Source organism: Otolemur garnettii, unplaced genomic scaffold, assembly GCF_000181295.1.
Source record: "Otolemur garnettii isolate 467f Iridium unplaced genomic scaffold, OtoGar3 scaffold00074, whole genome shotgun sequence".
NCBI lineage: Eukaryota > Metazoa > Chordata > Mammalia > Primates > Galagidae > Otolemur > Otolemur garnettii.
This window is the reverse complement of record NW_003852469.1, coordinates 7,182,881-7,326,692: the sequence shown is the minus strand read 5'-3', so window position 1 is coordinate 7,326,692 and position 143,812 is coordinate 7,182,881. Positions and strand designations below refer to the sequence as shown.

The following is a 143,812-nucleotide window of genomic DNA, read 5'->3' as shown; positions in this document are numbered from 1 at the left end:
TGAGGATCTCACCATCTAGTACAGCAGACACACTGAAAAAGAGGTCAATGAAGTGTCCAGGAGGAAGGCCAGGAAGGAGACAGACGCTGGATGCTAAATGGACGTGGAGGCCTTGCTGGAGGACGTGTTGCCTGAGCTGAATCTAGAACAGCAGTTTTCAGCCAGTGCGCTGTGGCACACTGGTGTGCTGTGAGAGGATCTTAGATGTGCTATGAAAATTTTAAAGATCATTAATTAAATTATTTTCAAAAGAAGTTCAAAGCGCAGTGAGTATATTCTTTTTTTTTTTTTTTTTACTCTTTTGTTGATCAGCATATTTAAGTGTGCCACAGAAGCCTAACTAGAGGCTCAAGTGTGCAGTGAGATATAAAAGGCTGAAAAATGCTGGTCTGGAAGGCTGTGTAGGAATCAGGAAGGTGAAAGCAGTGGGGGAGATTCTAGGAGAGGAAACAGACTAAAGAAAGACCCACGGGTGTGACGCAGAGGATGCAATGGGAACCCCAAGCTGAAAGTTCTGCATTGCAGAACAAAGAAGGGAGAAGAAGGAGACAGAAGAGGAGAATGAGTTGGGAAAACGTCAATTCGTAAAGAGCACTGGACGCCGTGCCTAAGAGCTTGGCATGGCCTAGGACTCTTCCACAAGGCTGTGTCTTGATTTCCCGGCACCAAAGTCCTCCCAAGCACACGTCCTCGGCGACCTGGCTGGGCTGCCTCCATTAAACTACTCCGGGTTCTGGCAGGATTAAGCGGTTCCCTCCTGTGTTTGATGCCCTGATTGCAACTTTCAGGTTCTTCCCTGCTCCTGATTCCTAGTGCCTGGCCTGGGTCCTCACGGTGCTATGGGTACCAGCAGCAGCCCTCTACTTGATCCAGCCATTTCTCTTCTGAACCTTCTCCAATCCTTCTTTTACCCCTCTCCCCTCCCAAACCATTCTTATCAGTATCACCAATGATCTCCCTCCCCATTGCTAATCCAAGGTCCGATTTCCAGTCCTTTGATGTGACACACTGGTGACATTCACTGACCGATCTCCTGGATGCACTTTCTTTCTCTCAGTCTCCTTTTCTGGTTCCTCGTGTCCAGAACTCTTACTGTGGCCGTGCCTTGGGGCTTGGTGTTCGATGCCTTCTTTAATAGTCCTTAAATTTTGTCTTCATGAAAGCCTAACTCCTGGAATTTCATGTCTAATACTTACCTTAAACTTGACATATCCCGAACTAAGTTCCCCAGCCCAACCCCTCTCAGACTCCTACCATGTTTCCCTGTCCCCAGACTCACCTGTCCCTACCCCAACTCCTTTACTCAAGCTATATGACCTCACAGATGTTCCTGGAACACACACACTCTTATCTTGCAGTCCCTACTCCTACTGTTCCTTTGCCTGAAAACACCTCTCCCCAGAGATCCACAAATGAAAACCTCCACTTCCTTCCTTGGAATCTTTACTCGGATACCACCTACTCAGTGGGCCTCCCTGCTGTATTTAGAACCGTTCCCCACCCACCCACCATTGTCTGGCCTCCAGTCCCCCACTGAATTTCCTTTCTCTGTAGCATGTATTTTCTTCCAGTATACTACTGAGTTTACCTAGTAAACATTGATTGGCTGCTGCCATCTCCCTTCACCCCACGCACCCACTAGAATGAAGTGCACAAAGCAGTGATTTGGCTTTGAGGCTTTGTGTCTCTGGCACCTGGAATCCCATGGATCTTGGAGCTATTCTGGCACCTGGTAGACCCAACTCCCCATTTGATGAAAGAAAACCCCTTCACACTGTTCTTGGGTTACTGTCAGAGTCTAGACCTCCCACACTGCTCCTCTGCGAGGACCTTCTGTCCCCAGTATCCCACCATCTGGGCCACATGTTGCATCAGCCACTCAGCTGGCCAGTTTCCCTGTCCAGAAAGTGCTCTCGCTGCCCTTAAGTTCAAGGCTCTGTGTGAGCAGGGAAAGCAAATCTTCTCCATCCCTCCTACTCCCTACAGGCCCTGCCACAGTGCCCAATAAGTACTTGTAGGAAGGATGAACAAATGTCACCTAAAGTGAATTTAGAAGGTAGCTTCAGCGGTAATTTTAAAAGTGCTAATGAAGGTATATCATCTTCACCCCTAAAGTGAACCCAGGGGACTTCAAAAAATTTTCCTCTTTGACTAGCAAGCAGGTTATAGGTGGGCAGTAATGGTCATAAACTGCCTGCAATTCATTCTGGTTTTAAAAGTTCACTTGGTGCCCACAGAATGCCGGCCAGAGGTAACCGATGGCCTGGAGCAGAGGGGAGAGGTCAGCAACCAGCTCCCGGGACAGACAGAGATGGCGTCCTCTTTGCTGTGATGGATGGCAGCAACCTTCAGCTTCTAATTGCTCCCAAAGAACTCACGTGTGACTCCAAACTCAGATCACACACGTGGGGAGAAGGACAGAACCAAGGCAAGAGGTTCAGTCAGCAAAATTGGAATCACTTGAAAAATGGAGGCGGCCGACTGCCCCATCTGCACTTGCCCTATAAAAGCCTAAGAGATGTATTTTCTTCCCCAGTTGACTTTTTTTAAGTGTCTCTCTCATAAGTCATTAATAACCAATTTCACAATCGCTGCATCATGTGACGGTCATAAAATATTGCCTGCGCTTTTCCCAGCAAATTTTAGTATTGAGCCAATAATTGAATCCAAATTATCTATTAAGTTAATTCTTTACTAGACAATATTTTACACTTGAAGTCATTTTTCACGAGTCCTCTGAAATGAAGTAATTGTGGAATTAGTGATGACTTTTCCCCCTCCTGAACAAGTAAAAATAAAATTGCTGGGTTCAGCCTGGAGGGTGTCAAGCTGTTATGAATTCTTTTCTCCTCAATTTCTCTTCTTCCTAGTTGAAATTGGCTCCCTGTCCTCAGAAATCACCAGGAAGGCAACTGGACATTTCTTCTCTATGGTCAGTGTCTTAGCCATGTCTGTTCTGGAACCATGTCACAGGTAGGCACGTGTCACCCTCTCTGTCCAGATTCTCGCTGTTAAGAAGACTTTGCATTTTTTTGTGAAGACAAATGAGGAGTGCCCGTGAGAAGCCCGAACAGCCTTCTGAGAACTGACTTTCCTCCCACAGGCATTGTCCCTGTAGCCAAGTCTGTACCAGTCACCCAGCCCCCATTCCTCCTCATTGGACCTGGGTGGACACGTGACCTGGGCTGAGAAATTTAGAGCTCTTCTTATAAGAATTTGAACTTGAGTCAAAGAAGAACCAGCCAGTCTCTGTTGGTCCCTTGAATTAAAGATGTAAAATTTTCACACAATTTATACAGGATAATTGTTTCAAAATCCCCAGGATCCTGGGGGGCGGGGGGGGGTGGAATAAGAGAAGAGAGTGAGGGAGAGAAGGGAAAAGGAGAGAAAAACACATTAGCGTGAGGCCAGCGTGCAGATGCAAAAACTTGAAGGCTTGGAAGGAAGATGAACCCTGCTTCTGAGTTCCGGCTGTGAGATTCTGTCTCCTTATTCAGTGCAAGGGGGGATGAATGGGCTGAATAAAATGTGGCTTTTAGGCACTTGTTTCATTATGAGAATACATTGAGTGGGGGAAAAAAACAAAAAGCCTCACCTATCGAACACCTAAAGACCCAAACACAAAACAATAGCTTTTGACCAAAGGTCTTCTTGAGGAGCTTGGGAAAAGGAGCATCTATACCCCAAATCTGCAGAAATTTCTAAAAACGCTTTGAAATATTTCTATCCACAGAGTCCCACACATTAGGACCATATCTCTCTTCCCCTTCATCCTCCTTCCTCTACCAAACCCTTCCAGATGGCAGCCTGGGAGCATCATGGCCTTTCTCTTCTAGAATACTCTGCTCGTCCGCGCCCCCTCCAAATACCAACATCCAAAATGAAGTGACTCATGCATTCATCCCCCCTGCAGTGAGTAAGGGCCACTTGGAACCAAGGGCAAGACTGGGAGGGTCTTGGTCACTGGTGAGGCATAGGCAAGATCCCTCCCTGTCAAAGAAGAATCATTTAATACCTCTGTCCCTGTCATTTCTATGATCAAGTCTCCACTTTTTGCTGAACTGCCTAAAGTGAGCCTCTGTTATAATCAACCAAAAGGATCCTCTCCCCCTCCCCCAAATTCCTAGTACCTGCCTACACTTCAGCCTTCGCCCCTGCCTGGCAAAAACAGCAGAAGAGGAAGAGTATGAGATCTGGGGCCAGACATACCTGAGTGTGCATGTCGATTTCTTCCTAAAAGACAAAACCGTGAAGGTCAATTTCTCCATTCACCGTGACCTGCCGTTGGTTTGGGGTAAGCAGCCCTTCTAGAGGCAGAGAAGTCCTCCTCCTCTAGTCCCAGTTTCCTGAGAAATGTATTAGGAGAATGATTATTGTTAAATGGGTGTCGAACTTCATTCTTTTTATTATTATTATCAGTATAAATAGATATTGAACTTCACCAAATGCTTTTTCTACAACTGTTGGAATAATCATGTCATTTTTTTTTTTCCTCCTTTGGTCCATTAATGTGGTGAATTGCCAGACTTTTGTTAAACCACCCTGAGTTCTTCACATAAACTCACCAGCACAATTGTCACATGTGCTTTTAATACCCTACTGGAGTCAAGTATCTTATGTATTACTTCGTGTTGTTTTCATCTATTTTTGCAAGTGAAATGGGCCTATAATTTTTTTCTTCCTGTTCTTGTCCTTGTATATATTTTAGGAGTAACAATTAAGGAAGCTTCATTAAATGAATCAGGCTGCTTTATCCTTTCTCTATTTTCTGGAACAGCTTCTACAAGGTAGGAGTTATTTTCTCTGCAAATGCTTTGTAGGAACTCAAATGCAAAGGGGTATGGGCGCAGGTCCTTCATGAAAAGGACTGGCTAGGATTGTAATTATTTTACTTATTAACACTCTGTTCCAGTTTTTAATCTATTCTTTGCCAATTTTGGCATTTCTCATTTTCCCAGAAAGTTATCCAATTTATCAAATTTTTCAAATTTCTGGGTGCTTCATAATATTTCTTTGTAATAGAATTATACTAAGTTTTTTTAAATCTGTCATTTTTCTTTGGGGGGGGCTGATTTTGTTTTATTATATTTCTTTTTTATTCTCTATCAGTCTTTCCAGTAGTATGTCCACCTTATTAATCTTTTCAAAAGATATACATTCCACTTTGCTAAGATTATGTGATTTTTGTTATCATTACTAGTCATTTATGTCTGCCTTTATACTGATCATTTCCTTCTTTTTCTTTAAGCTTTTTTCTGTTGCCCCTTTTCAGCCACTTAAGATAAATGCCTAGCTCATGTGTTTTCAGGTCTCTGCATCTTCTAATAGATGTGTTTAAGGCCTGTGGTCCCCAACCCCTGGGCCACTGACTGTCCATGGTCTGTTAGGAACTGGGCCACACAGCAGGAGGTGAGTGGCTGGAAAGCAAACAAAGCTTCGTCTGTATTTACAGCCGCTCCCCATCACTCACATCAGGCCTCAGTTCTGCCTCCCGTCAGAATAGTGGAGGTGTTAGATTCTCCTAAGAGCACAAACCCTACTATAAACTGCATATGTGAAGGCTCAAGGTTGCACACTCCTTATGGGAATCTACTGCTGGATGATCTGAGGTGGAGTTTCGGCCCTGATGCTAGTCCTGGGGAGTGGCTGCAAATACAGATTATCGTTAGCAGAGAGGTTTGACTGCGCAGAGACCATCATCAATCAATTGCTTGCACATTCCTATCAAAACCATCCCAGACCCCACACCTCCCAGTCCACAAAAATTTGTTTCCCATAAAACCAATCCCTAATGCCAAAAGGATTGGGGACTGCTGTTTAAGGCTATACCTTTGCTCCTAAATCCTGCCTGATCCATTGCCTACAAATTTTGCCCCATGTGGCTTATTCATCCATCTAATTCTAAATATGTTGCAATTGTCATTATTATTTCTCTTTTAATCCAAAGACTTTCTACTATTGTCATTTTCTCAGTTTCCAAACTTACGGGTTTTAGATTGTTTTTCTTTACTTATTTAAAGTTTCATTGTACAGTGGTCAGAGAACATTATATGAGAGGTATGATGTTGAGCCTTAGGAACTTATCGAGGCTGCTTTTGTGTCCTGATTTATGGCTATTTTTGTGAATGTGCTGCATATAATCAAAAGAGTATTTTCTTTTAGGTGTAAAGCTATATATTTGCATATAACTATATACACAGACATCTTAAACAAGTTGCTCAATCTTCTCTGTACTTAATAAATTGTGTCTGCTCTAAAACTTATGAGAAGAATATATTAAAAATATTTAAATAAAATGGTTGACTTATCTATGTATCCCTGTGTTTCTACAGCTACTTATTTGTGTGTGCACATATGTGTGTAAGAATACACATGAGGCTATGTTGCTATGTACATGTGTATTTTTCATTAGTTTTTTGATCTTTTATTCCTCTTACTGGAATAGTTCTTCCTTCTTTTTCCTTATAGCTTTTCTTTCGGTTCATATTTGCTAGCTATCTATTCTTCTACCTCATACCTTCAACTTCATGTTGCATCTCTTACAGAAAGCATATTCCTAAATCTTGTGTTTTTAATCTGAGTGTCTCTGTGTTTTCAATTGTGAGCTTCATTCATTTACATTATTATAAATTGATGCTATATGAACAGTTATGTCTGCTATCTTACTTCACCTATTCCATTTTCCATACGCATTTTTCCTTCTTTCCACTAGATAGATTAAAATTTCCCCCTGCTGGTGTGAGAGCCCTACATTCTATTTTTATGGTTTTGGCACTGATTTCCTCTAGTTATTCAAGCCAAAAATGTCAACATCATACTGACTCTTCTCTTCCTCCCACCAACCCATCAGGATGTCCTGTTGTCTCTACCTCCAGAATCCAGTCCCTTATTTCTCACACCTCCGCTGACATCATTGTCTCTCACCTGACTTAATGACCTTGGGTCCCACCTGGTCACCCTTCTTCCATCTTTGCTGCCTAGAATCTATACTCAGCAGAGCCAAACCAATGCTTTTAAAACATAAAAAGCACATCAGTCCTGTGCCCAAACTCTCCATGGTCTCCTCACATCACTCAGGAAGAGCTAAGTCTGGTCAGTGGCCTACAGGCCCACTCCTCTCAGATATCCTGTCCTCCTCATCTCCCCTAGACCCTTTCCACTCCAGCTTCCTTGCTGTTCTTCACATGTGCTGGGTGTGCTGCTGCCACAGGGCCTTTGCACTGTTCCCACTTCATAGAACCCTCTTCCCCCAGACAGCCACATAGCTAAACACACAATTTCCTTCAGGGCTCAGGCATGTCCTTGATGTTCTTGGCTCCCTGCACTCAGCATCCCCAGGGCATCTCCATGGTGAGATGCTCACCATGGCTCTGCCTCACTTTCTAGATCTGCCCCTGCCCAGACTGCCACCCACCCATCCCCGTTCCCTCCTGGGAGACCCACCAAACCCCTCAGGGGCCCCCTCATCTATCTCTGGAGGTTATTGTGTGGCTCTAACTACCTAACAACTGCAATGTAATTACATCCCTCTGCCAAGCCTCCAGCCCTGCAGTTCCCAGGGAATTATGCGCTACTTAAGGGGAAAGTGTTACTAATAGAAAACAGTAGATGAACAAGGGCTGTTGCAGGCACCTCACTTCCTTCCCTTAATTTACAACAAACCCTTGTTTATTGAGCCGGTAACATATTTGAACACTGACTCATAAGAGGCCCTTCTTACAGATACTGTATAGCAGGCAAATAATTCCCCTTCCACTGAGGTGCAAGCCAAATCCAGTGCAAACTATTTGCAGGGCTGACTGGGGAGTGGCAGGATGGGGGCCTTAAGCTGCAGGTTGGGCTGCATAGGAGGTAGGGATAATGCTGTTCCATAGAGGGTCAGGCACCTGCAGCACTGACCCCAATTCCCTCCTCATGGGCAGTCCAGGTGTAGAAAGGCAGAGGTGCAGGGCAGGTGAGTCACCAGAATTGAAGCCCTGGCTTTCTATGGGGCCATGTGGCCATTCTCCCTGCTAAGCCTCAGTGACTGCTATCTCATTCTGCCCTCTACCAACTCCAGGAAGAGGGCCGTATGGGTACAGATATGTTCATTTTACAGATGGGAAAACAGAGGCTCAGAAAGCACAAAGGAAATGGCTCCAGGCCACACAGTGTTTTGATTATCATGTGTTCCCAGCCCCAGGAGGAACCTAGTGACAACAGTCCCCATCCCTATGCCCTCCAGTTGGCAGGCGAGACAACGTGTACATACACATACTGCCTACCAGAGGAGAAACCAAAGTCCCCCAAGGCTGCCCCACCCTCAGCTCCGCCCAGGCCCCAGTCATAAGTGCCCCTCAACCACCCCAAACACCAAGGAGGCAATAGAATGAGGCAGAAAGAACTTGAGACCTGGGATCAGAGGTCACTTAACTAACTTCATTACCTAGGTGTGTTATTTAAATACTCTGAGCCTCAGCTTCCCCAACTATACAATGGGAAGAATAGCAATCATTTAGATTTTATTTAAGGATCAAGTTAAATAGTAGCGATTTAGCAGTGTCTAGTATACAGTAGGTGCCTAATAATTGTTCAACCCTTTCTCCTCCTTCTTCACACTTTTATTCTTACTAAAACATAATAGTACATTACCTCCAAAAGGTTTCCCCCCAGGTCAAGCTCCCCAGAAACAGAATATGGTATTCACAGGCTAGGATTCATGTGCCAGTGACATCTTAAGGAAATGTCCCCAGGAAAAGTCCACCAAGGCCAGGGAAGAAACCAAGCAGAAGAGGATTCCAGGCAAATTCAAATTCCCCCATGGATGATGTCAGCCTAGTCCCCCCTGGGGAAGCTCTCAAATGTCAGTTTCTTTTTTTTTTTTTTTTTTTGTAGAGACAGAGTCTCACTTTATCGTCCTTGGTAGAGTGCCATGGCGTCACACAGCTCACAGCAACCTCCAGCTCCTGGACTTAGGCAGTTTTTTTTGCCTCAGCCTCCTGAGCAGCTGGGACTACAGATGCCCACCACAATGCCCAGCTATTTTTTTGTTGCAGTTTGGCCAGGACCAGGTTTGAACCCGCCACCCACAGTGTTTCACTTTGTCACCTTTGGCAGAGTGCTGTGGGGTCACAGCTCACAGCAACCTCAAACTCCTGGGCTTAAGTGATTGTCTTGCCTCAGCCTCCCAATTAGCTGGGACTACAGGAACACAGAAATGAAAGTGAGAAGGTTCCAAAGGCATCCTTGGCCCCCCGGGGGAATTTCACCCTGTGAGCAGCCGCTCCCTGCAAAGTCCAACTGTTGATACTCACAGCCCTATGGGTCCTGCAAACATGAGAACTTTCCTAACAGCTGGGGCACCCCCTCCCCACTCCCTAGGGCTCACTGTAGAGGAGGAAAAAAGATAAGGAAGGCGGCAAATGGAGGGTGGACAGAGCACCTGCATCCCCAGCCTTCAGCCTGGTCTCTCCTGGTGCTTTGGCACAGGCACCTGGGAGAAATGCCAAGGCAGCGTGGGGTGACAGGAAATGTGGCCCAAATGCCTGAAAAATTTACTGAAAATAATGGAGGGAGGAACAACTGCCTGTTTCCAGATAGGGCTGAAGGTTCAAGGCATTGTTTATTTTCCCTGAGCGCTGAGGGAGCAAAGCCACAAGGAACAGATGGGTCGGGGCAGCCAGCCTCCTGTAGGCGGCAGGCTGCTGCCTCAAGCCTCATTATAAGGGCATGAATTCCATTCACAAGAGCTCCACCCTCATGGCCTCCCCACCTCCCAAATACTTCCTGCCTCTTAATACCATCATCTCGTGGTCAGCATATGAAATTGGGAGGAACACATTCATTCAGCCCACAGCAAGGGGTTGGAATGATATGACACAGAGATCAAAGATGGCATGCAAAATGGGTTCTAAGTGTTGAAGGTTAGAAAGAGACATTTGTGAATAGCAGAGATGAGTCACAGCACAATCCTGAGGCCCATGAAATAAATTTCCTCTTGTGTTTGCATTTAGGTCCTTCCTCCTATCCATCTTAGCCTTTCCCCCAAACCCATGAGCCTCCTATTGGCTTTAGGGTCCATCATATTCCAGCTGCATCAAACAACTCTCACCCCTCTGCACATTTACACATGCTATTCCTTCTCCTCCGCGCTCTGCCTGGCATCTCTTACTTATTCTTCTAGACCAGTGTTTTTCAACCTTTTTGATCTCACAGCACACTTGAACCTATATTTAAACTTCCATGACACACTTAAATTATGTTGATCAAAAAGAAGAGTAAAAAAAAAAGAATATACTTACTGTGCTTTGAATCTCTTGAAAATAATTGAAGTAATGATCTTTAAAAATTTCCAAGGCATACCAGTTGAAAATCACTATTCTGGCTCGGCGCCTGTGGCTCAAGTGGCTAAGGCACCAGCCACATACACCCAAGGTGGCAGGTTCGAATCCAGCCCGGCCCGCCAAACAACAATGACGGCTGCAACCAAAAAATAGCTGGGCATTGTGGCGGGTGCCTGTAGTCCCAGCTACTTGGGAGGCAGAGGCAGGAGACTCGCTTGAGCCCAGGAGTTGGAGGTTGCTGTGAGCTGAGATGCCATGGCACTCTACCCAGAGGGACAGCTTGAGGCTCCTGTCTCAAAAAAAAAAAAAAAAGAAAGAAAGAAAATCACTATTCTAGGCTTACCTCAGGAACCCCCACAGCACCAGGAAACCACCTGACCCTTCCCTGTAAAGCAACAGGTGCTGGCACCCAGCCACTGGGATGGTTAATTTTACATGTCAACTTGACTGGGCTATAGGGTGCCCAGATATCTGGTTAAGCATTATTTCTGCTTGTGTATGTAAAGCTGTTTACAGAAGCCTGAGTCAAAAAGATCTGTCCTCTTCAGTGTGTGTGGGCATCACCCAACCCACTGAAAGCCTGGATAGAATAAAAGGGTAGGAAAGGTAGAATTCCCACTTTCCCCCTCTCTCTGTCTGTCTCTGTCTATACAAACACACATATATACATATACCCTCCTACATATATATATACATACACATATCTTACTGGTCATTTCTCTGGAGAACACGAATACAGCCACCTTGTTGGAGCTCTCCAGGGCTATGTGCTGTGCACATCCCTTATGCTATCCCAGCATTGAATACCTCAAAGCATGTCTCCCCTATTAGATTCTGAGCTTCTCCAAGGCAAAGACTTCATTTGAATTTCAGTCCTGGACATGTGGAAGACAACGACATATGTTTGCAAAATTAAACATTTAAACAAAGCAGTGAGCAAGAGGCTCTGAGTACAAATCCCCGCCCTCCTACACCACCACTTACAATACCTACGTGACCTTGGACAAGATCTTAAACCTCTCTTAGACTCAGTTTCCATGTCTGTAGAATGGAGGAAAGAACAACACCTCCTCAGAGCTTGCCAATAGCATTAAATAATGCTAAATGCTTGGCCAATAAATATCCAGTGCCTAAAAAGCACTCACTTGCTGTTAGCTGTTATTCCTTGCCATGAATGAGATTTTGGTTAATGGAGTTTTAAGTTTGAGCTTTACATTGAACGAAATACTCCCAGGCTGAGCTCAGGGGAATTTCCTGTAAGAAGCGCTCTTTCTACTATACTCTATCCCTTTTCTAATAAGTCATCCCTGCTCCAACTGTAGCCAGAGCTGGGTATGCCAGGTCCTGCTCTGCAGATGGCCTCAGAGAGTTTCCTGGGTACGCTGTCCGCAAGAGCAGCTGCCCCCAAAAGAAAATGCCACACCACAAGGTTCTGTGGTCTGGGTCAGCACCCTAACAGCACGCATAGCCCAGCAGGACACGTGCAAAATCACAGCACCCAGACTTTCCAGAATGCACATCAGAACTGCTTACTGAACAGCAAACCCAACTTCACAGAAGGTCCCAGTGGAAAACGGCTGACAAAGGTCTGGTTATGTAACAGAGGCAGTGAATAATTAGTGCAAATGCTCCCCAACAGAAGTGGAAGAAACACCCCCTAAGGCCTGAGTCATTCTCTGGAAGGAGTCCACAGAGGAAGTTGCTTGCATTAGCCCAAGTATCAGGAAGGGGTTCTCCTCCCAAAACCAGACTCCATTTAAAATCTTCTGAGAACAGCCTGCCGACCAGAAGGAGGAACGGATAGGCCAAGGCTTGAGGGGGTCTTCCCATGGGGCCACCAAGTGTTTCCTCACTCCCTAGAAGGTGTCAGGAGTGGGCGGGTTTGTGGGCAATGTCGCCCACACACGGGAAGTGAAAGCCCAGGCTGCAGGCTCAGCCTGTCAGGGAGTTTTTGAAGGGAGTTTCTCCGGGTCTCGCATTGTCAGCATATCACAGGCTCTGCATAAAAGTTGCTGAATGAATAAATAGGTTCCCCTGCATCTCAGGCCCCTGACCAGCCAGGAATTCCAGAGAAACAGAGAGGAAAGTAGGTCACTGGGGTGGAGGGGTGCATCCCTGCCTTGTCTTAAGGATCCAGGGAGCTCGACTTCCCCTGTCTGGGCACAGATACATGGGCTTTCTTTAGCTGAAGGTTACTCCCAGCCCCGGCAGTACGCAGTGAGTTATCACATAGATTGTAAATTGGTGAGGGCTTCATAGGGAGATGAAGAAACAGGCTATGCTTTAAAAGCCCATGAATGTGGATTTAATTTTGCACTGATTCGCCCTGGCAAAGTTGCTGAATGCCAATTCATGCATGTGCCCAGTGTCTGCTCCAAACAGAAGTGCATGTGTGTGCACGATACAGCTTCAGAGGCAAACTCAGGGCCTTTGCTCTCCACACATAGCCTCATGGTGTTAATACCGACTTTGGCAACACTGCCTGTCCAAGCTTTGATTTTGAACTCAGCCCCAGAGACAAATCAAGGCCTTCAAAATCAGCTCCAGCCTCCCCCCAGTGCCATCATACTATGTCGGCCAAGAACAAAGGGGGCCTTACCAAAAAGCCAGGGTCCTCAGCCTCTGTGGGCTGGAACGTTCAGATTCAGACTCTGACTTTCTTCAGAGTAAGCTTCAGAGATGCTGCTAACTACCTGTGGGACACAGTCCCCGGCAGCTTCTGCACCAATCATGGGGCAGAGAGCACAGAACCCGGGCTTGCAGACTGCAGGTCTTGCCCCAGCTCTGCCACTCACTGGCCAAGAGAGCTCTGACCCAACACTTAACCTCGCCAGTGCCCAAGCTTCCCACAGGGAATCCAGATGAAAACACCTGCCAGCCTACTTCATATCGGCCCTATGAGGGTGAAAGGACATCATGGCTGTGAAGTAGCATTTTGAAAACATAAAGCTTCACACCTGCACCACAGGCAACAACTGCTACCAGCTGGAACCAGACTGACTGAGACCGAGCATTGAGAGGACTGATCTCCCAGGCCAGGCACAGTGTGTCCCCAGGGAGCATCTCTGCTTGTGGGCCAGTTGGAGCAACATGGCGTGGGGAAGGCATCTTCCTGACACCAGGAGCTCACGTTCCAGGCCAGCACCACCCTGGGCTCCTATTTCCCTTATAAAATAGGGAGTCAGACTATCAGATCTCAAGGTTCCCTCCCAGATCTATGTGCTCCAAGTTCATGCACCAGACTGGACCTTCTTGCCAGGGGTGTCCAGAGGTTCATGCAGGGACTTGCAGAGCCAGCGGGCCCAGCACTGAGCGGGGTGGTCATAATCGCAGAAGAAGAGTGTCAGACAAGTCACCTGGCCTCAAGGAGCTTCCATTTAAGGACTCACTGGGCATAGCCTATCACTGCACTGGAGACTCATCATAAGAATTTGCTGAATACCTACTGTGGGCCAAGCACTCAGTTACCCAGTTTGCTCACACACTCTTGTTGAATTTTCCTCTACCCTCTGAGGGAGGATCACTCCCTCCATTTTATAAAAAGGCAGCAGAAGGTCAAAGAGGAAAGGAACCTGCCCAAGTCACACAGCTGTTAAGGGACAAAGCAGAACAAATAATGCATGTCCCACTTCACTCCAGAGTCCACCTTCTTAAGCACCAGGAGCTTTGCCAGGGATAGCAAAGGAGGCTTTGAGAAGAGAGATGTGGTGATTTATTCGCTTACCAATACCCCCGGCCCCACATCATTCCACAAAGCTTTGAAGTTATGTTCATAATAAAAGGTGTACAATCACTGTAAGAGATCAAAATGTAAAAGATCAAAAACCACGGAGTAGGAAGGGAAGGCTAATTAATTATGCCTGAAATTGGGAGTAAAATGCTTTCTTTAACCATTTGTTCGTTCACTTATCTCTTCGTTCAGCGAGCGTTTGTGGAGTATGCCGTAAATTGCAGGTACCAAGTATTCTGTGCTGGGCTGAAAGACACACTCTCTGGTCCCAGGAACCGAAAGATTCATGTGTGGATGGGTGTCTATGTGTGTGCTTTTGTGTGCTCGTGTGTTTATATGTACATGTGCTGAGTAAAACAAAATGAGACAATTGGCCTGAGGCTACCTTTGGGTGGAGGTGAGCACAGGTCCCCCAGGAGCACTGGAGCAGGGCTCTTTCTCACACTTGGGGAGCCTTGAAGGACGTATAAAAGGAGGTTTGATGGTACAAGTATTTGGACATGACGGCTCTTGGGTACCCAAACTTAATTGAGTTTTCTGGCAAAGAGAGCAAAAATAAGATCTATTCATAGTGGTTTAACATCAAAGACGACTTCATTTTTCCTGCACTAAGATCATATATATTCATATTTAAGGGACACTGTCTATACTGGACGTTGTCCTCTGGAAAGGGCTTTTGTGATGAGAACCTTCATGCAGTGGCTGTGATGACAGCAGCCCCAGACAGGGCTCAGGACAGAATGCTAGGATGGCCTCCAGTGGACAGGTTTGTACAGGGAATCAAACTACTGCAGTATCCTCGTGTGGCTTTCCAGTTGCCAAACTTGCTTCAGCTGTGGAAGGAGAGGAACTAGGTACAGGTAGCAAGGAAACAAGGAAAAAGGAGATAAGAAGGGAACGTATTTTGTAAGAGCCTGCTGTGTACCTGGCCCTGCTCTGGGCACATTAGGCTATTCAGTACTCTTTCAATCAATGTCACCTAACCCCCTTTACAGGGGACAAATTAAGACAGACAGAGGATAAGTGGCTCCCCAGGGTTGCATGGCTAGAGCTTATTAAAGGACCTGAAATTTGAGCTGATTGGAGACAGCCCGTCTTCCCAAGCCGGCCACCTGCAGCTTCCCCTTCCCACTGGCCTACATTGCCTGCAGCTGTTCACCCAACAGGCCGCTCCAAACCACTTATTTCACAGAAGAGGAAACAGAGGCAGACAGAAAACAAGTGACCTAGACCAGGACAGGGACCCAGCCTTGCTTTCCTGACTTTCTTTCCCCTCAGCATCCAGCAGAAGGGACTCTTCATCCTGGTGGAGCAGCCAGCCACGCACTGGAGCTCCTGAGACCCCGCTGACCATTAATTCTCAGTGGCAAGACCCTTGTTAGGGCCCCTCTACACTTGGCCTGTCATCCACCTCAAGGGCATGGCCACTCAGTACAACTCTGAAGGCCACACACAGAGTTCCCAAAGGGCAGACACATCCTAATCCCCAGCCCAAGGGATGTAGTGTCTGAAGTCCCGTCCTTGATTCATTATGGGGCAACCTCCCTCTTCGCAAGAAGGGGAGGGTAACCTACTAGCTGCCTCTGTGGGTGCCTCTCCCCCTCCTGTCTGCTCTTCCATTGGTTTCTCTCTGAGTTCATGTGCAAACAATTATTAATGACTTTTCTAAAGCCCAAGTGAGAGGCCCAGGGACATTCTTCACTGCAGGATGTCCCAAAAGTTGCCCCTAAAGTCACCACAGATAGGGAAAATGGAAAATTGTAGGTAAATGTACCTTTATTTATAAAACATTCATTGCAAAATTTTATAAAAATTTATAAAATATTCTCTACGGGTTGCCACACCTCTTTGTAAAATTTTACAATGAATATTTTGTACATAAAGGTATATTTAACCACAGCTTCCCATTTTCCTCATGTGGGGTGACTTCTGGGACACCCTGTAATTCCAAATGATCACAGGGAGAATGGCATCATGGGGCCACTGAAGGAGATGGCCAGGGACTGGCAGCCCATCAGCTGGCATCTGGGACAGCCACCTCCACCTGCAGACCACACGCATCTGGGTGGGGGTAGGGACAGGCAGAGGAGGTCTATTCTCTATGGTCTGGTCATTTTCCAGCCCTCTTCCCCCTGATACTTGTTAGTCAATCAGCTTCCCCAAAGGAATTCAAGATTTAGTTCAGAGAACTGTAAAAGAATAAACATTTCCACCTACCCTCAAGTTTTGCCAACAGGAAACATCTAGGTGTGTGTGTGTACATATACATATCAAATAAAATATAGACACACACACACATATATATATACATACCCACAGCTATACACACCCCCACAATTGTCTGCTCCCTGCAGAATGGGACCATGGGGAACAGAAAATACCCACAGCCCCTCAACCCCACCAAGCTGACACATTAACCTCTAGGAAGCAGCACCATTTGCAAGGCCCTTAACCCAGGGAAACGTGCCCCTACCCCCACCCCGCCCAGAGGAGACAGCACAATGTCACGGGCACACTAAGCGTTTTTTAATGATCATTAGTAAATTTAGAAAACCTAAAACCCAGGGCTTACTGTTTCTGGTTTCTCTCTCATCTTTTGTCTTTAAAAGCCAGCCACCCTGACCAGAGGTGGAAGAGCTTGAAATTTCACCCAGCTAGTTGGATCTTTCCTCTTTGCCTCTGACCCCTGACCTTTGGCCCCACCAACATTCCATAGTCCCAGACACTGACGGCTGGAGAAAGATAATTACCATAAGGAGGCCACTCACCCAAGAAGGCTTTTTAAGAGGTGATGTTTGTTCACTTGGGCTCATTGGAATCTTTCACTTAAGAGCGTTCTTTTGAGGTTGTATCTATTTCCTTCCCATTTTGAGAAGCAGCTGTTGATCTCGGCTATAACATCCTGGTGATTTCTAACAAGCCTCTCTGCCAATGGCCTTTCTCAGTCACATAACTGGACAAGCGAGGCTTGAGGCTTGAGGCCCTGCTTTCTAGTATCATTAGCTCCCTAGCTAATTTCTATTACCCCAGTCCCCCAGGCCTCTCTTAACCCTTCCAGGCCCAGGCTCAGCGCGAGGGGACCTTCCCCGGTTGACGTCCCAGACTGCTGGCCACAGCACAGAGCAAGCACATACTCCTGGTGCAAATTCAGGAAGACATTTGTAGACGAGTGGTATTTTTGCACTTGGAACATCTTTTTTTTTTAAAGCAGGAGGGTGAGGCTGGGTAAACCAGGACGTGCAGTTATTTGGAGGGACAGGATGGAGAAATCAGACGACTGCGTGCTTGATTAGAAGACAGGCTGCCTGCAGAGGAACTCGACTGAACTTGCTTCCACAGATGTCCACGTCCCCGGCAGCAGCCAGACTCTCCCCCACCCTGGAACTTCTCACCAAACACCCTCACAAGGATCCTACCAGCTCTAAAACTACGGTGTTCACTGGCTTCGACTGAAAGCTCCCTTTGTTCCACCCACGAGAAGAGTTTGCTAAGCAAATTAGTCATACTAAATGAGATTGTAGGGAACGAATGTAACCACCCTAAAAAAGAAACTATTTCTAGGGTGGGACAAGAGCACTGGATGAGGAAGTAGAGTCTGGGGTTCTCGTCTCAGCCTAGCTACTAATGACCTAGCTACCAAGGCTCCACACTGCTTCAACACTATGAAAAAGGCATCTGAAGCCAGCATCTTCTGGACTTCCTCTTTGAGACACTCATTCAAAATCCTTTCTCTCCAGACTCATTTTCCCCCAACATTCTACAGGAACACTCTCCTGGCACCCTCCAAAGCTCCATACCTACTTTCTTTCAGTCAATCAACAAACATTCACTCAAGTCCCTCTCTCTGCCAGACACTGTTGTAGAAGCTAAGCAGGTAGAGCTGTGAAGAAACAAAAAGAAAAGATGAAGATTCTGCCTGCTTGGAGCTTGCCTTCCAGTGGAAGAAAGTAGATCATAAATAATTATACACACACGCATGCACACACATGCACATATATGAACATGTATGCACATGCAGCCTGGGGGAGGGTGGTTAAAGCTTTGAAAAGGAAAGTTTTAGGGCAGACCTTAACATTATTGGCACAAGAGACTGTTTTCATGGAAGACAGTTTTTCCACGGACCAGGGTGGGGCCATAGGAGGGATGGTTTCAGGATGATTCAAGCACATCACATCTCTACCATAGATCATCAAGCATTAGATTCTCATAAGGAGTGTGCGACCCGGATCATTTGCATGGAGAGCTCACAGTAGGGCTTGTGCTCCTGTGAGAATTTAGTGGTGCTGCTGGTGTGAGGGGGTGGAGCTCAGGTGGTAATGGGAGTGATGGGGAACGGCTGTAGATACAGATAAAGCTGCATTCACAGACCTGCCGCCCACCTCCTGCTGTGCAGCCTGGCTCCTAATAGGGCACAGACAAGTACCCACCCGGGGCCCAGGACTTTGGGACCACAGTTTTAAGGAATAGGAAGTCTTAAAGTAGGGGACAAGGATGAATGTCCTGGATAAGGAAGATGTCTTTAATTAGCTGGCATTGGAAAAGGGACCCAAAGGAAGTAAGGGCGTTCACATATAAAAATGATTAGGAGAAGAGCGTCTGAGACAGATGGAACCACCACTGTAAAACCCTGAGGGGGCAGCCAGCTAGGGGTGGGCAAAGAGCAGCCACAAGACCCCCGAAGCTAGAGCAGAGGGAGCAAGAGAGGGCAATTGGAGATGTCAGAGAGGTAGAGTTACAGGCACCTGGAGGGCCTTGTAAAGGCTGACTCCCACTTTGAAGAGGTTATACTATTTCTTTGTTTACACAAAACTGTATAAGACAGATTTTTTAAAATTCATTTAGATGAGTCTCCTTAAAGCTTCCCAGTGAATTCAAATGAATGGAGTTCTGCCCCCAGATTGCCAGAAAGATGCAAGAAAATGCACAGTAAAATTTGAAGAGGTTAATAACTGGGGAAAATGTCAGCAGTATTTGGGCAAACCACATGGGTGGAGTGAGGCCGCCAAACATGCTGACAAGTGCCTCATAGATTCCTTCTCTCAACTTCACTCCTGATGGAGGGGAAAAGACCGTATGAGGGTCTGAACTGGACAGCAGGGAGAATGCAGATGGGACGATGAACCAGATGAGATCTCCCGAGATGATGCTGACTTGGGTCCAGACAGGCAAGAGGAGGAGAAATCCTGACCCAGAGCAGACAAGTCAGAGGAAAAGAGCCCGTCCTCCTCCAGGGCCTGCAAATGCCGAGCCCAACACCTATGCTAGGAGGCAGAAGGCAGAACACCAGCCAGGCGGAAGAAGTTCTAAAGAGAACGGATGAAAGAGGGAATTTGGGGAAGAGAATGATTGGATTCCAAGGCTGTGCCAAGCTGAATGTCTAACAGGACACAGATGTTAGCAGTGACCTAATCGGCATGCACTCGTTGTACCCAGAGTCCCTCACCTGCTGTCTGAAGCCCACACTGGCCTGACAGCAGTGGGTCAGGTGAGGAGAGTGAGAGGGGAGGTGTCTCTGGGCAGCAGTCCCCAGGGACAGAGTCAGAGGACCTTAGAGGACAAACGGAACCCCTAGGAGGGGGGATCCCCCGGGAGACTCCTTTTGGCTGGGGGAGGTCCTTAGGAGCTCTTCTTGCTGCCAGAAATCAATCATTTGATCAATCGTATTGATGCAGAAGGAGGCAGCACACACCCCCTGTTCTTTCTAACATTGTGGATACTTGTCCATGTGGCCCTCAGCTGAGCCCTCCCCAGGTGGCATCTGGAAAAGCCCTAGGCCCGCTCTCCAAGCAGCGCACAAACTCAACAATACAGGTCCCAGGTGGTGTGGACTTTTGAGTCTTCCCACCAACCCCCACAGAAGAAGGAAACTCACCCAACTTCCCAAGTCTTTAGGGACCCAATAGCGTGGCTGCTGCACAAACACTTCGCATGCTGCCTGGTGCCCTTTCTAGACCTGTCCTTTCCAAGACTGCCCTAGAGCTACACGCAGAGATGCAGGAGGGGTCAGGCTGGGGGTCATCACCATTCCCAGCTATCGATAAGGTCCGGTCTTCTCCATTTGCAAGAGAGGGTTGTTTCAGCAGGCCCTCACCGCCAGGCACCCAGGGTAGAATGCTGCAAATACACACCCAAAAGGCAGTGTTTCAACACAGAACCCTTGGGTCACGGTGGCCTCACACTCACCAGCTCTCTAACAAAACAGGAATTCAGAGTAATCTCAGGTCACTGGGGTCCCTGCAAAAGGCCTTTTATCTTCCACTGAGGATAAAAGTGAAGGATGGACAGGGCCAGCCAGTGTCATCCTACTGAGTCTTAAACAGTAGGGTGGAAGCAGCGACCTTCATCTTACATTGTCAACCTCCCTCCTGTGTGTTGGTGGACAGGGAAGGAAGGGGAGGGGAGGTCTGTCAGGTGTGTAGAAAAAAACCAAGGAAGAGTTTTTCTGGAAGCCTCTCTTCTGGCTGCAAGAGCTTGTGCAAACTCCTTTCCCACAGAGATGATTGATGAGAGTCCCTTTCTCCCTGGGTGGTCCATGTGTGGGGACTCTGTGACCTCTGACTGCTAGGCACTATGCAGATCTAGGTGACTCAAGCGTTCCCTCCCCCACAGAGGGAGGGAAGAAGATGGGTGTTATTTCTCCATGTGGCCCCAGGGGTTGGCTTCCCAAGAGATGCTATCTTGAAGGAGGGGGAATGAGCCAGGGTGTGAGGTGCCATGCCCAAACTGAGCCCCACAGCCGGCAGTCCCTAGCTCTGTACAAGATGCTCAGAAAAAAATTGGAGCAACCAAGCGGGATGACAGTGTTTACTGAAAGGGAGATGAATTCTGTCTCCATCAAGTCATTTTGTACCAGGCCAGTGAACTCAGAAATGGCTGTGAGTCCTAGGACACAGAACCCCACTGCGGCAGGAAGCTGGGGGAACAGCCCTCCCGCTTCTCCCTTTGTAGATGAGGATAGTGGAGTCCTGGGAGGGTAAGTGACTCGCTGACAGCTATGCGAGAGGCCTCTCTGTGTACTGAAGACCCTCTCCTCTCCCTGCCCCAGAGTGACAGCACTGCTTGCTCTTGGCCACAGCTCCTCCCCCAGCACACATGGGGACCTCTGTCAAATCAGGAAAACAAGGCCCATAGTCAGGGTTGAGGCTCCAACAGAAGTACATGGATAGGTGAGTTGAGTGTGCCTGGATTTCAGCCCCACTTGCCCTGCTGATCTTGACCCTGAGCAGAGCATGACCTCACAGTGGTATATGCAGCCCCCACAATCCAGCCTGCACCTGTGTGTCTGGCCCATGGGCCACATGGTTCCTCTCCTTGGTCCCCTGTGTTTCTCCCACCTTTCTTTCTTGAGTGCACCTCCCTTTGCACAGTGGGCTGGCCTGCCCTCTCTTCCTCTAACCTAAGGATGACTTCAGCCTTATCACTGTCAGTCACTCTGTGGTCCACCTGTCTGGGATTGAGAGCTTAGTCTCAGAGGTCATCTAGAGCAGGGGCTAGCAAATGACAGCCCATGAGCCCAATCTGGCCTGTGCCTGTTTCTACAAATAAAGTTTTATTGAAACACAGCCATGCCCAGCCACTGACACATTGCCTGTGACTGCTGTTGTGCAGAGTTGGTAATTTCAACGGAGACAGCATGGCCCACAAAGCCTACATTGACCCTTTACAGAGAAAGTCTGCGTGAACCAAGATGGCAACCCGTCTGGTCTCGACACAGGTAGGGGCCTGGCTGGGAGGCCCACTGCTGGGTCAGGGTGGTACCAGCAACAGGGCTCACTTGAACCCAGTCCCCAGAGCTTCTGATGGGGCCTCCTCAGACCCCACTGCAGGTCTCTGCTAGGCAATAACCTGGTCCTGGTCCGCGTGGCCCTGGCTACACGGAAAAAAGAGTGGCTGACACAGAGCCTGGCAGACAGCTGCTGTCCAGGTTCTTGACTGAGCATAATTTTCCCATACTGGAAGCTTCCCCAACGAGGGGAGACATTCCTACATTCTGAAGCCTAGAAAACATTGCCAGACAGCCTTGCAGACAGATACGTGCCCCAGTTCAGGATCCTCAGGGGCTGGTGGCTATTTTTTACACTTTGCTGACGCGGAGGTAAAGGCACAGGGAGCCTAAACTGCGTGTGGTTGCACTGTCCCCAAATAACTCTAAAATAACTCAAAACCCATCTCTGGTGGTCCGTATCAATCTTTTCCTGATTTACTTCCTGTTTCTCTGCCCTGTCAGTCTCTCAACACCAATCTCAATGTCTAGGCCCAAATATCTTCCTGTTGCTAAGATTCATTCACAACACTAAGTTAATTAACATAAAGATAGTAACATTTTACCCTGCCCAGTTTTGTGTAGGTATTTTTTGAGGATCACAGAGAATAGGAATTGTCTCAACCAAAGGAACAGATACTCAGTGGTAAAATTCCTGCCATGTGCTATTTGGATGAGACAAAGTTTTAAGACAGAGAACAGCTGCCCAGCATCTAGCCCACCCTCCTACCTCAGTTTCCCTTGTGGAGATTTTCTCTCCCCGAGTACGTAACAAGGACTTGCGTCCTTAGGGATACCAGAAGTGGCAGATCCTTCTCCAACCCAAGTATGGTGGGGGCAGGCACAAGGCCCAGTCTGGCCAGCTGGATGAAGGCAGGTGATTGTTCATCACAGAGGCAGCAGGAGGCTGACCCAGAAGGTCCTGTCCTCTGGATTCTGCCCTCGCCTAGCTGAGTCCTCCCACCTCCCACTGGTTCTGTGAGCCACCTTCTTCCCATTTGCGAGGAACATGGATTCCCAAGGGGCTGCCACAACCACCTGCTCTACCCACAGTAAGGCCAGGCGTAGCTGGGCAAACAGCTGACCGGCTCAATGTCCTCCCGCCTTGCAGACCAGAATGAAACACGCCACAGTGATCACTGCCTGGAGCAGATGTTCCTAACACATGTGCAACCAGAAACAAGAGCCATGTGAGGTGACCCAGGACTGAGAGACTGGAAAATGATATCCCATCATCCAGTGGTGACAGGACGAGATCACGTGCAACTCTGAAGGTCAGGCTGACCGTGGGAATGTCCCCTTACCTGACGTTCTTCCCTCCTCCCTCCTGCTGTGGACACACATCCTGATGTGCACATGCACACACACGCACATAGGCTCACCATGCACACACGCACACAGACCCCTCACACACTCTCAGACAGCAGGCCTCCTCCTAGTCCTCTCCAGGGAGAGTCTCCCTGGGGGAATATGGCAGGTCATATCCAGGTGGGGTGGGGATGGCAAATGGACTAAGAAGGAAGGATGGGATGAAGAGAGACAAAAGAAAACTGTGCTCTTCTGCACCCGGACCCCAGAACACTCACAGACATCTTCCTGCTCTGGTGGGATCCGAGAGGCCAGGTCCCTGCCTTCACAATAACGCATCTCAAATGACCCCAGAGTCCCCAGTGCGCACAGCTCCCCATTGTGGGGAAGGCTACCAGAGCCACCTAAGAGGCCCACCCAGGCAGCCTGAAAATAAAACAGACCCAAGATGTAAAGCCCCGTTCTTTCTCCCTCCACCATCCCCACGTCTAGGAGCCCTAGGCACTTGGGTTACGAGGAAGGTGAAGAGGGAGGAGACAAAACAGCCTGGCCCACTCTGCGCAGCTGGGATCTCAGACCCTGGGGTGTCAAACCAGCTCCCAAGAGAGCTCCATCTCCCCAGGGCATGGACATGTGGATGAGACCGACGGGGGCACGCATACACGTATGCACACACACACACTTCCCTGGGCCCACTGGGAGCCCCAGGTACACCACCAACAGGGGGCACTGAACCAAGAGTGAAATGGGGACAAAGGCACGCCGCAGTGAGGCACAGGCAGCTCGCTTCCTAGTACATTTATTGGAGCCTTGGTTAAGCGCAGACGCGATCCGGGACCCCAGCCGGAGCCCAGTCGGCCTGACTGCAGCCAGACGCTGGGGTCAATTTCCTTTAGTTCCCATTATAGACAACATTATTAAAAAAAATAAACTTTACAATAATACATTTTCGCTCATCTGTTGGGATATTATTTTGATAGTTTTGCTTCTTAAAAAAAGGAAAGAAAGGGGAACCACACGATATATGTATATGGATGTGTATATACATATATGTCGAGAAAGGAGCCTTGGTATGTACATACAGTCGACGTATGTCTCGGAAACGAGGGCAGAGAACATGGACTGGAGGAGGGGGAGAAGAGAGACGGAGAGAGCCAGAGAAAGGCCAGAGTGTCGTCAGCACGTGTCCTGCTGTGGTCTCCCCTGTCCCTCTCCCCAAAGGGAGACCCGCCACACGGACTCACAAGAAGCAAAAAAAGCCAACAAAGTATCATTTCTCTTGATCTCAAAATTCCAGCCACCAAGGAGGAAGAAACACCCTTAGGGCTGGTGCCCACATTTTGCTCCCTCCCCACAAGGGGGTCTCCCAGGCAGGCTGAGCGGGCCGGGCCTACCAGTCTGTGCTACAGTCGGGGGGAGTCTAGCACAGTGCTCCCCCATTGGCATAAACGGGGGCTCCCACACCAGATACAGACTCCCATAGCTTGCCTGAGGGCAGAGAGCAAGCGTGGGACCAACTCCTGCCTTGAAGCCAAGAGGAAGGGCTGAACATGCCCAGCTGGACCCCCATGGCCAGCCCTGCCACCTCGCTGGGGCTGAGGCTCTCTGCCAGCCCAGCAGGTTCCCAGAGTGGGCAGCTTAAAAAAGCAGCTGCAGCATCCTGCCCCAGCCCGCCCCAGCCCGCCCCAAGCACAGCCGTGAGTCCCTTCAGCTGCAAGGCTCTCGTCTTGGTTTCTGCTTCCAAAGGATCCAGAGAGGAAAACACCAGGAGAGAGTGAAGGGCATTCCCAGAGCCTTGAGCCCTCCTTGGCGCCAAGGACCCCAGGGCCGGCTCTTGGGCTGCCTGCCTGCTTGTCTGTTTGGTTTAGAAAAACTTCTCCAGAGAAGAAACCTGGGAGGAGACAGGTTCGGCGACAAGGTGGGGAAAAAAATTATTTTTTGCAAGGTGTGTGTGTGTGTCTGTGTGTGTTTCCATTTTGTCAGGCGGGTGTTCTTGTCTGTGTAGCTTTCAGGAATCTTCTGCCACGTTCCCGGTGCCTACAAGGCCAGTTTCAGCATCAGGAGGGAGACAGCAGTGAAGGCAGCCGACGGTCTGGCTCTGCTGGGGCCTGAGTTAGGTTTGATCACCCTGTTACTCCCTGGGATGATATTTGTCGTGAGCTGAGTCCACAGCAGAAGAGGAGAGAGAAACAAAGAGAATGATTTTAAAAAACAACCATCAGTAGGCCTGGGATCAGGCAAAGGAAAGGATTTGAGAGCTGGCCCCTCAAGCTCCTGCCCTCCCTGTCCACCCAGAGGACAGAGCCACACTTTCATGGAGCCACGTGAGACAGGAACAGAAGGCAGTGAATGCTCTGCCCTTTGTGGCTGTAAGCCCTAGGGCTGGAAGAAGCAGGACCGTGGTTCTCAGGAAAGCGGCTGGCTGTTCCCTGCACTGGGGCTAGAGCCCTACACCCCAGCAAGGAGGGAGAGAGTATAAAGATCTCAGGGTCCACAAGGATCTGCTTCTTGAGAGGAAGGAGAGGGAGGTCACACGCTCTCTTCCTGAATTTGTTCGAATCCCTCTTCCTCCATAAAGCCCTCCCTGCATGTCTCTATCTGAGTTTCTCTCTCCTGCCTCTACAGAATCTCACACTGCCTGTCTTCTCAACTAAGTTATTATCTTAGGTCTGTAAGTCATATTTATATACTGTATGAAGTCCCATGCTTCAAGGAAGGGACTGTGTCTTTTTCCATCTCTCTACCTTGTAAATATCACAGAGCCAACACCGAGCAGATGGTCAATACATTTGTCTTAAGAGAAAGGAAGATGTGGAAGCCATTTTTCTCTCCCCAGGGAGACAGCCATGGGCCCCAGATGCAGACCTTGCATTCCCGACACCCACCCAGCAGAGTGAGTGTCCATCCAGGTCCACGAGGGCCCAGAAGCTCAGCTGACCCAGCCCATGCAGTGGCATTTGGGGGCTCCGAGTCTGAGGCTCACATGGGGAACAGCGCCTCCAGCCCAGTCCCCTGTGCCCACTCCCCTCCTCTGCTCCTCACTCACCTCTGTGAAGCACATGCTTAACTCTTTGGAGTTGTTGGCCTTCAGCCCCTGCTCCTGCAGGAAAGAAGGTATTAGTAAGGATAGGTCACCAGAAGCCGTGAAAAAGATGGAGACTTTACATCTTTCGTATTAACCTAGATAGAGCTGAAACACATTCTTCTTAGTCAAGTATCACAAGAATGGAAAAGTAAGTATCCAATGTACTCAATACTAAAATGAAGCCAGTAGATGATCTAATACACACCCACGCAAGAGAAAAATACAATTCAATTCAAGTTGGGGGGAGGGGGAAAGAGAGGAGAAGGGAGGGGGAGGAGGGAAGAGGAGGAGGGAGGGGGAGGGGAGAAGGGAGGAAGATTAGTCTGTCTCCATCAAATGGGCACAATGTAAGTGTATATGGCACACCTCCTGGGTGTGGGACACAGCTACAACAGGGACTTTACCTAACAAATGCAAATATTGTAACCTAATTGTTTATACCTCATATTAACCTGAAATTTTTAAAAAGGGGGAAAAAAAGATAGGCCACCAGCCTTTTTCTGGCCAGGATTTATTCTATGACTCAGAAGAGGCCCTGTCATCCACTGTTGGCACAGGGTACACAGTGAATGTGGCTGGCTCAATCCCACACAGCACAAAAGGCCCCTGCCCTTTTCTGACACCCTCAACAATTAGGTCCTGATTACCCTGGGGTCCTGGGGAACAAATTCTAAACTCTGCTCCCCAGAGCTCCTCAAAAGTAGGGACTATGTCTTCTGTTCCTTGCACTGAGCAGTGTTTGGCTCATAACAGAAACCAATACATGTTTTACTAGATGCATGCACAAATGAACAAATGAATGCCACAAATCAGAAATGCCACCCAAGTGCCAGGTCCTGTTAATTTCCTATGGCTGCTGTAGGGGTCTGTAGAAAAGATCATGAACCCATCTGGGCTCCCAGGGGAGAGAGGTAGATTGATTAGTAATGTCTGCCCCTGGCACCTGTTAGGTGGACGATGGCAAGTGTGCCAGGGCACTTCTACCCTAAACAGATGTGCAGCACCTGGGAGCCCTATGACTGAAGTGAGGGATGAGGAAGGCAGGCTGGCTGGGGTATGATTCCAGGATTTTCTACCCTGGAAGAACCACATGGATACAAGACACTCCTTTATCATCATCATCATCATTATCATCACAACCCATGGGAACTGGAGTTATTCGTAAAATCACTTTAAAAGTAGTCTACTACTTAAACAAAATGAGGTCAGAGAAAACAGCTGAAGTAGAAGGGTTCCAAGGTGGGGAGGCAGTGTTTCCATCCTGGCTTCCAATGGCAGGGAATTGCTGGCCACCAGAAGCAACTGGGAAGGCCCAACAAATTATGCCTAACTCACCGCTCTTGGCCAGAAGTATCAATGATCCCTTGAACATCCCTACAGGCAATCTACCACCCAGGGCATCTGGTCAGCTAGACAAAGGCCCAGCTGTCACACAGAGACCCAGGCAAGAGCAGAGTCAATGCCAATCAATGGTGGAGCTGTGACCATGGTGATGATTAGCTCAGCAGGAACAGAACCAGGGACTCGACCCAGGAGGGGCCTGTTCAGGACCTCAGCAGCAGTGTCTCCAGGTGCCAAGTGAGGGCCCAGTCAAGTCCCCAGCTTCCCCTCTGCAGAAGGGCATGCCTGTGCTTTTAGGCCTTTCCAGACCCAACCACTGGATCCCACTCTGCAGGAATAGGTGCTGCTCCAGCCAGGCTCATGTGAGGCCACTGTGGGGACAGTGGCAACACAGCCACCCCCTCAGAGGCTGTGCTCCACCTTTGCCTCCCACCTCCCTCCCTTGCCCTTTGACTACTCCCCACCCAGTCACCTTGGTCCCCCCCGTGATGTCCTGTGGCCTGTCAGAGTCTGTGCCCACAGCCCAGCCCTTCCGGACACCCAGCATCACTTCTTGCTCTGGTTCTGGGTGTGGCAGGCCAGTCCCTGCCTCCTCTGGGGTCCCCACCTGATCTCCATCTCCCACAGAAAGCAGTAAGCAGGGAGCCCAGAGGGCATCACAGAGCAGGCAGCCCTGGGTGCCAGGCCCTCACCCCACACTAACCACAGCTGTTCCATCTTTTATTTTCTATAGTGGAGTTATGCGTAAAATCATTTTAAAAGTAATCTACTGCTGAAACAAAACGAGGTCAGAGAAAACAGCTGAAGTAGAAGTGTTCCAAGGTGGGGCCAGCACAGCGTTCTGTGTTCTGTGCTGTGAAGCCAGATCTCAGGGAAGCCCGGGTCCCAGACAGGCCTAGATGCCCGGCAGGGTCATAGCCAAGGTCAGCTCGTGCTGACAAAGCAGGAGGACCAGCATCCTGCCCTGGCCTGGCAGCTCAGCCAGGTGTGAGGAGACGCCCGGAGTGCTGACACTTTCTGGAGAGAACCCGTGATGACTGGGTTTTGCTCCTCAGTGAGAAGAACTTGACAGGTTCCTCTTAATGAGGGGAGAACGGAGGGGAGTGAGGCAAATATTACATGGGGAAAAAGAGAGGGATGAGGAGAACAGGAGGGAGGTGACAGCAGCAGGAGCCAAGGTGAAGGGAGAAGCAGAGGAAAGGAAAGGCAGGAGAGGGCAGGGAGTGGGGAGGGAAGGGGACAGAAGGGAAGGGGAGGGGAGAGCCAGGGACAGAGAAGAGGAGGAGGGAAAGGGAGGAAAGGGACGGAGGAGCAGAAGGGAACGGAAGGGACAAAGAGGCAGGAGCAGGATGGGGCAGAGGGGTAGTAGGGAAAGGGAGGGATAGGCCAAGGGACAGATGGGGGCAGGGGAGGAAAGGGGGGGAGGGAGAGGAAGGAGGAGAGGAAAGGGAAGGGGTAGGGACAGCAGAGGAGGGAAGGGGCCCTAGGCCCACATACCTCCACCCCCACCCCCACCGACCAACAACATGGAACATCCAACATGGTGATGGCTGGTTCTGGTGGAGAATGTACTAGCCTCCATGAAGATCAGGGACACCACCCCTCCCCAGCCCCCATCATGGAGCTGTCATCCACATTTGTCTGGGTCTTTCTGAGCCCACAGACAGTGCAGCTGGGTGGGCATCCATGGCTGACGGGCTACACCCTGGCTGTGGTTACCCATCAGGCTGCCCTGAACTGCTTCCCCAGGCACTTTGAGATCCAGTTAACAGATTTTTGTCCCCACAGACCCATCCCAGACTGAAGGGTTCTCAGCCTTGGTGTCTATCTTCTCAGGACAGATCCTGGGAGGCCTGGAAGTGGAACAGCAGCAGGGCCCAAGAGGCTAGAGCCCTGGGCACACAGCTTGGTTCTGCCAACAAGCCAGGGTAAGTCTGCTGGAGCCTCAATTTCCTCATCTGGAAAATGGGGACAGATAAGCACACCTCACTAACCAACAGTGACCATCACGCAAGATGCCGCACATGGCGCAGCTAGAGGGCTGTGCGCCTGCATCAGAAGGCAGGGACCAGAACAAAGCAGCAAAGGGGTGAGGAAGGGGCTGTGAGGTAAAGCCCCAGCAAGTGGGTCGCCCGCTGCCCCCGCCAGCTCCCCTCTCTGCAGATGACAACCCCCGAGGCAAATGCCTCTGCCCCAGTAGACACAGCTCCCTGATTTCCAGAAACACCTGGCCACACAGGGCAGAGTGTCTGCCCAGCAGCTGCCTTTTCTAACAATGGCACAGGGTGGAGGGAGGGGCAGAGAGAAAGAAATTTCACCACCCAAGACCTAGACGACCAGTGGCTCAAACTCACCAACCCCTCCAGAAAATGCCTTTCCCCAGAGGGACTCCCTCCCTGATCAACCCCCAGGTAATCACCTGCACACCAGTTAAATCAGCACGAAGGAGAGAGAAGGCTGCTCTTCCTCCATGTGTGTGAGTGCAGGGGAATAGCTGAGGGTCACTCCAGCCTCACCCATGTCCCCTCTCTGAGCCTTTCATCCCCCAGAGGCAAGCTCAAGGTTTGTGATTTGACAGTGTCCCACAGGATGGCAGGACACAGGGCTCCTAAGAACAAACCTTCTGCCATAGAGGCAGGTGGAAGGAGTTTATGGAAAGAGGTGACTCCCCATGGGCTTCACAGTAGAGTCCCACCAGATGCATGAAAGAGTCTGGGAGAAGGGCACAGACAAGGAGGGAGGACTACAGCCAAGGCTCACTTAATCCTCCTAGAACTTTCTCCCCAGGAGGCCTCAGCGCCCCGGAAGTTGGAAGGAAATTATTGTCTTCCTCCTCTTCCTGGCCCACCTCTGTCCCCACCCTCCACTCAAAGCCTGACCTGACACAGGTACTAGTGACTGAGTCCAGAGTGGCCCTGCTGGCCTGAGCTGGCCATGATCTCCTATGCTCCCTGCGTTCTGTTCCTGGCTCCACCCCTAAATCTCAGTGCCTTTGGCCTTCCCCTCACCTGCACCTGCCCCCAGTAATTCACACCTCTTCTCCCCACACCCCTCCCACCACCCCACTTCAGGCTGTCCTTTCCTGCCCCCCACAATGGCTGAGATCTCCTAACAGGGCTTCCACCTCGCCCTTGTCAACCAGTCCCCACCTGCTGTCGGATTAATCTCACTAAATCACAGTTCTGATCACGACTCACCACTCCCTGGCTCCAGAGCTGTCCAAGGCCTCTCAACACTCACCACTTCCTCCTGCCATTCACGTCACACGCCCACCTTTTCTTCCCACTAAATCCTCTGTGTCCCACCCAAACCCAGGTCCACAAATGCTTTCTGCCAAGGGCCAGAGAGCAAGTAAATAGGCTTTGCCGGCCACATGTCATCTGTCACAACTACTCAACTCTGCCTGTGACATAGAGACAGGCATACATGACAGAATCTGGCTGTTTTCCAATAAAACTTAGTTTATAAAAACAGGTAGGGTGGACCCTACTGGTGCTGTCCTTACCCCACGCCCTCCACCTGGGATGCCTGGGCTCACCCCAACCCCAGCCACACAGCCACACATAGCCTGTCCTCACTACTCTTCTGGGCCTGGCAGCAGGTGTCATGTCATCTATGTGTCCTTGGCTTCCACTCCCCATCAAGGCAGGGCCTCCTCCAGACCCTATCCCAGTCTACCAACCCCACAAGGGATAGGGCACCATTGGCCTTCTCATCACAATCACCTAAGGGTGTTCCCATCTACCCCACCGGCATAAGCCCCAGGGCACCAGCCTGTCAAGCATGTTAGCTTCAGTGCCTGGGATATGGTGACAGGCAGCAAAAACTTCTGCTAAATAAATGAGTGAACACACAAATGGGCCTCTCAGTCCCACACTCCGATGCCCTCAGGCCTGTGCACAGGGTAGGAGACTCGTCCAGGGAGCAAATAGGGAGAGGTGGCTGCCTGCTACAGGCATGTGGTAAGAGGGCCTTGGGGCAGCCCCTGCAAACTCACTTTTCATTCCCCCAAGATGGGACTGGCTTTGTCAAGTATAAGAGCAGGAATTGGTGGGTTGAGAGCAAAAGAGATGTATGTCAAGGGCACCCAGCCTCAGGAAAGGTGAGATTTCAGTTGGGGGCCCTGCAAATTGGTGCTCTGGGCCCAGAGCTACCCAAGGGGAATGACAGGGATGGTGGCAATAGGATATGGTCAGGGAAACCACTGACCCATCACAGTCTCCCCCAGACCCCATCACATGAGCAAAGAAGCCAATCTTCCTGCATCCTTCCCTCTGTACCCACCTAGCACCCTGCACACTTAGGACTCCAAGGGAAGGAATAGGAGTTGAGAACAGCACCCCACACAGACCTGTCCTAGAAGAGGGCAGAAGGTCCAATTAATCAAATGAAATGGGACTCTGGGTTCTTCCCTTCAATCTGCACAAAGTACCTGCTCATGCTAGGCCCTATGCTCTGAGCTATACAGGGTGACACAGGAGGAGGAGACATCACCCCAGCATCTGGGACACTGGCCTAACATAGAGAGGACATACCATGATGAGAGGACAGGCAGATGGTGACTGCCTGGGTGGAATCTAAGAAGATGACCCCAAGAGGTGACATTTGAGGGGGGGTTGCTGGTGGAAAACGGTGAAAGGGGGAAGGAGAGGCATTCTGCTCAAGGAGCTGACAAGTGCAGTTCCTGCATCTGGCTCTCCCATCTGCAGGCCTGGACCCTGGTCCCCTCGCCAGGCTTCAGGAACAGAGGGCCTTGGATCAGAGTCCAAGACTGCCCTGCTCGCCCCAGACTCCCTCCTCCAGAGAATAGTGGGATGGGAAAGGGTAAGGAAATTCAGACAAGAGACACAGACAGGCAGGGCAGAGGCCCCAGCAGAGACTGCTCCGCAAACCCCACCAGGCCTTCTCCAAGTTCCACAGAGTCCCAGGCAGGAAGTGCCACCGGGTGGGGGCCACAGCCAGGAGACATACACCAGAGCAGGACCTGAGGCAGCACTGGACACATGGCACACAGGGGCCTCCAGCTCCTCTGTGGAGTCCAAGATTCCCACACTGCAGCCTAGCACCCACATCCCTCTATCCCAGAGTGGGAAAGTCCTTCATGGGAGCAGACCTGGAGGAGAAGGCCACCCCAGGTGACCAGGCTGGCCCTGCCCAGCCACCACCTACAGGATGCTGCCCTGGCCAGGCCTCTAGTCCCCTGGGTTTGGGAAGGACCCCTGAGAGGGTCCTTCAAGTCCTGACATCCAGACACCACACGTGGTCCCCAACTGGCAGCCATCTCTGGGGTCCCTGAAGCTTCCCCAAGGAAAGAGGAAGGATAGAGGAGCATAGAGACCAACAAAGCATCCTGCCTCTCTCTCTATGGAGAATCTGAGGTCCACCGGCTTCCCCCAGCCAGGCACCCATGGCTCCCTGTCCCTGTCCTTATGCAAGAACTCCCTTCTATAACTATGGGAGTCCCTATATTCCCAAGGGTCCCACAAGGGCCGCCACAGAGCCATTTGAGCAGAAATGGCTCACACCAGGGGAGCTGACAGCCAGGAGAGGGGTGTGGCCTTGGGACCCCATGCCAGCCCCACTGGGCCAAGAGCAGGAAGGAGGGCCACTCATGCCACTCCCCCGGCACCTGGCAAGGAATAGCAGGTACTCACTAAATAACAGGGCAGTGATTAGGACAGAGTCAGGGGCCCTCCCCTCCACTCCTCCAAGGAGCCTGGAGAGTGATGGTGACAGTCCTTTGGGGGAGTCTGCTTCTCTCCCTTCCTCCAGGGGGGGCTGGCCCGGCTCTCCTGCCCAAGATGACTCTGTCACTAGGTCCCAATGGACACTCATGGGAGACACCTGCTAGGAGGCAGTCCCAGTCCCCAGGATTCACAACACCTAACGCCATGCACCTTTACACACACGCCTCACCAACAAACTGCCATTATCTCCACTGGAATCAGACCAAGGTCCAGGCAGCCCCCAGATGGCAGGTCTGCAGAAAAGCAGACTGGGGCAGGAAGGAACCAAGTGATGGGCAGTTTAGCAAACTGCTGAGGGAAAACAAAAAAGGTAAAAGTGGGACTCAGAGTCATCAGGGGTTAGTACTGAGGGGGCTTGAGTCATGGCCTTGAGCTCTCCTGCACCCAAGAGGAAGCACAGTGAGGGAGAGTTGGCAGCTGAGGGGCCACCTCAGGAGGCAACATGCAGGGAAGCCTGGAGGTCGACACCAGGGCACAGTCACCTGACAGGTGGCACAGCTTTGGCTGGCTGATCTGCCCACCACTTCAGCATGAAATTGAGCGGGCAATTATCTGTAGAGTAGGACCCTGGTGGCAGCCACTCAAGCATGCTCAGTGCTATTAGGACCACCCAAGGGTGACATGGGCACCTCTGCCCAAATGAGAAGGGCCTAATGGAGGGAGCAGGACACAGAAGAGCTCCCTGCCAAGCACAGCAGCAGGGCGCCTGGAAGTCAGCTGTCACTGAGCAGGAGATCCTGCCAGGGAGAGGAAGTGGATGGGAAGAGGGCTTCCCCCACCAGACAGGAACTAGCACATAGGCCATGGGCACCCAAGAGGGACCCTCATGCTCGCCGGGCCAAGTCCCTGCTCACATCCTCATCCTGGCACTGTGGATCCTCATTGTTGACACCGTGAGCCCAGTGCCCCATTCAGACTGGTTCTTCTCAGCCTCACACAGCCAGGTCTTGCTATGCCCCCTGACCACTCCTCATATCCCACAACCTGCCTGGAAATTGAAGCCCCAGCCCCTGCCTGAAATACCCGTGGCCACCCGCCACAACCTCCCTGTACCCTTCCTCCTCCGCCCTCCCTGATATTCTGCACTGGGTCCCCTTCTAAGTTCTTTATTCTGGGGCTGTGTGTGTGTGTGTGTGTGTGTGTGTTCTGTCTAGAACCAACTTCTTCAGCAGAGAACTTCCCATAGAGAATGGGGCATGGACTGAGAGCAGCTCAGCAGAGAGAGAAACTAGTGAGAAGCCCTGTGATGTGCAACGGACAGTGCCACATGTGTCACAGCACCAACTTCAGTCCGTGTCTGCTGCTTATTTAAATGCTTGACCCTCAACAGGGCCATAAGAACCACAAAACCCAAGACCGTGTTGGCCTCATTCATCAGTGAGTCCTGGCACCTTTCACGAGACCTGGCACCTTTCACAGGACCTGGCACACACTGGTTATGGGACACATGTTGGATGGACAGGTGGATGGATGGATGGACAAATGAACATGATGGGCTTTGGAACAGGATGTAAGTTTGAAATCGTATTCTACCACCAACCAGCTAATGATCTTGAGTATATCATCTAAGCCCTCCAGGTTAATTTCCTATGTGTAAAACCAGAATACCAGCATCTCATTGTGTGACAATTCAGGGAGACAGGTAGAGGATCTGTAACACACTACCTGGTAATTAGCAGGTGGTTATTAAGTGATAACTATTACATTTCACTTGTACCCCATGGCATCTGGCATAGCACTGTGATTTAACAGGTGTTTGATACTTGGACCAGGAATGCCCAAATGAATGGGCAGGAGGAGAACCACGCCCACCACCCCCTCCCTGCCTCTGGAGTCCTTGCTCCAAAGTGAGGGCAGTCAGCGCTCCCTCCCTGCCCCAGCTGAGTCATTTCCTAGCATCATAGTGCTGCCCCAACCCCTTAGACACATCCCCTCACCTGTACAGACGTGCAGGTAGTGATGACACTGGTCCCCAGGCTGGTGCTGTCACTGAGGTCATCTGGCAAAGAAGGAGTCTTCTCCACCCGAGGGGCATGGGTGGCCTGGAATGAGGGGCCCTTAGGGGACACGTTCACATCTGTGCCATTGCCAAAGGCCTGGATGGCGTTCCCTGGGGTGGGGACAGGTAGATATCAGGACCCACCTCAGCCTGCCCACTCCCTTCCCTTGGAACAGTCTAGAAGCTGGGAGAGAGTGTAGCACATCCAAATCCAACTTTGCTGAAGCCCCTTTCAGGCACCTACCAAGTTTTCACACCTAGGCAAGAAAACAGCTCCGGGGGTTGAGAAAGACAGAGAATCCAAAGGAGGAAGAGACATGTGATGAGGAATGCAGAAGAGGAAAAGGAGGAAAAGAAGAAAGAGGGGGGCACGGGGAGCCTCAAGGGCGCCCAGGCATCTCCTCTGGGCCAAGTGCAGCAGGCCATGCCTTCAGGAGCTTCCCCACCCCAGCTCCAGAGGCACAGACTCTCCTGGCTCCTTTGCCACCACCACTGGCATCCCAAGGGCCAAGGCTTAGTCCTCTGCCCTCTCTACACCATATCCTTTCCGAGTGGCCTTCCGGCCTCCCACTCTGTCTATAGAAGAGCCTAGAAAATCTCTACTTCCATGTTCTGTGTGTACCTCAAACTCATCATGCCAGAGCCTGACTAGGCACCACTCCCAGCCACTGCCAACCATTGCTTCCTTCCCCCATATTTCCATCTCTACCTGCCCATCATCTCCCTGCATTACCATCTCTACCTGCCCAAGTCCCCAAGACAGAATCTTGGGGTCACCCACAGTGCCTCCCTAAACACCCTCCAGCCATCAACTGAGCCCACCTCCTCAAGACCTGTCCACCCCATCTCTCTTCACTGTCCCCTCCTGTGACCCACATCACTCCCTTCCCTCATGAGCAGCTACCGCAGCCTCTGATGTCACTCTCCCTGTTGAGTCACTTGTCAGAACCCCATCTCTAACCTCCACCACCTCCACACCACAGGCAGATCAGATTTCTGGAAAGCTGACCTGATCTCAACACCACCTGCTGACATCCCTTCAGGGACCCCCACCACCACCCTCACTACCTGCAAGGCAGGAAGATCCCCATGACTTCAGGCATGTGAGGTCCTTCATGAGGAGGATGGTTTCTACCTGTCTGGAGAATTCTGCCACTCTGGTCACTTTCAGTGCTATGTAGCAATGCTATACCATGGTGGGCAGTTCCCTCAACCTGCCATGGCCTTCTGTGGTACCCTGGACCTCCACCCAACGTTTACTGGCTGGTGCTCCCTGACCGATGCCCAGGAACTCAGCCGGCAATGGGTTCACCGTCTGAGAAGCCTTCAGGGCCTCCCTCTGCCTGGTGACTTGGGCATCCCCACCCTGGCTGCTCAGGAATGCTGAGTAGACCCCCCCAATCTGGGACCTGTATCCCCATCCTGTGATCAACACAGCTCCTCACTGCATGCTCCCTGGTGACTTGTCTCTCTGTATCCTCAGTGCCATAGAGAAAGGATGGAGAGAAGGATGGAGGAACAGATGGACAGAAGGAAGAAAGGAGGAGAGGAAAGAGAGAAGAGAGCTTCACGGGGACACAGATGGCAGTGGGTATCAGACTGGAAAGATCAAAGGCAGCCTGAGCATGGCGGGCTCCAACCTCTCTCTCTAGTCTCTGGATTAGGAGTTTGATGACTTGAAAGAAAGTCACCAATTCCAAGGGGAAATGAACTCATTCAAGGGAGAAGTGACAAATGCTGGCAACCCTCAGGAGAGGGCTCTGTCTCCAAAGGCGCATGGCTGGAGCTGGCCTGCCCACAGTCATAGTGTGAATCCCCAAGAGCTCAAAACCGCCATAGGCAACACCATGATGGAGAAGCATCATATCTACCACCGGTCATTCCCATGCATGGATAGGGAGTGGCTAGGATAAAGGGGGCCCTGAGGGGCGTCTGGGGATGGGGAGGACTCTCCAGCACTTACGGAGGCACGGGTTTTCCGTGAAGTCTCTGAGGAACTTCTCACACTCCTCCTCCATGTTCCCACTGCCACGACAGCTGCACCAGGGGGACACCACGATGCCAGTGGGGTTGGAGTCCACGTAGTTGGGGGTCATATCAAACCCTGGGCAGGGAGAAAGGGAAAGGAAAGGAGGAAGGGGTAGTAAGGCCTTCCCCTTGAGCTCCAGGGCCCCTGGCACAGCAGAGCATGAGCTAAGGACCTGTCATCCCACTTGTCCCCCAAACACACACATATGTCAAGTCCTAACTCTGAGCACTACTGTGGGGGACAGAGAGGCCAGATCCTTAGAGGATGCTGGGCTCCTCATCACCAGGAAGGCTGAGAAGCTGCTCCCATCAGGTGGGCCCTGTCTTTCTCTTTCACCAACAATCACAGAGTGTGCTAGAATCAGGGTGAGTGAGGTTCACAGCCTGGGCTTACATCCCAGTGCCAACATTTACCAGCAAGGTAAGCCTGTGCAAGTTACTGAACTTTCTATGTCTCAGTTTCCTCATCTGCAGAATGGAAATATCAACAGCCCATAGTAGCTGTCAGGAGAACCCAGATAGTCAGTCCATGTAAATGGCTTAGTGCAGTGCCCAGAATATCAGAACCATGCCATAAATGTTACTTTTTCTTCCAATTTCAAAAGCCTCATAAGGTTCTGGGACATCCCCTACCCCCACCCCCACCCCACAATAAGGACCAGACCCTCCTCCTTAAGATAGAGATAAAGACAGGCCTCTACCTCCTAGCCACAGAGCTGCTTCCCCTGGCTCAATCTGCCACAGAGAAGGCCAGGAGGCTGCCTCCACCAGCTGCCTGAGTTGGGCTGAAGCCCCTGCCCTGCTGAGAGGGACACAGCAAGAAGCCACTGCAAGCCCAGGTGTGCTGGGGCGGGGGGGCTTACCAATCATGCCGGCATAGGAGCCCAGACACGCCTGGTAATTGTCCGTAGGGCAGCTGGTGACCGTCTGGTAGGAGGCTCGACAGTTGGCATGAAAATCTGCCAGCCGGGACCTGGTGGTGGAGAGAAGACCCAACAGAGAAAACAGCTTAGTCTGGCTGCCTCTGTCCTCTGCTCCCTCTGCCCAGCAGTCACAGAACTTCTCCTCCCTGCAGTGTCCCAGCACCGGGAGAAGCCAGGAAGACAGAGAGGAGGAAAGGAGGAGGAACCAACTCTTAGGGGCCTCAAGCTGTGAGCTCCTTGAGGACAAAGACAAAGAACTAGTGACCTACTGGCAAAAAGGACTCTAAAAAGCACAGCCACTGCCTGCTCCAAATGGCTTTTAGGCAGAGAACACAGAGAGGACCCGGGGTCAGTTCACAGAGAACACAGGGACCCAAGGCAGGAAAGCTGGGCCCTGTTGTCTGCTCAGTCACACTCCTGGATGGCCTTGCCACCATTACATCATTCTTCCCATCTGCAAAATGGGTACAATAATCCCTGCCCTGGCTACCTCCTAGGACCTGCCTGAGGGTCAAAGGAACCAGCACACACAGAGGTGAAAGAGGAGTATCTTAGGGTGGACATGCAACGCACATTCCCAGCTGGACTCTCCTGCATCCAGTCAGATCCAAGGCTCCCCTGCCATCCCTCCATTCAGTCCCCAGTTCTTCCAGGCAAATCAGCCTTTCCATCCCCCATATCTGTAGCATGATGTCACCCACGCCTCTCTGTCGGCATTGATGGTGCTGCTGCTCATGCACGGCTCTGTGCTCCCCACAAGCCAAGAGCTGCCTGAAGACAGACACTGTCTGACCTGGGCCTGTTCCCATCCCCAGAACCAGGCCCGATGTGGGAGGTCCCAGAGAGCACAGAGACACCCATGTCTCTGCAACCTCGGCAACCTCGACTCCTGCTCCCTCACTCTGGAGCTCAGCATATGAGAGAAAGTGCTGTGAGAGGGTGGGTGGGCTGGAGTCTCTACCCCTGTCCCACTCCTACAGGGTCCTGGGAGGTGAGCTGGCAGGGGCAGAGACTAACAGGTTGATGGGATTTGGAGGCAAAAACAACCCCCAAATCTGTTGTGGGCTGGATTGTGTCCCCTGCCCCAACAACAACAACAAAAAAAACTACGTGAAGTCAAAGTCCTAATCCCCAGGACCTATGAATATAGTCTTATTTGGAAATAGGGTCTTTGCAGGTGTAATCATGTTAAAATGAGGTCACAGAGGATTGGGGTGACCCTAGATCCCATAACTAGGGTTCTTGTTATTCCAAAATATATATAAAATCAGCACATTGTACCTCATACATGCAGTAATGTACGTAGTTATGACCTAATAAATAAATAAATAAATGCTCCATTAATACAAAAAAAAAAAAAAAAAAAAAGGATGGAGAGAAAAAGGAGAAAAAACGCAAACACCCAGGGAGAATGTGACACACCATGAGAGCAGAGGTGTTGGAGTGAGGTATGTACAGCACAAGGAACACCCAGGATTGCAATGACGCCAACTAGGAGAAAGCAAAGCCATCAGCAGATGCTCCCTCCAGCCCTGCCAACGCCTGAACTTCACACTTCTGACGTCCAGAATGCAGAGACGATAAATTTCTGTTTTAAGCCACCCAGTTTGGGGCATTTCGTGACAGCAGCCCCAGGAAACTAACACAGAACCTTCAAAGACTTTGAAAGTTTGGCCAAATGGCTCTCTCCAGAAGGAGCCAGGGGGATAGGGCCAGGCCTCAACCCTGAGGTGTGATGAAAGTGGGCAAGATAAGGCCAGAATGGAGCTTCCATAGGGTGTGGGGCAATGGGGCCACCAGATCATCTGTGAGCAAAACCTCTGGTTACCATCATCTCCCCGCCAAAGGGGCATCCAAGCACCAAGTTGTAACTGAACTGCAGGAATCCATTCCAGCACCAGGTGGTCAAGTGTCAGCGTCACCTCCCTCCTACCCCTCCCCAAGGCTCACTCCAGTCCCTCCCATGAAGCCCTTTTCCACCTGGCCCAGGCAGGTGATCACGCCACTGCCCAGGGACTCACTGACTTAGCCCTGTTCAGTCTCTCCAACTGGAACACATGAGCCCAGAGGGGCAGACGCTATAGATTTCTTCCTCCATCTCCTCCATGGTCCCTTTTGGATAGGAACAAGGTGGTAAATATCCTTTTTCCAAATACAGAGGGTGCCCAAAAAATGTATGCCCGTTTTAAGAAAGGAAGAAAATGTATTAAATTTTATTTATTTTTTTTCAGTTTCAGATTAGTGTGAGGATACAATTAAGTTACAATGTTTGCATCTGTTAGGTAGAGTCCCTATAGTAGTGTGTCCCATGAGAATGTATTAAACTTTTTAGACTCAATACATACTGATCAGAAAAGATGAATACGAGTCACCTTGAGCACCTCCTGGAATTGCAGAAGTCCATTGTGACTTGAGTATTACAAATTTAATAGTTTTTTCCTTTCTTAGAATGTGTGTACATTTTGAGGGAGGGGGACCACTGGCTATGTCAAGCCCCTGCCAAGGGACTCACAGACTAAAGACAGTAATGCACATATGTTGATGCAATATCAGACAGGAAATCACAGCTGATGGGGTCAGGGTAGGATGCCATCATGGTCCAGGGTCCCGGGCATGCGTGAGAGCAGCTATCTGCCCACCACGGCAGACCTGAGGCCCTGAGCTCCATCCCAAGGTGTTGGGAACCTCCCAGACAGTGCCAGTCCCCTCCCACGGCACAGAGCGGGGCTCGCTTCCTCCTGTGAGGTCGGTTCTCTGTCACCAAGACTGGGAACCCTAAGGATCTTGACTGGCCGCCACCAGCCATGGCCTCTCCACCATCACTGGCCACCCAGGCTGGAGGAAGGAGGCGTGACCCCAGAGAACATGGCTTCCTGCTGCAGATGCCCTTTGGGGAATCCATTACCTAATGATGAGCCACAGAGAGGCAGGGCCATGAGGGCAAGGTGGGAGTAGAGTGAGCCAGACTGGAAACAGAGGGGGAAGCATTTAGGAGTGCTGGCCAGAGGGCTCCTCCACAAAGAGGACAGGGGCAGCCCCAGCCACTGGGAGAGGAGGAAGCATCTGTCACATAGCCTGTTCTGTCCCATGCTCACTGGCCATGTGACTTTGGGCTGGCCTACCCTGTCTCTGGTGCTTGTTAACTGGGGACACTAAGCACCAGAGGTCTCCCAGGGCCATGACAAAGAGCCAACAAGAAAGCCTGGGACAGCAGATGCCCGATGTCCACAGAGGTATCACCCCTATCTGCCTTCCTTACCCAGCACAGTGCCTGCCACTGTTCCCACATAAGGAACAGCTTTCCCTGGTGTCTGATAGAGGGGAAAAAATACCTGTTCCTGCTGCTGCAGACCCACACAGGGCAGATGGGCACAACAGGGAGACAGCTCCTCTCTCCCCCTCACTTTGGATGCCAGGTTCTCCTGACCCCACTATCCTCCACGCAGTGCTAGGGACACAGGACTACAGCAGAGCCCTCAAATCAGCCCTCATCCCAGGCCCCCGGGGGTGACCAATGGGGCAGCAGCAGCCCGCTCCTCTCGGGCTGTGGCCTGTTTCCCTAACAGCAGCCTGATCAGCCGGCGCCAGGGCCTCAGAAAGGAAGCTGTTCAGAAAAGAGAGGGGGAGGACACAGGCGTGAGAGTGGCAGGCAGCACGGGGGAAGACAAAGTGAAGGAAGTGGCTAAGCCTTCTGTTCTTCCATTCTCAGCGTCAAGGCAGCCTTTGGCAAGCAAAAGCGACAAATGGGGCCATTTAGGAGGAGGCCACGTCCAAGTCCAAGTCTCCAGGAGGCCTCTGATTGTTCAAGTTTTTCTCCACCCCTCAACACACAATAAAGTTCACAGTAGTAGGTTCCCTCTGTCAACATCAAAAACCAAGTGGTATCAATTTCCTTCAAGCCCTCGACACAGTCCAACTCCAACCACGATGGAACCAGCTGCAGAAGGCCCCGGGCCCCAGCCATGGTAGGCATCATTCTCCAAGACTCGTGTTATCCTTTTCATAATACATGATGAGCCAGCTGGTGATCTCTGCACTCTCTCTAGGCCAGATGTCACTCTTCCCTCAAACACCGGGAGGTCACCCATCTCTTGGACTCCGTCCTTACTGCCAAGAACAGACTTTTCCTGGATCAGCCCCATTGCTTCACAGATTTCTGCCTTTTAGAGCCCCATAAGAGAGAGGGCATAAAAGAAAGCAGGAGAGAGAGGGAGGGATAGACAAATGGACAGAGAGAGAAAAACAGAGAGCCAGCTAGAGAATCAAATGAAGACAAGCCAAGTCCGTCTCAGCTGAGATCAAGCCAAGACTGGCATGTAAACCCAGGGCAGCAGGTGGATTCCTCTGACACACACACCCACTCTGGGCTTGTTTCATCAGCAGCTGCAGCCTATTCAATCACAGGAAAGCGGCAAAAGGAGAGAGATGCTTGACCTCCACTTTGATGAAAAGGTTGACGTACTCAACACAGAGCATCCAGTTAATTTGAACTTCAGAGAAATGGTGACCTGCTTTAGTATAAGTATGTCCCATGCAATATCTGGGACATACTTATACTAAACCGTTTTACTTCATTATCTAGATTTCAAATTTAACTGGGCATCCTACATTTTATTTGTTAGATCTGGCAACCCTAGATGGCGAACATGTGTGCCCCCCCCCAAAGAGGAAAAGAACAAAGCTGGGTGTGCAAAAATCAAACACACAAGCAGAAGTCATCCAAAGTTGAGGGCGGGGGGTGGACTTCCTATAGATCTGGTACTCAAAGTGTGTCCACAGACCAACAGCATCAGCATCAGCTGGGAACGTCTCAGAAATACAAATTCTCCAGCCCTCCCTGCCCCCACCCCAGACATGCAATATCTGAAATTCTAGGGGAAGGGCCCAGAAATCCCTCCCTTAACAAACCCTCCTGGTGACTATGAGGCAGGCTGACGTTTGAGGATAGGGCAGTCTGCACAGATGTCAGAGCAGGACTTACGGGTACCTTTCAGGCCCCACCCCCTGGTCTCAGCTTTAACTATAGCCACTTTATGGCCCAGCAATGGACGAAAGGATGGCTTTCTACAGCCAGAGAGGCTCATGGTTACATGGAAAAGAGTGTACAAGTCTGTATTTTTATTTGTTGGATCTGGCAAATCTGTATAATCTCACACACACACATTTTTAACACCATGGAGATACACAATCACACTTAGATACATTCTTCCCAGAGCTGTGCTTTGGTCTTAGCCAGGAGAAGGTAGATGGGCACCTGTTATCCATGAAACCCTCCCTTGGCCCAGACTGTAAACACCTTCCCAAATACATAGATTCCCAAATTTGTCTGGGGTGAATTACCCCCATGGAACTCAAAACTTTCCAATGCTGGCCCCCACATCTTTTCCCAAAGCTCCCATGTATCAAGTTATGCCTGCCAGGGAACTGCCATGGAAACCGACATATTTCTACTGGTTCCAGAAGTGAAGTAGGAGAAAAAAAGAGTTGATTTTTATTGAGGACTTACTATGTGTTGGGGACCATTATCTCATTTTACTGAACACTCCCCAAAGCAGCGTATCTCACAAAGAAAACGGAGTAGCTCGCACCATCATACACCCTGCAGCTGACACACCATGACTGGCCGGGCGTGTCCTTGAGAACAGGGGTGGTCACCAGCCTGGCACAAATGAATGGGGCATTTGAATGTTTCCTGGAGGGAAAAAAGGGTTTCCAAGAAGTGCAAATCACTCATGATAGGCTTCATAGACAATTTATGGAAATGTAGAGAAAATGGCCTTAATAGACCCAAGTGCTTCTGGAATGGCTTTCCGACGTCCCCTCTGGCAGTGAGGGGCTTGGTTAAATGGGCTCAATGTGATATGACACTGAGAAAGGGGACAATAGATTTCACACACGTGGCTGCTCTCTGACACCTCCAGGGCTCTCTGTGGACACCCTGGTTCCCCATCCTCTCCTGTCTCCTCCAGGAGGCCCCACCACTTATTTCATAAACCCAAGGATCAACTTGGCTTCTTTCCCTCCTGTTTACTTCTTAAGTAAACATGTACAGCCAACACTTATTATTCTTTCTACCCAGAATAGCAGCTGCCCTGGGGATGGGCAGAGGAAGTTCTGAGAAAGGCTGAACGCCACGGCCAGGACCCAGGAGGACACATGACCCAGGCCAGCCACAGCACCCCTTTTCCCTGGCCACACTGGTCTAGGCGTAAGGAAGTACCATAAGCCAAGCCTAACAGGGTGATTGCCTGAGGTTTTCTCAATGGGGCAGGCAGAGAAGAACATTCTTTTCCTTATGGTTATGAGACACCACAGATGAGAGTGGAGATACATGGAGACCACAGTTCTAGTCTTGTAATCCCAATAAGAAAATAAGAACGTACATGCAGACAAAAGTGGATGCGAAAGACAAAAAGACAGAAAGAGAGTCTTATCTGTACTTCAGTCCCTGGAATACGTCCTGCCCTTGCTATATTCCACTATGTAAATCAATCGATTGCTGTTTGGGGGTTTTTTGTAAGCTAGTTGGGGCTATGTTGCTCAAAACAGAAAAATTCTTGACTACTACTTAGCTTTGCTCTGCGATTTTACAAGACTTTCTCTGCCCAAGTTCTAAGAAACCCGAAAACACACACACACAAAAGAACACATAGGCCAAAAATTAAAACCACAAAGAGTTGGTCCAACCCATACCAAAGAGCCAGGCCTGCTGGCAGGAGCACTTCAGGGAGAGCAAACTTTGAAAACAGATAATGATCAAGTTTATGAAGGAAGACAGATCTGGCCTTGAGCTCCTTCTCCAGCTTAACTAAAAAAGGAACAGTTCCGATGGGTATTAACACCAGGGAAGGCTACATCACCATCAAAAATGGCAAGGACGTAGACTGTGTCAATCTATGAAAATTTAAACGTGGAATCGTGTTAAGAGATTAAAAAGCAGGAGACAATACAGTTTATGCCCCCCGGTTACAAACAGGGGGAAATGTTAAGTTATGAACCGGTGAGATTCAGAAGTGAATTTTAGAAGATGCTAACAGAAGACAGTGCTCATTATGTTCTCTTTTAATAAAGTTGCTTTAAGAATGTAATTATTTCTTTAAGTTTAATTGAACGAGGCCTCAAGAATCCTGAAGTTATTATAAACAATGATTTTTCTAAGCCCTTGATTAGAGAAAATGTTATTGGTTCTGGAAACCTCAGCAAGTTCAACTGACCCTCTGGTCCAAGATAAACAGGATGAGACAGAAAAGTCACCATCTCAGAGTGGGCAGCTCCTACCGTGTTTCCCCCAAAAATAAGACCTACCCAAAAAATAAGCCCTAGCAGGATTTCTATGCATTTGTTAAATATAAGCCCTAGCCTGATAATAAGACCTAGTGATGGGCGTGGCTATGAAGTGTATCTGCATAGCCATGCCATGCATTTCGGCGTGGAGTAGTAAGGAATTAGTCGGAATACCTTTTATCTGCCACAGCTCCTTTCTCCGAGCTGTTCGCACTTGCATGGTGCACGTGTGGTAACCGCAGTCACAGGCATCCTATTGCGCAGTGTGAATGGCTAGGGGAAAGGAGTTCCTGCATCACTAGCGCCAGCCCCACCAACAAGGTCGGCTCCCCCTGTCAGGTTCCAGAAGAAGATGACTTAACTGTATTTGAATAAATGTAGACTGTGGTACTATACTTAATAAAAATAAGACATCCCCTGAAAATAAGCCCTAGTGTGTCTTCTTGAGAAAAAATAAATATAAGACATTGTCTTATTTTCAGGGAAACATAGTAGGTGCTTTCCAGCTAGATGGAGAGAAAGTCAGGTATTGCCCTGGAAAATGGCCACCAAACTCTTCGGGATGTAACCAAGACCTCAGGGTGACTGCTGCCTTCTCTGAGAACCCTGCCCCTCTGCCCCAGCCCCTCCACAGAAGCACATCCCAGCCCTGAGATCCAACTTGTGATGTCATGTTGACTTAGTGTGAACCTTGGTTCAGCCACTACAATCTGTGTGACCTTGAGAGTTAGTCATTACAGAAGGTTCTGTTTCCTCATCTGCAGAATGGAGATTAACAACAGCATGTACCTCACATGGTCCTTGCCAGGATTAAATAAGTAACTGTATGGATGTATTATGGGCATGTTTGGACAATGCCTGACACACAGTGGGGACTCTGTCAACACTTGCTATTGGGATTATTAGGAGGCCCCATAGCACAAGACACCATACAGAAGGCAGGAGCTCTATCTCTTCAAGCCAAAGGGACACGTTCTCTCTGATCTCTTAACAGACATCTCCTGTGTTAGTACAGCGCCACACAAACTAACATTGACACATGGTACTCTGACAATTCTCTGGCATTTGTGTCATTATATCTGCTTAGGGATAAGGAGACAGAGGCCTACAGAGACTAATTAACTCATCTAATGTCACAGCAGCAAGGCCAGAAGACTTGTCAAATTCTAGCTCCAAAGCCAGTGGGTTCCACCTTTGCTCTGCTGCCCCAGCTCCCGAGCCATCCCCCTCTCCCAGCATTTTGAAGCCACAGAATGAGAGAAGCTTATTTCTCCACTGGAGCCATCTGAGGGTATCACTGGGGTGGGCAAGGAACCACCTGCCTCCTTGCCCACCTCTTTTTCAAACAGGCTAGAGCTGACCCAACATCTGCTGTCTCCTCCAGGGGAGCCGAAAAGGTGCCCTTGGGCAATGACCTGAAGAAGGCTGTAGATGGAGCCACTGACTAGAAGCAATCTACCAGACCCTGACTACCACCAAGAGACCACCATGCCTACCACAGCAATGGGCCCAAGCCTGCTCTAGAAGAGATCAGGAGAGCCTGGATGGGACAGAGGCCAACCCAGGCCTACTTGGATCTCCTCCCCGGGGCCAGAGACGGGAGCTGAGGCTGTTAGCTCCTCCAAGAGACTGCTCCTTCCCATCCTCCAAAAATAGGTAGATGGGCAGATCCTTTTTGCTCTATCTCCCCCAATCCCTTCACCTATGTTCCAAACCTCTCATTGCCTGGTAAGAGGAGAAAAGAATTAAATGTATGCATCATTTGATTTTAATTGAAGGACTGTTCTATTTCATTGAACTGCTAAGTAAGCTGAACAAGAGATTGTGTTTACATAAGCAAACCCCGAGTCACTATAGACTTGCTGTCACATTAAGTCAATACTTATGAAGGCTCTCTATTTAATTATTCAGTAAGGATTGACTTATTATTGTGTTAAGAGTGTGGTTAGCCTTGAGCTAGGTAGGTAGCCAGCCAGCTGAAAGATTTCTTTCTACCTGCTTCTGAATGCTGATACGGTTCTTGCTAGTGGCATGAGGTGGGGATTCTTCCCGCTCTCCCTCTCCACTCCTGTCCTCCCTCCTGCTGTAGAACAGAAGGCTTCAGGTCCCCCTCCCTTAAGCAGGGGTGGCAGATGACCCTGCCCTGGGCAACCTCAAATGGTCTTCCTAAGACCAGTAGTTTGTCCTCAGTCCCTGACACTGAAGTCTCCTTCTGTTTTCAGCTCTAGCAGTGCCGGCCTCTCTTCCCACTCCCAACTCCGAGAACCTCCTATTCAAAGATACAGACTTCCACCAACGTTTCTCCTCCTGTCAACCGCCACGAAATGTGTTTCTCAATCCATGCAAACTTATTATTCCATGGCACATTATGACAAAGATCTAGATAGGTTCTTCCATCAAATCACATTTCTTAAAGCATGAAGTACAGAGGGTAATCCAGAGATAGCCACCCAATCTAAACTGCGGACCAGCTGGGGAGGCAGAACATCTGGGTGATTAAGTGGAAAACCCCAGGCACCAAACATCTGGGTTTATCCACCAGCTCTGCCATGACAAAGGGCACAAACTTGGGCAACTTCTCACCCTTCTGTAGTGGAATATCCTCACCATAAAGGGGGGCTAGTAGTTCCTGGGAAGAGGGGCTGAGATTGCCAGGAGGTGCCGGGACCATGCCTGGGCTTTTATGAGGGGTCCTATATATTTCTAATCTAACTCCCCCCGCCCCCCAGAGAATTCTCTGGGCTTCTGGAGTCCAGCATCCACCACCCTGATCCCCACCACAGACAGGACCATCGTTAATGCAAAAATGTGTTGATGTTGCATCAACACCAGCACTAAGATCGCTCAGCCCCCTCCCCCATGCCCTCCAGCAGATCTGTCTCTCCCCCTTCCAGTGGTCTGGTAGCTGTTAGGAACTTGGGAAAGTATCTCTGCTTTCTCTGATAACAGCCATTCACTAAAGTAGGCCCCAGGGGCCAGCAAGAATTAACATACATCCTTAAGCACCACACTTAACATGCAGAAGTGCCTTGGGGACCTACAGAGGAGAAGCCAATGGGTCTCAGCGGAGACCGGCTGGGTAAAGTGTCCATTCCAGACAAGCAGAAGGGCAAAGGAAGTCAGTCACCAGGGTGGAATATTTGGGTCAAAACATCCACTGTTTATGAGCCACCACCCCTGGAAACCTCTCAGGCCCAAGTGGCTGTGAAACCCACACAGAAGAGTGTTTGGGAGACTCAAGGAAGCCACGCGTGCAAACATACCTCTGAAAAACAGAATTTTCTATATACATGTTTATTATTTTTTCCGTGGGAATACCAAGAAGTTCGATCTCACCCAAAGTTTCTTCTTCAGCTAACTTACCAGACGGTTTCCCACCACAGGAGCCAGAGAGGGGATGGAGACCCGTGTGAGCAAGTGGGCAGGAGCCTGCATAGTACAGCCTGCACCCACCAAGCAGGAGGGACCCGGTGTGGCTGGGCAGTGCCTCAGCCAAGTACAGCAGGGACACACCTCAGAGTCTGCAGGAGGCCTCAGCCCAACTCCCCACCACCCTCTATTCCGGCCTTTTAGTACAAACTGAGTAGACAAATATTTTTCCTACCAGGCAAATATCTGAGCAGCTATGCGACCACTAGGAGTCTTTCTCATTATATAGACTAATGAGAAGGCTGTGTTCTCAGGAGCAATTTATCAAGGCAGCATCCATTATAAATGACATTTTTCCTGATCTAACAAAGGACGTGGGGTTGGGGGAACTGGTTAAAAGGAAATGTTTAGCTGATTCCAGAAACCATTCAGAAATTAATTACCCACCCCCTTGCTGGCCAGCACATTTCCCCTGGGGCTCCTCGTCCCACTGTCTGCCCACCTCCCGGCCACCTGAGCCATGGGCGTGGGGAAGGGAACGATGCTGGTTCCCAGGAACACGTCGCCTTAGGAAGGGAGCAAAGTCTTAGGTGGCAGCATCACTGGAGCAGATAAGACTAGATTATTTGTGGTCCCAACTTGCTGATGCAAGATGAAAACGACAGCCCACTGCAGCTGCTGAACTCAGCTGTTTTTCTTTTTCTTCCTTCTCTCCCCTTCGCTGAGGTTAGTGTTTTACAAAAAAGGACTTTAAAAAAATAAAATCTATAAACTGGGGGTTTCCAACCTGTCACCTTAAGGTCAGGCACACAGAATGAGGCCTCCAGGGAGGAGAGCATGTGGGCCCGCAGTCACAGCTGAACGCTGTGGGCTCTCTCACACGTGTCCCCACATGCACAGATGAAGGCCCTGGTCCCCAACAGACACACACAAGGCCACACACCCCTCAGACACAAAGCCCCTGCTGCCCTGAATCAGAGGGCCTTTCTCTAAGCCCCAAATCTTGGGTCCTCTCTGTTTCTACCTTCCAGCTCCACCTCTACGACAGGTGACATTCGATCTCCCTTTGACATGAGAGGGCCACAACCTAGGGGCCCGTGGGTGGGCAGTGTGTACATGGGTGTCCATTACATGCAGCTGCAGTCTTGCATCGGGCCAGCTCCCCACATGGAGTGGCTGCAGAGAAACCAGAGAGGACACAGCAGATATTCAGGCCAGGAGAGCAGATGGTCACTGGGTCCCTGGGATTACTCACAAGCCCTAGGAAAACCTCTGCTATAAAGAAAGTGAGCACTGGGACTCTGGAGCATCTGAGAATTAGAACTGGAACTTCAAGCTTCATCTGAGGGAAAGATGAAGTCCCCAGGAAGACCACTCCCACCTTGCAGGAGAAAGACGGTAACTCCTCCGTGAAGAAAGGATGCTGAGAAAAAGGATGAGGAGGCCCTTGCTTAGCTCATCAGGTGCCTGAATGAATTTACCTTAGAGCAAGCAGATTTGGGCACATGGCAAAGCTACTCACATCTTCTACCGGGGTCCCTCACACCACATTGCAGGGCTCTGCCAAAGCTGAGGTTTAAGGGGCAGAGACAGGACACAGAAGTGCATGGCACAGAAGGAAGAAAAATCTGAATCAAAATCAAGACACAGGGAAGGGCAGAACAGGAAGAGAAGAAAGTCTGGCAAGGCCAACAGTACTGCAGACAGCAGGGAATGCCCAAGCAATGGGAACGCAAGAATGGGTTTCAGAGGCGGAATCTAGAGAGATTCTGAGAGTCTGGACGCATGACCAGAAGCCCTTCCAGGGCACCAGGACTCAAGCTCAGGGCAAAAGGAAACTCCTAAGGGATTATCCTCTCGGTCTCTCCAGGAAATGGGGGGGGTCTCCCCAGGTCCCCTCAGCAGGCTTTAGACCCCCCAGAGAAACTCTGAAGCAGAAGGTGTGCCAGGACCACACACTCAGTCTTCTTACCCAGTAGGCTAGAAAGTGGGTGGCCCTTAAACCACTGGCCCACCAGCCCCTCCTGCAAAATAAACTCCAGTTCCTTAACCCTGACTCTGTGTGGGCATCTGGGTGTGTCAGTCAAGGTGAGTTCCCACGGCAGGTGGCAGAGGCCAGGGGCTGACTCAACAGATGAGGCCTCAGTGAAAGGAGCCAAACAGGATGGAAGAAATAGAGGCTGCAGGGATGGAGCAGGTAGGAAGCTAGAGACCACGGCCCAGACTTGCCCACAAACAAGAGGAGCCACGTGCATAGGAAGGTGGTCTACACCCTCAGAGCCACAGTGTCTGTGGGTAGGAAACTAGATCAGGGAGATGACCCTTGAGCTTTAGGTCCCAGGGAACAATCCTACAGCTTCCTTCCCAGGTAGGTACATGTCCCAGCAGGAGAGCAAGACAGCCTCTGCCTGCAGATGGCCTGGTGTGTCATGTTCTTGCTGCCCTTGGCCTACTGGTGGCACACCAGGTGTCCTTACAGGTCACCTGAGTTCCAGCCAGGTATTTCTGGTGGGGGAATGTAGAAGAGAGAGAGTGGAACCCACCTATCCCTGCTCTGGCCCAAAGAACAAGTTCTATAGGAATCTCAGGCAGGAAGAACACAGACCAGTTGTACAGCTGACGGGATGTCTCTGAACTCCCGGTTGACAAGGCCTTCTGCAGTAGTAAATCTGCAAATGATGGGCTGACAAACACGCTGTTGGAAGGCCTTAAATGGACCCCTCCTCAACCAGGAGGCCAACTGGGAACAGCAATCCGAGACCAGGCAGCTGGTGATCTGCAAGCAAAGGCTCTGAAATGGGCGGAGTCTGACATTTTACTGCAGGTGTGCGAGACCCCAAGACAATGGTAAGGCCATGTGTGTGGTACTGAACAGAAATGAGATGAAGAATAGTCACATCCCAGGGGCACGGAGGAGCTGACAAGGAATGTAGTAGCCAGTCCCACTGACACATCCCCCCCAAAGACCCACCCCTGGGCTCCAATACAGGTAGCACATGGAACAGTCCCTGCCAACGGAAGTCCCTCTGGGGACGTTCAAGGGCCCCACTGGGCTGCAACATCTGGCTGCAGTGGGGTCATGGCCCTGGCACAATGCGTGAACACTGGCCTTCCAAGCTAGATCTTCTTCCCAATATTTGAAGCAGATTCAGCCATTCTGGAGAGGCTAATGCCAGTGCATCCCAAAGAAGACTCCTGAGTTTCTCCCAGAACTGAGACCTCAGGTCCTGGTTGTAGGAGTGAAACCTGCAGACCAGCTCTCACCACAGGGCAAGAAGCTGCTATGGTCAGCAACAGGACAGTGAAGGGGCTTTGTGGCTTTAAGAGGACAGGAGGCCAGCATGGAAGCCCCTCACAGAAGCCCAGCGCCTGGCCTGGGGCAGAGGAGAGGCCCCCAGGTTACAGAAGCAGCCCAGATACTCAGGCAGAAACCTGTACTATGGAAACCTGTATTTTTAAGCTGTTCATTTTTTCTATAATTAGTTGCTTTTTAGTCCTGCCTTTGTATTTACTAAGAGAACTACCAAACTTATCATAAGTAATAATAGCCAACAATTTTGAGTGTTTACTATGTCTGCTAAGCACCCCTGAAAACATTACTGCATTTAATCTTGATAGACACAGGGAGCGCAAAATTCCCCACTTTACAGAGAAGGAAGCTGAGGTTTAGTGAAACTAAATGACTATGGCACAGGTGGGAGGTGTGGGGGCTGCACTCAAACCCAGCTCTGCTGAGCTATAAGCCCAAGGCAGCCAATCCTCTCCGAAGTGTGCAATGGCCTGGGCCACTGCTCTAATGTATATACAGCATCACCCTCCAGGGCTGGATGTGGTGGTGGCAGCAGAATCTAAGGGAGAGCCCTCAAGATAAGGGAGATGGTCACAAAGGCAGAGCATAGTTGCCTGACCTTGAACATAGTGTCTCTCCCCTGGGAATCTCCTCTGAGCTCCACGCAGAGGATGCTGGGCTTCACTGCCATGGGGAAGGCTGGCCCCTCACCAGGCAGCCTCCCACCTGCTCTTGGTCTCTGCCCTCAACATTGTGGTCTTTCTCCAGATCCTCCTTCTGCCTAGACCACAACAGTAACCCTAACATGGGGACAGACACCCTCTCCAGAGCTCTGGCACTGCCCCACGTCCTCTGTCTATCTACAGAAGCCCTCTCACAGTTCCCAGCCTTTCTAGAGCAGTGCCCCTCCTGTCTATCTCTCTGGCGATATTAACTGGCAGGAAGTTTTCCAGGTCCCACAAGTCTTAAGGGTCACAGTGACAGCAACAAGATAGTCTTTCTTTGGATGCAGAAGTGTGGGAGACCCTACTTCACCCTGTTAATTTCCTAGGGTGGCCCTAACAAATTACAAACTGTGGTGATTTCAAATGATAGAAGTTTGTTCTCTCAGAGTTTTGGAGACTAACAGTCCAAGATTCAGGTGTTAGCAAGGCCAGGCCCCAGGGGAAGATCCTTTCTTGCCTCTTTCAGCTTCTGGTGGTGCCGGCTTCCCTTGGCTTGTGGCTGCATCACTTCAATCTCTGTGTCCTCTGTCACCTAGCCTTCCTCCCTGTGTTTGAGCATGCCCGCTCCTTATAAGGACACCACTCACTGGATGTAGGGCCCACTCTAATGCACTATGAGCTCATTTAACTAATTATATCTGAAAAGACCCTATTTCCAAAGAAGGCCACATTCCGAAGTCCCAGGGGACATGAATTTGGGGAGCCATTCAATCCACTACACTCATTAATCCTCTTCTACTTCCTGCAGGCACTTGGTCTCACTTTCTCCATCTCAGCTTGATCCCAATGTAGGCTGGACCCTCTGTGTGTCCACACTGGGTGTTCCCAGTTAAAGCCTCCAAGGACAGGCTTTAACTCCCTAAGACCATGGGCTTTGTTCCCTACCTGGGTTGGACACTCCCCCACAGGTGGGTGGGGAAGGGTCTCTCATGCCTGTCTACCCAGGGCTCCTTGACATGAGAAGAGAGGACCAGGGTCCCACCAGGCCCATACCCAGGCCCACACCCTATAACATCACCTGCTAGAGCAAGTTCCACCATGGTCCTCCCCTCACTGCAAGGCCTGGGCCTCCGCACTCCACACTGACCCCCTCCCCACATAACAGGAGGCAGGCTATACGACCAATTGCAGGGCTCAAGTTCCCAAACTCCCACGGAACAGTTGTGCCCCAGTGCACAGTCAAAGAGGCCACACAGGATGACACGTCTAGTGGCCGAGGCACTGTGACGGTAGTAAGTCAGGATCGAGACGTGAGCTCTGTTGTCCCTTGTCTGACCACAACCAGCAGCCTCCCCGCTGGGCCTGCCTCACCCTCTGAGGCTCAAGCCAGGCTGTCTGTTCTGTTCTCACCACAGGGGTCTCCCTGTGATGACAGCCCATTTCCAGTGACTGTCTGGATTCACAGAAAATACTCATTATTTTCCAGAGGCTAAACAAGAGTTATCTTAATAGTAAAAAACCCATCTGGGTATTAAAACAAAAATCTATGGATTTCTCATACAGGTAACTCACAGGAGCATCTGGGCCACTCTCTGTCTACCATTGGGAGGGTCCTAGAAAATGCAGAGATGGTGACAACATCAGCAAATAAACTCCTCATCACAGGAAGAAGGTGGGACGTCAACTAGTTTGCAGGGCTCCTGTCCCCAAGCTGCCAGCCCTGGATTCTATATATGAACCCCAGCCCCAGTGGTCTTAGCCCTCCCCATGAAGAAAAATCTCCCAGGGAGCCTACGATGCACTGGATTCCTGGGCCCTACATATAGGGATTCAGTTTCTACAAGGTTAGGGAGGGATCCAGTAATCTGCACCACCATTCATTGAGAGGTGGACTCCACGGGCCACATCTGGAGAGATGACGCAGGACATGATGGCATGTGACCTTGGGCACATCCCTTAAAATCTCTGGTCCTCAGTGTCCTTATCTGAACATGAGGAATAGTAACAGCACCCACCTCAAAGGGTTGTAAAGAGCTAATGAGGTCAGCCATGAAAATTCCTAACATGGTGACACAGTGCCTCCCATACGGGACCTCAGTCAGTGCTATCTCTGTACCATGGGGCAGAGGGGACCTATTCCCTCTCAACCTTGCAGTCTGGAGTCTGTCTGGGTGGCAAAATTGGGGACTTAGGCCTGTGTCTGGGTGGTAGATTCCAGAGTGGTGCCCACCACATGGGGAAGATCAAGATCAGCGCAGGGCACAGCCCACCAGGACTGCCACATGTTAATCCCTGCACCTGTCTTCTAGTCTCCCCCAGGCCTTCCCTAGCAAGAATAAACCTCACGGCCAGTCCTGGCTGTGCTCTGGGCCACTAGAAAGTGGACAGGCATTGCCACTGGGGCCTGAGCTCTACGGGCAAGCAGGGCTTCCCCTTCCTCTTCAGGCCCTCAGGTACCGGCCTTGGTCCTCCACAAAGGGAGAGAAGGGAAGTGACAGTGGGCCTGGGGCAACCCTATGCCCTTCCTCCCACTCACAGATTTTCCCTTTTCACATCCATGAAAACCCTGAGCTTCATTATTATACAAGAAAATGGCAATTTCCTTACAGAAGTAACATTCACAATTCGGGAACACTTTGGGGAAAGCATGTTGTCAGAATCCACGGACAGAGACATGCTCATGGGGAAACCCTTCTAGCAAGTCCACACGCACACTGTTCACTCACACTCACAGCCCAAACGACAAACACACTGAGTGTCTCCTTCCTCCTGCCACCACCCTCAGCGGACTCAGTGGCCCTGGGCAGCACCACTGGAGTGTGACTCTTCCCCTCTCTGGTCTTCTAGCCCATGAGAGTTACGAGGCCACAGTCCACCCCGTCCTGGCTGGCCCCCATGTTTCTAGGCCTGCGACGCCACCTAGGACAGCCACCAGGCAGAGCCTGCTCTAAGGCCCAGAAAGCCTAGAATTAGAGGTGCAGAGCCTTAATGCCCTGCTACACACCAGCCTGCCCCAGAAAACCACAGGTCTGACCCCAAGGCCCAGGCATTTCCTATGTTCTCAGCATTATGGCACAAGAAGGGACTTTAGAAACCAACCCATGACAACATAAATAAAGGAACTGCTGCCCAGAGGAGGACATGGCTAACCCAAGGTCCCTCTTTCGGTCCCCAGTCTGCACTTCAGAGTAGGAGAAAGTTTGCACCTCAGATGGCAGCGCGCAGTGAGATGCCCTCTCCTAATTCTCCCAGTAGTTCAGCTGGCCTTGCACTATCTCCACACGCCCATGTATCCCTCCGTGTTTCTCACACACGCACACAGCACAGGCACGTGCAACCTTATGGAATCACAAGACTTGCAGGATGGCAGCCAAATGCAAAACCCTGGGCTCTTCCGCCTTGCTGGGTGGCAAGAACTTTATTAATGCCCTAAGCCTGTGGTTCTCTGCAAATCATATACCCTCCTCCTCCCACCCTCAAATTCCAGAAATAAGGCAAATCATAGTGTATGAAGCATAGAATTTGAGGTAAGTATTATTTAATACAGCCTCTTTGTGGTTAGATAAAGGAGCAATCCCTGGGAGGTTTTCCATGCGGTCCCCGAGATTTTCACAGTGAAATGGGGGCAGATTCAGTGCTAGGATCTGGGAACGCGGGCCCGGGGCATGTTCCCATCCTCACGCTGCTGATACTAACTCAGATCACATGTTCCTTCTTTTGAAAAGGGTCTTGCAGGGCGTCACCTATGGCTCAAAGAAGTAGGGCACCAGCCCCATATGCCAGAGGTGGCGGGTTCAAACCCAGCCCCAGCCAGAAACTGCAAAAAAAAAAAAAAAGGAAGAAAGAAAGAAAAGGGTCTTGTAGTATGATGCCCTCATGGTGCCTCATTGCTGCCAGGTCCTCAAAGCACCCTGGTCAGGACACGTGTTGCTGTCACCATTTTGACTGGCCTGGCATCATGTGGGAAGGCTGTAACAGGCCCAGTATGACAGCCCTGTCCTTTCAGTCAACATTTCGGGCTGGTGTCACAACCCCTTCTCATCTGAACATCTGGACCCACAGTCTATGACTAAAAGACAAAGTCATACTCTGTCGGGACAGGTCAAGAAGGCTGAGGGCTGTGAGGATTTGGGTGTGTCACTGTACAGAGACCGGGGAGGGGTCTTGGGAGGTCCACTACCCTTATCCATCTCAACAGCCAATTCTAGTTCCAAAAGACCTCAATATGCTCTCTCGTCCCTTTTCCAAAGTCATCTTAAAATACATATGTTAAATCTAAAAGGACTCTGCCGCCACAGCACACTTGTAGGTCACTCATCTGGCAGCCTTCCAAGAACAAGAAAGTCACCCAAATAGACAGTATAAAGTTTGTACACTGGAACAGTTACTTCACTCTTAAGAAAATCCTTCATGTCTCCACTGAAAGTCCAATGGCGCCTGGTGCATACTGATTCCACCGCCCTCAGTTATCTGGGCTTCTGCTGTGCAGAAAACCAGCAAATGAGAAAGGGTGACAGAAAGAGCCTCCAAGGAGCCTTCAGCAAGAAGTGACAGCAAACACAGCAAAGGGGACAGAAACAGTAGAAAAGCAAATGACGAAGACTCCAAAGTCACCGTATCTGAGGCTAATTAGCAGAGGGGCAAACAGTTCTATATAAGTCAGTAGCTCCTGAAGGCATCACTACACCATCTGTGCGACTTCACCGGTAGTCGAGGATAACACTGTGTCATCAAGAAAAGGTTAAGGCGCCGACTACAATCTCCGTTTAAGGTGACAAAGAGTGTTCAAGAACTCCACGAGGATTTAAGGCACCCCTGAGTCGGGCCAGGCCTTGCACCAGATACAGGAGTGAGTGAACAAGCCACCCGACCAGGAGCTCACAGTGTCACTGCATAGAACACAGGAAGAAGACAGCTGGCTCTCAGCTTTCTAATGGCACAGCAGGGGAGAAAGAAAACAAAAATGATGAGAGAGGCTCGCACCTGTGGCTCAGTGGTTAGGACGCCGCCATATACACTGGCAATGGTGGGTTCAAACCCAGCCAGGGCCTGCTAAACAATGACAACTACAACAACAAAAACAACGAAAATAGCCAGAGGTTGTGGCAGCACCTGTAGTCCCAGCTACTCGGGAGGCTAAGGCAAGAGAATCACTTAAGCCCAAGAGTTTGAGGTTGCCGTGAGCAAAGATGCCACATCACTCTACCAAGGGCAACATAGTGAGACTGTCTCAAAAAAAAAACAATGATGAGAGATGTTTTCCTTTCCTTCATGTGTCCCTTCCAGGGAGGGAGTAAAATTCTGAGGTTGAGAAGCCTTGAGTGCCCTCACCACTAAAAACAGGCCTCATTTTCAAAAGCTTCAAGGAGATGGAGAGCTGGAAATGCTCAGGGCTTGCTGAGCAGAGCAGCCAGTAGGTAGGAGAGAAGGCCACTGCCCTAGAGCCCAGGTGAGGGACACTGGGAGGTGGCACCAATAGAGAACCTCATGGCCTTGGGGGAAGTGTCTGGGTGAGGGCTGGGGACCTCTCCAGCTGTAGATTTACAGGCATGGGTACACCTGGGTCCCCATGGGTCCACTCAGGACAGAGTCCCCAGCAAATGCTGAAGGACCCACTGAGAGAGCCCCTCATGAGGCTGGCAGGAGCAGCAACATCCAGACTAAAGATCGGCTCTCTCTGTGCGGCCTGTGAGCCCTGAGTCCTGCAGGCCCCAGACGGGGCAACTCAGTTCAGCTCCATCTCCTGCTAGCCAGGGTGGAGAGGGGGCAACTTGTCACCAATTTAGAAAAATTAAGAAATGTGAACTAACCCCAGACTGTTGTGGAGCAAAATCCACACCCTTAACACAACACTAAACAACTGCAATGCATCCAAGGAATAGCTCTGCCAGGGGCTACGAGGCATGAACCCCCACATATGGGAGTTCAGGAAATGGAGAACGCAACTTCCTGGACAGGGCAGAGGAGCTTCAAAGAGGTGATGAATGGACCTTCTCGTTGAGGCATGAGGATGCTCCAGGTAGGAGCTCTTTCCCCTAAGACCCCAGAAGCAGGAAAACCAGAAGGAAGTTACCCATTCAGGGAGGCCAGGGGTGTCAGGAAAGGCCACTGCAGATGTGGGAGCCGAGGCAGGGGGTGTCAGACCCCAGAGTCATCTGGAATCAGAGTCAGGAGAGCCCTGGGGTTTGAGTGCTTTGAAAAGTTCATTCTGAGGACTTATCTGATGGCTGTTCACTGCCAGTCTGTTTGATTGCAAAATCCATTTCCAAATGGCCTGCTCGTTTGTGAGAAGCTACAGGGGACTGTATGTCACAAGCAGCCACCCCCAGTGTTCTGTATCCCAGACGCCAGCTTCCTCGGGCTCTGGCCATTCCTAGGCCCCACAGACCCCATCTGTCAGCCCTGAGCTTCCCCTGCCTCCCCAAGCTCCCCCCATATCTGAGATCAGTAGCTACCGCCCCTGTGCCCCTGGCCTGCCCACAGCCCACAGTCAGGTAGATGAGGGTCACTTCTAATCAGAATGTGCAGATCACAGCTCATTGCATCAGACCCAGTATCTGGTTAAATGCAGAGCAGAGGCCCACAAGGGTTCTCTAACCAGCACTCCAAGCCTGAGAACTTGCTCATCCAATTCTCCAAGGAGAGAAGGGACGAAGGGACAGACAGCCTCAGCTCCTCCTTGGATTTAACCACCTGACAGGTTATCCCAGCCCCAGCAGAAGCCACAGCTGAGCCGGGGGCCGTTGGAAACCCTGCTCTAGTTAAAATACATCTATCTGCAGCATTCAGAAAATAGCTATCTACAGTATTGCTTTCAGCTATAATGGAAAACTGATGGCTTTTATCTCCCCAACTTTATGACTATTGATGGGATAGAGGCTGAGGTTTGATGACCATTTAATAGCCGACCCTGCGCAGTTAGAGGAGCCTCAGAAAGCAATGAAAGTGCCGAGATGATTGTCTGGCAGAGAATCCTCTGCTGAGGTCCAGGAAGCAAAACAACCACCCTCCCCAGGCTCCAACACAAGAGAAAAAAATCTCAGAGTCATCATCATTTCTTTTTCGCCCCCCTCCTTTCTGCCTCTGACCTCTGGGAGGTGGATGCAAAGGGGAGAGAGCAAGACAGCCCTGAACCCCTGTGGACCAGGGTCCCCAGCTGGTGGGCTCCCTGACACCCCCACCTTTCCTACCCAGCCTCCAGCTCATAGACTGGCTGGGCCTCTGGCAGGAGCACAGGGCGTCGGGCAGTCTGTGGGCTCACTGGGAAAGAACTAGAAGAAAAGGAAGGAAGGAGAACTGGTTTCCCCTTTGGCAGGCCCAGACTAACCCAACATCCAATTGGCCTTAGACCTTCTGCCCACAGCTAGAAGCCAAGTACCCCCTCCAGGGCTCTGCATGTATCCAAGCACCAAGACTTCCCTGCTGCTCTGCCCTCCCCCAGGACCACCAACAGCCCCATGCTGTGCCACCTTTCTCCTGCTGGAACAGAGCTGGTCTGCAGGCCAGCACTCCGGGTACCTTCCCAGCTATTCTCTTGTTTTCTACAACAACCCCGTTGGGTGGACAGCACATATTCAATTCCAACCATTCTCTCTAATAAGGAAGCTGAAGCTCAGAGATGTGACATCTCTCAAGCCTGGGGCCCAGGTTTTTGATGTATTATGGAAGAACAGAGAAGAAAGATTTGACCTTTTGTCCAGATCCTGCCACTCCTTAGCTGTGTGACTTTGGGCAAATAACTTTATGTCTCTGGGCCACATTTATAAAATGAAATTTTGTTGGGATGATCTTTAAGCTTTCTTCTGTCTGTTTCAAGGAGAAACCATGGATCCTTGGGGCTTCATCAGTCGTATTTACAGGCACAACAATGTCATCCCCAATTCCATAGTTGCCCCCTTTTCAGATAGTACACATTTATCCCATCTTGAGTAAGACTGAGGCACAGTAAAGGCAGCAACCAGCCCACCCTTCCATCCTGGCCAGCCTTCTGCGTTAGTCATCCTCACATCAGGGACTCGCCTCCAGCCAGGTCTCCTGCAAACACAGTCAGGAGGCAGGGGCAGGGCTGTCCAGAGCACAAACACCACCCATCCCGGCCTGCTCCTGGTGCTGAGGCTGGAATTCTCTCTGAAGCCCCTTACAAGCTCCTCAAAGGTACCAGCCCAGTTGGAAGCAGCAAGAATACAATGAACAAAAGGAGAGTGTGCTCGCCCTGCCCCAGGCTCCACAGAAACAGGCAGGAAAACTGGGCTTCTGTGGTCAAGCTCCAGCCAGGGAAGGAAGGAGATCTGTGCGGGGACCCAGACCTACTCCTCTCACCACTGTCTTCCCACTCTGCCCAGCTGCAGAAAGGTGACAGGGAGAGGTGACAGCCATCCCTCCTCCCGGCCTCTCTCTTACACCTCTTCACAGCTTACCTGCCTCCTGGTGTAGCCCTCAAGCCTTAGAAACTTACCGGCTGCCACTTGTAGCTACTCCGTGTTGATTTCAGAGGGCTTTCAGGTCATTCCTGCTATGGGGGATTAGCAAGCAGTGGACAAAGATCTTTGCCTGGCTTATTTTAAAATTTAAAACTGTCCCAGAGAAAACAAAACACTTAGAAAAACTGAGTAGAGAAAGTTGCTGCCTAGACCCTCGAGGCTGTCACACCAACATTCCAACTCTCCCCACCAGGCCCTCCAGCCCCCATTTTCAACATTACCAGCCAGTTTATGTTTTCATGATGCCAACACACCTACCAAATCCTAAAATTCTCCACTTGGGGGATCATCTTGTGTCATGTCTTTGGATGGTCGCTATAGAGGCCTCCACATATTCCATTCTGAAATTCACAGGATCCATGATAGTGCTCACCCTGACACTGAGAGGTTTCAGGGAAAGGGACCACACTCTTTCCAATGATCCACCACAGCCACAGGCAGTGGCTCACATCTATAATCCTAGCACTCTGGGAGGCCAAGGCAGGAGGATCCCTTGAGCTCAGGAATTTGAGACCCTGTCTCTACTAATTATAGAAAAGTAAACTGAGCGTTGTGGGGGGCAGCTGTAGTCCCAGCTATTGAGGAGGTTGAGGCAGGAGGGTCGCTTGAGCCCAGGAATTTGAGGTTGCTGTGAGCTAGGCTGATGCCACAGCACTCCAGCCTGAGCAACAGAGACTCTGTCTCAAAAAATTAAAATGAAAATAACAATGACCCATCCCAGCCAACAACCCAGAACACAAATGGAAACTGCCCAGAGACACTCCCAGACACATATGAAGAAGCCATTTCACACCAGCTCCTGTCTTCCCCTCAGCTCCCACGGTCTCACTATACTTCGAGGAACTCCCCTGCCACCCAGAAAGCCCACAGTGTGGCTGTCCCCACCACCTGGGTCCAGACAGCTTCTTAAACAACGAAAGTGCGTGGACAAATATACAAAGACAAGCTGTTTAAGACAGAGAGACACAAACCCGTAAGAAAAAAAAAAAAACTAGAAATCATAAAAAAACCAATGAACACTTATGTACTACTGTGGGAAAATGTTAACAATATATTCAGAGAAAAAAAAATATCGAAGGTGCCTGTGGCTCAAAGGAGAAGGGCACTGGCCCCATATGCTGGAGCTGGTGGGTTCAAACCCAACCCTGGCCAAAAACACACACACACAAAAAAAAAAGAACAAGAAAAGTAATCTTATAAAACAGCATGTACCACATGACATCATTTTTGTTAAAATATGTATATGCACCTAAAAAGAAAGACAATACTGGTAGCGTATACTCTCCAAAAAGTTAGCCATGGCTTATTTTGGGGTGGTAGGATTGGGGGCGATTTCTACCTTCTTTAAGTACACTTTTCTGTCTTGCCTAAGTTATTGGGTTTTTTTTTCATAATGAGTACATATGGTTTTTATAATCAACAAAAACAATAAAGCGAATTTTGAAAATTATTAAGAGAAGGAGGGAGGGAGAGAAATTGAGAGAAGGAAGGTGACAGGCAGGGACGGGAGGGAGCCTTGTGATCACATCGTCTATTCCTCTCACTCGCCCCAAAGACTAGAGGTTGGAATACCACATGCTCAGAAAGGACCTAAAAAATCCCCTACCTGAGATGCATCTGATGCTGGCAAGAAGCCCCCAGTCTTTGCCTCTGCCCCTTGGAGCAAGGGAACTCACTACATAACAAGGCAACTCATTCTAATTTCCAAAAAGATCCAACAAGGTTTTCATATGCAAGTGTGAGTGAGTGTAAATTGGTTTCACAGTAAGGAGGGAAGGGGAGAGGGAAGGGAAAGGAGGGTAGTGGGCCCATAGAGGGAGGGTTAGTAGGGGGACCACACCTATGGAGCATATTGCAAGTACAAGTTGGATCTATCAGGTGTAGAACACAAATGTCTTAACCCTGTAATTGGGTAAATGAGGTGAAGGCTATGTTGATTAGTAGGATGTAAGCACTCCAATTTATACAAATAATCAACACATTGAATCTCATAATGGCATAAATGTATTTATGATCTATGTACAAATGACTTAATAAATAAATAAATACAGCTCCAACAAGATGAGGACCTTCTCCCTTTCATTCTCTTAGTAAGCAATATTCAGAGAACCCTGAGCCTGCTGGTGCAGGGGCCTGACAGGTGGGCACCCCTGTCTGCTCAGTATCTCCTAGGGCAGCCCAGAGCCCCCATCCCACACCCACCCCACATGCACAGACTCTCCTGCCTCAGCCAGTGCCTGGGATGGCTTGGGACAGCCTACCCCCCAAGCCCCACCCACCCCAGCTGCAACCCATCTCCACACTGCCCTCCCTCCTGGCTCTCCCCGCCACATGCTCCCCTCCTCCAAATGCCTGCAGCAAGCAGTTTAATCCTTACAACACTTAATTAAACAGGGGCTTCTCTTAGTTAGCGGTTCACACGGTGAGCCTCCTCTCCCCAAATGAGCTTAGATGCTCTTTGAAGGAATAATGTTTACCATGTGCCTATGCGCCAGGCCCGAGGCTCCTGCTTTCCATGGGTTATTTCCCCTAATCCCATAATCTCCATCCCAAGCCCCTACCTCTCCCAAACTCCCAGATATACAAATACTTTTTGAGTTTGACGTTTCCACTGGCAAAGGCTTTCAAATAAGTCTGAAACCTGAAACCCAAACATTTTCCCTCCCTGCCCTAGACCTTCTCCTTCTCCTCCCTTTTCTCAGGTGAAAGCCAGCAGGCCACCAGACCAGAGGCCTTGGCATTGTCCTAGATGCCCCCCCTCACTGTCTGAAGCCAGTAAGTGACCAGGGGTCAGAGGGCATGGACATCTGTAGGTCCCTCCAATGTCCTTCCAAGGTCCCTCCCCTTCCCACCCACTCCTGCCTTAGCACTATCTCAGACCCCAGCATAATTCAGTCTCCTAAAGGGACTCCCTGTCTCCAGCCCCACTCCTCCAACCCATTTGTAATTGGCGGCCACAAGGACCTTTCTAAAATACCAATCGAATCATCTCACTCTCTCACTTAAAATCTCATGGCTCACCATTGTCTGCTGGAGAAAATCAAACTTCTTGGACCGACATCCAGGCCTTTGTGAGCTGGTTGACCCTTTCCTCCTCAGGTTCCTCTGTACACACATCTTTCCTCTCTGATGAGCAGGAGGGACACCTCCTCATACAGACCCCCTCCTTCTTCCAGCCTGGCTCAGATGCCACCTCCAAGAGGGCTTCCCCAACAGCCCCACCAAGCCTGGGGGACCAGCCCAGCACCTCACAGCCTGGGGGCCCCAGGTGCAGGTCTGAGGTCCACCTCCGCATCCTGGGCACTGAGCACCGAGACGGAGCTCCGTGGAAGTCCTCCAGAGTGGGCTTCAGAACAGGTGCCATCATCCTCACTCTGATGAGGAGGACAGGCTCCACCATGTTGGAGAAGTGCCCATTCACACAACTGTTAAGTCAGGGGTCTGTCTGGCCCCAGCCCATCATGATTTTCCTGATCACACCAGGGTGCTGAGAATGAACCCCCTCATGGACTCAGAGGAGGAGGAACCCCACCACACCCAGGAGGCCTCAGCAAACTAAAGCAATGTGTCCTGGGCCAGGCGGGGTGGGAAGAGCAATCCCAGGGTTTCCTTCTTGCTCCATATGAAGAGCAAATCCCTCACGTTCCTTTGTTTGTAAGTCAATGTTTCCTTTTCATCCAGGTAGGAGGGGGCTGATGGTGGTCTCAGAGACCCCGAGATACCAGGGCTACCTGCATGAGGCCTCGGAGTCTTCCCAGAGCACCCCTAAAGGGCTGTGAAGCTGAGAGCTGCCTCTAGGACACCAAGGCTCATGCCACTTGAATGGACGGGAAGCAGGGCTGCCTGACCTCTGGGGACACCACCCTGGAAGGCAGAGCACACACTGAGCCTGGCCACAGAGAGCCACGTCCTGGAAGCACCCTGGAGAGGACTCCCATAGCAGGAGCCCTGGGCGTCTCTCAAACACTCCTCAGCGCTCTTCTGAGTGCTCCTCACTCAAGGAGGAAGGTGGGAAGCTTGGAGAGCAGGTCTCCCTGGTACCCTGCTCAAGGCAGCCAGATTGCTCACTAGAGCACAGTGGCTTGCCCCACATTTGAAGGACTCTGAGCTGTAGCAGAAGCTGAATCTGTGGCAACCATACTACAGCTGCTCCAAGCCCAGGGAAGACGTAGGAGATGGGACTGTTCTGGGGTCTGACTCAAGTGTAGCATAATGAGCAAACACTGAAGGCCATGGGGGATGTCCTGCCCGCACTCAACGCCATCCCAAGGCCAAGACTTGCAGAGTGCCATGGTGGAGCTCCTGGGACTGCCCACAATGGCAGGACCCACCCTGGATCTCCTACCTATCTCAACCTCCACCCCACACTTCCCAAGCCAAACCAGTGGTGTTCTCCTCAGTCCTGTCACCACCAAAGGGACAGACATTTTCCCATTCCATCAGCATCTTTCCGATGAAGCTCTCACCCACCAACTGGCCAACATAACACCAATCCGGTTTCTGTAATCAACAATTCATCAAAACCACCGTGGAAGAGTCGCCAAAGCCCTCTACATTCCCCAATCCAACTAGAAGCTGTGCGTCCTCATCCTTCAGACCTCCCAACGGCAGCTTCCAGCACAGCTGTCCACTGCCCCTTTTCTGGAACATGTTCTTTTGACTCTCGACACACCAGAATAGCAATGCCCACACTATCACGCACTGTCGGGGCTCCAGGCACATTCTCAGCACCCCCTCTCACACTGGACTCTTCCTAGGAGAATCCTCCCCCCAGCTCCCCTAGCTTCAAATGCCATAAATATGCTAATGACCCCAGAATTTATAACTCCAGCCAAGCACCAGATATGAATGTCTCAAAGGCATCTCGAAATTAACATGCCCAAAATGGAATTCCTGATTTATCTCCCCCCAGGCCTTCCCCATCTCAGAAAATGGCCCCATCACCACCGAGCTGCTCAAGCAGCCCATGAGTCACCCTCATTTTCCTCCACCATCCTCACCCCTCACTCCGTGTTCACGGTATATCATTTCCATCTCTAAAATATCTCCAATTTATCCACTTACCTCTCTCCACACGGCCACCACCCTGGGCTGAGCTGCCATCATCTCTGATCTAGGGATACGAAAATAACCTCCTCCCCGGCCTCTCTGCGGTCATTTCTGCCTCCTCCCTCCATGGAGTAGCCTGAGTAATCTTTTTATATCACAGTTTTAATAATTCCACGACTCAGTTTCAGAGGCTCCTTTCCTGCTGTACTCAGGCGCAGCCCGGATTCCTTGCCATGACCACGTGTGATCCTGCCTGCCTCCCAAGCTCATCCTGAGCCTCTTTCCCCAACCCCTGCTGCTCCAGTCGTACCAGCCCCCTCTCCTTCCCTTCCTTTCCTACAAACTTCTGCACACGCCACCATCCTCTGCCTGAAATGTGTTCTCCCCTCTGTCCAACACCTGGTTCCATAGTCTTCAGGTCTCAATTTAAACATCATCTCCACAAATGAGCTTTTCCTGTACAGACAGGTTCCCCCTCTCGGCCCCCAGTTCTCTCTACGTCTGCACCCTGCTCATCTTAACCAGTCTTGTTCATTAGAAGCTTCTCTATTGACCTGCTCACTGTCTCCCCCATCAAACTGTCAGCCTCGTGGGGGGCAGGGACCAGTGGACGTCTGGTGTCTAGCACAGTGCCTGGCACAGAGAAGGAACACAACAAATCCTTGATAAATAAATAAGTTGACAAACAGTAACATAACATGAGAATATGTTTTTAAGTCCTGACTAGGAAGAAAAATATTCAAGGAAAGTCACATGATGGATGATAAGTGTCACATAGAAGGACACAGACAAGTTCTAGAACACACCCAAGGAAGGAGTGGCCAGGGGAGGGTTTCAGGATGGGACCAAACAGGTTTGACAAAAGTCTACATTCTATAGACAGAATGTTTGTGCCCAACCCCCCCAAAAATTCTTATGTTAAAACTCTAATCTCAGTGTGATGGTATTTGGAGGTAGATCCCTTGGGAGATGATTAGGGCTAGACGAGGTCATGATGGTGGGGCCCTTGGGATGGGATTAGTGGACTAGTCAGAAAAGGAAGAGACACCAGACTCTCCCTCTTTCTCTCCCTCTCCCCCTCTTTCTCTCTTTCTCTCTCTTTCCTCCTATCTCTCTCTCAGCACACTCATCAAGGAAGACTAGGTGAGGACATAACCAGGAGGAAGACCATCACCAAGAACCCACCCATGCTGGCGCCCTAATCTCAGATTTCCAGCCTTCAGAATTGTGAGAAGTTGTTGTGAGAAGTCAAGGAGCCGGGGAGTCATGCAAGACCAGGGCAGCTGAAAGTGTGTCTGCCCCTGAGTGAGCACACACACCCCCAGAGGCAGGTGAGGCCTCTGGTATAAAGCAACCATGCTGGTTCATATGCTCATATTTCTGCATTATTACATAAGTGACATTTCTCCAAACAGGTCACTCCTTTCCAACCACCCAGAGATGAAGTGGGTCCTCAAGCACAATCCACAAGTGGGGCCATTGCTAGACAGGAGCTAAACCTCCCCCATCTGTGACCAGCCTAGAGGGAGAAAGTGAAGAAGTTTTCCCTGTAGCCACACTGCCAGGCTGGCGGCACCATAGGAGAGAGACCCATAAACGGTATCTTATAAACTAGATCTCTAGGTTGGAGCTTCTGTCTGTGTTTATTTCTCCAGAGCCTTTGGTAAAGTAATATTCAACATTTCAGCCTTGTCTTAACATGTCAAGAGGAAATTTCAATGGTCACTGAGGACCCTTGGCCCAGAGTTAGGGCAAACAGGGTCCTGCTGAACCTAGCAATAGCAGCCAGCTTGGGCCCCCAGGGAAGGCTAGATCTGGGGTGTCTGCCAGGGCTGGGAAGCCCACAGCCCCTCCCCACATACAGTCCCCCTGCACTGGCTTCCTTGGTAATTGGGTTTTCTGTAAGAAGGTTCTGACTTCTTCCTGGCCCCGAACTCCCCCCCTGCACCAGTCTTCTCAGAGGCTGGGTGTGGCTATTGGACTCTGAGTCCTGCTTAAGGGCCAGCAAACCTGAGTGAGGTCTTTTCACCCTGCAGCTCATCTGCTCCAAGAAGAGGCTGCCCTCCATTGCCACCAGAGTGTCCAGGGAAGACCTAGTGGGTATCAGAGTAGAACTGGGATTTCAAAAGAGCTACAGTGAGATGCTGTCATCTAATCAAAGTGTGGCTCTGCTCCCATTGCAGTCACAATCAACACAGCATTTGTCATTAGACTTTAAGTGTCATGAGGGCCTCCATCTACTTTCTTGTTAATTCTCAACCCTAACACAATGCCTGATCCAAAGTGGATAACCTATAAATAGTAGCGAAATTGTAAAAGTAACGGTAGCCTGGCTGAGTTCCAGCAGGGTAACTATTCTGCCCCTCCAGTGCCTGTGGCAGGCATCCCTAATCGATCACAGACCTCCTTGCTACTGAGCCAAGAAACAGATTTGAATTCCTTTTCCAGGAAGCCAATCCAAATTGGTCATCGAAAAAAGGCAGAGGGTTCCTAAGCACTGAGAGATCCAGGAACCCTCAGAGAATCTAATGAATGAGTTTCTCTCTTGAAAAGACACATGAAACTTTGTGTATAATGTCAAGATATTCACGGACTTTTCCTTTAAAGGAATTGAAGGATTGGAAGCCCCAAAGCCTACCTAACCCTACTCAAATAATCATTGACTGCCATTCAGAGATAATCTGCTAAAAACATCTGCAACATATCCGATAGAGAGCCAATTAGGATCTGAGGATCAGTCCCAAGGAGCCAAAAATCAAAACCCAGACCAGTTCATCCACACTGCTTAAAGGTACTAGACACTCCCCAAACTAAGCAACAGAGTGAGCATGCTAAAAAGACCCTCCCCACACCCTGAGGACAATATTAAGGAAGGTGGTCTAACTCCCTCTGCCTCCCAACCATCCTCTCTGACAAGGACAGTGTCCATCGCATAAAGAGGCCCAGGTTGCCAGGGTAGCTCCAGGCTGGAATCTATTTATACACATCCTCAGCACCCAGAGGTTAAATTACAGCCCATGAGATGGCATGGGGCCAGCAAGGAGTTATTTATGTCCTCTTGGCAGGCTAGAGGAACAGGGGATTTCAGAGGGCCTCTTCCAAATGAGGCCTGGTAGAGATACATTTTGGACAATAGAATCATCCTCCCACACCACCTCCCAACCACTAATGGTGCACATGTGCTCACACACACACACACACACACACACACACGGAAACTATCTTTGCAATGAGTGTAAGTTGAGAGGGTAGAAACTAAAAGATTGTTTTTTAAAATGTAGATCATGGCCCACTGGGGTGCTGGAGAGAACCCAGTCAAATTCCATGGATTTATTCCAAAAAGTTCTCTAGGCGTTTCAGGCTCATCAGAAGCCTCTTAAAGGAAATGCCTTTCCCTGTCTTCCCTGAAGGCTCACGGATGGGAGCCAGACAAAGGCCAAAGACAGAGCCTGGCCTCCCTCCACGACTCCAAAGTAGGCAGGAACTGTGGGTGGAACTTCCACTCCCAGAAGCGCATCCTTGATCACTGACCCCCAAACTGCTCCCAGTCCAGAGGGTGTTGGGAGGATTCAGAAGTGCTTCCAATAACCCGAGGCCCAGCAAGCAGATATCCTTGTTTAACTGAGGCTTCTTCAAGCCCCAAGGAAAACCGCCAACACTTTATCGTTAGTGACATTTAATAAGACAGCACAGTGGAGTCTGTTAAATATCACACGGGTGATGGACGAGGCCTGCCACGAGGTGCGCCTCACCGCAAGTCAATGCACTTGCTTGAATGTAGTGCCAGGTTAGGCTGGCCCTGGCAGGGCTGGCCCCCAAGAATCCTGGGCCAACATTCACTCAGCAAGAGGCCAGGGGATAACGGAGCCAACTCCCTGAGCAAGAGCAAGGACCATGGGGGCCAGGAGGGCCTGAATAAGTCAGCACCAGGCAACAAAACACTAGAGCATGGGTCACGGAGGGTTCATGGGTGAAAGCCTCATTGTCTAAGAGTCTAAAGCCTCTGCTGTGTGCAGGAGACTGCCCCCATGAGTCCCCATCAAGGCCATCTTTGTTCATTAAGGTATCCAGGAAAGGGAGGTGGCTTGCAAGGGGTCTTCCATTTCTGCTCCAAACACCATGCCATTGGGATCTCCCATTTCCACTGACAGGCAGGAACCTGGAAGAAGCCGAACTCAGGAAAGGAGGAAAGAGAACAGCTGCTCGTGTGCAGCAGAGAGCCAAGCCCAGGCCTCCTGCCCTCCAGATGCCACTCTTGAACCAACCATTGCTTTCTGGTGCTGAGCCTGGGCACCCACAGGATGGCCCGGGCACCTCCATGGACGCCAGGGAGAGCAATACATGGTCTCCTTCCAGGTGCACTGCTAGGAAGAGCCTCACAAGAAGTGCCTGTCCATACACTCCCTACACCATCTACCCTAGTGAGGCTTCTTGGGTCATTTCCTCTTATGTCAAGAGATAATATTATCTCTTTGCAGGGATAATATAATCTCTCTCTTGAGATTATATCCTCTCTGCAGGAATATAATATCAAGGTGGGGAGCAGGAAGAGAGGGAGGAAACAGATTGAAAAATCTCAAATCTTAATGTAGTACATGGTTTCTAAAGGGTCTACAGCCCTACATGAGGTGGAAATGTTTGGAGCAGGCTGAATTTGGTGGCTGGAGAATATGTGTGCCTATTAAAAGAGCCAGAGTTTGAGATTTAGAGTCATAGACCCAGAAGACTTGGGGAGGGGGGTATCCCTGGAGAAGGCCTGGTGGAGCACATAAGACCACTCAGGAGACCCCAGACAGAATGAGGAGGCAAGGCAGGTCTGCTGACACTGGGGCTCCATGGCCACCACCTCTGTCCACCACCTGTTCTCTATGCATTACAGCCTTGGTGGCTTCCTGGTGTGTGTGTCAAGGCACCCTACCTTACTCCTCAACTCTGAGTTCTGAACAAAGTTTAAAGGACACCTCATTGAACTGTAACATCCCCCAAGGCTCCTACAGACTGATCCTAAATGCAGATTCTGCCCTCATCCCTTCCTTCCCTGTTGGAGATCATATTTCAATTTGCACATGGATGGATATGTTAGGTGGGGTGGGAACTAGGCAGGGATGGGCTAGAGAAACAACCTGGTGCAAGGTCAGGAACTCAGCTAACAATATCCTGGAGCAACCAGAACGTCCTACTCACGGCTTCCCAAAATGAGCCATGTACTCAGCTCAATAACCCAGACACTGCACTGTCCTCCAGCCCTGGGATAGCCATCATCTAAATCTCTCTCCCAGGGCAAGGAGCTGATCTGCCAGGCTCAGATACTGGCACCCTCAACTGCTGGGATTCCTCAGCCTTGATCTTAATCTTGTTTAGACATCCCTTCTAGTTCTACAAGGTGAAGTTTATCACCTAATACCTCCATTCCTGGCTTCCCTCACTTCCAGAAAAAGAAGTCAAAAAAAAAAAAAAAAAAAAACCTCTGACTCTTTAAATAGGCACAAGCGTCCTCCAGCCACCAAATTCAGCCTGCTCCAAACCTTCCCACCTTATGTAGGGCCACAGACCCATTAGGAGCCATGTTCTACATTACCTAACCTTCCTTAAAACAACACTAATAAAACGGGTGCCAGAGTTCCTGTCTCTTCTGCCTGAGACGCCTTGTTCAGACATCTGGGTGGGTGGCTTGACTCCCAGGGCCTGTCGCCAGCCCTCTGCAGCTATCTGGCTTTCTGGGTGCTGCATCTTGAGCTTGGTCTCAGGCTGATCCTTTCCCGCTCCCTTGGAGCCCAGTTCCTCGCCTGGTCTCTGCTCTGTCACTCCACACAGCTGTGTGGTGCAGCCCCCAACGTCGTTATTGCATTCAGAATAAGCAGAGAATGTGCCTCTGCCTGAGAACTAACGAGGTCCTTCTATCTATCCTGCATGAGGACTTATGTGGCCCATCAAGCCACCAGGCAGCTCCGGGCTCAGGTTCGGTAACCCGGCCACACTGCAGGGTCCTCACATTTGCTCCTGACATCTTTCTAAGGCTCTCCTTTCTCCTGCTGAGTTTTGTGCTCCTATGGTTGCATGCTGAGTTTTATCTTAAATCGTTTTAACCAGTCTGTACAGGTGATAAGGCGCATTTTTCTAAGTAAGCAGAAGAGGCAAGCCTGCTTCTTCACAGAGTTCTCCTGAGCCCGGCAGCTGGCTCTGGGATCAGCACCTTCTCTGAACTCCAGGAGAGCTTGTTTTCCAAACCAAACAAAGTCAATGCACACACAGCCTGGCTTGCCCATTTAATGTAGAAGCCCCAAAACCCAGGTCCCTCTGCAGCCTCTGGCCCTTGCCTCATTCCTTCTGAAGAAGGTGGTTTATTCCCAACGCCTCAACTTCTGCCTCCCTGCCAGGTGAGCCCAGTGCAATCCGGCTGCCACTATCCTTTCATGCACACACAACACACATTCTGTGAGGCACCCAACTCAGCCCCGTTCCCTGGTTTCAGGGGCCACTACCCACTCCTGCAGCCTGGCCTCCACCCTCACAGTCCACTTCCCTTGCCCCTGCTGCCCCTCCAGGGGATTCACCTGTCACCCAAACACTGAGGATGCCCAACTCTGTAGGCATCTACCACCCTCCCTGTGCCATCTCACACACTGCTGTGGCTTTAATCACCAGTGATGTGCCCAGTAACTCCCAAGCCCATCTCTTCTCCAGCCTCATTATTGATCTCCAGATCCACAAATCCAAGTGCCCCCCAGATGTTGCCATGGTGGTGGCAATAGTCCACCAGGCACTTCAGATGCTGCATGTCCAGCACCAACCCCATCAAATGGCTCCACTGCCTTGGAGTTACTCAACTAGGACATGTGGTGGTCAGCACCCATTTTCACATTCAAATTATGTTCCCCATGTGCCTGGCTCTGTGTGCAGGACAGGCTTGCAGTAAACAAACAGAAATGGCTCTTGCCTCCAGGGCACTTTCAGCCACCCTGTCCTGCGTGGTTTACTTGCCAATCTCCTCTGAAACAAGCCACTTTTCTCCATTCCCACAGCCAATATCTGAGTCCAGAGCAGGGCACCACTCTGGAAAGACAGCTGTTTAGCTCAAATGCCAGCCCTGAAATGTATGGTGACCTGGGTGACCTTAGGCAAGTTCCTTCCTCTGTACTTTGCCAGATGTTTCCCCATTAGGCAGATAAAGATGATAGTACCTACGTCATAGCTTTGCTATTAAACGAGACATAACACCTCTAGAACAGTGTCTGGAACATAGCAGGCAACCCATAACCACCTGTGCCTAGTCCAATCTCTGCTACCTACAGCCTGGCCTCTGGCTCCCCCACCCCCATGGTAGCCCACTCCATGTGCCCCCCAGCTACAGTTCCCATCACCCACCCCTCGCCTACCCTCTGGCCTTTGCCATGTTCTTTCCACTAACTCATTCCCTGGCTTTCTCTTTCTTGTTTCTCCAGGCTCAGATGAAACCCCCTCCCCTGGACCTCTACTCCACAGTAGATGCCCCTCCCTATGCTCCCTCCTGAGTGAGGATCGCTGTCCCCTTGTCTGCTACCCTGCTGGACTGAGTACTCCTAAGAGGGTGTTGTGTTCCTCTCTGTGAGCCCAGGCCTAAGGACCAAACTATGCACACAAGAACAGCTCGATAAATACTTAACAACAAGAAAAATATTAGAATTACAAAGAGCCAAATTTCTGCTCACTACAACCAAAAAATGTAAAAGCCTCCTTCCTAATAATGAGGCTACACTTATTAAGCATTTACTGTATTCCAGCCTCTGTGCTAAACTTCAGACACAAGTTACGTAATCTAACACTCACAACAACCCTGTGATCTGGGTACTTTTGTTCCTGTTTTACCAGGGGAAGGGGCAGGTTGAGGAAATTTTTTGAAACTTGCTCAAGGTTACACAGCCAGGAAGTGGTAAAGTCCCAATTCCAACCCAGGACTGTCGGATTCCAGAGCCCTTTTCTCCCCAAGCTCTAGAGTAGTTCAGAGTGGGTGCAGAATGAGCTGACTCTGTGATTGACAAAAGCACCTTCCCTGAGAGCCACATGGCCTCTGTTGAGGTGTTAGGTGGGGACTTTCCTTAGATGTGGGACTAAACTCTCTGAAAGTCCCTTATTATTCCAAGGCTTTAGGAGTCTGCCTTTCGATTCAAAGCGCCTTGGGTTGTTCATCTGGGTTTCCCTACAGCATGGGGTGGAGCACAAAGTAAGCAAATGAGAAACCAGCGCTGAATGAATGAATGAGCAATGAATGAATGAGCAAAGAATGAATGAATGGGCAGGTAAATGAATGAATCGATGAAATGAATGGATGGATGACAATTCATTTGCACACGTCCAAGTCCGTGTCTACTGACACTCTCTTGGCTGGATTTAGGGTCTTCATCCCATGGACCCAGAAAATGCAGAGAAGGGGAACCCAGTCAGGCCACTCGAGCGCCCTCTTACCGGCACAGGTGGTCGGTCCGGCACACACTGCGGAGGTCCAGGCAGTTGGGCTTCTCCTTGTCCTCGTAGGAGCACCTGGGCAGGATGGTTTGCCGGCGGCGCTCAGCGCAGGCCTGGTCTTGGCAGGAGCAGAAGAGCATGCGGTAGGTGTACTCGCTGGGCACACGGTCGAAGAACTGGCGCAGGGCCTTGTGGCACTTGCGGCGGTTGCAGCGCTCGGTGGGCGAGAGCTCGCGGTTGCAGATGGAGATGTAGGAGGAGCGCAGCTTCTTGCAGTTGTCGTTCAGGTTGCAGGCCTTGGCAGCGTCCAGGCAGTGATTGCTCTTGGCGCTGACCGCTGGGTCTGCCCCTGTCCCTGGAGGAGGAAGGAGAGTGCAGGTCAGAGGCTGCACAGACGCAGAGAAGACACAGCCACCTGCTCACTGGGAGCACCCAATGTGCTTTCTTGTTCCCACTCTTTGCCTCAGTTTCCTCATCTGTGAAATGGGCATCACTTAAGAGAATCTACCTCCTAGTATAGGTTGTGGTGAGGCTTGAATGAGTTAATACACAGGTTCATAAAGCACTTAGGACAGTGCCTGGTACGGGGTAAGTGGTACCTACGGTGACCTATTACAATGATGATTGTTAATCCAAGGTCTTAATAAAATTTGTCAGGCCAGGCACATCCTATAATCCCAGTACTTTGGGAGGACCAAGGGAGAGAATCACTTGAGGAATCTGAGATCAGCCTGAGCAACATAAAAAGACTCTTCTCAAAAAAAAAACAAAAAATGGGAAAAAACCCAGCCTGGCATTATAGTAAACATCTGCAGTCCCAGCTCTGCAGGAGGCTCAGGTGTAAGGATCACTTAAGCCCAGAAGTTTGAGGCTACAGTGAGTTATGATCCTGCCTCCAGCCTGGGTGACAAAGCAAGACCCTGTCTCTAAAAATAAATAAAAATAAATAAAACATATCACAAGCCTTAATCTGTCATGAGAGTTTTAGGGAAAAAAAAAAAACCTATCACAGCTCCAAACCCTATAGCAACTAGGCGGGCATAGCCATGCTTACAAATTAGGGAAATAAAGAGACTGGCTTAAAATTGCCCACCTAGGGGGAAGCTGAGCCAAGACTAGCCCCAGGGCCCCTGAACACCCCCTGCAGCACATTGGTACTTGGGGTGGGACAATTCTCATTATGGGGTCCTTCAGTAACCAGAATACAAATAGCACACACATATACCCTCTTGAGCCATTCTGGTGAAAACCAGCTAACCCAATTTATCTTACAAAAAAGGAAACTGAGGCACTGAGTGGACAAGGGGTCTGCCCAGATCACCCAGTGGGCTAGCAGCAAACCCACATAGGAGCCCTGACCACACCCAGCACCGTGGCATGCCAGGGGGAGCCGTAGCTTAGGGTTTAGCATGAGCCGTGGTCTTCTCATCCATTCCTCACCCATCCTACAAATGTTTTCCAAAATCTCTTGAGCACCATGCTCCCCACGCAAGGCCCCACAGCATGGGAGAAGGATTTGGGATGCAGCAAGCTGAGGCCACATTTTGCTCCCCCAGGAGCCAGTGGACTAGAACTTCTAGTACTCAGTTCCTAGAAATGATCTCTCAGTCATGAAAGGTTGACCAAGTCCCATCTCAGCAGAGCCCCCAGCCAATGGGAGAGTAGGCCCCGCTCTGGGAAAGCTCCCAACTCCAGCCAGGAAACCGAGGGGCAGAATAGCATAGTGCCTCAGACTGGGCATTCTGGGACTGAGCCATCGGCGTTCAGATCTTTGGCAAGTGACTGAACCATTCTTTGCTTCTGTGTCCTTGTCTGTAAGATAGTACCTACCACATAGGGTCAATATGGGCATGACTGAGACAGCTCATTATTTTCTCTCTCCCCCACATCAAAATGTTGCTCTATCTTCTGGATCATTCCCATCAGCTATTGCATCCATCATTCATTTTTTAAAAAACCTTCTTGAGACCATGCACACCCCTTAAGTTCCCAACCCACTTCTCTGCTCCCTTTGAAAGCAAAATCTCTCAAAAGAGTTCTCTCTACTAACTGTGTCCCCTTCTCCCATTCTCTTGGACCCACTTCAGCCTGGTGTCAACCCTTACCTCTGCCATCAGTGCCCAGATCCGTGGCCTCATCTCAGTCCATCAACAGCCTTGGATGCAGCTGATCCCTCCCTCCCACCTGAACACCCTTCCACCCTTCAACTGGCTCCCCAAGTCCCCACACACACTCTGCTCAGCCTGCTTCACTGATACCATCTTCACTACCCAAGACTCAACCTCCCCTTGCCTCCCCTTGCACCTGCTCCCTGAGGCTCTCAGCTCACCTCATGACCTGAAACATCATCAGATTCTTACCACCCCCAATCCGGACCTCCCCCAAGAGCCAAACACTCATCCATCCAGCTGCCTCCTCAACAACTCTAGCTACAAGCTCAATGCCCACATCTCACACATAACACGTCCAAAACCAAACCCGAGATTTCTTCCAAAGGCTTCCCTCTATCTCTGACAGTCAACCTCATCCTGAAAATTATTGCACCTTCCAATTGCTCAAGCCAAACTCTCATTCGCACATCACACCAGGAGAATGTGGTAGTCCTACCTTCAAAACGTATCTGGAATCCAGCCACTTCTCATCACCACCACCGCAACCACCATAAGCCAAGCCTCCAACACCATATGCCAAGCAAGAGCCTCCTTCCAGGCCTCCCTTCCCCACCCCATGCTCCTCACGCCCCACCCATGACAATCATCTCACATCACAGCAGCTGCAGTGAACCTAAGGCAGACACTTCTCACTCTTGGGTCCCAAAGCAACCATTGGCTTCCTCAACTCATTCAAAGGCCTTAGCATTGCCCTTCAGGCTCTTTATTTGTGCTATCCAATATGGCAGCCACCAGCCACACATGACCACTGAACCTGAAATGTGGCTAGCATATTCCAAATGGGCAAAAGATTTTGAAACGCGTATCAGATTCTGACAACTTCATAATAAAGCATATTTCGTTAATAACTTTTTACTTTTATTACATGTTGTAGGGATAATAGTTTGGGTGCGTGGCATTTAAAATGTAGTATTAAAATCAATTTCATTTATTTCTTTTTACTTTTTTAAATGCGCTAGAAAATTGAGACTTACATACATCAGTGATGTGTCCTGTCTAACATTCTATTAGCCAGTGCTGCTCTGTATGACCTCACCCCCTACCCCTTTCCCCAAGCTGCCTCGACTCTATTCCAGCCACACCTGCCTCCTGATCTTTCTGGAACATGGCCCGACGCCACCCCTGACTTGCACTTGCTGTTGTCTTGACCTCTTCCCTGCCCCATGACCACATTGCAACTTTCCTCATTCTCTTCAGGTCCCTGCTCAAATGTTGCTGAAAAATGAGCCCTTCCTGACCACCCTACGAACAATAACAATCCCCCACTAGCTCCATTTACCCCACTCTGGTCTCCTTTTCCTGCAGCACTCATCACTGTCTGCTGTAGTGTGGACTTGTTTACACATCTGCTTGTATCAATTATAAGCTCCATGAGCTTTGTCAACAGTGCTCACTGCTATACCCATGATCCCCCAAAGTTTGATACGTGGGTGCTGAATGAGCATTTGATGACGGAGAACATAAATGTACTTAGACCTTTATAGTAAGTACTCAGAAAATGTTGGCTATTATTAAGGAGGCAAACCCGGCAGAGTAGGGAGCAGTGAGCAACACAAGCGCACAGGGGGCCCAGCCCAGAGGGGTCAGGATTGAAAGTGAGAAGATGATGGAGGAAGCCACTCACCCCAACACCTCGTCTGGCCAACATCAGCCCTATAAAAGTGGAAATAGAAAAGTGCCCCCCTCTTCTTGTTGTAAAATTGAAAGCGGGGGTGGGTGGGTACATCCAGACCCTACAGAATCTTATTCAGCGATATTCAACAAGTGATCAAGCCACAAAAAGACAAAGAGGAAACTTACATGAAAACAGCCACACATCACACTGTGTGATTCCAACCATGACATTCCAGAAAAGGGAAAACTATGGCGACAGTGCGAGATCAGTGGTTGTCAGGAGAGGGAGAGATGAGTCGGCAGAGCAAAGAGGATTTGTAGGGCGGTGGAACTACTCTGGGTGATGCTGTGACGGTGGGTACCTGTCGTTACACATTTGTTCAAACCCCACAGAACATGCAACTCCAAGAATGAACCCTAATGTAAATTCTGGACTTGAGTGACAACTATGTGTCAGGGTGGGCTCATCAACTGTACCAAAGGCAGGACCCTGGGGGGATGTGGATAGTAGGGGGCCATGCCTGTAGGGACTGGGGCGAGGGTGGGGGGGAGTAGCTGGGAGCTCTCTGCAACTTCCTCTCAATTTTGCTGTAAACCTAAAACTGCTCTAAAAATGTAAGTCCTTCTTTAAAAAGGAATTGGAGGAAATTAGGCAGAAAGAGAATCAGGTTTGTTTTCCTCATTAAGCAATTAATGTATTTTTCCTGAGAACCTACTGTGTGTCCTCAGGCGCTTCCCCGGACACTGAGGCTGCAGCCCCCTCCAGTGTGAGTTCTGGGTGGGGAAGGCGGACACAGAGGGGAAGGCATCCTGGCCAGACCTGAGGGTCCTGGAAGCATGGACTTCTCTGGTGAAGGATGAGTCAGAGGATGCGAAGAAAGCAGAAAAGAGATGGTGGGCAGAGAGGAGCAGGGACAAAGGCTGGGAAGAAAGGAAAGCCGTTCAGTACGCCTGGAGGTGGAAACTGAGAGCAGGCCGCTGGGGCACTGAGCAAGGCCTTCAGCCATGCTGGGGCATTTGGCCTCCCAAGCAATTCCCTGAGCTGCTATCAAACCGTTCTGCCCAGCCCAGAAGGCCCCAGGACGCCTGTCAACACAAAGGCTGTTGTGGGGACACTGCTTCTGTGGGACCAGTTGTGGGATGCACCTGTCAGAGGCTGGCTGGCGGCTGGCAGAGGGAGGAGCAGAACGGCCTGGAGCCAAGGTGGAGGAGAGAGGACAAGGAGGGACCCCAGAGAGGAGCAGGGCAGCAAATACAGAGAACAGCAGCTAATTTAGGCTTGTGGCTGCTTCCAGGATCCCCAGGTGCCCTGTTCCCGCTCCTCTCAGCACGCTCCTGAGCTAACGCCGACTGCAATTATAGCCTCCGTGCCTTCCATCTGGAGCTTGAATAGTGAACGCTTTTGCTAAGGGGGTGGGACATGTAAACCCCTGGGCCAAACTTGGTAAATTTCCTAGAAAAAAAAAATATCAAGAAAAGCAGCTACTGTTTGGTTACGAAGAAAAGGTCCCTTCTGACCCTCCACGGTGAGAAAAGGGGGCCAGTGGCCTGGAAGCTGGGGGGTCACTCCACCATGCAGAAAGGCCCCTGAGCAAAACGCCTCTCCAAGCAAGCAGCCAGCTCTGGTCTTGGTCACCAGCAAGACAGTAGGGTCAGGGCCTGACACAGGGCCAGCACCTCCACAAGCAGTCACTGCCTTTCCATCTACCCTAGGGCCCCTGTCCCTGCCGACGGGAAAACAAGTTCCCCCACTGCAGAGGAAGAAGGTGGGGGATTCTGAATACCAACTGTGGCTTGTGCTGGGGTTACAGCCCCTGAATAAAATGTGCAAAGAGCAGATAGGGGGTTCAGGAAGATTCCCTGCTGCCTCCCCTCCACCCTGCACAGAGAGCTGAGACTACACAGCCCCCAAGAGGGACTCAGGCCTGGGCTGGTCCTGCAGGGTCTGTCCTCCACACATGTCCCAAGCACACCCCCACATACATCTCCCAGAAATAAATGGTGAACAGCTGCCCATAGGAGAGGGAGGTGGGATTTACCCACCCTTGGCAGCCTCCAAACCATCAGCAAATTCACCCTCCCAGCCCCAGCTCCCAGGGAAACGCTATGGCTTCCTTATCCCCTTCCTGCCACCTCCCTCAGCAAGGGTGCAGCCAGCTGGAGAGGGGCAGCAGGGCTGCAGGGCCCAGCCCAGCCTCTCCTGAGATGCTGCCCTGAGCCACAACTGCACCACTAGGCTGTCCCCAGATGGTGGATACCCCAGCAGGAGGACATGCAAGCACCCTTCAAACTTATTCCTTAAATTTTTATTTGACATTTATATTGAGCGGGGTTTACCAAATTTCTGCTGCCCAAGTATCACCTACACCATTTTGGCCATAGTAATAGTACCACCTATACTAATGTTTCATTAATTTTTCTCTTTAAACCTCTTAATTCTTAAATAGTGAATGTGTTCAATGCCTTTAATTGACTCGCTTTTTAAACTTTTCAGTACCTACCTAGATTTATCCCTAATGATAACATCTACATTGATTCTGAAATTTTCTAACACATAGTAAAATGAGCTATTAAGATAAAAATATGTATTCCTCTGCTCCATCTCCCATTCTAGCAGTGGTGTGCAACACTGTCAGAGGGAAGTAATGGATTTGGAGTAGACGAGTTTAATCTTTGTTGTATGTGTGACCCACATGCCCCACATCAGGCCCACAGGCATCTGTATTTCACAAGCTCCCTGGTACTCTAAGGTCACCTTCCAAAGTTTGGAAATCAAATAGCAAGAAGAGAGCTGAGCTGCCCCTGGCTCACTTCCCAAACACACACACCACACACCCAGCACAGAAGGTGGACTGTGGCCCCCCATTGTCACCAAAGCATGCCCCCCGCCTATTTTGTCAATCACAGGCCTCTGCAACAGCAGTAATAAGACACTCACCATCCTGTAATCCTTCCAAGCTAATGGGGACCCAGGTGTTTCAGCATCCCCTCTTGCATTCTAGGAAACTGCTCCTAATCCCAGTTGCAGCTGCTGTCTGCCCCTGAGCCCACCTGGGCCCCTGGGCTGAATGGTACAACTCTGCCACTTAAGTGAGGGCCAGAGAACCTGGGTCCTGATCCTGTCTCTGCCTCTCCCAGTTGTGTAAAACCCAAGATAAATCACTGGCCCTCTCTGGGTCTCACCTCTTTGACTGAAAAATGCTGGGTTTTGAATTTTATTATCCCCTACATCATGTGCCTCTCACATCCACCCATCTAACCCATCAGTGTGAGACTCTAGGGGCTGGAGGACCTAGGAAACTCCCCCGTCTCACCTGGTTCCTACAAGCCAAAACCACAGATCAACCACGACAAGCTAAAAGGAATTTACTCTGGTCCCATGTAAACACAACAGCAGTCCGCATGTGCACACAGGGACACCCAGCCCTGCCCGCCTCTCCCCACACAGTACCCATGGTCCTGCAGTGAGCGCCAGTTAACAGATAATAATATTTTCAAACACTGACTACATTCCAGGGCCTAGCAATCCAGCTATGAACAAGGAGGAAAAGTCCCTGCTGTCCGGGTTTTCACTCCAGTGAGAGGAGGACTGGTAATAAACACATAAATAAACAAATAAGGTAATTTAAAGATCCACTAAGTGCTATAAAGAAAATAAGGGAATAAGAAGAGAGGGATGGGAAATGAGAGAGGACTTCTCCTAGGAGGCAACATCAGGTAAGATAAGATAATGAATGGGTAAGAGTGAAACATACGAAATCCAAGGGAAGAGAATTCCAAGCAAAAGGGAAGGCAAGTGCAAAGATCCTGACATGGCACCGAGTTGGCCAAGCTCCCAGTGAAAAGGAAGGGGAGATTAGGCGCAGCGGCTCACACCTGGAATCCCAGCACTGTGGGAGGTCGAGGCAGGTGGATCGCCTGAGCTCAGGAGTTTAAAGACCAGCCTGAGCAAGGGTGAGACCCCATCTCTACTAAACATAGAAAAACTAGCAGGCGTTGTACTGGGCACCTGTAGTCCCAGCTACTCAGGGAGGCTGAAGCAAGAGGATCACTTGAGCCCAAGAGTTTGAGGTTGCTGGGAGCTATGATGATATCACAGCGCTCTACCCAGGGTGAAAAGAGTAAGACTCTGTCTCAGACAAAAAAAAAAAAGGAAGGAAGTGCAAGGTGGCCGGAACTTCCAGAATAAGGCATAAGGAAAAGGAAGTCAGGGGGACAGTCGGGGAGACCTGGCAGGGCAGATGAGAACTTTAGATTTAATTCTAAAATGCAAAGTACTTGGAGAGCATTAAGGAGGGGAGCCCACGACTTCACTCACTGACATATGGAAGGAAGAGTCTGTGAGGGGTGGGGGGTTGGGGAGGAAACCAGTTATAGCTGGCAGTAGCGGAAAGATGCTAGAGGCTTGGGTGGGGTGGTGACTGCAAAGATGGCCAAAAATGAAGCCATTTGGTGTATAATTTAGAGATAAGGCCAACAGGATTGCTTAGATTTTGAATGTGAGGAAAGAGAGAGATCAAGGAAAACTCCTGGGGTTTGGCCTGAGCACCCAGTGGATAGTAAAACAGGAAAGGAAGCAAGAGGAAGGGGGCCAGGACAGACAGCTTTGGGGCGTGGCTTCGGTGTTCAGTGGAGATGAGAAGGAGGGGACCTTGAGCTGGCAGAAAAATCAAGAGATGCTGGTTTTCTGGAAGCCAAGACAAGAGTTTCGTAAAGGAGGACGGTCATCAGACTCCAAATAAAAGGGGGCAGAAGGGGGAATGGAAAGGAAATTTACAAACCCTCCGCAGGGCTGGGTAGAAGGCAGGAGAGGCAGGTCGGCAAAGGGAGGAGCCTGGAGAGGAGACTAAGGGCTGTGTACCTTAGGGCCCAAATTTCCCAGGGTGAGGGAGCAGTAATAGCCACCAGGACTGTCCCCTCCACACCCCATGTCCCCATGGTACACCCAACCCCAACCCTCCCTCAAATCCTTTGACTTCCACAACACTCACTGACAGCCCAGTGTGTGTCAAATACTGCTGGAGACAGGAAAAGAACCAGCAAGGATCCTGCCCTCCTGGGGCTCGTATTCTAGGGCAGGTGAAGGATTATAATCAAGTCAACAAATGAAAACTTCCCCCTTTGCCTGGGCTCACTCTCCTGGGAAGAGCAGCGACTCTGGTCTAGCTTGGGAGGTAGAGAGCCCAGCTGGGCCACTGACCAGCAGAGCAAGTGTGAACGGGCTGTGCAAACTCTTCGCACCTCATTTTCCTCACCTGCAAAGTGGGGACACAACTCCCATCCTGTCTACACACAGGAATACACTACATTAAAACAGGACATATAGATAAAAATGCCTCTCACGGATTCTGGCCCATAGTGAGCAGGCAGTAAAGGCTTATTTACAGATGTGTTACCCAGCTGGCAGGGTCTTCCCTCCCATCTCTCTATTCCCTTCACACTGTGCCATCTTGCTAGGACAAGAGGCAGGTCCCACATGCTCCAGCCTTTACACTCTATGCTGCAGAAGATAAAAGGGTCCCCATCTTCTCCTTGAGAGTAAGAGGAAGACTTCCAGGCAGTCTGATAGAGCAAGATCTCTGAGCATCTTCCTCACCTCTGGCCCCCTCACCTTTAGGAGTGGTGATCAAGAGCCCCCACCATCTAGCTGGAAGCAATATCTCAGGTGCCCTATCCGCAGGAGATGGCAGGACCAATCCTAGTCCTTTCATTTGTCACTCAAAGCCCAGGGATCCTGTGGGGACCAAACCTTGACTTCTTTGCTCTGTACGTCCAGGGCACCCACCCTCCTCAAACCTGCCCTGGAAGTCCTAGTCCTAATCCAAGGCCCCTATAATCTCAACATTCTCTCTGAACTCTCTGCTCACCTCCCAGTCCTGCCACCACACCACAAGCCATCTCAGCACTCTCCAAGGGACACTGCATTTTTGGAAGCAAGCCAACCTGCCAAAAATCAATTTGACAAATGGCAAATTTGCTGGAAATCAATTTGAAAGAAAATCAATCTGGATTATTTTGAATCCTATTTTATTTTTTGTCAAATTTTGACCACATTTAAAATTCCTCCTCCAAGTTCTCAAATGGCAAGTTCGCCTTAATTTTGTGATTCTAAGAATTAAAAATATAAGTTTCATTTGTTCACATTTAAAGGGTTTTTTTTCAGTGCTCTGGTCCTCTTAAATATAGTTGGAATGGCTAGGGATTTTTTCTTTCATTTGGGCTTTTTACCATTCTCACATCAATGACATGTCAGCTTTAATTTTTTATTTGTAACAATTAAAAACCAAAACTGAGGCATTTCATATTGACAGGATTGACCTAAATCTTTCCTCAGCATTTTTTACTTGATGCCACACTGAATGAATGTAGAATCTGAGGCACCAATCACAAGCTATAATTTAGTTTACTGATTATGAAATATAATTTTCTCACCCTAAGACGTCTTCCTCGACTCATTTTTTTATTCCAAAAAAATGAATATGTCTTAAAATACAGCTATGAAGACAACTTGCAAAAGTCTTCAGAAGCCATGAAAATCATTCGATGTAAATTTCCAAAAAGCTTTAAAAATAATTCAAAGTAATGAGTTTGGATAAATTAATGCATTTGGTAAAAATCAGTGACTTCATCACTGAGCGTCCTAATTCATCCTAATTTCAACAGAAGTAGCCACGGTGTGGCTCATGCATACTAGACATCTTGGCCCAGAAGGAGTGAGATCCTCCCACCATTTCCACATCCCCTATCTCCCTGGGACATTCATGCCATCAATCTCCACCCTGCTCCCCCTTAGAGCTGTCACCCACCCACTCACCATCCCCTTTCTCAGGAAGGATCGTAGGCCTGGCTCACCATCTCCGGCCCACCATTCCGGCTCCCACTCCAAAGGCCTGATCTGTCTGGAGACAGGAGAGGCCTCTTGCTTCCACAGATCTCTTCCTACCCTTAGCTCCCATTGCCATGGTCATACCCCATGGCCTTGGCCTTCACCAACATTCAAATCATCCCTGAAATGCTGGCATCAAACATCCCAAATTCAGGCCACCATCTCTTCCCCTTCCAACTCTCCGTCCAGATCCCTGCTCCAGCAATCTTTCAGCCTCCCAGACCCTGACCCATGACCCAGTCACTTGCTCTCCTTCTACCATCCCCCACCTTGTCCTCATAGCCTCCCTGCTCAGTCTAGACTTCCTGGACCCATCCAAATACCCTAAGCCCCTCAGCCCCATGTGGAATCAACAACCCCATTAGACCCAACCACCCCTATGCATGCAGGTTCCTGAGCCACTGAAGTCTCTGGGAAAGACACACATACTCATATATATATATGTATATATACACACACACGCGCGCGCACACATGCATATGGAGTCGAGTGTGCATGCACGCACACACACGCACACACACACAACCAGGCTAACTAGTCCCACTTTAAATTCCAGACCTCAAGCCTCAAAATACCTAATACACCCCTTTCACACCCTCTCCTGCCTCATTCTTTCCCCTGCCTCTTCCCAACTGTTCTAAGCTGATTACTTTGTGTCTCAGTCCATTTGGGCTGCTGTACCAAAATGGCATAGACCGGGTGGCTTAAAACCAACAGAAATTTGTTTCTCATAGCTCTGGAGGCTACAAAGTCCAAGATCAAGATGAAGGAAGATTTGGTGGTTGGTGAGGGGTCACTTGCTGGTTCATGTCCACACTTGTCTAAAGAGGCAAGTGAGCGCTCTAGGGTCTCTTTTGTAGAAGCTAATCCCATTCATGAGGGCTGCCCTCTCACGCCCTAATCACCTCCCTGAGGCCTCACCTCCTAATACCCTCACCTTCGGGGTTAGGATTTCAACCTATGAATTTAGGAGGGACACAAACATCCAGACCATGGCACCTTCCTCCTACTTCATAAGAAAATAGAAGATTTGGACCAGCAGTGTCCAACCTGCACCCCGTGGGCCATATGCAGTTATCTGAGGCCTCTTATGCTTATCTGTTGGATATCACAAAAATTATGCACAGACATTTTTTTGCTCATCAGCTTTTGTGAGTGCTTGTGTATTTCAGGTGTGGCCCAAGGCAACTCTTCTTCCAGTGTGGGGCAGAAAAGAGAAAAGGCTAGACACTCCTGATGGACAGACATGTCCCAGAACTCTTCCCAGAGCTCTTCCTGAATGTCAAGTTCTAGGGCAGTGGCTATCCCCAGGGTGGGAGCTGAGACTGCTCCGGGCCATTCAGGCCTTCCCTCCCTGTCCCTCCTTCCCTGCCCACTTGAGACAGAGGCCACTGTCAAGAACTTATAACCACTGCCCTACACACACACACACACACAGCACACACATATACCCCACACACACACAGACATAGCCTCACACACTCTGACACACACAGCACACACACCCCCACACTTACACACATGACCTTCACACTCTGCACAGTGACACCCTAGACACACAACCCTACGCACTACCACACACTGACACACAGCATATCTCCACACACACACCATCACATACACACTGAGACATCATTCCACATCCACAAACACTAACACACACACCTACACACACCACCACTCCCACATACACTGGCACATGTCACCCACACACACGCCACCTCACAGCCGGTGCACATACTAACACAGACCACACATGACCACACACTGCCAAGTACACCACCCCACACACACTGCCTCACACACTCCACACACACACACCCCCAGACCTCACACACATACCTACACACTGACACTCCCCACTTGCACACTACACTCACACATGGTCACAGCGCCCCTGTCTTCACCGTGTCTCTGCACACCAGTGGGGTGGGGCTGCAGCACCCAGACAGGCCGGGCTGGGAGGAGAAACCCAGTGCAGGAGCTCAAACCTTGCTCTCCCTCGGGGTAAACTGGGGAGAATCCAGTTGGTGGCTCAGCCAGGCACACACATGGGGAGAAGAGACTCCCACAGGAGTCACCCCAGGATCAGCCATGAGCTGCCCTCACCCCAACCACCGGCGGAGCCCATCCCACTAGAGAGGAGAGGCAAGCAGGTGGATCCCTAGAAGATGCTATTTGAAGAGTACCAGAAAATGCCCTCACCCAGAAATATTCACCCCAACCTGAAATTCTACCGTCCTACCATTCAAAAGCCTTTGGGGGCATTAAATTTGGTTCTTCCCTCATCCTTTTTTTCACAGCAGTTTCCTCCTTGGACACAAAGGCAAGGAAAGATGAAGTCACCAACGCCCTGCTCACACCTTCCCGAGCAAATCCTTCTCCCCACTGACAGGAGCCTGAGGTCGCTGGCGTTGACAGGGAGACGGAGAAAAGGGAAAGGGAAGGGGGGGAATGTGGCATCCCCCCATGGAGAAGTCCCAAGAGCTGCTTGGCCACCCTCCAGCCCACCTCTCCTGTCCCCACCCCAGGCCCCCTCCTCGGCCATCAGACAATTCCCCTGAAAGGGGAGGTGTAAGAGGTGACAGAGTAGCAGCTAAAGCCCAATTTTCCTTGACACTCAGAGTCTCTGACAGCTGTTAGAAGAAGAATGTGATTTTGAAATTTAAATAACACACTTCTGCATTCGGCTCAGGGAGACAACCTGAGGATAAGCAGTTTATCGCCTGAGCCACCGTGAAGGGGGCAGGGAGAAAGGCTGCCTGTCCCTCCGGAACTCCCCCGCCCGCCTCACCGTTCCCAGCACCCCGCACCTTGTGGCAGGGCTGAACCGTCAACACCTCACCCTCCTTTCATCTTCCAGACAGCCCAAAGGAATAGAGGCAGAGTCCAGGTTCAAAGGCTGGGACCCTGAGGTCAGGCGCTAGGGGGCAGGTCCAGGGAGGGCAAGAGACCCAGTGGAACAGAGCCAGGCCCAGTCCTCCCCCAGCCCCCACAGGGTCACAGAAGTGTCTTCATGGGGGACTGATTCTTGATCCCAGGAAGCAGTCTCTCCCTGACCAAGGGCAGCCCAGGACCTCCCTAGGGACCTCTAACCCAGCAGCCACCCCAAGCTTTGTCATGAAGCAGTCCTGGACAGAAGCCCTAAAGGCAGAGAGGCCATTATACAGAGGTCCCTGTTCACCATCCCCAAAGCCCACCAGGCTCAGGAGACTCGGGGCTCCTTCATCATGCCAAGCTTGGCCAGGCCTCCCAGCCTTGACGCTGCCAGAAATGTCGTTCCCAAGGCCCACTTTCCCCTCTTTCAATACTTCCCTGCTTCCCGCAGGCACTGCAAGTTGCTGCCTCCCCTGAACTCAGTCTACACTGCCACTGACAATAAATCTCCTACAGGGTCTCTAAGCAGCTTTCTACTTGCCCCACTAGATAGCCAGGACCTGGGTCTGATTCATCTTATAGCAGTGGCTGACTCTGTCTCTGGAACCCATGGAACACTCAATGTTTACTCAAAAAAACATCCCTTTGGGGTCCAGCCCCAATCCCATGAGCACTTCCTGCTCACCCCAGCCAGGACTGACCTTTCCTCCATACTCTGAAGATGCAGTGCACACCTCACAATGGCTTAACACCACCCACCAGGCCACTAGCTGCCTCCAATGCCCAGACAGTGATACCAATCCCCACCCTCTGACACCCTGGGAGGAGCCTGTGCCCTGTACTTGCAGGACAGCTGAACTGCTCCATTTTACAGATGAAATAAAAAGAGGCTCCAGGGGCCAAATGACCCTGAGATCACACAGGGGTGTGATCAGTTCAAAACTAGGGCTTGCTGGCCTGAGAGTCCACATTCCATCCTGATTCCAGGATGTTCTGTGGCTGTGTGTTAGGCACAAAGCCCAGGGCTAGGTAACCAGAGGATGCAGAGGGGAACGGATGGGCTGGACACAGACAAACACCCACAATCACACACTCGACCCCAACCTGTGGGCGTGAGCACCACAGTAAAGGACAAAGTGCTGTGGCACCAGGGCAAGGTGATGGTCACCCCTCAGGGCCATACGCAAGGCTTCTTGGCAAGGGGTAGAGGGTGAGCCTTTAGTTCCTCCTCTCCTGAACCCCCAAAAGGAGCCCATGGAGTACCCAACAAGAATGCCCCCTAGGCCATCCTTGAGACTTGCTGGCCAAGCAAGGTAGACACTGTCCATCTCATCCACCTCCAATCCACAGAAGGCCACTGAGCCCAGGCTTCTTGCTAGCCCCCAGTCACAGCCCAGCATACAGAAGCTGGAACCACCCAAACTCCCACTTAGCCCCAGGCTCCCATTGCCCTCTGAAAAATCACCCAGTCACCTTCACTCCACCCCCAAGCACGATCCCAAAGGCAACACAACATTCCCACTCCAACATTCCCTGCCATAATCTGCCATCTGCCCTTGGAGCAACCACTCCACAGTAACTTTTTTTTTTTAAGAGACAGTGTCTCACTTTATCGCCCTCAGTAGAGTGCTATGGCATCACAGCTCACAGCAACCTCCAACTCCTGGGCTTAGGCAATTCTCTTGCCTCAGCCTCCCAAGTAGCTGGGACTACAGGAGCCCACCACGACACCCAACTACTTTTTTGTTGCAGTTTGACAGGGACCAGGCTCAAACCCACCACCCCCGGTATATGGGGTTGGCACTCTACCCACTGAGGCACAGGCACTCCTCCACAATAACTTTTATATAGCTAACACAGCTTGCCATGGGGCCAAGCACTCAATCTGCATTCTCTCGCTTAGTCCTTACACAACCAAGCAGGTAGGGGTTTCTAATGGCCCTACTTTGGACAAGAGGAGGCAGGAACTTAGAGGGTGGGTACCTTCCTGAGGTACACAGCAGGCAGGGCTGGGATTCTAGTCCCATCTATGTCCCACTATTTGAGCCCTTCTCTCTGAGCCTGTTTCCTTTCTTGTCAGGCCAAGAGGTAGGACACAACCTACTAGTGATCCCTAAGTTCCTTTCCAAAAACAGAAAATAAAAGAACATTTCTATAAACACACTCCATGGTCACAACCAGGCCCTGGAGACGTGACGCCCCACACAGGAATGCAGAAGCAGCACTTGATGACGGCCAAGGCCATGTGCCCACCACTTCTCCCTGCCCTTTGGGCATGGTTCCATGGGCTGTGAGGGGCATCACTAGCCAGCCCACCCACTCCTTTTCATCCCTGCTTCTCCTTGCTCCACACTGGCCCTCAGGACCTTCCAGAACCTTTCCAGGACCTCTTTCCCTGAGTGATTTCTCCCCATCTGAACGATCTCTCTCTTCTTCTCTGCCTCCTTCTACCCTCCACAGACAGAAGTTGACTGCCTGAGCCAAGCTCCGCTCAGTCCTAACCACAGTGAGTGCTCTGCCTACATCCATTCTCGATAAATCCCCTTAGTGGGCATCACACACTGGTCTTACAAATGTAGACACTACAGCCCAGAAATGCCACAGAGAAGCCCAACATCACAGCCCCTGAGTGGTCAAGCCAGGATCAGAACCCAGGACTGTGTGGCTCTAGGCCCATGCTCTTCCCAGGTACCAGGCACCTCTGTTTTGTGTTTTCAAGGGCAGTTTGAATTACAAGAGACAGGAGAAACCTTCTCTTTCTCCCTGAAATCTCTCTCCCTGTGCGCCAGGGGAGGGTAGAGCACCTGGACGCTTCTAACATCACCTTGGCCGTGGCTCATGGTGCTCCCAGACTGCTCCCCACCTGGCCCTGGTCTCAGAACTAGCTGCCTTGTCACTGAGCCCAGGGCCTGTAGGGTGAGACTGGGCAGAGATGAGGAGAGAAGGTGCTATGCCCCTGGGCTTGAGCAAGCAGGTGTTACAGGGATCCTGGCAGTTTGCTTTTCCAACAGAGTCCCAGGAGTGCTTTTTAAGAAGCCCAGCAGGGAGAGAAGAAAAGAGGTGAAGAAGACTCATTCCGGGAGGCCTCTATAACATTGCCCCAAATTTTCAGACGTGGAATGGTAAAGAGATAGTAACAACTGAGTCCCAAAGATACAACAGGGCAACCCAGAGGACCTGCCCAGGACCCTACAGGAGATTTCGGCAGAGGCTACACTAGAACCAGCCTCCTGGCTCCCACTCTTGCCTGTTTCTACTGGGCTCCCCTCCATGGCTTCCCCACCCAACCACTTGCTCAAGTCTCCCCCAACAGAGCCACTATCCCCAGAGTCAACAGGAGCAATGAGGAGGGACCGTTACAGTCCCCAAAGCCCAGCCCTCATGGTGGGAGCGTTCCTGGAACACAGAAGCCCACAGTTGTGTGGGGCCCACTTATCTCAGGGCAGCAGGTAAAAGGGAGTTGATTCAGCAAGCTGCAGACCCAGTAATTTTCTCATTTGTCTTGTCAACATCCTGTCCCACAGAGTGTCAAGTCCATTACGTAAAGATTTTCTGCTGGGAAGATACTTGAGAGTGAGTCTAGTAAGCAGCAGGGGCCAGGACTGAGGGGAGACCCTCTGGGCTTCAGCATGCAGGAGCAAGCCCAAGTCATTTATTACTGAAGGGAAACCCAATGGCACCTGTGCACGCTGCTCAGCTGGTCCTTAAGCTACCGGCAGTGTGGGACACGGGTACCCTGGGGGCTACTAGGGCATCCCCACCATAGCATCCACAGGCCACTGGCATCTTCCACCTACTTGTGAGCCCCAGAGCATGGCCACGAAAGGAATGGTCCCAGGTAGATTTCTACTTAAAACTCATCAGGAAATGTGAGGATTAGAACATCTGTGCTAGGCAGGACCTCAGTCAGCCCTATCTACTCCAGCCCTGCCAGATGGCCCGGACTTACCTTAGAGCCAGTGTGGCACCCACAGGCAGGGCCAGGATGGGAGCTTGCTGTGAGCCCAGTACCTCTGCAGTGTTCCCCTGGGGGTTGGGACAGTGAAAGTCCAGGACTGCCCATCTTTGAGATCTCTATCCACCACTACCCTACCCAAGGCCATGCCCAGACAGCCACCCTCCTGCCCACTCCTCACAGGGGCATTCATATCCCCCGTTCAATCTCTTAGAGCACGTACTTTCAACAGGAGGGGCAGGTGTCACCTCAAGGGAGCAAAAGTTGGTTCCTGAGTGAGCAAAAATTTAAAAAGTAGCTATTACAATAGTTTGTGGCCCTTCAAAACTTAGCCCTTTGTGATAAAACTGTATTCTTTGATATTTAATTTCTCTAGTTAGGAAGAATTAATTTTTCTCCTTAGAGGAATAGTAATTTAAAAGAAAACAGTTGAGAAACACTGTTCTAGAGAATTCTCCCTTTGGAAGGGCTTGAGAGTTTCGCTGAAAGCTCTTTCAGTTCACACAGTTCATAGCTGAGAGCAGTGGTTCTCAGTGCACAGAGACTGTGCCAGCCAAGGGCATATGGGCCACTATCTAGAGCAGTGGTTCTCAACCTTCCTAACACCACGATGTATTTTCATTGTTACAAAGGGATCACGACCCACAGGTTGAGAACCGCTGGTCTAGAAACAGTTTAGGTTGCCACAACTTCAAATAGTGCTCCAGGACAGCTCCCCCCACAAGAAAGAACTGCCCAAAACATCATTAGTGCTGCTATTGAGAAACTCTGTCTAGAGCAACAGAAACTTTAGAAGATTCCAAAGACTGCCACTACACAACTGCTTGTAAACCTGGGACATGTAAACAGAATCCGTGAGAACACCCCACTCCAGACCCCTGGAGCACCAATGGCAACTCCTGGAAGAGCTTACACACACCCTTGCAGAGAGTTCCAAGCCCAGAAGTCCCTTGCCTGTCCTCAAGAAGTGGGTGGGCTGCCCTGGGCCCACTCTCTCCCAAATCCCACAGGGAATGAAGCCAAGAAGAAAGAACCTCAAAACTCGTCTGGTTCCCACACATGGCCCTGGCAAACACAGCTAAAATGGCCTTTGTCACTCCCCAGGGTAGACCAGCATGGGGAGCCTCCTGAGGATAGGAGGAGCCGCCTGGGGACAGGACGTGCCTCCAGCAGACGCCTTCCTCAGTGCGGTAGGTAGGAAAACAGAGCCGTCAGGGGAGATGGAAAGCCCAGAGCAGAACAGATCGTGGTAAAACCAGTTAAGACCAGCAGTCACAGCTAATGTGGACTGAAGCTCATGAAACATGTGAGCACTTCATGACCCACTGACTGTTCAGACCTCACAACAATCCAGCCAGGTGGGACCTGTTACTCTCCCCATTTCCCAGCTAAGGAAACTGAGGCATGGGGAGGTCAGGTAACTTGACCAAGTGGAGGAACTCCAAAGCAGGAGAGCCAGGGAACCGGAAAGAAGGAGCAAGGACAAGAGATACAGGCGACATCAAGTTTCAGATTCAAGACCTACTCCGTGACAGTCACCTGGCCAGGTGACATCTGTGAACACCCTTCTCTATCAAGCGCCCGGTAAGGTAGGCATCAGGGTCTCCTTCTTTACATAGGAGGAACTGAAATAGTCAGGAACAAGCTAGAGAGGAGCAGAGCCAACACACACCCAGGTTGCCTGCATCTGTCTACCGTGTCACAGGGCCAAGAGGAGAACTGGTGGAGTCCCCGCGTGAGCCCTCTTACCTGAGAAGATCGAGGCATGCCTGAAAATGTCCGAGAGGCGGGAGGTCACAGGCTCGTAGGGTGAAGCTTCATAAAACTCTTCACCTGGAAGAGAGAACCAGCATGAGACACAGGCTCCTCCCGTGCAGACTGTTCCCAGCACTCAGCAAATCCGCCCGGGCAACCTGCCATGACAGGGGCTGGGCTGGTGCTGCCAAGGAGGTGAGAAATGGGGCAGCCCTCCCCCAAGTGAAAAGCGCTTGCCAGGGTGAGTAAGGAGGAAAGTGTTTAACATTTCATGCAGGATACCTCCGGCTAGGGAAGCTCCCCCTGGTCAGAACTGCCTAACACATCTCTCTCATGACCTCCTGTGTGGCCAGCCCTCTCTGAAGGACTTCCGGAGGCATCTGGAAGGAAGGCTTAGAGGAGGTAGATAATCCATGGTCCATGGGAGGCTGGGGATGAATCACAGGATTGGGAGCTAAAGAGCCTCCACCATCACCCAGTATAGCTTCCCCACTGAACAAGAGAGAGCTCCAAGGTGGCCCAGAGAGGTGAAGTGACCTGCCTGAGAAAACACAGCTACTCCAGGAGGCAGAGCTAGATCTGGTCTCCAGACCCTCACAGAAGTGTCCGTGCCCATCATAGCATGCCAGCTCTGCCCAGGTCAATAGGAGAACAGAATTTCCTCTTTGATTCCCATCACTTAGCCAGGGGTATCTTGCTAAAGGGGCTAAAAGTCTCTAAGCCCTCAGGCCCCATCCACCCTTCCCACATCTGCCAGCTCCTCAGACCTGTCTTTGGGACGTTGAAGAAAAACACAAATGAACAACAGGAGACAGATGGCCCCGGGCTGCCCTGGAGACCGCCATCACCTCATCAGGAATCTTGACACCCTATGACAATGCCTAAGCAGGAAAGGAAGTGCCCTCTGGAGAGGTTACTGGGGAGACAAAATCAAAGGCTGATCACTCAACCTGCATGTGTGTGGCAAGAGGGGTGGGGAGATAGGTGACCAGATCCTCAAACACTGATCTCCCATCCAGCCAGGGCCCAGGACCAAGGCAGGCACCCCCACCCAAGGGGAGCACAGATGCAGCAGCCTATGGGGGTGCTTGCAGTAAGGTGCCACTCTTCCAGAACGGGGAGGGGCCTGGGAGTCCTCCTGGAAGTGTCTCTTTCCTGTGGTCATGTTGACACCAGCAGCTAGCACTGGAGACTCAACTAGGCCCCTGCTGGCTCAGGGAACAAGGACTCTGTCTGCTATGCCCCACAGACACCCAGAAAATAGGACAGACCCCCAGAGGAACAGGAGGAAACACACTCTGCCTATGAGAAACAGCCCCCACCCTTTGGCCTTGCAAGTCCCCCCACCTCTGGCACCCACACTGAGGGCCAAGCTCCCTTTTACATTGGACTAATGTAAACACCACTCATTCACAGAGGCCTGTGTCCTTGCCACCTTCTCCCTGAGGCCTTCCGGCCCCATCACCAGCCTGGATGATCTCAGCATCCTCCACCCCACTGGCACTCAACTTAGCCTCTCTGGAGAAACTTCTCATGCTGGGGTTACCAGCCATTGCTACTTAGTGGGGCTGAATAATACAAGAATTTAGGAGTCACATTTGTAATAAAAATAATGCTGCCCCGTGCTTTCTATGTGGCGGCACTATTAGAAGTGCTATAGATACATTAACTCATTTCATCCTCTCAACTATTCTAGGAGATAGACACTACTATTCTCCCGGTTTGATTGACAAGAAAACAAGCAGCACAGAGATATTAAGTAACTTGCCTAAGGCTACACAGCTGGTAGGTGGCAGAGCCAGGATTCAAACCCAGGTAGTTGGCTACAGAGACCAACACTATGAATACTGTCCCTCAAAATAGAAAGTGTTACTGGAACCCTGTCATTCCTAATTAAGTGCTGTTGTTTCACCCTTCCCAAGATCTGTCTTCTCCTACTGCCTGGGTGTCCCCCTAAGGCAGGGCCTGGCCTTCGCTATTACACCTGAGTACAGAACAGCCAGTAACATGACTAAAGGGTCCTGGGGCAGAAAGGTACAGCCTCTTCCAAGGCCAGTTTGGGAGGGGCTCCTGCTCTTTAAGTTAACTTATGTGGCCTGCTCCTGCCCCAGAATTCACCAGTGGGAAATCCCAAGGTCTGGGCCACGGAAGCCAGACCCAGAATATCAGATTCTAGGAATGGAAAAAGGCCTCAGCTTTTCATGTTCAAAGGACCAGGGGACCTGAATTTTAGTGTCACCTCTGGAGAAGGCAAGAAACCTGGTCTCAAATCCCAATTCAGCTAACAGTGACAGCCCCACTATGTAAACCAGGCATCCTCAAACTACGGCCCGCCTAGGACATTTATCCAACCCTCTGGGTGTTTTTGCTGCGGCTGCCTGTCCTACTTAGCAATTGACTTGTCCCAGGGCCCACAGTCCAGCCCTCCAACAGTCTGAGGGACAGTGAAATGGCCCCCTGTTTAAAAAGTTTGAGGACCCCTGATTGTAAACACTGGCAATAGTAATGACAGAGGAAGAAGCCCCAGGCTGTGGCATCTTCACCTGGATAAAGAGCCAGGGGCCCTGTGCTCTGCCACTAGCTCACTATGAGGCATCTCTCCTCCCCATGCCTCAGTTTCCCTGCTGAAAGGAGAGTGGATCAGATAATCTCCAGGCCCCCTGCAGGTCAGCTCCAGGAGCTCAGCAGTCATATCCTCAGAGGCCATACCCCTCCCCAGTCCACTGCCACCACTGGCTCTGTGCACACACCAGGGCCTCTGCTGCACACTGTGCCCTAAGCCTTGGGAGGGGGAGAAGGTGGAGCAGAGCCCCACGGTGAATCACACTCACCAGCAGGGCCAAAGAGAAGCCAAGAATCAGAAGGAAAATCCTAACCTGCCCCACTCAACCCCAGGCCCAAGCTGGGCTATGAAGAGGAGTAAGTGCCTGCAGCCTCCCCCAGGGATCCCTGCTCAGCCCAGCAGTGAACACTAAACTCTCAGGGAGACCCTATCACTCACAGGAATATTACCTGCTATTCAAAGACCTCTTGGCTTCCCTATCAGCCCAGGGAAGAAACTACCTCTGGCCCCTAAGGCCCAGGAGAAAGTAGAATCCCCTGGGGAAAAAAGACTTCCACAGAAGGAAAAAGGGGGTGATTTTCTAGGTGGGGCCCAGGGGAGAGGTCTCCAGGCCTGTATTCTGGCCAACACAGGGATCAAATCTCCATCAGTGCCATCACCCTCTGAGGCACATAGTAGGTACTTAACAGGTGCAGTGTTTAACCCAGTAGGCATCTTTTGAGTAAATAAATGGACCATCTCAAGACTGGGAACCAGGGATAGCCCATGCAGTTAGGCATTCCTGGGTCAGAGAAAGGGTCTTGATGACCACACAGTGGTGTGCAGCTAAACACACATAACATCATGCTCATTCCTTGGGCTCACATCAGCACGGTCCTCCTGTGCCCTGATGCAGTGGTGCCAGAGGGACTCAAGGACACAGAAGGGCTTGTGCTAAGAGGCCCAGGTGCCCACCTGGATCTTCTATCTGACAGTTCTCCATCCCCTCCCTGCTTACCCTGCATCTGGCCACTCCACATCTGCCCACCCCACCCTGCTTCCCAGTCTCCATGAGTTGAAACTGAAGGCTACTAGAAAGAAGCCAGCTGCCCAGAGCAAGGATCAGGTGCTTTAATTTTCTGTAACCACAGAGTCAGGCTCTGGTACAGACAGGTCCCTTGTCTCTGCAGAATAAAGTGTGTGTGCTTTATGGCAGCAAAGTACTTCCTCTTCACTTACTCTAGTTCTAGGAATCGAGGTTGCTAGGGAGAAGTGACCACCTGATTGGTGAGGAATTACTTTGCCATCAGTGGTGTAGTAATGATATGCACTTCATTCCTATACGCCCATGCCCCATTTCCACCCCCCAGCTCCCATCACCTCTCTAACCTTCCTCCCCTGACCACCCTTAAATGTCAGTGCCCCTGGGCTCTGTCACTACCTTCCTCCCACTGTGGTCATGTCCTTAGCTCCAGTGACCCCCGACAGGCTAATATACACTTCTCCTTCTTTTTCTCCAGGCCTCCATCTCTCATCTGAGCTCCAGACCTGCAGGGTGTAGCCCACAAGGGGCACATGCCCCCAAACAGGCCATCCACTGCTTGCTCCTACTACCCTCCAAAACCTGGGCTGCTGCTCCTGATACACTCATCACCCACCCAGGTGCCCAAGACAGAAGGCTGGGTGCCCTCTGTGACTCCTACCCCCTTCACCTTCACTCAGTCACCACAGCCTGTGGAGTCTACCTCCTAAATAGCTTTCATACCATCTTCTCCCTTCCTGCCACTACCCTGGCTGTGCCATCACTGTTCCTGACCAGTGTCACAGCAGCAGCTTCTCAACAGTCCCCCAAGGGAACCAGAGAAACACCTTGCTAGAGCCTAAATCTGATCATCTCTCAGATGGGTCTCTCCACCCCATTCTATCCCACCTTCTGCCATGCTGAGCACCTGCCCTGCTTGGGGCCGCCTCCCATCTGCCCCTCCTGCTCCCTCTTGGGAGTCCTGCTCTCCATGTGACTTCTGGATCACATAGCTGGCCTAGGTACCTTTCACTGGTCCCATATCCCTTGACAAGCCCGCCTCCAAGACTCAAGGCAGAACCTGGAAGCCCCAGCCCCAGCCCATCCCCAGTGTGGAAGGTTTGCACATACCACCCTAGCCAGACACTGATCTATTTGTTCAACAAAGGTTTACTGTGAGTGTACTATGTGCTGGGTATGGAGACAGTGGGAACAAGCCAGTGCAGCCTCCTCCTTCATGGAGCTCATAGTTAGAGGGTGGGAGGTGCAGATGAGTGAGGAGGGCTTCTGTCATTTATGGTGTGACTACTATGACCGGGAAGCACAGGGTGCTGTGGTGGCAGTTTGGAGGGGCTCCCAAGTCCTTGTTACCAAATCTAAACAGCCCTCTTGGAAGAGGCAGGCTCCAAGCTGAGCATGAAGAGTGAGTCACTTACATAGATGAAGGGACACGGGGAAGAGTGGGGGCAGTGGAGAGAAGAGCACCGGCCCCAGCCCTGTGGAAGGTACCTAGACCAGCCATGGGTTCTGGAAGCCAGATCTAGGGGCATGGACGAGGAAGCAGCAAGGGCAGAGTTGGGGCAGCCATGGGGCAGGGCAGGGACTCCAGCTGTACCACCTCCCACCTGGCTCTCACCTCTCTGTCTTCCAGGTTTCTCTGACCTCACTCCCAGGTCCACTTCACACTGTCCTGACTTGCGTCACATCATCCTGCTCACTTCCCCATCCTCCAGCCTGTGTCCTCCTCCCATCACCTCCTCCCCATCTTCTAGCTGTCACCTCCACTAGTCTTCGTCTCTCTTGGCCTTCTCTTGGATGGGACAGCCACTTCCTCTGGGTTCTAGCTCCCCTGGAATCCCTTCCAGGAGAGGGATTGGCACAGGAGCTGGCCAGTTCACCCCATCGCCAAGCCCTCCAAGCTGGAGCCCCAGCCACACACTTAACCACCACCTGCCCGGCCCGGGCTTACCCTCAGTCAGCCCCAGGTGGATGCTCCAGTAGATCTGCAGGCACTGCAGTTCCCTCTTCATGCCCCGTTTGCAGCGGCAGTCGTATAGGGGGCTCTCCTGCAGGACCTCCAGGGCCGCCTGGCACTCCTTGTTAGCCAGCATGGTGTTGCGGTCCCGGCCCGCCAGGCACTGCCGCAACGTGCGGTACCGGGAGCTGCAGTTGGATTCGGCCGCGCACAGCTCATTGGCCCGGACACAGTCCACTGGGGGGCGCCAGCCATGGAGCTCCGGGCCCTGCAGGGAGGAAGGGCTGGCCAACGAGCGGAGGGTCTCGTCTGGGTGGTGGGGAGGGAAGACAAGCGTGAAAGAGGGCCGCCACAGTCTCCCACCCAAGACGCAGGCCTGCGGGCTGGGGCCCTTCTGGGAGCTTCACACCCATTTCACACCAAAGCACACCAGGACTAACTCAGTGGAACAGCCCTCCTCACACCCAAGCGAGAACTCAGCCTGTCACTCTCCCCTAGCTCCACCAGTGTCTTTTCTGCCCATCACTCCTCAGCACCAGCCTGGGCCTAGGAGCACAGCACCATATGGCCACAAAGGTGGTTCAAGACCACAGACAGTCTGGGACACCAGGAGCCTAGAGAAGAATGTCACAGCCTCAGCAGAGAGCGTGGGGTTGCAGGGCTTGCGGGGGGTGGGGGGGTCTAGAGGATCACACTTTAATGCCATCCAAGCCACCCAGGAACCCCAGCTCCAGCCAAGGCACCTCATTAGGCCTTGAAAGCGGTATAAGGTCATGTGACTTTCCAAGCCTGTCTGGACCTCATAGAGACTAACCACCGGGTCCAGCCCCACAGTTCACCCTAGGGAAAGTGAGGCCCAAAGAAGGAAGATGACAACTCCAGGTCACACACAGAGGTGGGAATGCCCCCCTGTGACCCATAGTCTAGTCATTCTGAGCCACCAGACTTTAAGAGAAGACAGGGAGAGACGAGCCCAGGAGAGAAGAGCTGCCCCTTTCTGGCCTCAGCACCCCAATACTACCATCCAGTCCAACTTTACACCTGAAGACTTCCCTTCTATGGGATAAGTTCCACCCAGTGCCCTCCAAAAGAAAATACCTTAGGGAAGACTGGTGAGCAGCTCCACATCCTCTGCTGTCTCTCCTGTCTCCATCTCTCATGTCTCTCTGCTGCCTGCCTCCCAAGAGGACTTTGCTCTTTGAATAGCCCTGTTCTCTCTCTCCCTCTCTCTCTGTTTCTCTCTTTCTCTCCTCCCCTGAAACCCTCTCCCTCCAACCCTGTCTCTCTTTTGTTTTTCTTCTTTCCAAAAGCCAAATAATGAATCAATTGCAAAAGGGGAAGAGTGCCCCTCCTGGGACCCTGGCCCTGCAGATGGAGCCTTGGCTTCCCCACAAACAGCACCTGCCAGCCCACCTACCTGCCCGCTGCCCTGTGCCCACACCCACAGCGCCGCCAAAGGGAGAGGTGGGGAAGAAGCCTGGGAGGTGAAGGACTGGGAGAGGCTCCCCTGATCCTCTCAGAGCCAAGCTCCCAGAATGGTTTCCTCCAAAGGTAGATATTTCCCCAGCCTCCTTATCGTCTCCTGAGCCCCTCACTCCAGATCCTGCCCCAGAAAAAGCCCACACCATGGCCCAGAGCCACGACGGCCCAGAGCCACGACTACCCACTTCCACGACCCTAAAAGTGATTTGGGAGGCATCCTCCACTCCATCTTGCCCCCAAACATCATAAATCCCAGGCCAGAAGACCCTTCCTCCGAATACTGCAGAATCCCCCCACCCCTGGCCAGAGCAGCCTCCCGCCCTCCCCTAGGACGCCTGCTCAGGAGGGCGCTAACACAGGGACACAGCGACATCTAGAGGCACCACGCTGCACAGCGGGCAAGCCCCAGGGAAAGGGATCCACTCCAGGTGGCACCAAGCAGGGGCCCACTCCTAGAAAGAAGACAGGAGAAGAGGAGCAGGGCTAGCCAGGAGCAGGCTTCAGGGGCCAGAGCAAAAGACATATCACCCTCCCACTGACCACACCAGTGCCCCAGAAGAGGAGGCTGAAGGATGTGGCCAGACTAGAGAAGAAAACAGCACAGAGGGGGAGGTCTGGCACCTGCTGGAGAGGTGTCCTCCATGCAAGCTGAGATAGCATCTTCCTTTCTCAGCTTCAGCAGATTCCTACCTCCCTGAACCAGGTGGATCTGAGCCCCCTAAGAACAGCTGAGCCAATGTAGCCCACCCTGCACCTGCTGCCCCCAGCTGGCCAGCCTGCCTGCTGCAGCCTTGGTGCCAGCATAGCCCTGGGCCTAACACTGACTTCACCTGGCATCCCACTGGGCTTCTCCCCTGCCACCTTGACTGAGCAGAGGGCTTTACTGTCAGAGGGGATGGGTATGGAACCTCCTACCATCATCAGCCATCTCAGGAGTCACAGTGTGCTTGAAGGCCAGGATGTTAGCCCTGAGGACACTCACTCAGTACTCTGCCTGCACTACAGGTGGGGCCTAGAGCCCGAGGGAATGATCTTACACTATCTTACACAGGCTTCCCTGCCAAAAGGGAAGGCTTCCCCCATCCCACCAACAGGCACCTGTTAACAGGGCAGTGACGTGCTCTGCAAAGGGCCAGGGCGTCCTTTCCCCAAACTGTCCTTGACTCTTATCGCCCAACTTGTGACCCTAGAACCAAACAGGCCCCTCCAGAGGAAGAAGTCATGGTGACTTGGAGCCTTTAGCCAAGATACTGAGAGTAAAGAGCCAAAAGTATCCTGGAGATGTCTCCTAATCCTAAATCAGGAGAAAATGGGGACCCATCAAGAACAGACATAGGGTACAGCTTCTAGGACATCAGGGGTAGGGAGAATGAGAGACGTCACAACTACGGCTGCCCTCCTGCATCCAGTGTCCCCACTGGAGCCAGAAAACTAGTTGGGAGTAGGTCCTCAACCAGCCTACCATCCCCTCCCAGTCACATTCCCCAGTTTTTTCTCTCTGTGGGTTAGCTGGGCAAAAAAGGTTCCTTCTCCATCAACTGGCCTATACCCCCAAACCTCACTCAGAACCTTGGGAAGGGCCCACCAAAGACCTTGCCCCCAGCTGAATTGCCTCCCCCTAGTCAGACTTCCACACAGCTTCTAGCCAGGAAAATGGCCTTGGAGTTTCCTTAACGCTGACCTAACCCTTCCTTCCGACTGGCCTAACCCACAGCCTCTTAGCCCAGCCTTAGAAAGGGGTTTTTCAAGGGAAGGGGCACGGAAAGTCCAAGCCCACTTCTCTCCTCCTCTCAACATTCAGCCTGCAGGGTCGCAGACACCGGGGGGGGGGATCTCTTACCCACCCAAGCAACAGGATGTCACACACACACACATATATACACCCACCATGACCAGGACCCCCAGTGTCACTTCTGAGGAGAAGAGATTCAAATCCTCAGCCTCCTGCACTGGAGGAACCAACCTGCAGCAGCAGGATCTGAGCCTGGAGGGGGAAAGGGGCCTGGGTTGCTCTCCTACACCCATGGCCCTCCAAAATGAAGGCGCCCACACCTGGGAGCCCTGCCGGCAGGGGGTGTGCAGCCAGCAGCCAGCAATCTGGCTGCTCTTCCTGAAATACAATATTCTTCTCTTCTTGGTGATGATCATTCTCAGCCCCAGAAAGCTGGGTTTTTTAAGCAGCAGTGGGAGAAAAGGTCAGGTTTTATAACAGCCCCTTTAGGTTGACAGTCCACTTGGTGCAGTTTTGGGGAAGGGCTGCAGATCACCACCAGCCCAGAGCACCAGCCAGCAGCAGGCTCAGCGCCTTCTACCCCAGAGAGAAGAAGCTGCCCCAGGCAGGACGGGTGGAAACCACACCCCAGGGCAAGGCCTTGACCCCTGGGGAACTTAGGCCTCAGAGGTGAGGAAAAGAACAGGGGAGGGGCCCCAGAGCCTGACCAGCATAGACACCCCATGACTCTAAATTTCCTATGGCAGCCTGGAGGGTGCTTCTCAGACCACACACATCTCTGTGACGGACTCCTACCTCCAGCTCTGGGCTTTCCCAGAGCCCCTTCAGCAGGACAGAGGGTGCACTCAGGACCCCACCAGGCAACCCAACTCGGCACTGGCCACATAGCTAGCCAAGGTGGCTGGAACAGCACCCCACACTGAAGCAGATGTGTGTTTCTCCAACACAAACACACACACACCTTAGTTACCAGGCCCCCTCCAGGAGCACCTACTCCCCGCCAGCAGCCTTGCCTGGTACTCAGGTCACCACACAGCCTGGCAAACACCCTCTTTTTCTCATCTTCCCCTAGAGATGTCTTCTCTAGACCCCAGCTTCCCTGGCAGCTGAGATTTCAAGTATCATACAAGGGGGTGAGGGGCTAGGAATTCTGTGTGGTAAAGAAACGTGGGGCTCAGCCCCGGCACCCCCTGCTGCCCTCCTCCCTGCCCTGGAGGGAGGGGGCTTACAGAAGGAGCCGTGGTCTTTGTTCGGATCCGTTTCCCTTCCCCGCCTCCCACCCTCTTCACCAGAGAAAGCAAACTTTGGCTTCCTTCCCTCCCCTTCCCATGAGCTACGGGGTCCCCGGTCCCCAGAGGTGGGAAGGGAAAGGCCGGAACGGCTGCTCACACCCTCCACGCCCGCCCACCCATCTGGCTCCGATCTGGGTGGCAGGCAGAGCAAAGGCTAGGGAAAAACTTGAAAAGTGTTCCAGCGAGTGGAGCCGCTGGGAAGGGCTCGGGAGTGGGGCCTTGGCCAGGCAGGCGGGGGTGACTGCCAGGGCTCTCCCGCACGTATCCAAGCGGGAGCCGCTGGAGAAGCCCATACCCTCCACGGCGAGCGACTCAGGGAGCCGACCCGGAAAGGTACAACTGGCAGGCTTTTTCTCTCGGCGCCACTGAGCCTCTTTCCTCCCTCCTCTTTCATATCAAGAGTTAGATGTTTTTTCTTAAGTTGCTGCAATTTGAACCCTTTCGTTTGAGGGAAATGAGTGCTATCATGGAGTGCCAGTGAGCGAGGGGTGTGTGTGTGTGTGTGTTCGCGCGCCCGCGCGCGCGCCTGTGCGCAAGGACGGTCTAGATGTGGCCAGTCCTCTTCCCAATTCCCCCACGTAGCCAGCCAGCCGCGGTTCGGGTCCCTCTGCCGGCGTCCTCGCCGCCCGGCCCGCTCAGCTCGCCAGCGCCGGGCCCGGCCCGCTCCGCAGCGCGCTCTCCCCGCCAGCCTCCCGCCGGCTCCCCACTCGCCCCCAGTCCCCAGCTCCTCGCCGGCGCCCAAGCGCGCGACCCCGCACCGCCCCCCAGGCTCGCTGCCCGCAGGTACTCACCTAAAAAGAAGAAGAGGCAGAAGGCGTTTGCCAAGATCATGTTAAATAAATCCCACAGGTTTTTTTGTCTTTATCCCTTGGGTAAAAAATAATAATAATAATAAACAATAATAATAGCCAAGCAGTGATAATCAGCCCCAAATCCAATGCGGAGATCCCAGCTAGTCCACCCGATGAAGATCCTGAGTCCTGTGATTCTCGCCTCTGGCTGGAGGGGGTGGGGTGGAAGGAGGGCGGTGGGCTGCCTCTCGATGCCCCCTGGCCCAACACAATCAAACAGACACGTAGCTGTGTTATCTGCTTCTAAGCCGACAGCCGGGTCCCGAGGTCAGCCCTCCCCTGCGCTGGTCCGGGAAGGCGCGAGTCCCCGCGGGTCCTACTCCTCTGCGCTCCCAGGAGGGGTCTGAGAGGCTAGGGGGAGAGGCGATTTGAGAAGGGTTGGAAGGAAGAGGCGAGGGAGGGGGTCAGAATAAAATGCAAACAGGAAAGAAATCCAACGACTGAGGGTTAGCGCCCAGGAATAATCCAGCCGGGAGCTTCGAGGACGACAAGACCAGAGTGTCTTCTTTCGCACCAAGACGAAGACAAGATTCAAAAAAATCTTCTCCCGCTAACCCCTGCTCGGCTCACTTTTTCTAATGGAATTCCAGTGACCGTGTGTCTCTGCGTGCGTGTGTCTTTCTCCCTCTCTGCCTCCCGCTCCTCTCCCTGCTCGCTCTTTGCTCTCGCTCTCTCCAGCTCTCCCTCGCTCTCCTCTCTCCCTCCCCTTCTCTCTCTCTCCCTGCTCCTCCCTCCGCCCGCCCCCTTCCCCCTTCGCGGCTCCCTCGCCGCGGCTCTCGCGCCCGCGCCCCTCTCCTCCGCCCGGGGCTCCGCGCTCGGTCTCCCGGGCGGCTGGCGGCGCGCGCGGCGGAGCAGCGACACTCTGCAGCGGCGGCGGCGGCGACTTAGCGGTGGCGGTGGCGCGGAGGAACGCGGGCCGAGGGGAGAGCTCCGCCGCCAGCTCCCTGGGCTCAGCTGCCTGCCCTTCCCTGGGCGGACCTGCTGCCTTGACAGGAAACTGGCTTCTGGACTAGGACTCTAGCACCAGCACTTTCCTCGTCTTCCCCACTCCCCCCCAACTACGCCCCCATCTTGAGGATGGGCTGTGCCCTCCAACCCCGGTTGCCCCCTGCCCCCTGGGCCTCCAAGTCTCTGGGAAACCAAGCTTGCAAGGCGCGGAGTCCCGAGAGCCATCCTGGGAGCGTGGGGGCAGGGCACTAGAAAGGCTCCGGCTCGGTAGCCCAGGTCTTGGAGGGAGCTGCACCCTCGAGGGCTGGGGCATCCCTTAGCTGGCGGGCCGAAGCCGACGGAGCGTCCCCCGCATGGTGCAGGGGTACAGAAAGACTCTCTCCGCCGCCAGCCCCCGAGCCCCCGCGCAGCCTGCCTGCCCGGCCTAGTACTGCGCGCACATACACGTGTGCTCTCCACGCCGAGCTCGAGAACTTTCCCTCACGCCGCGGCGGGTTCGTTCCCCCCCCGACGAGCCTTGCAGCCCTTGGAGACTCCCCTTCCGCAGTGTGTCTCCCTCCCCAGGCTGGGGAGAATGCTGCCGCGCTGGGGCGCGCAGACCGCATCCTCCGGGGCCGGCTAACGCGCCGGAATCGCGTCTGAGGGAGCGCCCCGAGACCGACCCAGGCGAGAGCTCCGCTGCTGGCTCGGCGGCGGGCTGGGCTCCCAGGAGCTCGTCCCGAAGCAGCTGGCAGCTCCGGGCTCCTGAGGCTACGGCTGGGGTCCTCTTCCCGCAGCCAGGAAGGGGGAGACTGATCCATCTGTCGGTGGGCCGGTCTTACCGGCGTGTTTTAGTCACGGAATTTACAATAAACGCCCAGAAAGACCAAAAAGGAAGCGTCTGGCTGGGAAAGGGCTGAAGGAGAGGTGAGGCTGTTGACACGTTCAGGCAAGAGGGACAGAGGCGGCGGGCCTGCGGACACTCTAGGGCACACACCCACGCACGCCGGGCACCCCAGCTTCACTCTCCCTTCTGACGCGTCTTCACCTACGCCGGAGTGCCCCGCAGCCCCCGGCTTTCACGCACACGCTACTTGCAGCTCCGCGCGCGCGCGCACACGATGTGCTGGGGTGGGGCACACGCAGTGCCTCGTAAACTTTCCGCGCTGCCCACGAGCGGATCAGGGCTGCACGTAAGGTGAATTGGGTAGTGCCTTTTAAGATGCATTTTTGAATAATAAGATTCTGGAATATAGTAAATGCTAGAGATCCACTTGAATGCGAAGAGCGGGGTCACGCTGAAAACCGGCAGCCTTAGCAATTTGGAAAGCTAGAGGGAGCAACTTCCATCTTGCGGGTTTAGGCGGGAACGGGGCTTCTCCGGGCCTTGGGAGCTCAGTGTGGGTGGGCTTCCAACACCTCTGTCATTGATCTTTCCTTTCCCATGTCCCCTGTATCCTCTCCCCCAGCCACAGAGCGGTGCCTACCAGAGCCATGGTCTTGGGTGGTGGAGCGTCTGGGCGGCAGGAGGGCCTAGGGAGCGGGATCTGGGAAAACTCCTTCTTGCTGCCCTCCCTGTCATTCCTCAGGCAGCTCCTTCTCATCTCATAAGGACTCCTAGCTTCTTTCTAAATATTGTGGAACTGGCTTCAGACTAGTATAGGTTAAAAGATGAAAACCAATAGTAGTTACACTACCACGAAGGGCCGAAACTGGGAGCATAAATGAACTTTTTCCCTGCTCTTTCTTCCAGGGTCTGCTAATACTTAACACCAGACATTTTGGTAACCCACGAAAGCTTTCCTTCTTCCAAAGACCTCAGTCCAGACTCCACAATTGCTGCTCAGTGCCTCCCTTTCCTCTCCCCAACAAAAAGGAAAAAAAAAATTCTTTTAACTCCATCTAAGCATAAACCCTTTGAACAATATAAAGGAGATTTGCCCTCTCCCCTCCCCTGTCCAGGGAAAGGGGCTGAGAATGGCCCCAATGAACCTGTAGGGATGGCTCCTGCTGTCAGAATCCCCCTAGCCCCCACTCAGGGAAAGCCATCCCTGCAGGTTCATTGTTGTGGCTGCAGGGCACTCTGACCTTGGGCCCTCCTTTCTCATCTATACAAACTTCTCCCACTACACCCCACCCTGTGCAAGCCCAAGTGGTCAAGCTGCACTGCTCTTAGAAATGGCTTTGTCCATGTATCATACCGTTTTTTCTGAGCATCCACTACATGTGACACCCCCCCCCATTGTGCTGAGATCTGCACAGGAAACACAGATAAACAGGTACTAGTCAAGAGCAACTTAATCTCTTTGAACCTCAGTTATCTCACCTATAAAATGGGCATTTTTTTACAGTTTTTGGCTGAGGCTGGATTTGAAACTGCCACCTCCAGCGTATGGGACTGGCGCCCTACCCTTTTGAGCCACAGGTGCCGCCCTAAAATGGCCATTTTTAAAACCCTAACTTTATGGAAATTAAATGAGATACTATACACAAATCAGTAAAATGCCTGGCTTATAGAAAGTTGTTCATCTCTTTCCTCTGGGATCCGAAGAAGAATTAGGGTTGTATGACAAGACAATAAAACCTAAGTGGCAAATGAGAAGCAGAGATAAAAAGCTAAGAGGGTTCAAGGGAAACAGAGACTTCTTTCCAGAAGACAGAAGATAGAAACAGATCTTGCAAGAGAGTGCTGGGGAAAGGTGACATCTCTCAGCAGTTGGAAACACAGCCCTTAGGCTCACTGAGACACAGCCACACACCTTGGGGTGTCTGTGTCCTTCCTAGATCCTCCATGGCACATCCCAGTTGCTCCTGAAGAGCCTCTCACCATCACAAATCCTGGAGTCATAATGTGTAGGTAGGTAGAGGGAAAGAGAATACTTAGGCTTTGAACTTCTTCCCTCCCTCTCATCTTCCCCTCTTCCCTGTCTTGTGGATTCTCTGGAGGACAGGGAGATGGAGCAGCAGGGGAGAGAAGGAACAGTGGAGGGGAGGGGGGTTGCAACCCCACCCCAACACATGTGCATGTGCACCTGGCCTTAGCCACATGGCTCAATGACCAGAATCCCATGTCCTCCTCTCCTTTAGTGAAGAAAAGAAGCCTGAAAGCTCCCTGGCCTCAGATAAAAATCAGCCAGGAGTGAAAAGAAAAAGGTGACTAACATCCAGCTGAAATGAGTCAGAAGCCACAGAACTGGCCAAGTGAAGGTGCCCCCAGCCCTGGGACAGCAGCCTGACCCAGGGCACCTCACAATTGATCAACCAGCACAAGCTTTTTGAATGTCTTCTGTGTCCCCAGCACAGTGCTAAGAGCCATGGGGAGCACAGCAAAACAGCCCCTGCCGAGGCAGAAATCATAGATAGTCATGTACCCATGGAAAGGTAATGGACAACCCAAAGGCTCATAGGCAAGAAAGAAAGGGTCTCTGCCACTGGATTTCAGAAGCGCTGTCAGGGAGGACTTGCCAGGGGAGGTGAGAGTCAAGCTGGAGCTGGAAGGATGGGTAGAATTGGGCTAAGCACAGAGGGGGACACTCCCCGCAAGAGAACAGCAAAGGCAAGGGCACCATGGTAAGAAGGATACAAGGAATAGTCCAACTATGGGAGGAACTGAGGGCACAGGTGGGAAGGGCCATAATGGAGAAGATTTAGAAGGTCCAGTTATATCCCACCCCAGTGCAGGACCAAGCCTTGCAGACTTTGGACTTGCACCCCAGGAGCCTCTCAAGATTTTTGAGCAGGCAAGTGACATAATGAGAATAGTGTTTGAGGGAGATTGGTCTGACAACTGTGTAAAAGATGGAGACCAGAGACCAATTAGGAGGCTATTGCAACAGTTTCAGCCCCAGGTAATGAGGGCTCAGAAAGGGAGGTGGTGGTGGGCGTGGACAGGCAGAAAGACTGTCAGAGGCCTTGTAAAGATAAATCAGCAAGATGTTAGTGACCGAAGGAACAAAGGGAGAGTGGCCAAGCCAGGATAAAGTGAACAGACTGACTCTTCAGGCTTTGTCATTGGAAAAAAATAATTATGGTAGCCACCTTTATGGCACAACGCATGTTATTTTTTACCCTTTTAATTTTTTTATTGAATCATAGCTGTGTACATTAATGCATTTATGGGGTACAATGTGCTGATTTTATATACAATTTGGAATGCTTACATCAAACTGGTTAACATAGTCCTCACTTCACTTAATTATTTTGTTAAGACATTTATACTCTACTCTTAATAAATCTGACATGTACCCTTGCAATATGCACCATAGGTGAGGTTCCATTGACGACGCATGTTAATATTCCTTTCATTCTTATAACTTTATGGCCTAGCTACTATTATGGCCCCACTTTATAAATGCAGAGGCGAGAAAAGTTGTTTAACTTGCCTGAGGTCATATTTTAAGTGGCAGAACCCAGGCAGTCGAGATCCAGGGTCCTGCACTGGTGAGTTCTGTGCCCTAAATAAATATTAATTTAAAAAGTGACTGCTCTCCAGGCCTATAAATTTTCATGTCTCCATTCAAAACACCTGAGATACTCCCTTTCTCCTTGCTTTGTACAGCAATGGTGTGAAGAAATTATGAGAATAGAGTTTTTTTTTAATCTTTCCTATGACCTTATCTAGTCTAACCCTTAGAGTTCAGGAAGGATTCCATCAGACATGGGGAAGCTCCACTGTGCCCAGCTCAACACCCTGGGCCTGAATCATCCCTGGGCTTGTCCAGCCCCTTCCCAGTCCCTCCCACCAGCAGGCTGACAGGGTCACCCCAGGTCCAGCCTGGGAAAAGCAGGCTCGTCTGGGAATGAGACCAGCAAGGATTTAACAAAACCATCTGATTCCCAAAGAGTAAGACCGGCTGCTGGGTGAGACCAGGCTGGGAGAGAAGAAATGCGCACTACACTCAGGCCCATTGATTTCTCTAATTGATTTTGGTCAATGTTCTCTGCTTCATCATTCTCTTTAGAGGTAGGCACCAGCAGGAAGCAGGGTCTGCCTTTACTAAGCCTCTCCCCAGGGCCTCACCAATCTCTCTGTAGCCCCACCCATCTTGGGAATGCCCCTAGGCCCCAGAGTAGCCCCCAGAGGGAGGAACTCGGAGGCTGCAGCCTCCATAGTTGTGGGAGCCAGAGCAGAGAAGCAGATAGGAAGTTGCTCTAATAGGAAACCATCACAACCGCCTTCTGTAAACATGGCACCTCCCAGCTGCAAAAACACACCTTCCACCTCCAGGATCTACAAGTCCTCTCTGGGGAGGAAGGCATGGCAGAATGAGCTTCCCTTCTCAGTGAACAAACTCACACTCACTTGAAGACCACTCATGACATGGCCAAGGTCACGACACAGCCAGCAATTGTCAGAGCCAGGACTCAAAAGCAAGTCCCCCACAGCCCAGTCCAGTGAGTTCTCCACTGCCAACCAGCCTCTCCCATGGGCCAAAAGTGTCTGTCCTGCTATAGGGCCAGGCCTCTCTGCTGCCTTGTCCCACAATAGGGGAAGATGGAGTGAGCATCACCTGTGTCATTCTAGTCCTTTCCAGGCCTGTCTGTCTGGACTCCTCTTTCACCAGAAATCCTAGGCTTTCAGAGCAAACTACACCGCCATTCCTCACCTGCCCCTTCATAACTCCCAGGGTGCAGCTAGAACAGAGCTAGTAGACTGCCTTTCTGTTGAGCTATTGTAAGCCTAAAATATCCTAGCTTGCTGGCCTCCCCTTACCAACTGCCCCATCCACCCCCTATGACACTATGGTTGGCACCGTACTGGCCACGCCCCAGCCTATCCTGATGCCAGAGCTGCACTTGCAGACCCCAGCTCCCTGGAGCAACCTCACAGCCTCTCTACTGAGCATACACACACTCACCCCAGCTCTTTGGCACTGACCATCTGAAGGTTACCCAAGGTCAACATGGAATCAAGGGAAAGGGGCAGTGACTGCTTTTGCCAAACTGAGAGAAAGTGGCTCCTGCTGCCTGGTATTCCCAGGAGAGCTCTCAGCCCCAACAGCTTCCCATAGAGGCTATGTCTTTATTTAGCCCAGCAGCACTAGCTCCGAGATGGACTGTCACTCGGGCTCAGCTCCTTCTCCAGGGCTGGGAAGTCAGCTCCCAAATGCTCTGGACAGAAAAAGGGGACCACAGTGTCCCTTTCTAAGGAGGTGCCTTCCCTGGGTCTGGCCAGGCGCACACATATACCTGCCTACCCACCCTCTTCACCATGACCTCTCACTCTGGGAATTTCTTTCCAGTCATCCAGAACTTTCTCTCTTTTCCCTATATCCCCATGTGTGCTGCTGTACTGATACCCTCTCTTGCCAGAAGAGGAAACCCCAGGCAGAGTTGAGGGAGGGTAGCAACGTTTAACCCAAAAGAATAAATTACTAATGGTAGAATTCTAATCATCAGCTACCCTAGGCTCTTGGAATTGAAAGGATCCTCCCAAGACAGCAATAATAATCAATGCACAGCCCTCAGACTGAATGAATGATGCTTACAAAGCTTTCTTCTAGAAGATAGCCTCCCTTGGGCTTCTCAACCCCCCTCTGAAGTCAGTATGTCTCAAAAGAGAGAACTTACAGACCAGGCACCCAGTGACTCACAGTGAGTTTCCAACCCAGGACTTGACTGAAGGATCCTAGTTGAGTGCAAATTACCTACTTGTGAGGTATCCTTTACTTAAACACTTCAATAAAATAAAATGTAAAATAAAATAAAATGCCTTTTAATTTTAAGAATTAAGACAATTTTATACAAAAACCTCCAGTGACAGGGTCTTATTTGACCCCGGGGTCCCCAGTCCATAGTCCACTGACAGCTTGGACAGTGAGTGGTTTCTCGCTATGCCAAGATGCATTTGCTTCCCCTTAACTCACACATCCACAAGGACCCAGCCTGGTCTCTCCTAAGCCTCCCAGACTACACCTGCCTCTGGGCAATCAGTGGCGCACCTGTCTCCCTAGGCAGGCCTGTTTGGCTGCTGTTTGCTTTCAGTAGAGCAGACAGAAGCTGCTCCCACCACAAGGATCAAAGACAATTCCTCCCTCCTACTCCCTAACCCAAGTCACCACCAGAAGTCATTACATCCACAAAGTGTGCTCCAGAACAGGGCGTTGGCAAGGAACAGGCATTTACTGCCTCCTTAACTCCGAAATGGGTGAGTCCCTGTGGGAACTGATGAGTCTGCATCCTGCCTTGCCGTGGGGTGGTCCCATCCTTTCTTGTTCTTGTCACCTGGCCCCAGAGACGACACCCCCACCAGCAAACTGTGGTACTGTGGAAAGTGGTCTGGCCAAATGTTTGAGTGCCAGCTTTGACATGGACTGGCTGCCAGCTCAAACAAGAGTTCACTACTATCTGAGGGTGGCACAGTGCCCACAGCCACCCATATCACAGTGCACGTGGCTAGTGGTCAGTGAAGATTTCTCAGCTGAAAGAAAAGGAAAGGGGAAAAGGAAGGACTTCTATACTTTGGGATCTGTGCTCTCCTTGTTTCTGCTCTGTTCTGACTCCCCAAGTTTATCTTCCATCCAATTACCTGGCTGGGCTGCCAACTGACCATGTGACCTTAGGGCCCCCCTACAGTGCCAAACACACAATAGAGAAGGATGATCAGATGAGCCCCTGAACATGATGGTGTTTTGAAATGTATGAGACACTTGGAGATGGTAGAAACTATTGTGGCTTCTTTGGGCAGCCCTCATCCCACGGTACGTTCTGGGGACCACCCTTCACCATATGTTTCAGAAGTGAGTACCCCGTGCTCAGGAAACTACTCAGGACAAACATTTCTTGCTACTCTTCTGACTTGGAGAACAAAAAACATTCCCTTTTCAAAGGTGGGAAGACTGAGGCCTCCAAGTCCCACTAGATATACCCCTCTTACGTTCTCAAATTCTTGTTACTCCATGGTAACAAAAAACATTCCCTTTTCAAAGGTGGGAAGACTGAGGCCTCCAAGTCCCACTAGATATACCCCTCTTACGTTCTCAAATTCTTGTTACTCCATGGTAACAAAAAACATTCCCTTTTCAAAGGTGGGAAGACTGAGGCCTCCAAGTCCCACTAGATATACCCCTCTTACGTTCTCAAATTCTTGTTACCCATGGTAACAAAAAACATTCCCTTTTCAAAGGTGGGAAGACTGAGGCCTCCAAGCCCCACTACATATACCCCTCTAAAGTTCTCAAAATTCTTCTCTGTTCTTCTCACTCAATTCAAAGCTCTATTCAGACACATCTACATCTTCTAGCACATATTGAGTGAGCATTTGTTGACTGAATTAACAATGCCTCTTACCCAATATAACCTTAGCCCAGGATCACTGACCTTATTCAAACCACTTACCCACTGTGCTGGACTCTCTGGGGTCTAACTGACCCATATAATAAACACTTCTCTTCCCTTCCATTCTTTTCTCCTTAGGAAAAAAATTGATAAATCTGACCAGAGGATTTTTTACCATTTAAGCTCTTTTAATTCAAACTAGATTGGCTTATGCTCTTGACTTTAAAGTCTAATTCTATAACAACTTGGTACATTCATGGGAGTCAGACTCAGTAGAATTCTTGATAAACACAATGAACTGCCTCGTTCTAACTTGTTAGTGGTGTGATCCCCACCCACGCGCCTGCATTCCAGCCCTGTGAACCCAATAATTTTTTAGTCTGAAGAAATGAAGGAGGAGCTGCAACCTCAGCTCTACTCCCAGATCAACCCCTTGAAGTAGGTGACGTGATGGTGGCACAGCCCATAGAGAACTGACAACAGAGCCAAGAGCACAGGACTCTCCCAGCAAGGAGCCTCTGTCCTCCACAGACAACGCAAACATGCCACTAGGTGTGGGGGATCCAGTGCTTGTGGCTTCTAATCAGAGGATAGAATAGAGCTGGTCTGTGCCTTCCCATGGGGTGTCAGCACCTCCATTGCTGTGGCCCCTGACATGCCTGTTGCAGGGGGCACCTCAAGTTTCCAACCTCATCTTCCACCAAACTGGCCCGCCCTCCAGTTTCCCCTCAGCCCGGCTGCCACTTTGGAAGACAGTCTGATAAACGAATCCTTAGTGAGGTGATAATCTATGTATTTTAAGAGTTACTGGTGCATCGCATTTTCCAGAACCAGTAGAACTGATAATGGTCTTTTTCTGCAATCAATCTCAGTCAATCACTGAATTCTTCAATACCTTCTGGTGACTCCTCTCTGACACATATGCATTTTAAGTAAATGTTAACAGAGAGACAAGGCCTTAATGCAAAGTAATGGCTCTCTAATTGTAGAAGTCAGGCACCAGGAGAAAGGGATTCAAATGAGATCCGAGAAGGCCAATCTGCGGCACTCACGCGCCACTCCCTCCCCTAACCACAGCAGATACTGTTAATTGATCACAGCTAAGATCTGTCGATGCCCGTGATCCAGGCAGCCACAACCAGCCACTTGGAGTGGGCACGCAAGTCCGGCTCATCCATTTGCAAGTGCTGGTGCCGTGAATTCTGAACACCCTGGCTTTTCCGAAGAGAAAGACCATCCCACCTCTCTAAGGGGGGACAGGGAAGGAGTTTATTGAAGGAGATCTATTGTACTGAGAAAAACAGGCAGCCCGGTTAAAATCTGACAACTCGTTAAAACAAATCCCCCCTGCAAAAGGATTTCCACATCCCGACAGCCCCGAGGAAGGGGGTATTTCTTGCCTGCAGCCCTGGCCAAACCATCCCTGCTCTATGTTCCATCCATCCACCTCTCGGAGCAGACCTAAGTGCCAGAGAATGAGAAAGGGTCTCCCAGCATGAAGGATCTGAGAGTGGGGAGGCAGGAGGGCACCAGCAATGCTGATGAGCATCTGAGAGCACCAAAATGGGCGGTACAGGTGCCACTGTGAGCCAGCCACACGCAGTGTCATCTGCTCAGCAACCAGCCCAGCCCAACATCTTCAAAGGGCTTGAGACAGACACCATGTGGGCCCAGGGTTTTTATGCAGCCAGCAGTGGGAACCAGAAGGGGCCCTAGCAGGTTCCTGGCACACCCACTGCCTTCCCAGGCCCATCCCTTCTGAGTGCACATTGGAGCTGCCTTTCATGCTTCCCCCATGTTCAATGAAACAATGGATTAGGCGTCTGCCCTGCTCCAGGCACTGTCATGCAAGGGAGAGTGGGTCACACAAGGTCTCCCCCTGACCCGAGGAACTTCCCTCCCGGTCCTCTCCTCTTCTGGTGCCTGATTCCAGCCAGGCCCTGCTCCAGTTTCCAACACCACCACATGGGACTCCTGGCCGGCTGTTTGAAGACAGAAATGTCAAAGTAACAAAATGCCTTACATTTCTGCCTCACCAAGTACGAAGTGCCTCCCCCAAATATACAATTTCACCTGCCCCTAAAAACTCCCTATGCAGGGAGAAGTCCGTGATTGTCACGCAAGGTTCTCTAGTCAGAAGACAGGGCTCACCCCAGGCTCTGCCAGCCACTTCCTAGTTGTCTCACTTGGAGCAGGTCCGTAAACCTCACCGCATCTCAGGAAAACAGAAACAATAATGCCAGCCTGCCTACTTCACATAACTGGGAACTCATTCAGTCAGCATTAAACCATCTACTACATTCCTGGCAGTGGAATAGACATAAAATCTACAAGATATTGCCTCTGTCCAGGTGCTTTCAGCCTGGTAGCGGGGGAGGCAGATTACAACAAATACATGCAGTGTAGTTCAGAAACTACAGTGATAGAATTTGGGTAGAGTGAGGAGAAAGAGTGACTGAATAATGGAGGTTATGTTGAAAAGGGATTTTAGAGAAGTCATTACATGAGGAAATAACACTTGCTAAGCTCTTACCAGGAGGCATTTCCATGTATATAATTGTTCTAAGGGTCAAAAAAGATGATTAGTGTGAGCCTACTCTGTAATAAACCGTGAAGGGCTGTACAGTGCAAGGTATTCATGGAAAAGGTCACACTTTGGCCAACAAAACGGGTCGTATTTGTTAGGCTACGTTTGTTGCTGTGGCAATAAACAGTTGCAAATTCTAAGAGGGTTAAGACCACAGAGGTTTATTTCTTCTTCATGCAAAATGTTCAATGTAGGTTGGCAGAGGTCTCTGCTCCACACAGTGGCTCGGGGATCTAGGCTGAATGATGCATTATCATCTTGTATCTGCATCTGGAACATGAGGTCTCTGTAGTCATTGAAGAAAGAGGAGAAAGAACTGGAAGGCGTAGAGTTGGCCAGAAGTGATCCGTGCCACTTTCACTCACAGCCCATTGGCCATAAATAATTACATGATCTTATTTAGCAACGCTGGGACTAGACAAGAGCACATAGATAGAATGTCAGGTAAATATCAATGTGTCTGTCACAAGGACTAAAGAAGAACTCTCTGCATCCTGAAGAATTGGGGCGATGGCTAATCGGAGAGTCCTTTGGGAGAACTCTGAATCTGCCCTGTCATGGCCAACAAGTCTCTGGGCCACTGGTCTGGACTGGGTAGGGCAGAGATCTAAGAAATAACCACAAGACTCAGGTTATTTCTGTGACTCAGATGAGCACAAAGTTAAAACAATAATCATCATAAATAGCTAACATTAATTGAACACTTCTATGTGCTAAATCCTCATTCCCTGTAGAATCTTATTTAAGCCTCATAACAACCCAGGAAGGCACATAGCACTGTTAGCCCCAATGGATATGTGAAGATAATATAGAACAAGTCCAAGGTCCTTCATATTCTCCAAATAATAAAATATCAGAATAGGAAATTGAATGCAGAACTACCCTGTCTCCAAAAACCATTCACTTTACCATCAACTTATACTACGTCCCTGTTCTGTAGAATGGGGCCACTATCATACACAAACACACACACACACAATTTGTAGTCCCAAGATTTGGATTCTCAGGCTGGTTTTGTTACTATGTAACCTTAAGTAAGTCATTCACCTCTCTGAGCTTAAGTTTTCTCATCTGTAAACTGAAGATAATAGGAATAGCTCTTTTCTCTTTTAATTATCTTACAGGCACGTGTTATTGTCAACTATAAACTTCTCTGCTATTACATGGCCCCAAAATAATAGTCATGAATTAGTAATCTTCTGGAATTGAGGCACACCTTCTGGGTGGGGAAGAAAGCTGGACAGATCCCCCCCATCCCTGAGGAGTTTTGCTCACACACCTGCCACAGCCACACTCACAGCCTCCTCCTCTGCTCCTACACCCTGGCAACTCTGTCACAGCCTCCAATTTGTCTGTTTCTCCTGCAGAGGTTTTTGCAGTGTCTCTCCTAAATGGGACAGTGACATCAATAAGTTCCATCGCATCACGAGTGTTATTGAGAGCACAGTGTCCAGCCCTCAGGCTGGGGTTCTGGTCTCACATGCTCACTCCCCTTCCTCCACTTCGGTCTGGGCCCCAGTGTCCTTTCCAGCCCTTTCTCCCCCAGTCAACCCCAGATTCCATTCTGCTCTATTCCAAGCCAGGACCCCTGCTCCAGCCTGCCCAGTTCACACATCCATCCCTAAAGTGCTGGTCATGTGTCTAATCCTTCCCCATCCTGGAGCCCTCCCCGGGAATGTCCTCCACCTGGAATATCCCACCCCCATCTCCGCCTGTAGAGGTCCTCCCCAGAAACAAAGACAGGTCAACAGCGGTTGTCTCAGGATGACAAAATCACAGATTATCTTTATCTTTTTCTTTCCAATTTCCTCTATTTAGAGATCTGGAAGAATGAGCACCTGCTATTTTTATGTTCAAAAAAACACAGTGAAGGGCGGCACCTGTGGCTCAGTGAGTAGGGTGCCGGCCCCCTATGCCAAGGGTGGTGGGTTCAAACCCGGCCCCAGCCAAACTGCAACCAAAAAATAGCCAGGTGTTGTGGCGGGCGCCTGTAGTCCCAGCTACTCAGGAGGCTGAGGCAAGAGAATCGCATAAGCCCAGGAGGTTGAGGTTGCTATGAGCTGTGTGACGCCACCGCACTCTACCAGGGGTGACAAAGTGAGACTCCATCTCTAAAAAAACAAAAATAAAAAACACAGTGAAGCCATCCATGCTCTGAGCCCCTCACCTCCATCCCAGCTCAGCTTCTCCTTCTCCTGTGAAAGCTGGCAGCTCCCAGTCCCAGCAAGGATGGCTTTATTCTCTAGGTACTTTGCTATGTGTGAACACCTGATTTCCCCACCAAATCAGAAGTTCCATGAGAGCAGGGGACACACTGTACACATCTTCCCTACGCTGCACACCCTCTGCAGTGTTCCAGGCTTGTCTGAAGCAATGAATGAGCACCCCCCAATCACGGGATTGGGGCACCACGAGCGCCCAGGTACACCTTGCAATGGCCGGGCAGGGGGTGGGGGGTGGAGTCATAGAAAGCTAGAATGAGGGGCCTTAGAGTTTATATAAATCCAACACTTCTCATTCATACAGTCTGTTTCTGACACTTCATCTGCCCCTTAGTAGGGTCTGGTGACCCCAACTACTCAAACTGAAGCCAGGACAGGTAAAACCCTTTGGCCTGAGAGTTAGAGCCCACATCTCCCGTGGTCCTGCTCAGTGCCTTAACCACTAAACCACAGCTGCCACTCCAAGACCTTATTAATAGCCATTTCTCTCCCCAGTCAGTGGCTGGACATGGCTTGCCAGGTTAATAATTTGTTCATTAGGCACCTAATGAATTACTTGTTAATTGCTAACTTGATGAACAGCCAGCAGTCACCATCTGCCTGGAGAAATGGCAGCGAATAACCACAGACAAGCTGGCCACGAACAGATTTTGCCCCAGGAGGGAGGCAAGTCTCTAAGGGAGATGGGGGTGGAGCCCTATCTGGACCTGTCACCCGGAACACAGCAGGTTCCAGGGGATAGACACCTTCTGGTAAGCCACCTCTTGCTGGACATATGACCGCCCTGCAGAGGGATAGAGCAACCCAGACTGTCATCTCCCCTGGGCTTTCAAAATCTTTCAAGCCTCCGCTCCACAAACCTCCCCATTTTTGCTTTCTTTTCTTTTCTTTAAGTTCTTAAGTTTAAGAGTCAGAGTCAGAGTTAGAGCCAGAACTACAGAGGGTTCCCAATTTATGATGGTTCAAGTTCTGATTTTTCAATTTTACAATGGTACGAAGTGATACCCACTCAGTGGAAACCATACCTCACATGGGCATTCTGTTTTTCACTTTCAGTACAGCATTCAATAAATCACACAAGATATTCAACACTTCATAATAAAATAGGCCTCACGTTAGATAATTTTGCCCAACTGTAGGTTAATGTAAGTGTTCTCAGCACAGTTAAGGGAGGTTAGGCTAAGCTATGATGTTCAGTAAGTTAGGTACATTAAACGCATTTTCGACTTACAATATTTTCGATTTACAATGGGTTTATCCGGATGTCACTCCATCATGAGTCAAGGAGCGTCTGCTCTCAATTTAAAGTGTATGTGTACGAATATAACAATATGTCATCATATTTTCTCAGAGTACTGGTCCTATCTCCCCATCTCAAAGGCAGCTGCAATGTCCCCATTGTCACTTTATGCTTCCTATAAGAACAGACATCGCATCTTTTTTGTTCATCCTTGTATCTCCTGTACCCAACATAGTGCCTAGCTTATACATATTTATTAATGGAGCAAATCACTTATATTGTTCTCTATAAATCAGTATTTGTTTGCTCAGGCTGCTGCAATGGTTTGAATGTCTTCTCCAACACTCACGTTGAAATGTAGTTGTCACTGTAAGGACATTCAGAAGGAGACTAGCCAGGCATCGTGGCTCATACCTGTAATCCTAGCACTTTGGGAGGCAGAGCTGGGAGCATCACTTGAGCGTAGGAGTTAAAACCAGCTTGGACATAGGGAGACCCCATCTCTACAAAAAATAGAAAAATTAGCCAGACATGGTGATGTGCACCAGGCATGGTGATGCCCCAGCCACTTGGGAGGCTGAGGCAAGAGGATCCCAAGAGCCCAGCAATTGAGGGTTTCAGAAAGCTATGGTGACACCATCACACTATAGCCCAAGCAACAGAGCAAGACCTTTTCGTAAATAAATATATAAATATTTTTTAAAAAAAGAGGCAAGACCTTTAAGAGGTTGATTAAGTCATGAGGGCTCTGCCCCTATGGATAGATTAAGGCCATTATTGAGAGAATGGCCTTGTGGTAAAACCCAGTTGGACCCCTTTGCCTTCCCTCCTTCTGGCAGAGGACAACACAGCAGGAAGGCCCTTGTCACCACCACCACAGCAGGACGGCCCTCGTCACCACCACACTCTTGGACTTCAGCCTCCAGAACCAAGAGCCAAGTAAATGTTTATTCTTTACAAATTACCCAGTCTTTGGCATTCCGGTACAGCAGCACAAAACGGACTAAGACAGCTGCCACAGCAAAATACCGCAAACTGGACAGCTGAAGCCAGAGAAATCTATTTTCTCATCATCCTAGAGGCTGAAAGTCTGAGATCAAGAAAGCCATCAGTCTGTATTATTTCTCCAGCAGCTACTCTGCTGGACTTGCAGATGGCCACCTTGCTGCTGGGTCCTCTCATGGTCTTTTCTCTGTGCACATACCCCCTGGGGTGGGTATATATCCAAATTCCTGCTTCTTTTTTTTTTTTTAAGTTATTGTTGGGGACTCATTGAGGGTACAAGAAACTAGGTTTCATCAATTGCATTTGTTAGGTAAAGTCCCTCTTACAATCGTGTCTTGCTCCCAAAAGGTGTGGCACACACCAACTCCTTCCTTCCCTCTCTCTGCTCTCCCCTTCCCCTACCCCCACTGTCTCATTAATTGACATTAATTGTCCTCATATCAAAATTGAGTACATGGGATTCATGCTTCTCCATTCTTGTGATGCTTTACTCGAATTTCTGCTTCTTAAAGACTCCAATCAAATTGGATTAGGGCCCACCTTAATGCCCTCATATTAATGTAATCACCTCTTTAAAGACTCTACCTTTTAAATGTCATTTTCTGTCCAGCCATGGTGGCTCACACCTGTAATCCTAGCACCCTGAGAGGCTGAGGCGCGTGGATTACTTGAGCTCAGGAGTTCAATCAGCCTGAGCAAGAGCAAGACCCCATCTCTAAAAATAGCCAGGCATGGTGGCACACACCTGTAGTCCCAGCTACCTGGGAGGCTGAGGCAAGAGGATCATTTGAGCCCAAGAGTTTGAGGTTGCTGTGAGCTATGACACCAGAGCACTCTATTTAGGGCAACAGAGTGAGACTCTGGCTAAAAAAAAAGTCATATTCTGAGGGAATGTGGGTTAGGACTTCAACATATGAATTTTGAGGGGGACCCAACTTGGCCCATAACAACTTGTCACCCTGCAGTGCCTGCCTCCACCCAGAGATCATATTAAATATTCAGTACATGCTCTGAAGTTGGTAGCATTCTGTTTCCTCTGGAGGAAGGCCTCATTTTTGTGGCCTGAGTTCCTAAATCCCGCACAGAGCCCTGAAAATCTCTACAGTGGAGTATTCCAGACAAACCCTCTGGTCAAGTCAGCTCCCAAATCCTAATAGCTCTGTTATTTTTGAAATCACTTTAGAGCAGCACTGAATAGAGATGATGATTTCTTGCATTTGCATAGCAATTTTTCTTATCAGAGCATGGTCTCATTTTATCCTTCCACTGTACTGGAAGGGAGGAAGAGGAGGTGTTATTATGATGTCCTTCTTATGAACAGAGAATTGAAATAAGAAGGGATTAGTCAACTTTCCCAAGTCAAGCCCAGCCTAGCATGTGCCTTTCACTCCTTTGGGGGCCCCAGTAGGATGAGACTTAGTCCCTTTCTTCTGTGTCTGGACACCCAGTCCAGGGCCAGGCACAGAGAGGATTCAGCATTAATAACAATGGAAAAACCCCACACCCAGAGCAGCTGAAGAGTCAGGGCTGACCACCACTCAGCCACCTGAACTAGGGCCACATAGATGGCTGGCGTCAGGGGTCTGAGCTTCCCACACTAGGCCTGCTTTTCAGCAACAGCTCTGAAGCCAAGGTGGAATCAGAAATGAGCCTGGGAATACATCTACTATCACTTCCACCCTGCTATGAGTAACAGTAAGGAAAACAAGTTTATGGTGTGATTGTAAAGTGATTTCACATATTATTTATTTTTATCTTTTTATATCGCAGGTATTTTTAGAAGCTGCCACAAATGCACTGTGAAATGCAGCAGGATATGAATTTTAAAAACACACTATCTTCATTTCATCCTTGAGGCCATGCTTTAAAGTGGATAAGGAGGAAAGTATGCCCACTTGACAGATGAGCAAAGCAAGGCAGAGAGAGGTCAGGTGTCTGTCCAACGTCATACAGGGAGCAGGTTAAGCTAGGCCTGAACTTGCAGTCATGCCTTTTCCTCTCTGCTATTGGAGTGGAGTGGGAGAAGCCCTGAGGAGCTGAGCCAGAAGAGACCACTCCCAGGGCAGGAGGAATGGAGGGCAAGTGCAGTCTGCAAATGAACAATTTGTGTCTGAACAATTTCAGCTGAGCTCAGAGATGCAGTAGGCAGAAGGAAGGCTCATGCCTGGGGACCAGACATGGTGGGACCTGGGGGGGCTAACAGCAGCCAAGCAACCCTGGCCCAAGAGGAGCCAAGTAAGCCAATGGGCCTCCCATCAGGACATCACAGGAGGGGGGCTGCCTGTCTGTGACCTTGTAAAAGTACTTGCCGCTTCTATCCCCTCCAGAAACTCCAGGCTTGTGGCTGGCCCCACCCAGGCCCTCAGAAAGCAGGGGAGAAGCCTGCAGAGGACAGGACCAGGACCAGCAGGCATGTGCAGCCCCCAGCCCTGGCCTTGGAGCTGTCAGGGCCCATGCGGGCCCAGCAAGCAGCATCCCTCTGCACTCTGTGCCCCCATCCCATCCCCACTGGAACAGAAGCAAGACTGGCCTCCCCAGGAGGCATTCTCATAGCTGTCCTCGCTTCAGCCAGCACTGCAGGAGGCCAGGACTGGAACTGGGGGAGAGGGTCTCCCCTGGGGCCCTAGCCCGTCCTAGGTTCCCAAGCCAGGAAGTCTCAATGCTTTGCTTTGTCACCTCTTAGAGAACTCAGGTGGCTTTTGTCCAGCTGGTTTACAGGAGCCTTAAGTGCCCTCCCAGGACTAAATCTCAAAGTATCTCTCCCCAGTAACCAGGGACCACACTCCTATAAAGGAGCCTGAGAATGGGACATCTCTGGGTCCTCCATCCACCTAGAGTACTCAGGGCAGGTTTACAGAACAGCCCGGTCTGTGTTCTCCATGTCCTGGGCCCCTTGTGCTTCAAATGCCAGGGGCGCTGGGATCCTCCTGCTTAAAGATCCTCCCCTTGCTCCCCCAGGCTGTCTTAACAGCTTATTTGCCCCAAAGAGAATGGAGATTTGCCCCCCACCCCCACCCCTACATCCAGGACTCTCATTAGAGAGCTCTCAGAGAGAAAGGCTTGGCTCTGAGTTTTGTTTTTTTTTTCCCTTTAACTTAAAAAAAAAAAAGTTCTATATTCCCAGGAAGATTTAAAAATAGACCCTTTGCCAGTTTCTCTGAACAGTTACAATTTATGTAACTTATACTACAACATCAAAACCAGGAAACTGACATGGCACAACAGAGTATGTATGTGCCTGTGGGTATGCGGTTCTGCACCTTTTCATCACACCTGTGGATTCCACAACCACCACCAACTGAGATCCACAACTGTTTCCTCGCCACAAAGACTCATCCCTCTGCTCCCTGCCCCAGCCCTGCTGTCAGGTCCCTCTTTGCCTCCCACTGCCCCTGTGGCCATTGAAAACCACCTTAAAGACAGAATGGATCAGAAGTGGCCCAGGATAGAGGGAGCCCAGTCTCACTCGGAGGCAGACAGCTCATACCTGGTGCCTGCAAGCAGCATCCCAGTGTTCATCTGCCTGCTTCAGGCGCACATGGGGGACTTGTCTCAGACTCCAGGTCCATTGCTGCCCTGGACAGGGCCTCACCTGCCTGGCCCACTCCTAGTCTGGGTTGCACACACCTGCTCTCTGCTGCCCCATCAGGCAACCTGCTGTGCAGCACATCCCGGACACAAGATTTTATTTTATTTTTTGATTAAATCATAAATGTGTACATTGATGCATTTATGGGGTTCAGTGTACTGGTTTGATAGACAATGTGAAATGCTTACATTGAACTAAGTAACACAACCATCACAATTATACTCATTTCTTAATAGTTTTGAAAGGTACCATTGCATCATGCACATTAGGTGAGGTCCCCCCAAATGCCCTCCCTCCTCCCACTTCCCCTCTCCCCTCCCCTCTCTCTCCTCTTCCCTTCTACTTTCTGGACTCTAGTTATGTTTTACCATTCATATGAATGTGTAGGTGACTATATATTGATCTCATAATAGTACTGAGTACATTGGATACTTTTTTTTTCCATTCTCGAGATCCTTTACTAAGAAGAATATGTTCCAGCTCCATCCAGGTAATGTTCCCAAGTCATGCTTCCCCCACACTGTGCCTACATAATTCACTTTTATTACCTAAATATAGGCCTTAATATTTGGGCCTGCTAAGTTTCATCTTGTTTGTTTCAGGCATCATTTCAGCATATCCGGATGTTTTCAATCCTCAGCTATCTCTCTCTGGACTGCAATTATCTCTTCTAACTGTCATCTAAAAATTCAATCATCTCTCTGTGTCTTCATCCACGTCACAGATGAAATCGCTAAATTGAACAGGGTCTAGAACAGAGTGAGTGCTCTGGCACAATACTAGGTGCCCCCTTCTCAGTGGAGAAGACAGAGTTGAGATTTCAGCCAACCCCTTGAGGGACCACTGTTCAGAAGCTCCAAGTCCACACAAGTGCACTATGGGCTGAACTCCATCTTTCTGTTTATTCACAAAGCTGCCAGGAGTGATTTTACACTGGCTGCTCACACTCACCGATTGACCAGCCCCAATAGCAAGACCTCATCTGCCTATAGATAGAAAAGGAAGTCACATTTCCTTTCACTGCCAACTTACAATGGCTTTGAGTTCCCACCCATGCACCCAAGGATCTGATTCCCAGATGTCCCCAAGAACATCCAGGGTTGTGCACACCTGTCTCTTGAGGCTGCTTGGCCACTACCTGCAGAGACTCAGAGGGTAGCTCTGCTGACTGGCCTTGCTACAGATTTTGGCTTAATTTGGGAGGCTATGATGGCTCTCTAAGGTGAGAAGAATGACATCACATCTGCCCAGGACCCAAATATGCCCATTGTACCTTTAATTAGAAATATTCGGCTTTTCCCAAAGGCCCACCCAGAGTTCTATATTGGCGCTGAGTCGCCGTGCATTCCGGCAGCACCTAGGTCAGCAGAAGCCAGTATCTCTGCTGATGGGCCTGGCTGCCCCTTCCTCCCAGTGGGCTTGCTGTCAGGGAGCATGCTGTCCTTTCCTGCCAGCTCACCTCGGCTGCAGCCATTCCCTACAGCAATGGGAAGATAGGGATCCACTCTTGTCTTTGTGGGAACCCCTCTGCTCCCATATGCATTCAGAATAAAAATTAAAACCTGTGACAGACATAGCCCACGAGGCTACGCTGCAATTCCTAAGTCCCATGTGCACCTGGGTAATGTCAGGAGAGGAGTCACCCTTTCCCACCACCCCTGATGACCCCTACTGAGCATACATGGCCTGTTAAACACCGATTTACCAATCAAACAGCTATCACAAAGAGGAAAGGGGGCTGGGTTGATCTGCTTTGTTCTAAGCAAACTCATGCTGACTCTTAGCAATCACCTTTCTTTTCCAAGAACTCACAAATCATCAGTTTCAGTCACCTGTCTTCGAATTTTGTCAAGAATCAACATTGAAATTACTGAATAATCATTTTAAAAATCAGGAAAGGTTCCAAGCTCTCTAGGCCTGAAGCATAGGTAAGATCCTTAAGGGAAAGCTAGCTCTTCCTTGCCCTCTCCCTCACCATCAAATTCACGCACACGCATGCATCAGGCACCCCCAGAGGCCCCGCTGACACAGACCTGCCACCTGGCACAAAGGCGCCCAAAGCCAACATCCCTGATTCTTCCTGCTCTGTCTTCCTTTCACCTCATTCAGAATTGCTCTGTCCTTTTTCTCTGCCATGCCACCCCCCTCCTCCCCAGAAGAAAGAGATGTCTTCATAGCTCTGTAATTGTGACTGTGGCTAAGCAGCCGTGTGATCGCAGGGACAGGGGAGCCAGGCACACGGGAGGGTGCTCAGGCAGGCTCTGACCCATACCACCAACACACCTCCATCTGTCAGCCGCGGCCCTCCCTCTGCCGGGAGTTGATGGAGCGATGACTGCCAGTTTGCTAACGTCCTTGTCTGCAGACACTGCAAAGACACGGTTTTCCACGGAGGAATTCTAAGGCTTAGACTGGAGTCTTCTCAAAATTATAGTAATTAAAGTTGAGAAAAGCAACATGCCAGAGCCCCTCCTCAACCTGCCATGTTTGGGCTGATGAGAGGGTTCCAACATCAAGGTCACTCTGTCCTTCTCCCTCTTTCCTTCCTGCCTCTTCTCTCCTCTCCATACGAGGCCTCAGACAGCCAAGGACCCAACCTTCCCCAATCACAAACAAGGGGCCAACCAGACTCCCTGGAAAACCAGGCACCTTCGAACTCCAGCACTTGGGATTTCAAGTGGAGTCATACTGGCTAGTTTCCCAGAAGGAAAACATTTTATCCAGGCCTCGTGGGAACTCAGGATTGGGTCAGAGACTGGAAGGGACTCAAGTACCATCCAGTCTGTCTGCTAATTCCACAAATAAGGAAGCTTAGGCTCCAAAGAGAGCAGTAGCTTTCTCAAGTTCAGCCAAGTAGTCAGAGCCAAGATGGAGACTCAATTCTCCAGATTCCTGGTTAGTTCCACCAGCCCAGGATCATTTAGTGAAGCCAGGAACAGTGCTGAACACGTTATATAAATTATCTCCAATTTTTATAGCAACTTTTTGAGGTGTAATTATCCAAATTTCAGGATTGAGGAAATGGAGAGATTTGTCTAGGTCACCCAGAGAAAAAGCGGCTGCTGAGAAAATTCAAGTCCATTGCACCATTCTTTCTCATAAATATCCACCAAAGGCAGAGAGAAACAAGTCTGAGTGGGTCTGTGAACACGTGAGAGGGTCCCAATGGGAAGCCTGGAAGCTACCTGCTGGAATGTCCCAGCCACACGTTTCCATAGATTATACTCAACTCAACACTTCCTGCTTAACACAAATAGTAAGGCTCTCATTGGCGAGTTGTCAGCCAACATGTGCCAAGAAGGAAAAAGCCACCTGAGTTCAAGTGCCTGGAGGTTGACCTTCAAGGAGAAAGATCTGGAAAGGAGGACCCTGGACTTGATGGAACATGAAGGATAAACTAGTAAGACCTCTAAGTCTCCTTTGGGCTTTAATGGTGAATGAAGTATATGGGAAAGAAAAGGAACGCAGCCCCTTAATCTAGGTTCCAAATGTGTGTCTACCCCATTCCCTACAATCTCCAACTCCCTCCTAGATCAATAGGAGGACTGATCAGACTTTGGAAAAAGTAATGGAATTACTGTGCTCTTAGAGCGCTAGCTCCATGCACTGCCCTTCCACCTACTACATTCTTGGGAAAGGTAAGAGGCTTTTGGAGAGACCAGTGAGAGAAGAGGCGATGTGGGGTGAGAGAAGAAAGTGGCCATGCTTGTGGGGAAGACCCATCCCTACCCAACTTGGGAATGGGGTAGAGAATGCCTTGCTTTGTAGATTTAAGGCTAAAGCATTTGCAGGGAGCAGGAGCCCTGCGCGCTTAGACACAGGATTGGTAGCTCTCTCCGGGAGGTGGAACCACCAGCATATCATTGCCAGTTGAGTTACACCAACTTTCTTATCATTTTTCTTTGCACAATGAGGATGATAATAGCATGCACCACACAAGCTGTTTGTGAGAATTAAATGAGATGCAAAGTACCTAGTGTGGTTCCTGGCATATAATCAGCACACAATAAATGTTAGATTTTTATTATTGTTTTTATTTCTATCTTGATGAAAAATGTATTATTTTTACACTGGAATAAAACTAGGAGAACCAGGAGTTAGGTTCCACAAATTTCATTGCTGAAATAACATACCTTGGACAGTTCCATTACATTTGTGTTATTTAAACAAAAATTTCTCTCCCTGGGAAAGTTGGAAGGAAAGTCTTCCCTACACCACCCCAAGGCGGTGCCTCTGCCCATAAAACACTCTTCCCTTTTAAGATGATTTCTCACTGCTCCTCGTCATAAGCTCGTGGTATATGAAGTCAGTAGGATAGATGTTGTTATACTTCCTTTACAAGATGTTGAAACTCAGGCTCGGCGCCTGTGGCTCAAGTGGCTAAGGCACCAGCCACATACACCTAAGGAAGCAGGTTCGAATCCAGCCTGGGCCCGCCAAACAACAATGATGGCTGCAACCAAAAAATAGCCAGGCGTTGTGGTCCCAGCTACTTGGGAGGCAGGAGACTAGCTTGAGCCCAGCTAGGAGTTGGAGGTTGCTGTGAGCTGTGATGCCATGGCACTCTACCCAGGGGGACAGCTTGAGGCTCTGTCTCAAAAAAAAAAAAAAAAAAAAGATGTTGAAACTCAAGGGGAAGGAAATTTGTGGAGCTGGACCTAAAGCCAGGTCCCAAAGGCCCTCTCCAGTAACACTGAGTATGGACAGCTAGGTGGGCCATCTGTCTGTCTGCACCCTGGCACACACAGCAGTCCTATTTGTGACCCACACTGCCCCTTTGCTGAGATGTTCAGAATCTTACAGAGATGATAAAACTGCTCTTCCAACGAAAGCATACTACGGAGCTATTTTTTCATTTTATAGGGGCTTCCTGTAGCCAGGCCTACTCCACCCTATTCACACTATAACCCCTTCATATTGAGTCCTTTCCCCAGATGGTGGTCAGCCTCTCACTGGTACCTTTGCTTTGCAGGGTCACCATTGGTACACATTCTGTTCCAGGTTTTAGAGCTGTTCCCGGTGTTAGCTATTTTGAACATCACCTCTGCCTGTTCCTGTATCTCCCATTGCACTCTGGGTGCCTGTTCCCTGCAGAGAGGCTGATCACCATTCCTCAGACACCTGCACCTAGCCTGTAAGGCAGTGGTTCTCAACCTTCCTAATGCCTCCTCATGCCACAACCCTTTAATACAGTTCCTCATGTTGTGGTGACCCTCAACCATAAAATTATTTTCATTGCTACTTCATAACTGCAATTTTGCTACTGTTATGAATCGTAATGTAAATATCTGATATGCAGGATGTATTTTCATTGTTACAAAAGGGTTCACAACCCACAGGTTGAGAACTGCTCCTATAAAGCCTTGCTCACAGTCTGTCTCCTAGGATGACTTTTCTATACTGATCCAGCTCCCCCTGTTCCTCCCCAATGCTGGTCAAGGGTCTTTTCACCCTAGAAACCAACCTAGATCATGGCTGGCCCATGGTATTTACCTCTATGCTCTAGTTCGCTAAAGTTTTTTTTTTTGCAAGCTGCAGGTTATATATTATGAAAGGGTCATAGAAATCAATTCAGTGGATCACAATGAGCATTTTTTAACAAAATGGAATACAAAGTATAGAAGACAGCCTCAGTGATAAATATTGATCAGAACATGCACAGGCACGTGTGTAGGTGTTGCATACTGATGAAATGTAAAATACATTCCTGACTGTGAGATGCAGCCAAACCCTTTTGAAAAACATTGACTATTAGTGCCGTCTACAGAAATAGTACCATGAACCTCCAATCTCCTCAACCTCCACCAAGGATGTCAGGAATGAGGCAGTGGAGAAGAAAGGCAGGTGCGAGATTGGAGTTAGTCTGAGAGCAAGGGAGAGAGAGATGGACCAGTAAAATACATGACAACTGGCCACCACTCCAGGCGCTGTGACTCACACTTGTAAATCCCAGCACTCCAGGAGGCTCGAGGATCACTCAAGGTCAAGAGGCCAAGACCAGATTGAGCAAAAGTGAGACTCCATCTACTAAGAAAACTAGCCGGGCATTGTGGTAGGTGCCTGAGGTTTCAGCTAGTCAGGAGGCAGAGATGGGAGGTGGAGCCAGGAGTGTGAGGTTACTGTGAGTTATGACGACACCACTGCACTCTACCTGGGGCAATAGACCAAGACCCTGTCTCAAAAAAAAACAAAACCTGTTGGTGAATGGCAGTGCAAGTTAGGCTAGATGACTTTGAGATAACAAAAGTAAGAGAATGTTTTGAAATCTCCATGGCTTAACATAGTTTATTTCTCACTTAATACAAGTCCACTGTGGGTCTGGCAACTCTCCAGGGCACCGTCGCCTAGCAGGAGCTCACAAATCCAGACTGCACAGGGTCACACTGCCTGCTGGATCAATGCATGGATAACTAGGGCAGGGAAACTGAGCCAGGGGGTGCCCAGGGCGACATACGCCCCCTCTGCCCCGAGCCATTGTTCAGACCTAGTCATAGAGCCCCCATCTAAGTGCAAGGCAGACAGGAAACAGACAGGAGCACCTAGATATTTGGTGATCAGCAAGTGTCTCTACACAACACTGCTCGGCCTGCTCGCCAAGTTACTCAACTATGCTTAATTCTACATACATAACTTGCCTCCCCAGCTACTCGGGTATTCATTCCACAAAACTTCTGTGGATCCTCTCTAAAGTAGTAAGCTCCATGCTCACCCCTAGACAGGCAGAGATGACTAAAATACTATTCCAGTTTGGGTTGCCTTAGAACGTGACCCTGAGCCGAGCTCAGACCAGGGTGCACACAGTTAACCTGGGGGGTGCAGGGAACACCAGCAGGACAGGAGGGAATTGATCTAGGAAATGAATTTTGTTAAGCCAGTTGCAAGAATCTCTATCAATTGCCATTAGCAGTAGTTGAGGCTTTTCCCGAGGGGTGCTAATCTCCCAGCCCTTCCAGCCTGCTGCATGTACTCATGGGGCAGAGTGACCTTCCAGAAAAGTCCCTCTGGCACAGAGAAGCAAACAATGGCAGGTGAAGCCCCCAGAGCAAACGCCTCAGTAAGGGTAAGATCTGAGGGAAATGGGCAGAGAGCAGACAGCCTTGGCTTCAGACACCAGAGGCTGCCTGTTAACTCAGGAGAGGAAAGACAGACAGGCAAATAAATGTCAGCCCAGGTAGAGAGTGCGACAATTAAGGAAGCAACAATGTGGGGGGCGCACAGAGGACGTAGAGGCTGGTTCCCCGAAGAGCCAAAAAGGCTTCCTGGGTGTGGCCAAATTGAGGCAGGATTCTGAAGGTCAAGTAGGAGTTGCCTCTGAGAAGGAAAGAGACCAGCACTGCCCCTTTCTTCCAGGCCACCTGGTTTGGGGTGCACTGTGCTCAGTCCCAGGCGCCGCTCCATGACTGCTCTAAACCAGTCACAGAGACCTTATGTCCACTGGCCAGAGTCTTGGCCTTCCAGCCCCTCTAGTACCCAACAGTGGGTACGTCACCCAGCCCTGGCCAATAAGAAGGGGAGCTCTGCTGGCGGGGTGGTTCTGGGACAGCATTTGCTTTCCCAAGCAAAAGAACAGATGGATTTGTGGCTGCCTTTTCCTCTCCTCCTGTCTTGAATGCAAATGTGATGCCGAAAGCCACGATAGCTGTCTCATGACCATCAGGTGTTAAGCATGAGGACGAAAAACCTCATAAGGATGGCAGAGCAGGAAGGGAGAATGGATTCAGAATTCTGCCAGCACTCCTGAGCCCCAGTGCCTGGCCACTGCCTGCCTTCTCGTCATATGAGACATACAAGGTCCTATGGGTTTAAACCCATTTGCTCCAGTAGCTACTCGCAACCCGAGACAGTCCTAACCAACCAAAGACGGAGATGTCCAGCAGAGGGACATGTGTGCAATAAACATACCGGGACCTGAGAGAGGTTCAGTTTGGCTGGAGGGTGGAGCGCGCATTACACGGTAGAGGGAAAGAGGTTAGGCAGAAAGGTGAGGAACAGAACAGAAAAGGCCCACTTTGCCACACAAAGGCGCTCAGAGGAGAGCTGAACAACACAAAGCTGCAAACACGCAGTCAGATGATGCTATATGTGTTTTGGGGAACAGTTATATTAAGCATGTAGCAGGGATGTCCAACCATTTTTTTTCCTGCCTCACTTTGGAAGAAGGAGAGTCGTCTGAGGCCACACATTAAATACACAAACACGAACAAAAGCTGGTGAGCAGAAAAAGGAAGTCTAGGCATCCTTTTCACGATATCTGACAGCACGGATAGGCAAACCAGGCCTCAAATAATCTACATGAGGCCCGCAGGCCACACGTTGGACACCCCTGAGAGGAAAGACTATAAGCGCCTTAAGACACGGATGGTACCATTGCATAGTGTCCGGTACTATTTGATGTTATCAACTGCCTCTGATTCATTCAGAATGGAATTGAAATGAAGTTACCACCTCACAAAACCCATACTGCTTCAATCAGCTGCTATTCAGAAAGGTTGCAGATGTGTCCCTGACTCTGCCACTAACCCACTTACGACCTCCACCAAGTCACTTCCCTGTCCAGGCCTCAGTGTCCTCTCCTGCACAACGGATAGGTAGGACTTAGGCTGTGACTGCCTCTCTCTGGCAGCCACAAGACTTGTCCTGGTCGCCCTCCTCTTCACTCTCACAAAGTGGGCTGGGGAAGTTGTTGGTTTGATCAAAGCCCTCAACCCCCAGGCACTGAGCCGTGAAAATGGGTCAATAGCTACGCCACCCCATGCCTGCTTTGGGAAGAAAAACTGCAGATCAAATATACATATTTCTGTAGGTCCCAATTACCCAGGTCCCAATCTGGCTCTTTCTCTATATATAACGTATATGCAAGTTCGAGTTTTTTTGTTTTCTTTTTACTTATCCAATGATTATTTCAAAACCAAGGATGAGGGGAGAGGGGAAGTCCAATGCTTTCTCATGCAGCATTCAAATAAAGAGTGATCAATTGACCCCTCCCAAATTAGTCAAGTACTAGAGAGACCCACAGAGAGGAGACGCTGGACTGCGTGTTCTTACACCCATCAGCACTCCAGCCCTAAATTATATTTGACATTTAATTAAAACCCCCAGGCAGTGAAGTCAAGAGCTGAGCTGCTACAGCACTGGAAGAGGAGCCGCTCTTCAGGACGGATTCATTTATCTCCTGTCACCAAAGGCATCAACACCCACTCTAGCCCCACTCCACTCAACGCAGCTAAGAGAAGCAGGACAGGGGCACAGCCAGAGGAGGGTCCTCTCCCCACCCCCCCGACCTCCCCTCTTTCCCTACACGCAAACTCAGATGCTGTCACTGCCTGGACAGCTGGTCTTTCCCAGGCTCCGCACTCAGGGCTAACAGCCCCCCGGCCACCTGCCCCAGCCCGAATCCCTTCCCCTCTCACTTCCTTTCCTAGAGACTATACTTTCCTCTGTCCAAAGAGCAAGAAGACTTTCAGCACTGAGCTTCTTTTCTTCTTTCCTCCTTTACCACTTTGTGTTCTTCCTTCCCTCTTCCCTTCCTTCCTTCCTTTCTTCCTGCCTTCCCATCCTCTTCCCTCTTTCTTTCCTTCCTTCCTCTCTTTCCTCCTTCCTTTGTTTATTCTCCTCCTTCCTACCCTCCTTTCTCTCTTCCCTCCTTCCTTCCTTTCTTCCCTCCTTCCCTCCTTCCTCCCCTCCCTCCCTCCCACCTTCCTCCTTCCTTCTTGACCTTCTGCCCAACTCACCGAGTGACCTCCACCGTCCAGTGCTGTGCTAAATGTTACAGGTACACAAACCCCTGTAAGACAACTCCTGCCCTGTGAGCCCCTGGTGGAGACGAGGGAACTCATGACATGCTGAGTTTCTGTGTTAGATATAATAAACGATGTGTAGTTAAGTGTCAACGAGGGGTCCAGCAACAGGAGCTTGAAGGTCAGAGGAAGGAGAGACCTGAGTGGTCAGGAGGAGCTTCACGGAGTTAACCAGGGCTTGTGCTGGGGCCTCAAATGCTGATACAGAGGAAAGGGACAGGCACTTGAAGTAGAGAGAGCATATGTGAAGGTTCAGAAACAGGAGTGGAAGGATGGCAAAAGGGCGTAGAGATGCTTGTTGAGGAGGTGGCAGAGGCTGGCTGTAGGGTCCGGACCTCTTTCTGCAGGATGCTGGGGGTGTGGCTACTGAGGACCATGACAGTGGACAAGATTGCCTATTTTCCTGACTTTCCTGGAAGTAGCTGCCTTCATCTCTCAGCTGGATTTTCTTTTCCCTATGAAGTGGTAGGAGGGTATCCTCATCCCTGCTTCCCCTATCCACCTATCAGGGGCAGGTCCGTGCAAAGTGGTACATATGCCAGGTACCAGGTCTGGGATTATAGTGAGTGTCCTTAAAGCCCAGATGCTGCTCTCTTCCCCAGATTTTGAGATATCGGAACAAAATGATGCTTTCTTGATACAGATCACAAACCCAGCACAGGATCAAGACACATTAGCAGTGATTCAAACATACACAAATCCCACTCTGTTAAAAACACAGAACATTTCAAACCCTGGTGACTTACCTTGCTCCCAATTTCATCCCCAGAAGATTTAGGAGGTAACAATGGCAACAGCCTTCTCAGGATTAATTCTGATCCACCAAGAAGAAATTACTGGAAACCGGAAATGACAGAAACCATGGACAGAAGAGACAAGATCTTAGAAGAAAGTGAACATGTCATCTTAGAGTTCAAAGCAGCCCAGAAAGAGGACAGCAGAGAGACAGGTGTCAAAGAGTTTAGAAGTCTAATTTCCAGACATTTATAGAAACGGGAGCTACAGTCCTGTGCTTGGAGACTCTGCAGAGGAAGTCAGCTTAAGAACGATAGCAATTCCGGAAAACAAGTTTCTCTATACGCGATTGCAAAATATTCCAACAGAGAAAGAGAGAGAAATCAAAAGAACATGGTAACAACTTCAGCCATACTCGCACCTCTCTGGCTTCAGCAAGAAAGCGCCGGTGCTAAGGGCCTACTTTCTCCTATATCAGGAAGAATGAACTTTGCCCTGAAAATCCCATTTTAATCACAGCCCTTCCCAGCTCTAAACTGTCCCATGACTCCCTTATTCAATGTGAAATTTAAAGCTCAAGAAACCCTCAAGCTTCTGCTCAGCATGGACCTAGCCCACCCTCCAGCCTCTACTCACCCCACCTGCCATATCCCAGGCCCCAGGCCAAGGGATATGGCAGGCAGCAGCCCGTAGGCCAAATGCAGCTCATCCCACATGTTTTTGCAAGGCCCACAAGCTAACAATGGTTTTTACATTTTAAAATGGGCAGATGGAAGAAATCAAAAGAATAGTTATTTTGTGACATGGGAAAATAACACAAAATTCAAATTTCATAAGTAAAGTTCCTACATCAAACCCATATGACTTTGCAGAGGCTACCCTAACAAAGTACCAAAGTAGCAGAGACAAGGTGGCTTAAACACTTCCAAAGACTCCAAGTCCAAGGTCAAGGCGTGGGTAGGGTTGGTTCCTCCTGGGACCTCTCTCTTTACCTCCAAGATGGACTGCCTTCTCCCTGTGTCTTCACATGGTCTTCCCTCTGTGTCAGTGTCCCCATCAACTCCTCTTATGAGAACACCAGTCACATTGGATCACAGCTGGCTCTACTGAGCTCATCTTAGCATCATTACCTTACTAAAGGCTCCCATCTCCACACACTGTCATATACCAAGGTTAGAAATTCAACATGTGAATTCAGGGGACACACCCAGCCATAACATACCTATGGACACCTCTGCGCTGCAGTGGCAGAATTAAGTAGTTGCAACAGAGACCGTACACTCCAGAGGCCGTGAGGACCATCTTTTACTACCTACAGCCTATGGTAAACAATCGGGCCCTTTCAGAGTAAGTTTGCCCACCTGCACTTACTACACCTTCCCCAAACACCCTTCCTCACTTGCTGGGTATGGGCTTACGCTGAAATACAGATGCCCTGTTTTTGCAAATAAAGCCCTTTCTGTTCTTCAAGACACCAGCATTGGCCTTGGTGTCCAGTGTGGTCACCCCCAAGGGCACTGTGTGTAAGAAATCAGTGTCTGATGAGGAACTCCCAGGTAGTCAGACGAAGTACATAGTCCAGAGGCACCTCTCACGCTCCGCAGGAGGGTAGGCCTGGGAGAACAGGAAACACGGCTAGGACTTAGATGTGGATATAGCTATCATCACCCTGGGAATGGGTGGGTCTGAGGAATGAGCTTTAGAGACACAAGTAAGAAGAAAAAGTGCCAGATGATTCCAAGCCAGAGAGCTCTGAGAGGCAGGAGGGGTCAGAGGGGTCCTAGAGAGAAGGGAATTGGGACAAGAAGAGGCAGAAAGGAAGGAAAACCCAGGAGGGAGGCTCTGAAGGAGCACAGGGTCATGGGGACACCTCCTGGAAGGCGGGGCCCCATGCTAAACAAGATGCTGGGGCCAGAGGGAAGTAGCACTGGGGAGGAGAAGGAGGGGCTCAGAGCGCAGGGCCACCAGGTGCACTAAGAGGAGGTGACCTGGGCACAAATCCATAAAGTACGCAACAACCTCAATGCAACAAATAAGCGACAGGGTGCCCCAAACTCGGGCTTCTACACACAGCTTCTTCAGTCCTTTGGTCCCCACTCCCACTGAAATGGGAAGGGGTTGGTAGAAACCTCCCAAAAGTCCCCTCTGGTGCCAACTCCAAACCCAACCCACTAAAACACATACAACAAATACTTTTTAAAAGCCTCTTTGAAGGATTACCAACACACACCTGCCTAAGTCCTGTGTGGTCACCCCCAGGGGCACTGCATTTAAGCCAAAGGTCCAGGCCCAGGACCTTTGCCCACCTGCCCTAGACAATCTGCACTTGCTACACCTTCCCCAAACACTCTTTCTCCAGGCATTGGCTGCATGACCCTGCACAGCCAGGAGCTCTCTCAGCCTCAGTGTCTTCATCTAAGAGACAGGGGCTGGGCCAGGTCCTTCCAGCAGTGATGTTTGGGAGGAACACAGTAAGAGATAAGGCGTCATGGAGATCCATGGGGCCCTAAGTGGCTGTGGGCTGAGAGCTGGGGGAGCAAGAGAGAGCGCTGGTTAGACACGTTCCAGAACTACTCACTGTGGCTTGTTTGCTCTGAAAGCTTGATAAGGGTGTGTTGCAAGGGGGAAGGACAGCAACCTTGCAAATGGGGCTCCCTGGCAGATGGAGTGTGCTCAGCACATGCGCACATGCACACACGGGCCTGGTCCTGGCTTTGCTCCCAGCTGAGGACGGGGAGAGCAACACAGCGAGGAGCTAGAATCATGGACAAGGAGGGGACAGAGCAACTGCTTGGCTGCTCTGCTCCAGTTCTGCACAAAGCTGAGTCCTGCAGTGGCTTTCCCCATTTTATAGAAAGAGAAATCCAGGCAGCCTCCATAAGACTTTTCCCCTACAGAACAAACTAGAAGCAACATGGAGGCCTCAGACCGCTGGGGTGGGAGGAGAGGAGGCCAAGAGAAGAGCATGGTACAGGGCGGCTCACAAGAGTGTGATGGAAGAAAAAGCCACAATCAAAAAGAGCTGTGATCAGCAGGGAGAGGAGAGAGGAACATTCTGGGCACTGAGGTCTATGGTCAAATAAAGGGCCTCGTTTCCACTCAAGCCCCAGTGTAGATTTCCACTGTCCTCCCCCTCGCACTTGTGCCCAGCCCCCAAAAGGAAGAGCCTCTGAGGGTAATTTAAGCCTGTCTCTGTATTCCTACCACTTGTTTCAGGATACTTTTTCCCTGCCTCTCAGACATACTCCAGGCCTCGCCCTCTGTCATCAGCCCTCACTGGGATTTCTCATCTGTCTGTCATAAACTCCTCTCAGACCAAAACTCTCGCTTATCTCATTGACTTCCGCTTTAAACTTGAACTGGAGATGGGGTCCAAGAGCCACGCAGGAAGAGCAGCTTAATCCTTGTGGATGTGAGTCCCATTTGTCCATTAGGGCAGGTGGGGAGGGAGAGAGTTGGGGGCAGTCATTGTTGTCCCACATTCTCAACCCAAAGCATCCTTTGGTCCCCTATTATCATGTCACAGAGCCACTGTCTACCAAGTCAGTGGAGCCTCGAGTGAACCTACTCTTCATGGGTGGTGTGTCTGTATAATAATTACCGCCCATGGTGTAAGTAGGGCCTAAAACTGCTTCATCAGGCTCTCTGGGGACCCTTGTTCTAGGATTCAGCATGTCCTCCCCAGCCAATGACAAGGGGCAAGGGACCAAACTCTCTGGCTGGTCTTGCTGCCATGTCAAGGAGAACCCTCTAGACCTCAGGGGTCTTTAGTGGGCAAACTGTCCTGGTAACACAGTCCCTCACTAGCCTTCCACCTGTGCCAGCTGCCTGTAGCCACCAACCCTAACAAACCCCCCCCCCACCAGGTGGCTTAAAACAACAGGAATTTGTTCTCTTATGGTTCTGGAGGCCAGAAGTCCAAATTCAAGGTGTTAACGGGGCCATGCTCCCTCCAGAGGCTCAAGGGGAGAATCCTCTCTCCCCTCTTCCAGCTCTGGGTGGCTCCAGCGTTCCTTGGTTTGTGGCTGCATTGCTCCAATCAGTCTTTGGATTTAGAGCCTTCCCTAAATCCAGGATAATTTCACTTTGAAGTCTTTAATTGCATCTCTCTAGACCCTATTTCCAAATAAAGTCACATTCTCAGGTACCAAGGGGCTGGAATTTAGACATATATTTTGGGGGACACAAATTATTCCACTACACTGGTCTATGGGTCATTTTCTTACAGGTGATCCCTCTGCCACATTTGAGATCCAGACTTCCCTGAGTCAGGCAAGATCCCTGCCTTTCTTACCTGGTCCATTTCTTATGTTCCACATACATGTTCCCCCTCAATGTCCTTACTTGTGTTTCTAAGCTCTGCTCCATCAGCCCCCTACCGAGGCCCTCCACCCACCCTCTCCTGCCTCAGAGCCTGCCCCGACCACAGTGCATCCTTGGAACACTAGGAAAGAAGCCATTTAGCCCCACCCCTGAACACTGGCTCTGTCACATACCAACTGCTTGAGTTCAGACAAGCCTCTCAACGACCCTGGGCCTCAGTTTCACCTCCTGAACATAGAGACAATCCCGCCTCCCTGAATGGTGACTCTTAAATGGCATAAGTTACATGAAAGACTCTGCCACCCAGAACACTCCCAATAAATGTGTGTTCTCCAGTCATTTGATCTCCCTTTCTCTGAACCTGTTCCTATTTACGGCCGGCACTGCACGGAATTGTTTCATCCTGCCAGCCTCGTCTACCCAGGCCCAGTTTTTTGAGGAAAGGGAAGGGTTTGGGGCTTCTGTGGGATTTCCCTAGTACCCAGCATAGCCTTGAGGCAGTAAAGACTTGATCCTGTAACAAACACCGAGGCAATCCTGCAGGTCTGTGTTTTGGCCGGAGAAGCAGATCCTGTTTCTTTCTAGTCACCTCCCAGAATGGGCAGTAATGGAATGAGAGGCGCCGAGATCCAATTCCACAAGATTGAGGCAAGAGGGACAAACTCCAGAGGCCAATTATTGGGTGTAATTGGAGTCAACAGCGAATCACAAGAGGCCAAGGAGCTGGAGGCCAGAGAGGTCGGGCCCATCCCAGTCCAGGAGGGCTCTGTGGTCCAGGCAGGAGAAGCACTCTCTCCAGCAGCGTGGCAGGGAACTGCACAACATCATCTAGGGGCAGCGCTGAGTGAATGTGACATAATTGAATGAGGCCTCCACCTCCTCCACCCAGAGCCGGGGAATTAGCAGGCCCGACCCTCGCCTCAGGAGACTGCGCTGGCCTCAGCCGCCTGCATTGCTGCACTGCCCGCCTGCCTGTGGGGGTGAGGGTGCCGGGAAAGGGCTGGGGTGGGGGGATCATGAGGGCCCACGGCAGGGAGCCCCAGGAATGTGTGTTCTCCAGACAGATGGCAAGGAGTGTGCCAGAGCAAGGAGAGAGAACTGGATGGAGGGTGGGAGAGATGAGCCGGGCAATGAATGGAGATGGGAATGAGATAGGCAGGGAGATACCATGGCAGCGGCCAGAGATACAGGGCGAGCTGAGTGATGGAGGGGAAGAAGGGGGCAGATAAAAAGCAGCTCAGTAGGAAGACAGACGGATGGGGAGGCTGAGTAATAGGCAGACAGAGTGATAAGAGATTTGAACCCGCTCTTGTGGGGGCAGTGACACCTCTTCCCCTTGGCATTTGCTGTGTGACGGATGATAAGCTGAATACACGTGTTGCCTTACTGACTCCTCTCAACACCCTGCCTTACAGATGGAGACACTGAGGTTGGAGAGAAACCACCAGCCCAAGGTGAGCCAGCTAGAAAACACAGGAGCCCGAAGGTGGCCTCAGCTGTAGCCAGTTTCAGGGTCCTACCCTCACCCAGCACCAGCCCAGCCTCTCCTGGTTCAAGCCACAAGGAAAGAATCCGTTGCAGGCAGGGTGAATATAGAGGACTTCCTGGTGGCTGTGGCACGGGTGAGGTCAGGGGACTAGGTCTTTTTTCATCCTTCCCGGTCTCTGTGCCCTACCTCTGGGACCCCTCACTTTACCCCTAGCCATCAACACAGGCTTCTCCAACTCTCAGCCACACACTGAGGAATTGCCAAAGGCATGCACTTATGTCACTTTAAGTATGGCCTCTTTCAGGATTGGTTACTTTTAATCGGGGGCCCCAGGTGTAATAGGAGAGGCATGGGCTGGGGGCAGGAAGGCCTTCAGTAATCCAACTTGGAGAGATTCCTCGGGTACTCACTTGTCAAGCTAGTCTGGGATGTATTGGCTTTGACCAGGTGGGAAAAAAAGATGTCTGGGTACCCTTCACCCGCTGCCTTTGTGCCCTCCCCCAACTCTCACGGGAGAGTCCTGACCACGGGTCCAGCCTCAAAGGCTCTACCAGCCACACCAGCTTTTCTTTCTGGTGGGAAGCCCGAAACAGCTGCTCCGTCTTACCAAAGAAGCCCCACCTTGTCCACCCTGGCTGCTTGCTGTGAGAGCTTGGAGGGGCTTCCGGCTGGGACAGCCCCCCACCCAGGTAGCTGCTGGACAGTCTCTGACCCAGCCAGCCTGACACTCTGCGCACCACTCCCCAGGCCCTGCAGAAAAGGGAGACAGGAGGTGCCCATTTCAGCTCCCAGAGCCCCGAAGGCAGGCGAAAGCCATTTCACCTTCACGGGCAGCAGTTTCCTAACAGCAAAGCAGGGACACTCGGTTCCCAGGAAGGAGGTGCTGATCAGACCCCACCTGGGCTCAGCGGGGAAAGAGAGCAAACGGGTTTCTCCACTCTGCTTACGGGAAATGGGAAATGCATCGGCAGAGCAGGCAGCAGGGAGGCTCAGGGGAAGGAGGAAAAGCAGGAAGATGTAGGAAACTGGAGGAGAGACATTAACGATGGGACCCAAAGCTGGGGGGAGGATTGCCTCCACGCCCCTACTTTTACCCAATAAGGAGTCTGAGACCCACAGAGGCAGAATGATTCACCAAGTCACCCAACTAGTTCTGACATTGAATGGGGTCCCCCCATAGGAATCTCATCATCAGATCATGACTTATGGCTCCAAGAGGAAGCCTATCGCTTCTGCACCAAGGGCCTGGTGGTCTAGCTCTGTCCTGGTAGCCAAGGAGACACGTCTCATTGTCCTTCTCTAAAACCTTGTGGCCTCCTGAACCAGCTCCTTCCTGAGCCTGGCAGTCAGCACTTGCCTCCCAACTCCAGCAGTCTCTCTCTCCATTTGCCCCCACTGTGCTCCCAGCCATCCCTAACTAAGTTGGTGGCCATTAGGGCCTGGAAATGTCCCCAGACACCTTCTAAGAGCACCATGAGAGGTGCCCCAGACAGGCCAACACCACATGCTCCAGCTACACTAAGGATCCCTACTGAGCCTACAGAGGCACAGGACTGGATGTTAGGCTCCCTGAACACCCAAGCCCAGCAAGGTGAGCAGAGTGGGGTGTTCCCTGGACCAAGTCCTCCAGGTGGAGCACTGTTGTCCAGATCAAATCCCACTGGGAACAGTTACTATCTCTAGCTCCCTTTCTCTCTACCCACCTCTGCTCCCCCATGCCACTCTTAAAAACCTCAATGGAGAAAAAGCCCCCAGCAGCAAAAGGCCATGTTGTTGGATGGGTAGAGGGATGGAGACCCTCTTGCCTGTCGGGCCCCAGAACTTAGCTTAGGGCACCTCAAAGACTAGGGGGCCAGGGCAGGCAGGGCCCTGAAGGGCAGTTGAGACCCCGTTTCTAACTCTGCTCCTGTAATACTGAGCTGTCAGAAAGGTCAGACAAAAAACTCACAAACACGAGACCAAGCATAGACCCCAGGTCTCACCCTCTGGTTTTGCCTCCCGGCACTCCCAAGCTCAGCAGTGGAAGGGGAGGGTGGGAGACAGGAAGGCAGGATGAAGAAGGACCACGTCCCACCCTTTGCCTCCCCAGACCTCCTGAACTGGAGGAAAAGGCTCATTAGCAAGCCTGGAGGAATTCCCAGCTGCATCCAGGGGAGGGTTCCTAATGAGTATTCATAGTCACAGGAGGCCTTGTTGGCATCATCAGATTTCCCAAATGCCATCTCTTGGGACAGGACAACCTGCCACTCCTGTGCTATCACTCTCGCAACCCGCCCATCTCCCTCACCTCTTCTCGTCTACTGACTGTTTTCACCCAGGCCCTCCCTAGAACATTGGCCGTGGCGTGTGCCCAGACCTTCTCCTGCCAAACCCCCAAGCTGAGCACACAGGAGCCAGGCGGCAGGGCTGCCAGATCCCTGAGAGGGAAGACAAGCAGATCAGGCCAGCAATGCCACAAATAAAGAGTGTGGACGGGGGAGCACTGGGACCCCTGGTATCCATCATCCCCTCTAGGAGAGAATGGCAGGAAGGAAATAAGCCCTGCTGAGTGTTGTGCCTGAAACCCGCCATTAGGGAAGGCTTCATTCCAGCCAATCATAGCCCTCACCACTCAGGCCTCCTGCAAAATGCAGTTTCCACTTAGT

At 50.7% G+C, this 143,812-nt stretch overlaps 1 protein-coding gene across 3 annotated transcripts; it reads right to left on the bottom strand.

The window, feature by feature from the left end:
* Positions 1-23,905: 23,905 nt before the first annotated feature.
* GFRA2 (GDNF family receptor alpha 2) lies at positions 23,906-105,619 on the bottom strand. 3 transcript variants are annotated; one of them, XM_003793993.3, is made up of 9 exons: positions 104,917-105,619; positions 99,614-99,928; positions 94,076-94,159; positions 74,824-75,178; positions 38,186-38,295; positions 37,258-37,398; positions 35,233-35,405; positions 26,169-26,222; positions 23,906-25,282 (listed from the first exon to the last, which is right to left on the bottom strand). In XM_003793993.3, the coding sequence occupies exons 1-9, from the start codon at positions 104,954-104,956 to the stop codon at positions 25,160-25,162; spliced, it is 1,395 nt and encodes a 464-aa protein (XP_003794041.1). In that variant the 5' UTR covers positions 104,957-105,619; the 3' UTR covers positions 23,906-25,159. The 3 variants fall into 3 exon arrangements, with proteins under 3 accessions (XP_003794041.1, XP_012663150.1, XP_012663151.1); XM_012807696.2 differs by lacking the exon at positions 99,614-99,928 and having other exon boundaries at positions 25,057-25,282; positions 104,917-104,956; XM_012807697.2 differs by lacking the exons at positions 94,076-94,159; positions 99,614-99,928 and having other exon boundaries at positions 25,057-25,282; positions 104,917-105,116.
* Positions 105,620-143,812: the final 38,193 nt, after the last annotated feature.

Excerpts from the sequence above, each read along its gene's own strand:
- GFRA2 (XM_003793993.3), bottom strand. The coding sequence starts at position 104,956 with ATGATCTTGGCAAACGCCTTCTGCCTCTTCTTCTTTTTAG. Across the intron at positions 26,223-35,232 it reads CTACCTGCACGTCTGTACAG|GAGCAGGGGCTGAAGGCCAA; the intron begins GTGAGGGGATGT and ends TCTTTCCTGCAG. Across the intron at positions 25,283-26,168 it reads TAAGCATGTGCTTCACAGAG|CTCACGACAAATATCATCCC; the intron begins GTGAGTGAGGAG and ends CTGTGGACTCAG.